The following is a 124953-nucleotide window of genomic DNA, read 5'->3' as shown; positions in this document are numbered from 1 at the left end:
GCAGATCAATGAAGGTCAACACTCCACTCCTTACCAGAGGGCTAGCTGAGACATATCCACTGGCTGCACCATTGGGCCCCTGTGGTCCCCTATCTCAGGGACCTTTCCTCCACCTCTCCGCTACCAACTGGAACATCAGATCAACAAAGTCCTCCGTTTGGCTCTGTTTAAAGCAAACCATCGTTTCTATTGATAATTCAGTTTTTCTTCAAGAGGCTTGTTTAGGTGACATAAGAGCCTTACACAAGTTGCACGATATCTATATTGGGGATTGAATCGCCCACAGATGTGGAGCAGAGTGCTTACAGTTATCCCTCATGGGCACTGGTGATACAGTTGACAGATTGACATGTGAATATTACATTTGAATGTACAGTACTGTTGTTTCTAGCATTCTCTCTCTTTATATCATCAAAAAGCAATAAAAGCATTGGAAAATAAACCTATAGTACAGATCCAAGATCAGATCAATAGAATCAGAGGCACAGCTTAGAAGCCCTTCTCTCCATTGCAGCTGTGCACGATTTTGAGGCACCTACGAAGTAGAACTTTCTTCAATGTTACAACTGTATGTAACAACAAATTAATTCTAGAAGGGCCCCCAAATCTCTCATCTATTTCATGGGGTGGCTATATTGCTGTATCCAATCTAAAAAGTCTGAGGAATTTTTGTTTGTTCTAATTGTATCTATTCATTGTTCGTGTGGCACTTTGTGTGGTTCCTGTAGACAAACAGGACAGATTCTACAATGATCTCCATTGCTGCCAAAGTCTGAGGGTGCCACAACCTTGAGAAAATCATATCCAGTGCATTCGGAAAATATTCAGTCCACTTGCTCACTAACAGGGATGTAAACCAATGTGTGCAGAAAATTTAAATAAGCGTTTTGCTCATGAAACATGGGACCAACACTTTACATTTGCTTTTATATTTTTGCTCAGTGTATTTGAATCTTGGATTTCGAATAAAAGGTTCTGAATTCTAAAAAGAAAAAAGCTGTAAAATCCTTTAGCCTTGGAATGTTCAACTTTTGATTGTGCCTACAGCAAAGCATCCCTGTGATTGCTTAGCCCCCTCTATCCCAGCCCACATTTACAATCTCCCCATATTCGCCCCTACAGCACCCCTCCCCACCCCACCTCTATCTTATCCAATCTGCTGAGACTGCCGCTGTGTGCCCCCTCATTCACAATTCCACCCCTCAACCCCCCCTCATCCAGCCCAGGTACCATAGTGGATAATTCTAATATTACTGTTCCCTGCTTTTTTGTCAATCTCAGGACTGAAATTTCTTTATTTTGATGTGGATGGTTAATTTATTCTGTCCTCTGTTCTGTAATATTGTTTGACATTAAGTAAATAAAATGGATGATGGCTTCTATGTCCACGGCTTTGGTTGTTTTTCCTCTCACAGTGGGTAGAATGTTATGATAATATGATTTCACTGCAATGTAGGCCTACTCACTTGAATATATAAAATACACACATGCTCTCTCTCTCTCTCTGTCCCTCTGTTTCCCTCTGTCTCCCTCCACCTCTTGTGTAAAGGTCTCTCCCATCAGATCCTTCTCAAGGGTGGGCAACATACGGATCCGTCCCGCAAGCCAATTCAATCTGGCCCGCAAATTGCTTTTGATTAACAAATTATTCTGGCAAGAAATCCACGCAGAAATGTTGGCCCTCAAGACAAAATTCTTGCCCACCCCTGTCCTAACTGATTATGGTAACCAAGGTAAGTCCATTAGTGGTGGGAGGCTGAAACTCCATGAACCACACCATGATCGCACACCATGATCGCATATCGTCTGCTGCCCTCTGCAATCCACTGTGGCTTTTTCACCTGATAGTCTGCAACTACACCTGAGGCAGGCAGGATTTGGGTGACTTTGGTACTATCTACTGCTTCTCTCTCTCTCTCATCTATAGTTTGTTTGACCATTACTGTTGCATAATTAACCTTGGTGCCCCACGTTAGGAGAAAAGCAGTGGTGTAAAGTACTTAAGTAAAAATGCTTTAAAGTACTACTTAAGTCATCCAAAAGTACTCGTTAAATTTTGAATGTTTGTCAGGATAGGAAAATGATTCCAATTCACTCACTTATCAAGACAACATTCCTGGTCATCCCTACTGCCTCTGATCTGGCGGATTCACTAAACACACATGCTTTGTTTGTAAATGATGTCTGAGCGTTGGAGTGTGCCCCTGGCTATCCAAGAAAGAAATACAAATAAAATGGTGCCGTCTGGTTTGCTTAATATAAGGAATTAAAAATTATTTATACTTTTACTTTTGTACTTAGGTATATTTGAGCAATTACATTTAGTTTTGATACTTAAGTATGTTTAAAACCAAATACTTTTAGGCTTTTACTCAAGTAGTATTTCACTGGGTGACTTTCACTTCAGTCATTTTCTATGAATGTATCTTTACTTTTACTCAAGTATGACAATTGGGTACTTTTTCCACCGCTGGAGAAAAGTCCTGCGGTGGTTTGAGGGGAAAAGGGGGAAGCAAGAAAGTATGAGTTGTATGTAGTAGTGTGGTGTTCACAAAGGGAGGACAAAAAATTAAGTGGGGAGGGGTACCTTTTTGATTGTGTAATGGGATAGCATTCCTTCCTAGATGGAGATTTAAAGGGAGGGGGAACCATATGACCTGGGAACGTCTAAAGATGGGCTTAGATAAAGAGAGGGCGAGATAAAACAAGCTTTGGATTAAACTCTTTTTACACTCAGGTGTCCTATAGCAGCTGATTATACAGTGCATGATGGGGGAGAGAGGGGGTAGCAGAGGTTTCTCCAAACGAGGAATAACCCTGATTAGTTAGAGGTCAACTGAAAGCCATTGACCTCTCTCTCCCCTCACCTCCTCTCGCAGTCGCTTGCTCTCGCTCATACTATAAAGTAGCTTCCAGTAGACAAAGTGAAATGTTTGTGTATTCACTCTTGTACTTGTTCCTAGGCTTTGAGTTGGACAGAATTCTACACGTGTGTTTATTACCTCTGGCTGTCAGGTGATAACTTGATCCAATCAAATAATGGTATTTTATCATGTGGTATTTTAACATGTGACCATGTTATAAGTTCCCTTTCTTCTTCATTTGTTGGTGTGTACTGTATGTGAGAGCGTGTACAACAGTAGGCCTATAGGGTATGAGAGCGTGTACAACAGTAGGCCTATAGGGTATGAGAGCGTGTACAACAGTAGGCCTATAGGGTATGAGAGCGTGTACAACAGTAGGCATATAGGGTATGAGAGCGTGTACAACAGTAGGCCTATAGGGTATGAGAGCGTGTACAACAGTAGGCCTATAGGGTATGAGAGCGTGTACAACAGTAGGCATATAGGGTATGAGAGCGTGTACAACAGTAGGCATATAGGGTATGAGAGCGTGTACAACAGTAGGCCTATAGGGTATGAGAGCGTGTACAACAGTAGGCATATAGGGTATGAGAGCGTGTACAACAGTAGGCCTATAGGGTATGAGAGCGTGTACAACAGTAGGCCTATAGGGTATGAGAGCGTGTACAACAGTAGGCATATAGGGTATGAGAGCGTGTACAACAGTAGGCATATAGGGTATGAGAGCGTGTACAACAGTAGGCCTATAGGGTATGAGAGCGTGTACAACAGTAGGCATATAGGGTATGAGAGCGTGTACAACAGTAGGCCTATAGGGTATGAGAGCGTGTACAACAGTAGGCCTATAGGGTATGAGAGCGTGTACAACAGTAGGCATATAGGGTATGAGAGCGTGTACAACAGTAGGCCTATAGGGTATGAGAGCGTGTACAACAGTAGGCCTATAGGGTATGAGAGCGTGTACAACAGTAGGCATATAGGGTATGAGAGCGTTAGCGCATTTGGAAACACATCTACACCACAAAGTAGGGCCAGGATTCAATTCAAGATTCAAGTGTTATAGAGCAGCGCATTATACAGTAATATACAGTCATACTGTACAGTGCCTTCGGAAAGTATTCAGACCCCTTGACTTTTTCCACATTTTCTTACGTTAAAGCCTTATTCTAAAATGGATTAAATAAAACATTTTCCTCAGCAATCTACCAACAATACCCCATAATGAAAAAGCAAAAACAGGTTATTAGAAAAAACAGAAATACCTTATTTACAGAAATACCTTATTAAGTATTCAGACCCTTTGCTGTGAGAAACGAAGTTGAGCTCAGGTGCATCCTGTTTCCATTGATCATCCTTGAGATGTTTCTACAACTTCATTGGAGTCCACCTGTGGTAAATTGAATTGTTTGGACATGATTTGGAAAGGCACACACCCATTTATATATAAAGTCCCACAGTTGACAGTGCATGTCAGAGCAAAAACCAAGCCATGAGGTCGAAGGAATTATCTGTAGAGCTCAGAGACAGGATTGTGTCGAGGCACAGATCCAGGGAAGGGTACAAACACATTTCTGAAACATTGAAGGTCCCCACGAACACAGTGGCCTCCATCATTCTTAAATGGAAGAAGTTTGGAACCACCAAGACTCTTCCTAGGGATGGCCGCCCTGCCAAACTGAGAAATCAGGGGAGAAGGGCCTTGGTCAGGGAGGTGACCAAGAATCTGATGGTCACCCACAGAGCTCTAGAGTTCCTCTGTGGAGATGGGAAAACCTTCCAGAAGGACAACCATCTCTCCACCTATCAGGCCTTTATGGTGGAGTGGCCAGACGGAAGTCACTCTTCATTAAAAGGCATATGACAGCCCACTTGGAGTTTGCCAAAAGGCACCTAAAGACTCTCAGACCATGAGGAACAAGATTCTCTGGTCTGATGAAACCAAGATTGAACTATTTGGCCTGAATGCCAAGCGTCATCTAGAGGAAATCTGGCCCCATCCCTATAGTGCAGCATGGTGGTGGCAGCATCATGCTGTGGGGATGTTTTTCAGCAGCAGGGACTGGGAGACTAGTCAGGATCAAGGGAAAGATGAACGGAGCAAAGTACACAGAGATCCTTGATAAAAACCTGCTCCAGGTTCACCTTCCAACAGGACAACGACCCTAAGCACACAGCCAAGACAACGCAGGAGTGGCTTCGGGACAAGTCTCTGAATGTCCTTGAGTGGCCCAGCCAGAGCACGGACTTGAACCCGATCGAACATCTCTAGAGAGACCTGAAAATAGTTGCGCATCAATGCTCTCCATCGAACCTGACAGAGCTTGAGAGCATCTGCAGAGAAACTCCCCAAATACAGGTGTGCAACGCTTGTAGCGTCATACCCAAGAAGACTCGATGCTGTAATCGTTGCCAAAGGTGCTTCAACAAAGTACTGAGTAAAGGGTCTGAATACTTATGTTTTTATGTATTTTTTTTATAAATTAGCAAAAACAAAAGATGTTTTTGCCATTATGGGGTGTTGTATGTAGATTGATAACTGTAATCTAACAAAAAGTGGAAAAAGTTAAGGGGTCTGAATACTTTCCGAAGGCACCGGGTTTGGCCGGGGTAGGCCGCCATTGTAAATCAGAATATGTTCTTAACTGACTTGCCTAGTTAAATAAAGGTTCAATTAAAAAACTTTATTATTATTATTATTATTTTTTAAATATGCCATTTAGCAGATGCTTTCCTTCGAAGCGATTTACAGTCATGTGTGTATTCATTTTGAGTACAGGTAGTCCTGGGAATTAAACCCACTATCTTGGCGTTGCAAGCAACATTCTCTACCAGCTGAGCTACCAACTCAGCTATAATTTACGCTTGAGCCGACATGTGTAGCGTTTACCGTGAATGAGATATCAGCAAATGTTGAGGAAAATGCCTTTAAGGCTCATTGTCTGGCTGTCCAGTGCACTGCTATTTAAATGCACCTTGGATTGAATCCTGGCTTCAAACTACAAGCACCCCAGTTAAATGTTTAATGACACTGGCACCTCCAACTCTGAAAGTTGAGCTGTCGTTGTTTTTCTCCCTTCCATCCTCCCCACCACCACTCCATTCCACTCCACCCACCTAAACCCTGTGATAAGCTCCCAGGCTGATGAGGCAGGCACAGGCAGCCGTCTCCAGCAGAGCATGTGGAGCTGGGAGACTCACTGCACACTGATTTCATGCACGCTCACTCATACAGAAAAGAGAGGAAATGCTTCTCTTATTAGCAAAACTCATCCACCTGCACGCTATATTGAGTCCCTGGCAATTTCACAAGAAATCAAGAGGACAAACGCCCATAGCATGAGCCAATGGGCTGCTGTAGCTCTGCTGTCACTGTACCATCAACCTGCCATTTTGACACTCTGAATCATCCCAAGTTTGCTCCTTCTCAGATTCTAGACGAAAGGTCATCTCACCAGCCACATTCCCCCATGATACCTGGGGCCAGTGGTGGAAAAAGTACCCAATTGTCATACTTGAGTACAAGTAAAGATACCTTAATAGAAAATGACTCAAGTAAAAGTGAAAGTCACCCAGTAAAATACTACTTTTTTATTTTATTTTTTATTTCACCTTTATTTAACCAGGTAGGCTAGTTGAGAACAAGTTCTCATTTGCAACTGCGACCTGGCCAAGATAAAGCATAGCAGTGTGAACAGACAACACAGAGTTACACATGGAGTAAACAATAAACAAGTCAATAACATGGTAGAAAAAAAAAAAGAGAATCTATATACAATGTGTGCAAAAGGCATGAGGTAGGCAATAAATCGAATAATTACAATTTAGCAGATTAACACTGGAGTGATAAATCATCAGATGATCATGTGCAAGAAGAGATACTGGTGTGCAAAAGAGCAGAAAAGTAAATAAATAAAAGCAGTATGGGGGGTGAGGTAGGTAAATTGGGTGGGTAGTTTACAGATGGACTATGTACAGCTGCAGCGATCGGTTAGCTGCTCGGATAGCAGATTTTTTAAAGTTGTTGAGGGAGATAAAAGTCTCCAACTTCAGAGATTTTTGCAATTCGTTCCAGTCGCAGGCAGCAGAGAACTGGAAGGAAAGGCGTCCAAATGAGGTTTTGGCTTTAGGGATGATCAGTGAGATACACCTGCTGGAGCGCGTGTTGCAGGTGGGTGTAGCCATCGTGACCAGTGAACTGAGATAAGGCGGCACTTTACCTAGCATAGCCTTGTAGATGACCTGGAGCCAGTGGGTCTGACGACGAACATGTAGCGAGGGCCAGCCGACTAGGGCATACAGGTCGCAGTGGTGGGTCGTATAAGGTGCTTTAGTAACAAAACGAATGGCACTGTGATAAACTGCATCCAGTTTGCTGAGTAGAGTATTGGAAGCTATTTTGTAGATGACATCGCCGAAGTCGAGGATCGGTAGGATAGTCAGTTTTACTAGGGTAAGTTTGGCGGCGTGAGTGAAGGAGGCTTTGTTGCGGAATAGAAAGCCGATTCTTGCTTTGATTTTGGATTGGAGATGTTTGATATGAGTCTGGAAGGAGAGTTTGCAGTCTAGCCAGACACCTAGGTACTTATAGATGTCCACATATTCTAGGTCGGAACCGTCCAGGGTGGTGATGCTAGTCGGGCGTGCGGGTGCAGGCAGCGAACGGTTGAAAAGCATGCATTTGGTTTTACTAGCGTTTAAGAGCAGTTGGAGGCCACGGAAGGAGTTGTATGTTGTATGTACTTTTACTTGAGTAAAAGTCTAAAAGTATTTGGTTTTAAATATACTTAAGTATCAAAAGTAAAAGTAATAATCATTTGTATTGTATTAAGCAAACCAGACTGCATAATTATAATTTTTTTAATGATGTATAGCCAGGGGCATGCTCCAACACTCAGACATAATTTACAAACAAAGCATGTGTTTAGTAAGTCTGCCAGATCAGAGGCTGTAGGGATGACCAGGGATGTTCTCTTGATAAGTGTGTGAATTAGGCAAATTTCCTGTCCTGCTAAGCATTCAAAATGTAATGAGTTTTTTGGGGTGTCAGGAATGTAGTGAAGTAAAAGTCACAGTTGTAAAAAATATAAATAGTAAAGTACAGTACGGACACCCCAAAAAATACTTAGGTAGTACTTTCAAGTATTTTTACTGAAGCACTTTACACCACTGCCTGGGGCCCTATTTATTAGGCACTAAACGGAAGAAAATCGACAAACAGGGAGGGCCTATCTGAACTTGTCCAATAACAAACGCTCAGTTTGTTTTCCGTTGCAAATCTTTTGCCACAGTGAGCCCTAATGAATCTGGCGCACAATTGGCCCAGCGTCGTTCCGGTTAGAGTTTGGCCGGTGTAGGCAGTCATTGTAAATAAGAACTGGCTTGGCTAGTTAAATAAAGGTTTTTAAAAAATACAGCCTTGGTCCTTGTTCCTAACTCTCCCAGTGGATAGATTCATTTAGAAATGTCTGACATGGGCGACGTATTTCACAGGTGCATATGAAAAGCTTTTCAGGGAATTACTTCAAAGGAAAGACTAATTACCTTTGGAAAAATAATTTGTCTAAGGGACAATGAGTGATCCTGAAATAAACATGTCAGCATGGCTCTAAACGGATCTGCTTTCCGGACTCTACCATCTCTCTATCTACCTTTAAAGACAGATGCTCCGGTACTTTGGCGACTAGCAAGTCTTTTTTAAACCTCCCACTTTGGGCTGGATGTGTCAATGTGTAGTTCATATATGCATAATCTATGAGCAGAATAACTGTCTTACCTCAATTAGCCACTAAAATCCCTAGTTTGAAAGCGACTGTGGTCTGGAAGCTGTCCCGCACAATTTTCCATACATTTACCTCGCCATGAGCCAGCCCCCTAGCAATTCGAGTTCCAGCCAATGAGTTTCAGCCCTTTGCCATTTAAGTGACAGCTAGAAAGATGCACAGCGAGAGAGAGAGCAATGATGTGGTGCACATATCTACACATTTGTGACGTAGTACGCAATTTCCGGGGACTACTTTTGGCTCGTGGGCGCTATTTTCAGAACCGCTGGCTACCTAGTATACAAAAGTACCAGAGAATATCTTGGTGTGCGCACATTACTGTATTTATATGTGGGATATTGTTTTTCAGCAGGAAAAGTTCCAAAATAGCTGGGCTGTGTCTTTAAATGGCTGTGAGGAATGTGGTAAATATCAAGTTAGCCATGGTTCATTTCATTGATGAAAGAATTACAGTTCTCCTTTCTTCCTCATTCTGATCCCATGATGATGAGCATCTGTGGATAGAGTTAGAGCTGAGTTGATGCCTTTAAAGCACAGCCTGATGTTGAGATCTTTCATTTACCGTTACCATCAACACCATTATCCCAGAAACCCTAGACTCCAATTTGCATCCCGCCCAAACAGATCCACAGATGATGCAATCTCTATTGCGATCCACACTGCCCTTCCCCACCTGGACAAAAGGGACACTTATGTGAGAATGCTATTCATTAACTACAGCTCAGCGTTCAACACCATAGTCCCCTCATAGCTCATCACTAAGCTAAGGATCCTGGGACTAAACACCTCCCTCTGCAACTGGATCCTGGACTTCCTGACGGGCCGCCCCAGGTGGTGAGGGTAGGTAGCAACACATCTGCCACGCTGTAGTGCTCAGTCCCCTCCTGTACTCCCTGTTCAACCACGACTGCATGGCCAGGCACGACTCCAACACCATCATTAAGTTTGCAGACGACACAACAGTGGTAGGCCTGATCACCAACAACGACGAGACAGCCTATATGGAGGAGGTCAGAGACCTGGCCGGGTGGTGCCAGAATAACAACCTATCCCTCAACGTAACCAAAACTAAGGAGATGATTGTGGACTACAGGAAAAGGAGGACCGAGCATGCCCCCTTTGTCATCGACGGGGCTGTGGTGAAGCAGGTTGAGAGCTTCAAGTTCCTTGGTGTCCACATCAACAACAAACTAGAATGGTCCAAACACACCAAGACAGTCGTGAAGAGGGCATGACAAAGCCTATCCCCCCTCAGAAAACAAAAAAGATTTGGCATGGGTCCTCAGATCCTCAAAAGGTTCTACAGCTGCAACATCGAGAGCATCCTGACTGGTTGCATCACTGCCTGGTACGGCAATTGCTTGGCCTCTGACCGCAAGGCACTACAGACGGTAGTGCGTACGGCCCAGTACATCACTGGGGCTAAGCTGCCTGACATCCAGGACCTCTACATCAGGCGGTGTCAGAGGAAGGCCCTAAAAATTGTCAATGACCCCAGTCACCCCAGTCATAGACTGTTCTCTCTACTACCGCATGGCAAGCGGTACCGGAGTGCCAAGTCTAGGACAAAAAGGCTTCTCAATAGTTTTTTCTTCCCCCCCCAGGAAGACATTTAAACTTCTCTCATTGACTTTTCAAACCCCCGCCTGGTCTGCCAAGTCTGCTTCTCAAGTGTTCCCGAAAGACTTGCTATGTTGGGCCTCTGGGTTTAGAAACTCTGGTATCATCATCTTCAGACTCATCAGGCTCTAATTCTAATGGCCTAATTGGCTAGGTGGCAATATCTGGACAAGGTGTGCTGCCAGCTACAGCTCAGTTGTATAAGAATGGCCCTATAATGCCGGTAAACAATGTGTTATAGACAGTCAACCAATTACAGGCCCCAACACAGGGACTGACCGCACTTATCCACCACTTGTGGTGTTGCGTCAGAGACACAGTTACTCATACGATGACACAAGGTTAGTACAGCATATGAGAGAAAATCACTAGCTTAACGACTTCCTGTGTAAGTGTGCGGTTCCAGAGAGGATTGTTGACGGTGACACTAGCAAGCCCTGGCCCTGTCCTAGATAATGAGGTTGCAGGGAGGGAGGAGGGCAGGCCAAGTTGTCAGCAGAGCTAGCTAGGTGCTCACACTGCTTAGATAAACCTGGAGGATTAGTGCCCCAGTTAAAGTTGGGGCAAAGAGGATTAGCCTCTCCTGTGAGGTAGCAAGGGATTCCCGGTGTCCTTCAGCAAGGCTAGCTAGGGAGGGTGGGAGGGAGGGAGGGAGGGAGGGAGGGAGGGAGGGAGGGAGGGAGGGAGGTGGGAAAGTGATAGATGAGGCTCTGAGTCCATATTCACAAAGTGCAGCTATAGGTCAGTTTTCCCTTTGAGATCATAATAAATAAGATTATATGGACAGGGGTACCTGATCCTAGATCAGCACCCCTTATTGTTAATACAGGCCCTGCAGCACTTCTGCCTACTACCTATCTGAGAAATATGACTGTTTAACCAGACAACAGGAGAAGACATAGGAGCAAGGTGGATGGATAAAGGAGAAAAACTTAGAGGTGCTTTGGAAGGTAGTAGGCTTTGACTTTTGTTGGAGAATGTGTGTTTAAATTGGAGAAGTAATTAGTCAGGGTCGTATTCATTTGCGCACACCGTAGAAAAACATTTTGCAGCGGAAAAAGAGCATTTCTTATTGAACAAGTTCAGGTGGTCCCTTACTGTTTCAGTTTGTTTTCTTCAGTTTAGTGCCTAATGAATACAACCTTTGTGCTGTAGGGAAGAAAGGCCACTGAGCATATTTAGGAATTTAGACCTCTGCTTCCATCTGCTGACCAACATAAGGATTGCTGTTGATTGCAGATTCGGAACAGCAATAAATCATATAGCTCATGCAATTTGATAGTATGTCATATGATTAATTCATAAAAAGGCACAAAGGACCAGGAGTTAACTTTGTTGCAAAATGTATAAAGAATTGTATAAAAAACATCGAAACACATAGGAAGATATTCATCCAATAATGTCCCAAAAAGGCCTCAACAAAACACAATGGAAAAACTCAACTTATTGTGGGAAGCTTGTGGAAGGCTACCCAAAACGTTTGACCCAAGTTAAACAATTTAAAGGCAATGCTACCAAATACTAATTGAGTGTATGTAAACTTCTGACCCACTGGGAATGTGATGAAAGAAATTAAAGGTGAAATAAATCATTCTCTCTACTATTATTCTGACATTTCACATTCTTAAAATAAAGTGGTGATCCTAACTGACCTAAGACAGGGAATTTTTACGAGGATTAAATGTCAGGAATTGTGAAAAACTGAGTTTAAATGTATTTGGCTAAAGTGTATGTAAACTTCCAACTTCAACTGTACATACAAGTGTCTAGCTCAAGGCACTGTCATGAGGGCACCATCCCCCTCTCTCTGTCTCCTACACTCAGGCTGCTGCGACCTCAGGTCGTAAATTCCTGGCGGAGATTATCTCCTCATGGCTACAGTATAGAGAGAGAGGGAGTTTTCATCGAGAGAACAAAGGAATTTCTTCCACCTCACAGAACTTGAGGTCCGAACAACATTTATGTTCTGGAGAAGGTATAAAAGATCGGTGAAGAATCCAGCTACGAGCTGGTCCGTTTGGTACAATTTTGTGAAACTCATGAGAGACAATACGGTCACATTACCATAACTCTGTTTATACAATAGCCTCGGATATGAGGCTTACATGTAATTGTTGTATAAGATGAATGAGTGAGGATGATACTGTTTGTGAAATTGTGTAATGTGATTTTGGACTGTTTAATGAAGGAAACTCCAATTCCCTTTGGAGTTTAACTAAATCAGAGGACCGCCCATGAGCACAGTTATGGCCTTGAGTCCTGGGACAGGCCCTTTTCTGCTCTTCCGAATAAAACCCCCACCGAGTTTTCTATCACCAGACCAGCTTACCTCGATAACGAGAGGGCCAAGGTTTGAGAGGAGACCATAAACCTGAGTATAAGCTAAGGTTTGAGTAGATAGCTGAATATTTTAACCATACTACGTGGTTAAACTCTTAGACTATCAATACCGACAGAATAAGAACAAGTCTTTGATATTAATTACTAGTCTGCAGCTAGGAATTCGGTATCATTGAACGCGAAGACCGACAACTGCCGAAACCTCTATCTATAACGACATGAATGAATGTCACTATGAACTATCCATTCTAACCATGACAGAGACAGCGAGAGGGCAGACAAACTCTCCAACAGAAACAAACTTTTCAACAGAAATCCCGACGACACACTGAGCGTAAATATATTGATTGATTGCAATTATTCCCGAATGAGTGAGCGTTCATGTGCAAAGGATTAGCATTTAAATTGTTATAATTATCAACGTTGTAGTGTCTCATCTCAGTTGACCCCCACTTCCCTTTTTGTCCACCAAGCCGCGATACCGGTTTCTCCCACTAGGGAAACTCTGTTATCATTTCCTTGTAACTATCTACTGTTTGTTTATGCATTTCTGTGAATTACTTAGTTAGTAAATTAATTATTTTAAGAGAATTGATGTATGGATGACTCATAGTGAAGACTGGGTTCGTGCAGATAACCAACAATTTACGACGTTTGGAATGAGCCTAACAGGAGGTCAATAATAATTCATTAATTCGAAGACTAAAGACTAAAGTTATATTAGGAAAATTATAACTTTGTAATCTGAATATTTTCCTTGGTGCCCCGACTTCCTAGTTAATTACAGTTACATGATTAATCAGTTTAATCGCGTAATAATAATTACAGAGTTATTTGATAAATACATCTTCAGTTTTAATGATGCCAAAGACACGACAGCACATTAACAGATTTTTCACCAAGTCAACTCGGGGATTCGAACCAGCGACCAGGTAAAGATGCACCTTCCCCCTGGGTTAAAACCTTCAAGTAGAATCCTCATGTGGAGGAGACTGGTCATTAGAGCAATGAATGGTTGGCTTGAACATACGTTAGATTCATAACTTTCTAAAAATCTGTTAGATTTTCTTATAATACTTAACCTCTCTGGGGTAGGTGGGACGCTTGCGTACAGAGTGCATATTCAAATAAAATGATATAAAAATCTAACTTTCATTAAATCACACATGTAAGATACCAAATTAAAGCTACACTCATTGTGAATCCAGCCAACATGTCAGATTTCAAAAAGGCTTTTCGGCGAAAGCATAAGATGCTATTATCTGATGATAGCACAACAGTAAACAAAGAGAGTAGCATATTTCAACACTGCAGGCACGACACAAAACGCAGAAATAAAATATAATTCATGCCTTACCTTTGACTAAATTATTTTGTTGGCACTCCAATATGTCCCATAAACATCACAAATGGTCCTTTTGTTCGATTAATTCCGTCGATATATATCCAAAATGTCAATTTATTTGGCGCGTTTCATCCAGAAAAACACAGCTTCCAACTTGCACAACATCACTACAAAATATATAAAAAGTTACATGTAAACTTTACCAAAACATTTCAAACTACTTTTGTAATACAACGTTAGGTATTTTTAAACGTTAATAATCGATCAATTTGAAGACGGGATGATCTGTGTTCAATACAAAAAGAAAACAAACTGACGCAACTTTTTTGGTAATGTGCCTCTCTCAAACAATTTACTTCTAGTGACCCTCATTTACGATGGCCGTACTTCTTCATTACACAAAGGAATAACCTCAACCAATTTCCAAAGACTGGTGACATCCAGTGGAAGCGGTAGGAACTGCAAACAAGTCCCTTAGAAATCTGGTGTCCCAATGAAAACTCATTGAAAAGACAGTGACCTCAAAAAAATTACAATTCTGAATGGTTTGTCCTCGGGGTTTTGCCTGCTACATAAGTTCTGTTATGCTCACAGACATGATTCAAACAGTTTTAGAAACTTCAGAGTGTTTTCTATCCAAATCTACTAATAATATGCATATCTTATATTCTGGGGATGAGTAGAAGGAAGTTGAAATTGGGCACGCTATTTATCCAAAAGTGAAAATGCTGCCCCCTACCCCGAAGAAGTTAAATACATATTTTTGGCAACAGAGTTTTGTGCAAAGTGGCAAACTTTGTGGCCCAACACTTTTTTGTCCGTTTGAGTATGATGACCTCCGATCTGCAGGAAGGACCCGGGGCCCCCCATTGGCCCTGCACAGGTTCAATGTCAGGAGGTCAGTGGCTCCATTTCCAATACTTGGTCCTGTGGTTGCTGCCTTTTATTCTGCTCCATAACCCATGGCACCATCGTGGACCAACGATCTACAGGAGGTTGGGGAACAAAGGTCAAAGGTTGGCTAATGTGATTCACCTTGCCCTTATACACTGTACTGTATATTTGTCTTTGTAGAATGTGTGTGAGCATTTATTAGAAACCGAGTATAAGAGTCTCACCTCTCCTCAGGCCACGGACAGTTTGATGAACTGTACTGGAGCTTTGGAGGGTCCCTGTTATGTTCTTGCCCGGGTCTTCGTTGATTATGGCCAGGTTCTGATTCCAGTGGCACCAGTTGACCTCATCCACCCTGGGTGACCACAGAAGATGTTTGCATTAGAAGATGTTTGTCATGCGCCCTCCGAAACATGACCCGCCAAACCGCGAAGGTCGAGTCAAGTGCCCTCCGAAACATGACCCGCCAAGCCCTTAACACCCGCCCGCTTAACCCGGAAGCCAGCCGCACCAATGTGTCAGAGGAAACACTGTTCAACTGACGACCGAAGTCAGCCTGCAGGTGCCCGGCCCGTCAACAGGAGTCGCTAGAGCGCGATGAGCCAAGTAAAGCCCCCCTGTCCAAACCCTCCCCTAACACGGACAATGCTGGGCCAACTGTGCGTCGCCCTTTGGGACTCCCGGTCAAGATCGGTTATGACACAACCTGGGATCGAACCCGGGTCTGTAGTGACGCTTCGTGCCTTAGTGCCTTAGACCGCTGCGCCACTCAGGAGGCCCCCAGAATTATTTTTTTTCACAAAATATAGCATATCACAAAAAAGAAGACACTGGGCTGTCTGACTGACCAATCAGACACATGTATTTAGTGCAGAGAGGGGTGAGAGTCCAGAGAAACGACTGTGTGTACCTGAAGCACCAGCGGCAGTCAGGGGTGCCGTCCCAGTTCTTCCCCACTGTCACCATCTCCCCAGACCGAAAGGACTTCCGCAGACACACAGGGAAGGAGCGCTCGATGTCCAGGATGGTCGTAGCCCACTGTCGTTAAAACAGAATGTCAACCGACATGTATTTGTGTACTTCATAAAATAATGTGGCTCTGCCTAGACGATGCACTGTGCATAATGCCGTCAACAGAGGATAACAAGGTTGTGTTCATTAGGCACCAAAAAGAAAGCTGATTTTCTGCACTTTCTGTCCAATAAGAAATTATAGTTTTTTGTTTTCTGTTGCAAAACATTTTCTACAATGTGCCCTAATGAATTCTAGGGAACCTAGCTGTCCATCAGCTGTCCTCCTCACTCACCTGCAGCTTCCAGATCTTCTTGCTCTCCTTGGACACCTGGCTCACCGTCTCTCCCATCAGAGCGATCAACATGTTGAGCAGTAGAACAAAGCTGAGGATGATGTAGGTGACCAGCAGGATGAGGAAGACAGCCGGGTACTGACTCCTGCTGACCATGTCCAGATCGCCCATCCCGATGGTCAGTTTGAACAGGTCCAGCAGGAATTTGCTGAAGGTGTTTGTGTCCCGGCACTGGGGGTATGTGGGGCAGCCACCTTTCTCTGGACACACCTCCTCCGGCCCTGGGCACACCGTCAGGAGGGACACTAGAGCTGGGGAGGAGATGGGAGACATGAGGAGATGAGGGAAGTTCTCTTCTGTTTCAACTGGTCATCAGACTGCTGAGAAGAAGAAGTGCTGATTAGAGGACACTGTACCTGACGAGTATCCAATCATGAGGAGCAGGTAGACCAGCAGAAACCATAACAAATCTTTGAAGAGAATCTGAAGAAGGATAAATTGTGATCTGCCATCTAGTGTCCAAAGAAGTCCATATTCATTTCAAATTCAATGTGATGGATGAAAGAGTGAAGGAGTTGATACCTTCTGTATCATGATGCTGTAGGTGCCGGTGAGCTTCAGGCCTCTGGTGAAGTAGAGAGTGTTCATCCAGCCCAGGACCAACGCAAACACCATCACAGCCACATAGGCCTCGATACCCGACAGGTAGAGGGCCGCAGTCACTATCACCAGCAAAGAGTAGATGAAGCTAAAAAAATATAGAAGAGTTGGGCCGTGTTCATTTGCCCCAAATGGAAGAAAACGGACCGAAATGTACAAGATACACGTTGTACAATAATGAATACGACCTTGATGTTAATATTCCAGGAAACAGCAATAATGGGGCGGCAGCCTAGTGGTTAGAGCGTTGTACCAGTAACCGAAAGGTAACCAAAAGGTTGCTAGATTGAATCCCTGAGCGGACAAGGTAAAAATCTGTCGTTCTGCTCCTGAACAAGGCAGTTAGCCCACTGTTCCTAGGCCGTCATTGTAAATAAGAATTTGTTCTTAACTGACTTGCCTAATTAAATAAAGGTTAAAAATAAAAATAATAATCATTCTCCTACCTACACGGGAAGGCCATTTGGCATTTAACGGGCACACCGTGTAGGCCCTCGCAGACGCAGCGCTAATGATGAAAACAAACATGCTTTGGAACGGCGCTCGAAAATCCTCCGCTCTTTGATGGGATCGTAGGTTTAATTAAAGAAGATGTAAACTATAAAACGTACCAGGGAAATGGAGGCTGTAATGTGGAATTAATTAGATGACTCAATTAAAAGAGGATGAGAAATAAGCCTTGTGTACAAGCCAGAGGGAGTTACAGAGAAGGTGGGGGAGGGGGAAGGGGGGGGTGGCTGGAGTCTTACTAGAGCAGTTGAAAAGATCCATTGACAAATAGCGAGTTCACCGCAGGGCATTTCTTCAGTAAGAGGTCCTTAATCTACAAAGCGGGGAGAGAGAGAGAGGACATTATTGATTCAATGAATGTCAGAAAAGAACAAGATACATTTACAGGGGAGATCTAAGATTTATATAAAAAGTGTATGTTTGTGTATGTTTGTGTACACATTTCGAGGCATCTTTGAAAGAAGTTGTTTATTGTAGAGTCAACATTCAAAGCTGTCTGACTCTGATTGGATGCTTCAACCGGAAGGAAAAACTCACATTGGTGAGGAAGAAGAAGACTCCAGAGCACAGGGTGACAATCTCCCCTACCATACGCAGGTAGTCTGTGTTGGTGGTATAGGAGTACGGAGGCTGGGTGGGGACAAACAGAGTTAAAGCTTTGCTGGTGGTGACACCCATACTGTTTTCACAGTATACGTATAGTAATATAATAATAATGCCACTTGGCCAACACTTTCATACATTGTATAAATGCATACATTTTTTGTATTTGTATGTGAGTTGTTGGGCACATGCGTACCGTTCCCTCGGATGGGTGGTAGTAGGCTACCAGTGTGAAGATGATCATGGTCAACAGGTAGGACACAACACTGATGTAGAAGGTGACGGCAGCAAACTTCTGCCACTTGGCTCTCAGCAGCTCGTTGATGGGCTCCACAGCCAGCATCTCATGGCGATTCTGTGGACAGTGCAGGAAGACATGCAGTAATGGTAAGAAGAGAGTATGGTGTGAAAGAGACATCATCTTCCATCTTTCCTAGGACTATAATGGCTCTCACTTTCTCTCAGTAAAACATCTATTACAGGTACAGATAGAAAAACACACGTAGACCCTGTCTTTTATGCCCCACCTCATATGCTTAGCCACAAAACATACACTGAAGACTTGAGTTAGCTCCCAGAGCTTTAAAGCCCAGGCTTTTGTTCAGCCGGGTATCACGCACCTCAGTGCGGCTGTTGTAGACCAGGATCTCTAGCACGGACACCTCCTCTCCACAGGTGTCCAGGGAGGAGAGGTCGTACAGGGAGGAGTACACGGGGCCGTACGCCCAGTCCTTAAACTTCCGCGAGAGGTGACGCGCCTCCTCGTTCTTGATCTCCCTGCGAATTATGTGCTGGAAAACCTGGGAGAAAATAATAATGAAAAAGTATACATTTTTTGTCTGTTTTATAATGGATGTGATTATATTTTTCTGTCAATAATACAATACCTAACCCCTTGAAGCACTACGCAAAAGCATTCCCATTGGAATTGCTAATGTTACTCAAAATATCCCTTTAAGATTATAGTTCCACATAGTTCCACTAACCCTAACCCTAACCCTAACCACATACACATATGTGTTCATTCTCAATCTCACCCCAATTTTTCCCAGCTTGGCCGCCATCATGAGGGGCGACATGCCGTCGTTGTTGAGCACGTCCTCAAGACTGCCTTCTGGGTAGAGCTTGGCACACTTGGTCAGCAGCAGGTCATACATCTTAGTGAGGAAGCGGGTGTTGTCCCGAGTGTTGTCGGCGATGTGCACCAGGGCGTGCAGCACAGTGTTTCCGCGTGAGTCCTGCCGTCTAAGGTCGGCTTTCTTGTGGGCGTTCTCGGTCAGGTAGTGTACCATGTTTGGCTGGTTGGTGCACGCTGCCAGCGACAGAGGCAGCTCGCCTGGCCAAAGAGATACCGTCAGAGACATACAGCAACAAGCACATACATCAAAAGCATCCCCTTTTACAATGGAACCAATAGAAAAGTCCCAAATGTGCAAACCCCGCTGACCTGGCACTCAGGCAGTCTCTTTCCACTCCAGGAATTGATGCAAGTTCATGTGTAACAGCAAACCACTTTAAGCATGTCTTTGCAATGCTCCCTATACGTGGATCAAAGATTGGACTTAAATTCTTGCAACGGAAAGAGCCCAATTAGTACCACTTGTCTGAGGGAGTGGCCCATGTATTGAAACCAATGTGCCAAAAGCAGCTGCTGAAAACAAGCTGTTGCCATGGGTGACAGATTACCCTGTCACCTCGTATGGGAAACGCTCCTCTTCATGGATTTGCACGGGTGCTCATTGAGTGTTAGCATAGCGCTAAATCACATTAGCTGTCGCCTCTCTGCCAGGTTTCCTGTTCACCTCAGCACAAAGCTCCATAGCGAATGACTCGCACTGTGCCACAGACACACCGGGATTTGGGAATGATTTGGGAATGATTTGGGAATGACAGTCGCACTTAGTGCAACTGGATATCATCCCTCGGGTGATGAGCATGGAATTTAATGCATTAATATATTAACATTGACAGTAGAGAGTATTGTGGGTATATATTTGCCTACTAAAATCTTCTCTCTTTCTACCTGTATCTCTTTCTCTGCCTCTCCCTCCATCTCCTTTATAGCCCTTTCACATCCCTGAGCCAAGCCGAGCTGTAGGGTACTGCACAGGCCTGGTTACGTATCCACCACAGCTGCTGACACAGTGCTGGAAAGAACAATGTCAAGCAAGGTAACATATCCGAGCCAGCACAGTGCAGTTCGGTTTGAAAGGATAGTGTGAAAAGGGTATTTGTTTATTGAACTTGAGGCTGGAAGGTCTAGTTGAGGTGAATAGCATGTAGGCTAGTCTACTCTGGATATAGTGGAATGTTGGGTTCAGGGTTGAGAGTTTCAGGGATACTGTCCAATCAGCAGAGGGCAGTATGGAGTGAGTTTCATTTGGAGGCTTTCTGTCAATGTACTCTCGGCCAGCAACCTCGGTGATGTCAGCAAGGCAGGGGCAACCCACCCATCTGAAGTGGAGTGAGTATGTTTGCTTTTCTTCAACAGGAAGACACAGACACCTTTCACCAAACTGCTCAGAAATACTTCTTGAACTTGTGACATGTTTTCTTTTCATTTTTTGGAGATGACTACTAATAATTATCGTTTTGATGACTTCAGACTAGTTTTAGGTGGTTACAGTAGTTTACCATTGGCCCATCGAACTATCCTGAATGTGTTTGCCCAGCCCAAAACAGCAACATAAAAAAGGGTGGCCTCAAATGTCAGTTCATTTTACCATGGCAACTGAAAGCATTTTACAAGAGAAACTAAGCAATACCTTAGCTGTGATCCAGTACATATTTATTCCAAGTTATCCTACTGTGCAGCGATCCAGTCTTTATAGCCCAAACCTTTGGGCATGTACAATAAAGACTCACTGAGATAGCTAGAAAACCACTGTTTTACTGTGTGGGGAACCAAGGGCCCCCTGTCATGTAAAACAACACACATGTCATTGAAAACCATGAGGAATAGAATATGACTTTACTAGTATCGAAATACTGCCAACGTTCAATAATAGACTAGGAGGGCATGAATGTTACTATACATAGCACCAAACGGATACCTGAGAAGTCTCATGATGTGATTAAACCAAACTCCTGCACTGTACTGTCACTTTAAGCATATATAAAAGAGATCTTAAAATATTTTTAGCTTTGCTATTCCTTAGGGTGATTTTTAGTCATTCCGTTTTTATTGTTATAGTTATGTTTGCTGTGTAGTAAATGTTTCTTTTTCTTTTTATATTTTTTTATTTGAAGGACATTGTCTGAAACATTACATTCAATGTCTGAAATATGCTGTATAAATAAAGCATGATTTGATTTGATTTGATTAGGCTCCTGCTGACTGAGGACTTTGGTTCTTGGTATGGTAATAAATATTACCTCCTGAATCTGAATCTTACATAGTGCGATGAGGACCACAAAGAGCTTCTGTAGACAGTAGAATGGATCAGATCTGATTCTACCGCTGTGGTGTCTTACCAAAGTAGAAGTAGCCTCCCTCGTCCCTGGGTTGGAAGAAGCGTCCGCGGGCCTGGGCGTGGACGTCTGCCCCTTTCTCCACCAGCATCTCCACATACTGCTTACAGCGCCTCTCGATGGCGATGTGGAGCGCCGTCTGGCCTGGCAACACGCAAATGAGTCAGTCAACACCAGTGGCGTTTCATGGATGCCAAGGGAAGCCAGGCTCCCCCCCAAAAATGACACATTTAAAAAAAAAACATTCAATAATTTATCTTTTGTCTCGCTGTGTTTCATTATTTTCCTTCAATCGCAAGAGGCTGAATGTATCTCACAGGAGAAAAAATCAGACCATATATCTGATGCTGTCTGGTCCAAACGAGTATGACATTGTTGCCACCCATAGCATTGAAGACAAGGGAAGCCGGCGAGCATCTGGCATCCCTTGACCAAAAAAGTACAGTATAAAAAATTTGACAATCATCGTTAAGCTAAACTGAGCGAGCTCAACAGTGAATGATCCTGGTGCACCAAAATAAAGTGTCAAGGGAATCTAGCTTGGATTTGGAGTCACTCCTATCAAATTCCATTGGGAGCACATGTCATTGACAGAAAAACTTGAATTGTTGCATGTTATTGTGTTTTTGTCCTACGGTGGCTAGCTAGCCAGCTAGCTAAAATTGTCCCTTTCCTAAATTAGCCATGGCTGGAGACAGATATTTGGTCTTGTGGTTTTACTTAATTCTCCGTACTGGCCAATGATTATAACGGCGATTCTGATCCAACCATTAATTCATACATTGTTGTGCCTCATGCCTGAGAGGATGACAGTTCAATATGTACAGTTGAAGTCGGAAGTTTACATACACTTAGGTTGGAGTCATTAAAACTCGTTTTTCAACCACTCCACAAATTTCTTGTTAACAGACTATAATTTTGGCAAGTCGGTTAGGACATCAACTTTATGCATGACACAAGTAATTTTTCCAACAATTGTTTACAGACAGATTATTTCACTTATAACTCACTGTATCACAATTCCAGTGGGTCAGAAGTTTACATACCCTAAGTTGACTGTGCCTTTAAACAGCTTGGAACATTTCAGAAAATGATGTCATGGCTTTAGAAGCTTCTGATAGGCTAATTGACATAATTTGAGTCAATCTTAGGTGTACCTGTGGATGTATTTCAAGGCCTACCTTCAAACTCAGTGCCTCTTTGCTTGACATCATGGGAAAATCAAAAGAAATCAGCCAAGACCTCAGAAGAAAAAAAATGTAGACCTCCACAAGTCTGGTTTATCCTTGGGAGCAATTTCCAAATGCCTGAAGGTACCAGGTTCATCTGTACAAACAATAGTACACAAGTATAAACACCATGGGACCACGCAGCCATCATACTGCTCAGGAAGGAGACGCGTTCTGTCTCCTAGAGTTGAACGTACTTTGGTGGGAAAGTGCAAATGAATCCCAGAATAACAGCAAAGGACCTTGTGAAGATGCTGGAGGAAACAGGTACAAAAGTATCTATATCCACAGTAAAACGAGTCCTATATCGACATAACCTGAAAGGCTGCTCAGCAAGGAAGAAACCACTGCTCAAAAACTGCCATAAAAAAGCCAGACTACGGTTTGCAACTGCACATGGGGACAAAGATCATACTTTTTGGAGAAATGTCCTCTGGTCTGATGAAACAAAAATAGAACTGTTTGGCCACAATGACCATCGTTATGTTTGGAGGAAAAAGGGGGAGGCTTGCAAGCCGAAGAACACCATCCCAACCGTGAAGCACGGGGGTGGCAGCATCATGTTGTGGGGGTGCTTTGCTGCAGGAGGGACTGGTGCACTTCACAAAATAGATGGCAACATGAGGAAGGAAAAGTATGTGGATATATTGAAGCAACATCTCAAGACATCAGTCAGGAAGTTAAAGCTTGGTCGCAAATATGTCTTCCAAATGGACAATGACCCCAAGCATACTTCCAAAGTTGTGGCAAAATGGCTTAAGGACAACAAAGTCAAGGTATTGGAGTGGCCATCACAAAGCCCTGAAAAAGCATGTGCAAGCAAAGAGGCCTAGAAACCTGACTCAGTTACACCAGCTATGTCAGAAGGAATGGGCCATAATTCACCCAACTTATTGTGAGAAGCTTGTGGAAGGCTACCCGAAACATTTGACCCAAGTTAAACAATTTAAAGGCAATGCTACCAAATACTAATTGAGTGTATGTAAACTTCTGACCCACTGGGAATGTGATGAAAGAAATTAAGCTGAAATAAATCATGCTCTCTACTATTATTCTGACATTTCACATTCTTAAAATAAAGTGGTGATTCTAACTGACCTAAGACAGGGAATTTTTACTAGGATTAAATGTCAGGAATTGTGAAAAACTGAGATTAAATGTATTTGGCTAAAGTGTATGCAAACTTCCGACTTCAACTGTAGCTAGATGTAGAAGGCTAATGTTAATTAGCTAACGTTTCCCATGAATGGAAGTTAGGCTAGCAAGAAAGCATTTGAGCCAGGTAGCCTAGGATAACGAAAACTAGAAGCATGTACTGTATGACAGTGATAGACCGTTTCATCAACATGAAAGAGAGGAGGATGGCATTGGTGTTTCTCTACAAGTAGGGTGGGTCAACATGTTTTTCTACTTGCATGAAAGCACGCACACACACACACACAGAAATCAGAACCATGGACAGACATATCATATTTAGCTTACGTTGATTAGACTAAATTGTATATTTATAGTTTGGGGGGTATATTTTAGTTGTCACTGTATTAGACTAAGCATATTTGATGATTTTATGATGTTGAAATGTTGAAGTTGAAATGGTGCTGGAATAGTGGAGGCAGCTCCGGTCCAAAAATGTCAGAAACAAACTTGCTTGACCATGCTGTAGGTCATGTACCTGTCTGCTACTGTACATGCAATACGCTTTGTGGACTTCAACGATTGCTATCCGGTTTTGTAATAAAACAAAGGTGTGTGTGTGGGGGGGGGGGGGGGGGGGGGAGTCACACATAGGGTAAAGGGGACAAGTGGTCGAATTGGGATCATTAGATCATTTGGTCTCTCACTGCATAGTAGGCCACACATTTCAGATACATGAGATCATAGACATACAGTACCTGTGATAATATCCAATTAGAAGGATAGGATTTTCTTCAATCCTAGTCAAACGATCCTACAGTACTGGGTCATGTTCATTAGTGCACGCAACAGAAAACTTTAAAAAACGTTTTGCAATGGAGACCAAAAGTAAGCATCTGTATTGGCCAAGTCCAGATAGTAGTCCCTCCCTGTTTCAGTTCATTTGGTGCCTAATGATCAGGGCCGTGTTTTTAGTGAAGCGCTAATATTAGTAGAGACTGGTGATGTGCTGTTCCCGAATTTCCCATCACTAGTAGAGAGCTCACCTCTGTAGTAGACATCTCTGAAGGGCGTGTTGATGAAATCATGGAGGTTGCCTGTCTGCTCTGCGATATTCATCAGCAGAGGGATGGTGTCATTCTGACCGTTGTACAGGTTCAGAAGGGCTTTAGGCAGGCACGTCTTACCTGTAGAAGGTTCTGGAAAAACATCAAACAAAAAAAGGATGGTTATTATCAAATCAAATCAAATCAAATCAAATCAAATTTTATTAGTCACATACACATGGTTAGCAGATGTTAATGCGAGTGTAGCGAAATGCTTGTGCTTCTAGTTCCGACAATGCAGTAATAACCAACAAGTAATCTAACCTAACAATTCCACAACTACTACCTTACACACACACACAAGTGTAAAGGGATAAAGAATATGTACATAAAGATATATGAATGAGTGGTGGTACAGAACGGCATGGCAGATGCAGTAGATGGTATAGAGTACGGTATATACATATGAGATGAGTACTGTAGGGTATGTAAACATAAAGTGGCATAGTTTAAAGTGGCTAGTGGTACATGTATTACATAAAGATGGCAAGATGCAGTAGATGATATAGAGTACAGTATATACATATGAGATGGGTAATGTAGGGTATGTAAACATTATATTAAGTGGCATTGTTTAAAGTGGCTAGTGATACATTTTTACATAATTTCCATCAATTCCCATTTTTAAAGTGGCTGGAGTTGAGTCAGTATGTTGGCAGCGGCCGCTAAATGTTAGTGGTGGCTGTTTAACAGTCTGATGGCCTTGAGATAGAAGCTGTTTTTCAGTCTCTCGGTCCCTGCTTTGATGCACCTGTACTGACCTCGCCTTCTGGATGATAGCGGGGTGAACAGGCAGTGGCTTGGGTGGTTGTTGTCCTTGATGATCTTTATGGCCTTCCTGTGACATCGGGTGGTGTAGGTGTCCTGGAGGGCAGGTAGTTTGCCCCCGGTGATGCGTTCTGCAGACCTCACTACCCTCTGGAGAGCCTTACGGTTGTGGGCGGAGCAGTTGCCGTACCAGGCGGTGATACAGCCCGACAGGATGCTCTCGATTGTGCATCTGTAGAAGTTTGTGAGTGCTTTTGGTGACAAGCCGAATTTCTTCAGCCTCCTGAGGTTGAAGAGGCGCTGCTGCGCCTTCTTCACAACGCTGTCTGTGTGGGTGGACCAATTCAGTTTGTCCGTGATGTGTACACCGAGGAACTTAAAACTTTCCACCTTCTCCACTACTGACCCGTCGATGTGGATAGGGGGGTGCTCCCTCTGCTGTTTCCTGAAGTCCACAATCATCTCTTTTGTTTTGTTGACGTTGAGTGTGAGGTTATTTTCCTGACACCACACTCCGAGGGCCCTCACCTCCTCCCTGTAGGCCGTCTCGTCGTTGTTGGTAATCAAGCCTACCACTGTAGTGTCATCTGCAAACTTGATGATTGAGTTGGAGGCGTGCATGGCCACGCAGTCGTGGGTGAACAGGGAGTACAGGAGAGGGCTCAGAACGCACCCTTGTGGGGCCCCAGTGTTGAGGATCAGCGGGGTGGAGATGTTGTTACCTACCCTCACCACCTGGGGGCGGCCCGTCAGGAACTCCAGGACCCAGTTGCACAGGGCGGGGTCGAGACCCAGGGTCTCGAGCTTGATGACGAGTTTGGAGGGTACTATGGTGTTGAATGCTGAGCTGTAATGGATGAACAGCATTCTCACATGGGTATTCCTCTTGTCCAGATGGGTTAGGGCAGTGTGCAGTGTGGTTGCGATTGCGTCGTCTGTGGACCTATTGGGTCGGTAAGCAAATTGGAGTGGGTCTAGGGTGTCCGGTAGGGTGGAGGTGATATGGTCCTTGACTAGTCTCTCAAAGCACTTCATGATGACGGAAGTGAGTGCTACGGGGCGGTAGTCGTTTAGCTCAGTTACCTTAGCTTTCTTGGGAACAGGAACAATGGTGGCCCTCTTGAAGCATGTGGGAACAGCAGACTGGGATAAGGATTGATTGAATATGTCCGTAAACACACCAGCCAGCTGGTCTGCGCATGCTCTGAGGACGCGGCTGGGAATGCCGTCTGGGCCTGCAGCCTTGCGAGGGTTAACACGTTTAAATGTTTTACTCACCTCGGCTGCAGTGAAGGAGAGCCCGCAGGTTTTGGTAGGGGGCCGTGTCAGTGGCACTGTATTGTCCTCAATGCGGGCAAAAAAGTTGTTTAGCCTGTCTGGGAGCAAGACATCCTGGTCCGCGACGGGGCTGGTTTTCTTTTTGTAATCCGTGATTGACTGTAGACCCTGCCACATACCTCTTGTGTCTGAGCTGTTGAATTGCGACTCGATTTTGTCTCTGTACTGGGACTTAGCCTGTTTGATTGCCTTGCGGAGAGAATAGCTACACTGTTTGTATTCGGTCATGCTTCCGGTCACCTTGCCCTGGTTAAAAGCAGTGGTTTGCGCTTTCAGTTTCACGCGAATGCTGCCGTCAATCCACGGTTTCTGGTTTGGGAATGTTTTAATCGTTGCTGTGGGTACGACATCGTCAATGCACTTCCTAATGAACTCGCTCACCGAATCAGCATATTCGTCAATATTGTTGTTGGACGCGATGCGGAACATATTCCAATCCGCGTGATCGAAGCAGTCTTGAAGCGTGGATTCAGATTGGTCGGACCAGCGTTGAACAGACCTGAGCGTGGGAGCTTGTTGTTTGAGTTTCTGTTTGTAGGCTGGAATCAACAAAATGGAGTCGTGGTCAGCTTTTCCGAAAGGGGGGCGGGGGAGGGCCTTATATGCGTCGCGGAAATTAGTATAACAATGATCTAGGGTTTTTCCAGCCCTGGTAGCACAATCGATATGCTGATAGAATTTAGGGAGTTTTGTTTTTAGATTAGCCTTGTTAAAATCCCCAGCTACGATGAATGCAGCCTCAGGGTGTGTGGTTTCCAGTTTACAAAGAGTCAGATAAAGTTCGTTCAGGGCCATCGATGTGTCTGCTTGGGGGGGAATATATACGGCTGTGATTATGATTGAAGAGAATTCCCTTGGTAGATAATGCGGTCGACATTTGATTGTGAGGAGTTCTAGATCAGGTGAACAGAATGACTTGAGTTCCTGTGTGTTGTTATGATGATCACACCACTTCTCGTTAATCATAAGGCATACCCCCCCGCCCCTCTTCTTACCGGAAAGATGTTTGTTTCTGTCGGCGCGATGCATGAAGAAACCAGCTGGCTGCACCGACTCCGTTAGCGTCCCTTGAGTTAGCCATGTTTCCGTGAAGCAGAGCACGTTGCAATCCCTGATGTCTCTCTGGAATGCTACCCGTGCTCGGATTTCATCAACCTTATTGTCAAGAGACTGGACATTGGCGAGTAGTATGCTAGGGAGTGGAGCGCGATGTGCCCGTCTCCGAAGCCTGACCACGAGACCGCCTCGTTTGCCCCTTTTTCGGCGTCGCACAGGGTCGCCGGCTGGGATCAGATCCATTGTATTGGGTGGAAGGCAAAACACTGGATCCGTTTCGGGAAAGTCATATTCCTGGTAGGAACGATGATGAGTTGACGTTAATCGTATATTCAGTAGTTCCTCCCGACTGTATGTAATGAAACCTAAGATTACCTGGGGTACCGATGTAAGAAATAACACATAAAAGAACAAAATACTGCATATTTTCCAAGGAACGCGAAGCGAGGCGGCCATCTCTTTTCGGCGCCGGAAGATGATACTCAGAGTGGACATGTACAGTTCTGGGCATTAATGAAAGTTTTTAGTTTTTTTTCAAAATGCTTTGCTGCAGCAAAGTGCATTGTTAATGTGAAAAACTATCTTGCAACCAGGGTGACACCAAGCACCAAGTTCATAAGCAATCAGCTAATAAACCATTTCTGAAATATGCGCCTGAGCAGTACATCCACTGTGAAGGAAATGTTTTTTCACTGTGCTGCAGTACAGTGGAACTTTATAATGCACAGAACTGTACATAGAGATAAACACAACAGAGACATATTTGGTGTCACACCCTGATCTGTTTCACCTGGGGGGGGTACTGTCACAACCTGAGCTGTTTCACCTGTTTTGGACTCTGACCCTGTCCCCGACCTACCTTTTGCCTACCCCTTGGATTAATAAATATCGGAGCTCAACCATCTGCTTCCTGTGTCTGCATTTGGGTCTTGCCTTGTGTCCTTATATTTGGAGTTAGGACAACTTTTAGAATGTTGAATATTGTTCTTGACATTCAGTAACATAGCATTGTTTAACTATTCCACATGTAAATGTTATTGGGGAGCTAACATGGCTACTATAGAATGTTGCCGTGTAATGTAAATGCAGAAACTGCATTGCCCCAACTCTCTAAATGCATGGCTCTGGTTCCCAGTTGAGCGAAGGGGAAGAGGTTAGGGACACAAACACAAATAGAGACCGGTGATAAATCGTTAGCGATAAGAAAGGGAAGCTTGTGTGACATTTCACAAATGGAAACGCCTCAATCATGAGAAACAGAACAACCAAATGTTAAAGCACTAAGTTGTCTGCTTCTATTGTTGACTTTAGGGCTGAGGTTTTTTAGCTTGTCTGTCAAGCCCCCTTTAGTCCTTTTCTTCCCAGAGGAGAGAGTTTGCTCTGATTTCTCTGTTATAAAGCCCCACCCCATACATACACAGCCAACAGGAAGCTGTCATTGGACACGCCACTGGCAGGACAACCTCGGACATCACAGTAGCTTCCTTCTCTCTACTGTTTGGAGCCAAAAACAACAGGGAGGGGGGGATACTGATAGGACAGAGTTGAACCCCCAAGGGGCAGAAAGAGGTTGGTTTAGACATCTGTACTGAGTATCACTATACGAAGTCATGACAAAACTCCAGGATGACACAAAAACTGAAGGTGTTAGTCACAGGGCTAAGTGGACTTAAAGGTAAGGCTTCCTCTTGAATAAGACGATTGATTGTAACTGAGGTGAAATGTTTGAGACAAAGTTCATATGCTATTTTAGTAGCTAGAATAGGACATCTTAAGCCCTCCCCTTCAGCACACACACTCTATTTTCCTCCTTTCTGCCTTTGGCTGTAAAAGCTGACATCTCCTGTCTCAAATGAGCCTATTTGGCACCAGAGGGCTCCACCCACCACAGGGATCATCTCACCTTTGAACTCCTCATCGGTCAGCCTCTTGTTGTGACCCTGCAGGTACTCCAGCAGGCCTGAGAGGGCCTCTGGGTCGGCCTGTGACACGCCATCGAAGAGCAGCGTGCAGTTAAACTCTTTAATCACCTTGGGTGGATCTGAGCCTGTAGGGTCCACACTTTCATCACAGGACATATCAATCTCACTGTGTAGGACCATAGACATACATACTTTACACTCACATACAGTACTAGTCAAAAGTTTGGACACCTACTCATTCAAGGGTTTTCATTGTAACTATTTTCTACATTGTAGAATAGCAGTGAAGACATCAAAACTATGAAATAACACATGGAATCATGTAACCAAAAAAGTGTTAAACAAATCAAAATATATTTTATATTTGAGATTCTTCAAAGTAGCCACCCTTTGCCTTGATGACAGCTTTGCACAGTCTTTGCATGAGGTAGTCACCTGGAATGCATCTCAATTAACAGCTGTGCCTTCTTAAAAGGGAATTTGTGGAATTTTTTTCCTTAATGCATTTGAGCCAATTAGTTGTGTTGTGACGAGATATGGGTGGTATACAGAAGATAGCCCTATTTGGTAAAAGACCAGGCCCATATTATGGCAAGAACAGCTCAAATACGCAAAGATAAATGACAGTTCATCATTACTTTAAGACGTGAATGTCAGTCAATCCGAAAAATGTGAAGAACTTTGAAAGTTTCTTCAAGTGCAGTCGCAAAAACCATCAAGCGCTATGATGAAACTAGCTCTCATGAGGCCTGCCACAGGAAAGGAAGACCCAGAGTTACCTCCGCTGCAGAGGATAAGTTCAATAGAGTTACCAGCCTCTGAAATTGCAGCCCAAATAAATGCTTCACAGAATTCAAGTAACAGACACATCTCAATATCAACTGTTCAGAGACTGCGTGAATCAGACCTTCGTGGTCGAATTGCTGCAACAACAAAAAACACTACTAAGGACACCAATAGGAAGAGGAGACTTGCTTGGGCCAAGAAACACGAGCAATGGACATTAAACTGGTGGAAATCTGTCCTTTGGTCTGATGAGTCCAAATTGGAGATTTTTGGTTCCAACCGCTGTCTCTTTGTGAGACACAGAGTAGGTGAATGGATGATTTTCGCATGTGTGGTTCCCACTGTGAAGCATGGAGGATGAGGTGTGGGGGTGCTTTGCTGGTGACACTGTCTGTGATTTATTTACAATTCAAGGCACACTTAACCAGCATGGCTACCACAGCATTCAGCAGCAATACGCCATCCCATCTGGTTTGGGCTTAGTGGGACTATCATTCATTTTTCAACAGGACAATTACAAAACACACCTCCAGGCTGTATATGGGCTATTTGACCAAGAAGGAGAGTGATGGAGTGCTGCATTAGATGACCCGCCCTCCACAATCTCCCGACCTCAACCCAATTGAGATGGTTTGGGATGAGTTGGACCACAGTGTGAAGGAAAAGCAGCCAACAAGTGTTCAGCACTTCCTCAGCTTCCTCATGAAGCTGGTTCAGATAATGCCAAGAGTGTGCAAAGCTGTCATCAAAGCAAAGGGTGGCTACTTTGAAGAATCTCAAATATAACATATATTTTGATTTGTTTAACACTTTTTTGGTTACTACATGGTTCCATATGTGTTATTTCATTGTTTTGATGTCTTCACTATTATTCTACAATATAGAAAATAGTATAAATAAAGAAAAACCCTTGAAAGAGTAGGTGTGTCCAAACTTTTGACTGGTACTGTATAACACATACTTTAGGTGTTTATGTACACTGAGTGTACAAAATGTTAGAAACATCTGCTCTTTCCATGACATAGATTGACCAGCTGAATCCAGGTGAAAGCTATGATCCCTTATTGATGTCACCTTCTATCAGTGTAGATTAAGTGGAGGAGACAGTTGATTTTTAACAAAATTATTTTTAAGCCTTGAGACAATTGAGACATGGATTGTGTATGTGTGCCATTCAGAGGGTGAATGGGTAAGACAAATTATTTAAGTGCTTTTGAACAGGGTATGGTAGTAGGTGCCAGGCGCACCGGTTTGTGTCAAGAACTGCAACGCTGCTGAGTTTTTCACACTCAACAGTTTCCCGTGTGTATCAGGAATGTTCCACGACCCAAAGGGCAGCCAGCCAACTTGACACAATAGTGGGATACATTGGATTCAATAAGAGCCAGCATCCCTGTGGAACGCTTTCGACACATTGTAGAGTCCATGCCCTGACGAATTGAGGCTGTTTTGAGGGCAAAACGTTGGGGTGCAACTATTAGGAAGGTGTCCTTAATGTTTTGTACACTCAGTGTATAGTTAGGTGAAAGACATTTGTATGAGGAACAACCTTGCCTGATGCCTGAAGACTCCCTGAGCTGATATAAGGCGTTAAGCTCAAGGGGCTAACACAGTTTTGTGGTGTGTAGGAGACCCGGGTTCAAACCCAGTAGGTTACATCTGTACCCCGGAATTGATCTACTATGCTTTTCCTAACTCTACATGTTGTTTAACAATCTATGCCTCTGCATGAGCTCATGAACCCATGTGGCCACCATAACAAGTACCTCCTCACCCTCGTAGGAGCTTCTTCCTTCCTTGCTTCTTGTTGTTGTGGTGACTGTAGGTACCATAGTCAAAGAGTGAGTCCATGGGGGCTTTCTTGGGGCCGGTCACCACTGGTGACTCATAGATGGTAGACTCCAGCAAGTCCATGGGGTTGGAGATGCCCTTCTTAAAGGCACCGTGGAACTTCATGCGGAGGTTCTGTCGGCCGTCCCCTGGCTGCAGCTGGCCTGGTCGGGCTAGATTCTGAGCAGGGTCCTGGGGCAGGTCCGGAGTTGACTGGGAGCCCCCCTCACTCTCAAACAGGTTGGCCAGTGCCGATAGATCAGAGTTGGAACTACTGGCATCAGGCTGTCCCTCTCCAAATCCACCTCCTCCTCCCTTCTCTGAGCCCGAGGACAGGGCAGCTTTGGTCACAGCCAAGGAAGATGTGTCCTTCTCCGTCATGGCGACGTGATACCTTCTCAGTAGAGTGGCAGTGGAGCGGCCCTAAAACACATCACAGTAAAACATGCAGGTTATAACTCCACCCAGGTCATAGGTCAAAGACATGGGAGAGAAACAGTGATCCAAACATATCCCTTGCATTTGGTCTCACTCAACTGTGAATGACCTGGGTTGTGAACATTAGGGCACGTTAGCTGAATTAGTTTGCCGCAGAAAACAAGAAGGTCCAGTTAGTCACTCCCTGTTTCAGTCTGTTTTTTTCCATCTGGTTCTTCATGAACACAACCCTGAACAACTATCACTAATTACACTAAAACAGTCACTTTAATAAAATAAGTCTTTGACCACAGCTGAGATAAGAGACTGAGAAAATGTATGTCTAAAAGTGACTCTCCTGTGTGTAGCCCTAATCCTGAAGTAACCAGGGCTATGTCCGAAATGACACACTATTCCCTATATAGTGCACTACAGGGATTATACCCCAAGGGCCCTGGTCAAACACTGTGCACTGCAGCACAGGTGTGTTGGTAGAGCTCTTGCATCCTACTCATCTTGTGGGCAACATTGATGGCACAGGAAGTACACCAGTCACCCATTTGCAGCCTGGGAACATAATCTGTAAATACTGAGCACTGTATTGTTCAAACAGCTGACACACACACACACACACACACACACACACACACACACACACACACACACACACACACACACACACACACACACACACACACACACACACACACACACACACACACACACACACACACACACACACACACACACACACACACACACACACGACAGCAATGCTAAGTCATCATTCTGGATTCTTTAGAATGTAGTCACCTTGTCTAGGCATGTCTTTTAATAACAGTGTTATACAGGTAACTGCCAAAGTAAAGGACACACCTATATCCATAGTAGGAAATGGGCCAAAATTCACCCAACTTATTGATGGACGCTTGTGGAAGACTACCTGAAACGTTTGACCCAAGTTAAACAATTTAAAGGCAATGCTGCCAAATACTAATTGAGTATATGTAAACTTCTGACCCACTTGTAATGTGATGATAGAAATAAAAGCTGAAATAAATCATTCTCTCTACTATTATTCTGACATTTCACATTCTTAAAATAAAGTGGTGATCCTAACTGACCTAAAACAGGGAATTTTAACGAGGATTACATTTCAGGAATTGTGAAAAACTGAGTTTAAATGTATTTGGCTAAGGTGTATGTAAACTTCTGACTTCAACTGTACATATGAATTTTTGTATATATATATATATATATTTTTTTTTTTTACCTTTATTTAACTAGGCAAGTCAGTTAAGAACAAATTCTTATTTACAATGATGGCCTACCCCGGCCAAACCCGGATGACGCTGGGCCAATTGTGTGCCCAGCGTGGGACTCCCAATCACGGCCGGTTGTGATACAGTCTGGAATCGAACCAGGGTCTGTAATGACATCTCAGGAACTGAGATGCAGTGCCTTAGACTTCTGCGCCACTCGGGAGCCTTTTATAGGTAAAACAATATGTAAACATTATTAAAGTGACCAGTGTTCCATGTCTATGTACATAGGGCAGCAGCCTCTACGGTGCAGGGTTGAGTAACCAGGTGGTAGCCGGTGTCGTGGCAATTTCCTGTATTACCAAATGAGGAGAGTTACAAACCACACAACAGTCAGAGTTATACTTAAACTTCATCTTTAATTATATGAGCTTCACCATAGCCCTTTGACTCTTAGATCAATTCAGTGTCTATAATGAATTCTGAGAGTGCCTACAAATGAATACCAAGATCTTTTATAGCCAAGATACACCCTTCTCAACTTACATGACGAACCACAGATCTTAGGAACAGTTCACAAAGAAAGACTTTTACTTGAGAGAGGAGTATCCCATAGCCAGATAGCATTAGCTATAAATTATCGTTCAGTTTGGTCTCTAAGACGAGGTTCTAATCTCATTCCTGGTACTTCATAGTACCAAAACATTACCTCATCCAATGGCATACTGTATATCAATTGTCAACTCTAGCTACTCCCATCTCAAGTACACCCCACTCCTGTACAAGCTCACTGAGGGGAGTGAGCCTCTAAGTCATATACTATCTCAAGATAAGTGCAACATCAGAGGGGACATACAATGGTTCCAGACACTGCCATACTCCTCCCCCCAATGGGAAAAGGAGAGAGTGATTGGCGTACAGACATTGTGGAGCCAAGAGATAATTGGTTCCCCCTTAATCACGCCATCCCTTCACATGGTTTAACAGATACATTCACATATGAAGACAATGTTCCATTCTGACCTCTCCCTTTCTGATATTCTGCATATTACCAGACACGTAAAAGACAAGCCTGACCTCTCCCCTCTCTGGGCCCCAAGTGACTTTTCCCTAGCTGAGAAGGGAAAAGTGCAACTGCCAACAGTATAGTCCAAAGGGAAACATTCTAATGACAAGTATCTCACATAAGCATATTATGCAAATAAAACATCTTATCTATGTTACCCAACTAATTCTGATTCATCCTCCACACCGGCTAGTGACAGTGACTAAGTTCAGGGCAGAGTACTGGGGAGAGGCCGGCTAGTGACGGCCTTGAGTTAGAAGCTGTTTTTCATTCTCTCTGTCCCAGCTTTGATGGACCTGTACTGACCTCGCATTCTGGATGATAGAGGGGCGAACAGGCCGTGGCTCAGGTGTTTTCCCAACATAGTATCCCACATTGATGAAACCAAGATGGCATAGCAGTCAGACGTCCTTTGTCCTCGTCTTGTCGTGTCCCGTGTATATATATATTTACATCTTTCTTCGCATATCTTTATATATTTTCTTTTCCAAAAACTCAACTTCAAAACACTCTCTTGCAACCCGCCTCACCAATTAAAAAAAAAAGTATTATTTACCTCAAATCTGAAATCCACAATAGAAGCTAGCCAGAAGCTAACCAGAAGCTAGCCAGAAGCTAGCCAGTTTACTGGCTAATGTTAGTATTCAGCTAACCATGGTTGATGGTCATCAGCCAGTTTTGTACAACGTGACTCAGACCAGAACATACCGGACCTATTTTTCTCTCCATATCCCCAGATTTCTACCGCAAGCTCTGGACATTTACATCTGGATATCGCAGCTAGCTGTTATCCGTGTGACTATTGGCTTACGTCGATCCCAGAGCAAACATCAATTATTCCGGAGCTAGCCAGCTGAAGAGTTCCATCAGCCACTCCTGGGCTACAATCACCTATCCGGACCCATTTTACTGCCGATGCGGAGCACCACCGGGCCTTCACGACTTGACTAGCGACGTTATCTGCACGAGGGAGTTATCCAACTGGCCCCTCCGTCGCGACGTTACCTGAACGCCCATCTGCGGCCCGCTAATCGTTAGCTGTCTTATCGGCTGCTATCTGAATAGGTCTATCGGACAATTTTTCCTGGGTCACTATAACTATATCTATTTTGCCAATTGGATTGATCCCCTCTACCACACGGAACCCCACTAATCTACCGACGGAAACGCACGAGGTGGCTAAAAACAGACCTCCATTCTATGCTGGCTTGCTACCGATGGCCCGGCTAGCTGTCTGAATCGCCGTTACCCCAACCAACCTCACTACTAACTGGACCCTTATGATCACTCAACTAAGCATGCCTCTCCTTAATGTCAATATGCCTTGTCCATTGCTATTCTGGTTAGTGTTTATTGGCTTATTTCACTGTAGAGCCTCTAGCCCTTCTCATTATACCTTATCCAACCGTTCAGTTCCACCACCCACACATGCGATGACATCACCTGGTTTCAATTATGTTTCTAGAGACAATATCTCTCTCATCATCACTCAATACCTAGGTTTACCTCCACTGGATTCACATCCTAGCATACCTTTGTCTATACATTATACCTTGAAGCTATTTTATCGCCCCCAGAAACCTCCTTTTACTCTCTGTTCCGGACGTTCTAGACAAACAATTCTCATAGCTTTAAGCCGTACCCTTATCCTACTCCTCTTCTGTTCCTCTGGTGATGTAGAGGTGAATCCAGGCACTGCAGTGCCTAGCTCCACTCCTATTCCCCAGGCGCTCTCTTTTGATGACTTCTGTAACCGTAATAGCCTTGGTTTCATGCATGTTAACATTAGAAGCCTCCTCCCTAAGTTTGTTTTATTCACTGCTTTAGCACACTCTGCCAACCCGGATGTTCTAGCCGTGTCTGAATCCTGGCTTAGGAAGACCACCAAAAATTCTGAAATCTCCATCCCTAACGACAACATTTTCAGACAAGATAGAACGGCCAAAGGGGGCGGTGTTGCAATCTACTGCAGAGATAGCCTGCAGAGTTCTGTCCTACTATCCAGGTCTGTATCCAAACAATTTTAACTTCTACTTTTAAAAATCCACCTCTCTATTAACAAGTCTCTCACCGTTGCCGCCTGCTATAGACCACCCTCTGCCCCCAGCTGTGCTCTGGACACCATATGTGAACTGATTGCCCCCAATCTATCTTCAGAGCTCGTGCTGCTAGGCGACCTAAACTGGAACATGCTTAACACCCCAGCCATCCTACAATCTAAGCTTGATGCCCTCAATCTCACTCAAATTATCAATGAACCTACCAGGTACCACCCCAAAGCCGTAATCACGGGCACCCTCATAGATATCATCCTAACTAACTTGCCCTCTAAATAGACCTCTGCTGTTTTCAACCAAGATCTCAGCGATCACTGCCTCATTGCCTGCATCCGTAATGGGTCAGCAGTCAAACGACCTCCACTCATCACTGTCAAACGCTCCCTGAAACACTTCAGCGAGCAAGCCTTTCTAATTGACCTGGCCGGGGTATCCTGGAAGGATATTGACCTCATCCCGTCAGTAGAGGATGCCTGGTTATTTTTTTTAAATGCCTTCCTCACCATCTTAAATAAGCATGCCCCATTCAAGAAATTTAGAACCAGGAACAGATATAGCCCTTGGTTCTCTCCAGACCTGACTGCCCTTAACCAACACAAGAACATCCTATGGCGTTCTGCATTCGCATCGAACAGCCCCCGTGATATGCAACTTTTCAGGGAAGCTAGATACCAATATACACAGGCAGTTAGAAAAGCCAAGGCTAGCTTTTTCAAGTAGAAATTTGCTTCCTGCAACACAAACTCAAAAAAGTTCTGGGACACTGTAAAGTCCATGGAGAATAAGAACACCTCCTCCCAGCTGCCCACTGTACTGAGGATAGGAAACACTGTCACCACCGATAAATCCACTATAATTGAGAATTTCAATAAGCATTTTTCTACGGCTACCCCTACCCCGGTCAACAGCACTGCACCCCCCACAGCAACTCGCACAAGCCTTCCCCATTTCTCCTTCTCCCAAATCCAGTCAGCTGATGTTCTGAAAGTGCTGCAAAATCTGGACCCCTACAAATCAGCCGGGCTAGACAATCTGGAACCTTTCTTTCTAAAATTATCTGCCGAAATTGTTGCAACCCCTATTACTAGCCTGTTCAACCTATCTTTCATGGCCGTCTGAGATTCCCAAAGATTGGAAAGCAGCTGCGGTCATCCCCCTCTTCAAAGGGGGGGATACTCTTGACCCAAACTGCTACAGACCTATATCTATCCTACCCTGCCTTTCTAAGGTCTTCGAAAGCCAAGTCAACAAACAGATTACCGACCATTTCGAATCCCACCATACCTTCTCCGATATGCAATCTAGTTTCAGAGCTGGTCATGGGTGCACCTCAGCCACGCTTAGGGGCCTAAACGATATCTTAACCGCCATCGATAAGAAACAATACTGTGCAGCCATATTCATTGACCTGGCCAAGGCTTTCGACTCTGTCAATCACCACATCCTCATCGGCAGACTCAATAGCCTTGGTTTCTCAAATGATTGCCTCGCCTGGTTCACCAACTACTTCTCTGATAGAGTGCAGTGTGTCAAATCGGAGGGCCTGTTGTCTGGGCCTCTGGCAGTCTCTATGGGGGTGCCACAGGGTTCAATTCTTGGACCGACTTTCTTCTCTGTATACATCAATGATGTCGCTCTTGCTGCTGGTGAGTCTCTGATCCACCTCTACGCAGACGACACCATTCTGTATACTTCTGGCCCTTCTTTGGACACCTTGTTAACAACCCTCCAGACGAGCTTCAATGCCACACAACTCTCCTTCCGTGGCCTCCAATTGCTCTTAAATACAAGTAAAACTAAATGCATGCTCTTCAACCAATCGCTGCCTGCACCTGCCCTCCCGTCCAACATCACTACTCTGGACGGTTCTGACTTAGAATATGTGGACAACTACAAATACCTAGGTGTCTGGTTAGACTGTAAACTCTCCTTCCAGACTCACATCAAACATCTCCAATCCAAAGTTAAATCTAGAATTGGCTTCCTATTTCGCAACAAAGCATCCTTCACTCATGTTGCCAAACATACCCTTGTAAAACTGACCATCCTACCGATCCTCGACTTCGGCAATGTCATTTACAAAATAGCCTCCAATACCCTACTCAAAAAATTGGAGTCTATCACAGTGCCATCCGTTTTGTCACCAAAGCCCCATATACTACCCACCACTGCGACCTGTACGCTCTCGTTGGCTGGCCCTCGCTTCATACTCGTCGCCAAACCCACTGGCTCCAGGTCATCTACAAGACCCTGCTAGGTGAAGTCCCCCCTTATCTCACCTCGCTGGTCACCATAGCAGCACCCACAAGTAGCACGCGCTCCAGCAGGTATATCTCTCTGGTCACCCCCAAAACCAATTCTTCCTTTGGCCGCCTCTCCTTCCAGTTCTCTGCTGCCAATGACTGGAACGAACTACAAAAATCTCTGAAACTGGAAACACATCTCCCTCACTAGCTTTAAGCACCAGCTGTCAGAGCAGCTCACAGATTACTGCACCTGTACATAGCCCATCTATAATTTAGCCCAAACAACTACCTCTCCCCCTACTGTATTTATTTATTTATTTAGCTCCTTTGGACCCAATTATTTCTATCTCTACTTTGCACATTCTTCCACTGCAAATCTACCATTCCAGTGTTTTTACTTGCTATATTGTATTTACTTCGCCACCATGGCCTTTTCTTTTTTTTGCCTTTACCTCCCTTATCTCACCTCATTTGCTCACATTGTATATAGACGTATTTTTCTACTGTATTATTGACTGTATGTTTGTTTTACTCCATGTGTAACTCTGTGTTGTTGTACGTGTCGAACTGCTTTGCTTTATCTTGGCCAGGTCGCAATTGTAAATGAGAACTTGTTCTCAACTTGCCTACCTGGTTAAATAAAGGTGAAATAAATTAAAATAAATTAAAAAGGGAAACACTGACTTAGTGGATATGACCCAGACCACTGGGGAAGGCAAGGGTTCCGTCCGGGTGCAAATGGTTGTGGGAAAATGGGATTTAGCCAAAACAGTTCCACTGTTGGTTCAACAACAGCCCCCAACTCAACAATCGGTTTCACATTCCCATGGATGCATGCCTGACTGTCAGGTTTAATCATAACAATAGATTAATGAGCTGAGAAGATGTTCACAACCTCAATGTCTTAATGTTATATTTTGACTTCTTTGCCCAACTTTGGACAGAACATTTCCAATATGAAGCAATTAAAAGATGGTGTGGCATATATTCCAGCAAGAGCGTAAATATTTGTATAAAATAAATTAGACTGAAAAATTGCACTGATTTCTTAAAAAATTACATTTTGCTAATAGGCCTAACTCATAATTACATGCCACTCAATGTTGGCTATTAGAATCAATGAAAGATCACTAGCCTAGGGACTCAAACATACACCAACCCGACTATTATACTGTACAATATGGTTTCTAGAAATGTCATTGCGAAGATGGGCACAATAGAATAAATATCTTCATAAATATCTTCATAATTTTTTTCTTAAAAAAAAACATTTTTAACACAAAATAGCCTACTCTCTGTTGAAAATAAGTGAACCCTAAATGAGATAACTTTTTTATGCTTACCTTGTCCTATAATCAATGGACCTTTTGTGCAGTGTAGTTGTTCATTCTTAACAATAGGAAAAGTTCAAAAAAGTTTATGGACAAAACATTTGGATCGACTGCCTCCCGACTTTAGTAGGCTACTAAACTAGCTACTTCTTTCTTCCAACTATTTGGGAGAAAAAGTGATCTGATTTCGCGTGTAGCCTAGTCCAATAATTATTCAGCCCAGCAAGCAGTGTGCCCAGGTACACTACAGCAGCCTCTGTCCTCTGGTTTCCACCAATCGGTTTCCATTTTCACGCATACAAGGTACGCTTGTGTTTGGGTGAGGACTAACCGGACTAACCGGTACAGGGACTACTCTTAAAGTGGCACTCCAGTCTCCTTTTCACTTTATTTCTGACCTTATTTACTTTAAAAAGGCACAACTCAATAGGTGACCGGGGGGCGCTTTTCTTTGTTCTCCTCTGTTGCTCCTTTATTGTTTCTGCAAGCAATGCTGAAGAGAACAACGACCTAAACAGCAAGGGGGAGACCAATGACATCACATCAGACCAGCAACTCCTTGAATGGCCTACTGCTTGACGTCTAAAAAACACAATTATGATCAAAACATTTTGTGTGTAAATTAGTGTATTTATACTTATGATATTGTTTTCAGCAGGAAAAGTATAAAAATAGCTGGAATGCCTCAGTCAGTCCCACAAGAGGACTCCACTTTGTTTTACTTCTTAATGTTATTGTTACTCTAAATTCAATGAATTGGCTAATCACATGCCGATACAGATACAGCAATAAATCATCCTGACTACCACCAAAAAGTAACACAGTAGCACCACCAAGTGGATAATAAGAGAATTTGACCTGCGTTGTTCCAGAGACGTGTAGCCTACAACAATTCCTAAAATCTCTTGTGTTTTTGAGCAGGCACCAGTGAATTTCACAAAGTATGTACAAAACATGTTATTAAAGTTGATATGGGCACACATTATTAATAACAAAATCAAATTTTATTGGTCACATACACATGGTTAGCAGATGGTAATGCGAGTGTAGCAAAATGCTTGTGCTTCTAGTTCCAACAGTGCAGTAATATCTAACAAGTAATCTAACAATTCCCCAAAAACTACCTAATACACACAAATCTAACAAGTAATCTAAAAATTCCCTAACAACTACCTAATACACGCAAATCTAAAGGGGTGAATGAGAATATGTACATATAAGTATATGGATAAGCGATGGCCGAGCGGCATAGGCAAGGTGCAGTAGATGGTATAAAATACAGTATATACATGTGACATGAGTAATGCAAGATATGTAAACATTATTAAAGTGGCATTATTTAAAGTTACTAGTGATCCATTTATTAAAGTGTCCAGTGATTGGGTCTCAGTGTAGGCAGCAGCCTCTCTGAGTTAGTGATGGCTATTTAACAGTCTGATGGCCTTGAGATAGAAGCTGTTTTTCAATCTCCCGGTCCCAGCTTTGATGCACCTGTACTGACCTCACCTTCTGGATGATAGCGGGGTGAACAGGCAGTGGCTCGGGTGGTTGTTGTCCTTGAGGATCTGTTTGGCCTTCCTGTGACATCGAGTGCTGTAGGTGTCATGGAGGGCAGGTAGTTTGCCCCCGGTGATGAGTTGTGTAGACCGCACCACCCTCTGGAGAGCCTTGCGGTTGAGGTCGGTGCAGTTTCCGTACCAGGCTGTGATACAGCCTGACAGGACACTCTCGATTGTGCATCTGTAAAGTTTGTCAGCGTTTTGGGTGACAGGCCAAATTTCTTCAGCCTCCTGAGGTTGAAGAGGCGCTGTTGCACCTTCTTCACCTAACTGTCTGTGTGGGTGGACCATTTCAGTTTGTCTGTGATGTGTATGCCCAGGAACTTAAAACTTTCCATCTTCTCCACTGCTGTCCTTTCGATGTGGATAGGGGGGGTGCTCCCTCTGCTGACACAATTCAATATAAAATTACAAACTGGTAATTTTTTGTAAAAATATTCATTTGCAATATAAGATTAAAATAATGTATAATATCGTGCATAATTTATGCACTGCATTTGAATCCTTTTCATACACATTTCTCATGACTATCAAGTGATACCTACAAATTCATAACCAGAAAATGGAAAGGAATCACTGACAAACAATCCATTTTCAGTGCATTTAATTGTTGCTTGAAATTTACTATAATTCCATAGTGTTTATTACATGTTTTGACATACAGGCCACCAAACAAATAGGAATTCCTATAGGGCAAGGAAAGGACATCTGGAGGCACCCGAATCAGTATTAGAAAGTCAATCCGAAGTAAAAGTGAGAAATACCAAGGAAAGACACATGCTCCATTATGGTTCTCAAGATAAACCCTCTACAATAAACCACAGGGGTGTGGTCAACTCAAGAGGCAGGCATCCTGTAAAGTTGCACTGTTGGACAAAGACAAAGCTAGTGAGAGTTCACCCTCTCCCCTGTATCAATGGCAGAAGGCACAGTTAGGTTAACAATATTAGAGTGGCATATCTCTATACTCGCATGGCTTGATTCAGCCACTATAATTACACAAAATAAATCTGGTTTATTTTTCATAATGAACACTGCATCACAATGTAATTCACAATCAATCATATTTATGAAACAGCCTAAAATGAAATGTCACCATTTGGTGGATTGATTTCAATGTCACTTAATATGTAAAGGTTATAAAACATTTCCTTTCCAACACATTTTTTAGAACACTTTAAAAGACTCACTTATTTGAAGCTTGAAACTTTGCAATCTTTTAAAACAAATCATCCCGACTTGACAGTTTACTCTTGCCGCTGCTTTGACTATACAAATATTAGTCTCCTGTGATATGACTGTTTCCGCAAGAGATTTGGTTTTGACTTCCTAAATGATGATTAGGTGAGATGACATTTGTATGATTACATCAATAATAAGGCATCTTTTATAAAATACAATCACGTTGATGTACCAATGGAATTAGATCTTGGCATTCATCTTGGTGTACATCTCATAGATGGCATCATTAAGGCAGTGAAGTTCACTAGAAATAGTCGTATTTTGTCCCGGCAGTCATTTTCCTTGACCTCTTGGACAGTGCCCTCAGGAAATCTGCCTTGTAGGGGGCTGCGAACACAGCTCCCTACAGTGGAAGACATTCAAGTAAAGTCAGTTCAAAAAAGCAGACTTGTCATAGATCTAACTGTCACGTTCTGACCATAGTTCTTGTGTGTTGTGCTTGTTTTATTGTTGGTCAGGACGTGAGCTGGGTGGGCATTCTATGTTGTGTGTCTAGTTTGTCTGTTTCTGTGTTCGGCCTAATATGGTTCTCAATCAGAGGCAGCTGTCAATCGTTGTCCCTGATTGAGAATCATATATAGGTGGCTTGTTTTGTGTTGGGATTTTGTGGGTGGTTGTTTCCTGTCTCTGTGTTTTCTCTGCACCAGATAGGGCTGTATCGGAAAGCCACATTTGTTATTTTGTAATTGTTGTAAGTGTTCACAGTTTCGTTTAATATTAAAATCATGTTGAACACGAGCTACGCTGCGTCTTGGTCCGATCCCTGCTACATCTCCTCTTCTAGTGAAGAGAGGGAAGGCTGCCGTTACACTAACAGTCAACTTTGTTTGATTAAGAGACGGTGAGATCACTTGAATGATGGCCACCACTAGCACAGCTAATTACCAAGTGATTTCAAATTGGCTAAACTATAACAGTTTCGGATAATGTGATAAACTGTCAATGGAGACGCAGTGTAATTAAAGCCGTAACCTAAAGCAATCATGCTATGGTGAGGCGCTTACCTTGAAGAGCTTTTGCACTAGCCACACATGGTACTTCTTCAGGGCCAGCTCACAAGCTTTGGTGCAATTGATCCGGATGAGGTTGGGGTTGTTGTCGTCCCTTCTCCCCATCCACCAGACTCTGCAGCAGGACCTGGATAAACCAGAGACCCCTGGTCAATAAAGAACGAGAAAAAATACAAATCACATATCAGACAGCGGGTACAGCTGTAGACAGACTCAACGGTAACACTTAAAGCCTTCCGGTAGATTGGTTTATTACCTGTTAAAAGCAGGTATGAGGCTTTATAATGTCTTATAATAAGGACTATATAAATATTCCTCTATTGAAATTAACTGAATTGAAATGTCTGGTACTTAATCAAGCTCTTATTAGATGCTAACGAGATGTTATAAGAGGTTTGTATGCTCATGACAAGTCTTATAATGCATTATAACAGCATCCTAAAGCTTTACAGACTCAAGCTCCAAAAATAAAACATTTGTCTGACCTCATCAGCCACATTAGTGCCAGGGTGGCTCCCACTTTGGGCCAGCCTGCTCCATACAGCTCATTCTCTACCTCCAGGATTTGTTGGCGGGTCTTGAACCTGCTGGGTTGCTGTCATAAACCACCTTGATTTTCTAAAACAGGGATAGTTCAGTAATAAAGTTGTTTGTTTCTTTATGGTTCCAAGTTTACCCGTTTGCACTTTAACCATATGAAAAAGTTGATGTAGGCTACTTACTGTGATGCTCCCTGCAATGTCAGATTTAACTCGAGCTAATAGAGCCAAGGCAGTCTGTAGAGAGATTAAAAATACCATGTTTGCCCATACTGGAAAAGTAACATCCTGCACAATTTAGATGTCAGCTTTGTCTACATTCCCAAGAGCTAAGAGAAAGGGGTTAGGAAGAAAGAGAGAGGGGTTAGGAAGAAATAAATACAGAGAGGTTAGGGAGAAAGAGAGAAAGTACAGGAGAGAGGGGTAATGGAGATTTTTTTTATTTTATATGTTGGGCAAAACTTTCCCCCTGTAGTGTGGTGGTATTGGTCCTGTTTGAGATCTCTCCAAGGTACAAAGAGACAGATGATTTTATGGATATACACTGAGTGTACAAGACATTAGGAATACCTACTCTTTCCATGACAGACTGACCAGGTGAATGCTCCGGTACCACTTGCCGTGCGGTAGCAGAGAGAACACTCCCTGACTAGGATGGCTGGAGTCTGACAATTTTTAGGGCCTTCCTCTGACACCACCTGGTATAGAGGTATTGGATGGCATGACGCTTGGCCCCAGTGATGTACTGGGCTGTACGCACTACCCTCTGTAGTGCCTTGTAGTCGGAGGCCGAGCAGTTGCCATACCAGGCAGTGATGCAGCCAGTAAGGATGCTCTCGATGGTGCAGCTGTAGAACCTTTTGCGGATCTGAGGACCCATGCCAAATGCCCTCTTCATTACTTTCTTGGTGTGCTTGGACCATGTTAGTTTGTTGGTAATGTGGACACCAAGGAACTTGAAGCTCTCAATCTGCTCCACTACAGCCCAGTTGATGAGAATGGGGGTGTGCTCGGTCCTCCTTTTCCTGTAGTTCACAAGCCTTTGTTTTGATCACGTTGAGGGAGAGGTTGTTGTCCTGGCACCACTCGGCCAGGTCTCTGACCTCCTCCCTATAGGCTGTCTCGTCGTTGTCGGTGATCAGACCTACCACTGTTGTGTCATCGGCAAACGTAATGATGGTGTTGGAGTCGTGCCTGGCCATGCAGTCGTGGTTGAACAGGGAGTACAGGAGGGGACTGAGCACGCAACCCTGAGGGGCCCCCGTGTTGAGGATAAGCGTGGCGTCTGTTTTGTTACCTACCCTTACCACCTGGGGGCGGCCCATTAGGAAGTCCAGGATCCAGTTGCAGAAGGAGGTGTTTAGTCCCAGGGTCCTTAGCTAAGTGATGAGCTATGAGGGGACTATGGTGTTGAACGCTGAGCTGTAGTCAATGAATAGCATTCTCATATAGGTGTTCCTTTGTCCAGGTGGCAAAGGACAGTGTGGAGTGCAAGAGAAATTGCAACATCTGTGGATCTGTTAGGGCGGTATGCAAATTGGAGTGGGTCTAGGGTTTCTGGGATAATGGTGTTGATGTGAGCCATGACCAGCCTTTCAAAGCACTTCATGGCTACAGACGTGAGTGCTACGGGTCGGTAGTCATTTAGGCAGGTTACCTTAGTGTTCTTGGCCACAGGGACTATGGTGGTCTGCTTGAAACATGTTGGTATTACAGACTCAGATAGGGAGAGGTTGAAAATGTCAGTGAAGACACTTGCCAGTTGAGCGCATGCTCGGAGTACATGTCCTGGTAATCCATCTGGCCCTGCTGCCTTGTGAATGTTTACCTGTTTAAAGGTCTTACTCACATCGGCTGCGGCGAGCGTGATCACACAGTCGTCCGGAACAGCTGATGCTCTCATGCATGTTTTAGTGTTACTTGCCTCGAAGCGAGCATCGAAGTAATTTAGCTCGTCTGGTAGGCTCGTGTCACTGGGCAGCTCTTGGCTATGCTTCTATTGGTGATGCCATTCCATTGACTCCATTCCAGCCATTATTGTTGTTGGACTATTGTGGTGGCTAATTTCTGCATGAGGAGAGTTACAAACTTCACACACCAGTCAGAGTTATACTTAAACTACATCTTTAATAATAAGATAGCACTGACTTTCAACGATTCGCCATTTCTAATGAACCGTTGATAGTGACAACACAAAAGTACAAAGATCTTTTATAGCCAAGATACACCCCTCTCAACCTACATGACGAACCACAGATGGTCATATGGTTAAGATTTTATAATGAGAAAGGAGTATCCTGTAGCCAGATAGCATTCGCTATAAATTATCATTCAGTTTGGTCCCTGAGATGAGGTTCTAATCTCGTTCCTGGTACTTCATAGCACAAAAACACCAACTCATCCATGGCATAAATCAATTGTCAACTCTAGATACTCCCATCTCAAGTAAAACCCCTTCTTGACCCCTCTCCTGGACAAGCTCACTGAGGGGAGTGAGCCTCTATGTCATACACTATCCCAGGATAAGTGCAACATCAGAGAGGACATACAATGGTTCCAGACACTGCCATACACCTCCCCCAATGCTAAAGAAGGGAGTGACTTGCGCACAGACATTGTGGAGACAAGTAATTGGTTCCCCATTAATCACGCCATCCCTTCACAAGATTTAAGAATAGGTAAAGACACATTCACATATGAAGACAATGTTCCATCCTGTCCTCTTCCCTTTCGGATATTCTGCATAGCACCAGAGACATGTAAAAGACAAGCCTGACCTCTCCCCTCTCTGGGCCCCAAGTGACTGAGCCCCAGCTGAGGGAAAAGTGCAACTGCCAACACTAAAGTCCAAAGGGATACATTCTAATAACAAGTATATCACATCAGCATATTATGCAGATAAGACATCTCAATTATCTATGTTACCCAACTAATTCTGATTCATCCACCATACTATTCAAGGAGAGTTGGGTTGAAGCCTTAGGTTGCTAAGAGAAGGACAAACTGAATTTTTCATGGAGGACTGGCTTGACGACACAATTGAACACACAATTTATTTTCATCATGAGCAAAAGCTATTGGTTTCTACCCAAAGAAAGAAAATGTTGTGATCCATTTAAAAACAAGAGACCAGAAAAATTGATAAAATAATGTGGTGCCAGTAGCAGGAACAGCAGCATTTAGTGGGCAAAACCTGGTATTTTCACACTAATTTATGGTAAATAATGCAGGCAACTTCAGTTGCTAATTTCTCTAAACGGTGGGAAAACCATCACCAAATTAACACGAAATACATTACAAAGGTTGAAGAAGCAATACTCCAAACCGCATCTTTATACTCCTTGTCAAACATAGAGAACTGATACTGTATACTGGTTGTTGGGTTTTGGCATGGGGTGTGGGGGGTTCGTGGGTGGCTTTTGACCATTTTATTGGATTCCTTATGTCTTACTCATTGTTAGGAAGAAATAGGGTCCAAATCAGAGGTACTATATTTTTTGAACATTATACAAATCCTATAAAATTAAAATGGCTAATTTGGGTTCAAATAGCTTAATTTCTCAGAGATCAAATTCAACAAAATAATATTTCAGGAATGCTAATCTTGTCTGTTTCTAAACTACAGAAATGATTTCAGAACAATCTGAGATGGTGGGTGTCAAATCCTCTTTCTTGTGCTTTTTGAGGAGCAGTGGCGATTGTGTAGTGGCTTTGCATGCCAGCAAAGCCACAACACAACACTGAACAATACATTACATTAATTGCACTATAACGGTGACAAAAGCTGCCCACAAACTGTTAGGGCCTACATAAAGCTGTCGCAACAGCAGAGTCCCAACACCTTACCACTGCTACACCTGGCTATCAGCGGAGCCTTGTCTGCCAGCGAAACAGTTCATTTACTGCCTTTAAAAAAACATAGCTGATATGGCTGACTCGCTTAAACAAATGGGGTTTCTACTGACAATTGAGATGTACAAACTATGGCATAAGGGGACGACAAGCAGATAAGAGACAATCCGTAATTTCGATTAAGACATTAATGAGCGAACTAGGACGGCCATAGACAATATAACTATTTGTTCAGCACTTTTGAAATGTACAGTGACAGATTTCAGACATGGGCTGTTCTTACAGTGTTCTCCCTGTACACCAAGTCAGAACTGTAGGATAAATAAAGGGGGCAAATAAGCAGACAATGAAATCTCTTACAATATTCAATGACTACATTTCTCAAAAACAGGTTATAGGCTACATGTGCACCACCAAGTCAGAACAGTAGGCGAAATTAAGAGGTGAAAATAGACCAAATTATTAGGATGAGGCACATGGGCTACTAAGAGCTTACTGCACAACATAAACTTAGTATTACTTTCTTGGCTACAGTATACATAATTCCCTGGCACTTTACATTTATGGAGCAGCATACAAGACATTTTTGGACTCACCTCATTCTGCTGTGCTCACTTGAACAAGGAGGTGGCACTGCTGTCTTTCGTGGGCAAATTTTGTCATCAAACTTTGTCATCGAAGTCTGGCATTTTCTGGATTTATGGTGCATTCAAGACAACTGGGAACTCTGAGAAAAAAAAAGTTGAATCATGATGACGTCAGGGATCTTCAGGTCGTAGCTCTAGACAGAGGCCAGTTCCCCATTTACAATCCAGAGTTGGATGAAAGTTCAAAACTTATTTTCCCAGTCGTAGCTATTTTTTCCAGAGTTCCCAGTTGTCTTGAACTCACAGTTAGCCACTGATTCCTTCCAAACCACTTTTTGTTGAATTTGCGATTTCCAACTTGTTGTGTAATGTTTATGTCCAATTGCCGATGAGCACCAATACATTTGATCTATAATGCCTCTTCATTATTTCTCTTCATATGACAAGGATTAAAAAGGATTTGCCAGTAGATTGTTGACTTGATTCATGATGATGACTGCTAGTTAAGATATTGAAAGTACGATGATGTTGAAAGTATGATGTCCAATCAAAGCTACTGTAGATATAACGTGATTTGACGTAATTTTATGTGTGGCCAATGACCTTCAGCCTTCTTGGATGGGCACTTTTGATGTAACTCTATGGCAGCACCCAAGGGGCTAGAATGTTCTAAGTCTACCCTTAGACTTGGTGGTGACGTAGTGTCCCCATGAGTGACAGAACACTAAGCCAATCACGGCGCAAAGCTCCATATTTTCTGCTGGCTTGCACCACCACAGAAAGCACTGAGCTAGGCCGAAACACCTGCATTTTCAAGCTCCCTTACTCAAGAAAACAAAAAGAGACCATGTTTGTACACGGCTTTATTACCTCAATGATATATATACACAATTTTACATTGTTTGCAAAATGATATGTGACACGTATTAATGCCAAAAAAACATCCAAAACAGGCAAGCCCCCCAAAAACGTATTGTATTTTAATTTTATGTTTTGCAGAAAATGTGGGGCTCAAAACATGTTAACTAGTGTCAGTGGTTGGCAAAATACAATACACCCAGCTGGTCTAAAGCAAAAAAGGTGGAATTAAAAACATGGACCTGGGTTGTAGTGCTGCTTGTATTCTTGGCATTCTTGGCACCCAGACAGCTGATGTTCTGAAAGAGCTGCAAAATCTGGATCCCTACAAATCAGCTGGGCTAGACAATCTGGACCCTTTCTTTCTAAAATTATCCTGCAAAATTTTTGCAACCCCTATTATTAGCCTATTCAACCTCTCTTTCGTATCGTCTGAGATCCCCAAAGATTGGAAAGCTGCCGCGGTCATCCCCCTCTTAAAAGGTGGAGACACTCTAGACCCAAACTGTTATAGACCTATATCCATCCTGCCCGGCCTTTCTAAAATCTTTGAAAGCCAAGTTAACAAACAGATCACCGACAATTTCGAATCCCACCGTACCTTCTCCGCTATGCAATCTGGTTTCCGAGCTGGTCATGGGTGCACATCAGCCACGCTCAAGGTCCGAAGCGATATCATAACCACCACCGATAAAAGACAGTAGTGTGCAGTCGTCTTCATCGACCTGGCCAAGGCTTTCTACTCTGTCAATCACCGAATTCTTATCGGCAGACTCAATAGCCTTAACTTCTCAAATGAATGCCTCACCTGGTTCACCAACTACTTCTCAGATAGAGTTCAGTGTGTCAAATCGGAGGGCTTGTTGTCCGGACCTCTGTCAGTCTCTATGGGGGTGCCACAGGGTTCAATTCTCGGGCCGACTCTTTTCTCTGTTTATATCAATGATATCGCTCTTGCTGCTGGTGATTCTTTGATCCACCTCTACGCAGACGACACCATTCTGTATACATCTGGCCCTTCTTTGGACACTGTGCTAACAAACCTCCAAACGAGCTTCAACACCATACAACACTCCTTCCGTGGCCTCAAACTGCTTTTAAATGCTAGTAAAACTAAGTGCATGCTCTTCAACCGATTGCTGCCCGCACCCTCCCGCCCGACTAGCATCACTACTCTGGACGGTTCTGACCTAGATTATGTGGACAACTACAAATACCTAGGTGTCTGGTTAGACTGTAAATTCTCCTTCCAGACTCACATTAAGCATCTCCAATCCAAAATTAAATGTAGAATCGGCTTCCTATTTCGCAACAAAGCATCCTTCACTCATGCTGCCAAACATACCCTCGTAAAACTGACTATCCTACCGATCCTTGACTTCGGCGATGTCATTTATAAAATATGCCACAACAGTCTACTCAGCAAATTGGATGTAGTCTATCACAGTGCCATCCGTTTTGTCACTAAAGCCCCATATACTACCCACCACTGCGACCTGTATGCTCTCGTTGGCTGGCCCTCACTACATATCCGTCGCCAAACTCACTAGCTCCAGGTCATCTATAAGTCTTTGCTCGGTAAAGCCCTGCCTTATCTCAGCTCACTGGTCACCATAGCAACACCCACCTGTAGCATGCGCTCCAGCAGGTATATTTCACTGGTCATCCCCATAGCCAACCCCTTCCTTTGGCAGCCTTTCCTTCCAGTTCTCTGCTGCCAATGACTGGAACAAATTGCAAAAATCACTGAAGCTGGAGTCTCTAACTTTAAGCATCAGCTGTCAGAGCAGCTTAACGATCACTGTACCTGTACACAGCCCATCTGTAAATAGCACACACAACTACCTCATCCCCATATTATTACTTACCCTCTTGCTCTCTTGCACCCCAGTATCTCTACTTGCACATCATCATCTGCACATCTATCACTCCAGTGTTAATGCTGAATTGTAATTATTTCACCTCAATGGCCTATTTATTGCCTACCTCCCTACTCTTCTACATTTGCACACTGTACATATATTTTTCAATTTTTTCACCTATTGTGATATTGACTGTACGTTTGTTTATGTGTAACTGTGTTGTTGTTTTTGTCGCACTGCTTTCCTTTATCTTGGTCAGGTCGCAGTTGTAAATGAGAACTTGTTCTCAACTGGCCTACCTGGTTAAATAAATGTGAAATAAAAATAAAATGCATTCATCAATCGCCAATCATTACAATGCACTATTCATCGAGCTGTTTGACCCCTGTGAAGCTCCGTAGTGTAACTAGGAAGTGATTTGGTTACTAAGCGAAACGGGAAGAGAAAGAAATCTAAGGATTTTCTCCAGCCGCAAACTAACATAACTTTGAAATTATATTTTGGAGAGGGAACGTTGACTGGTAAGCAATTTGATGTAAAAAGTTTTTTTGTAAAGACAAATGTCGATTAACACTTTACGCTAGCTAACTTTTGTTAGGACTTTACTGATGGCGTCATATTTTGAATCTAGCTAGCTACGCTATCTACTGTAGCTAGCAAGTAACGGCTTTGTCCATTGCTTTTGTCTAACAGAAGCAGTTGGGTCCGTTTCTAAAGAGGTAACTGAATAGAGTTTTCCCATCTAGATCTATATGGCTCTACCAACCCTCTCTGCCCACTGGCCGAGTCGAGTTCGTTCTCTGGAAAGACAGATGGTGCGGCACTGCCGGCAGCGGGAACAGGAGGCATGTTGGCGGCAGCAATGGGAGATGAACTCGAAGTACTACAGACAACAGAACGTTGTAAGCAGTAAGCAGGCACACTGGAGTTCTCGTCAATCATACCAGGAGAGGTAGGCCTAATTCTCAAGGGCTGTATTATCCTTCCACTGTTTTGTTTGTACTTCGGAAAATGATAATTGACTGAGATACTATGATGGGAATTAGGCTATAACTAATTTCATGCTTTAAAAAATTATCTAGTATTGATCCAACTTTTCTTGTAGTGGCAACAGTTCAACAATGATAACACCATCAGTAGATCTAATGGATGATACTTGAAAACCATTATCACTAGTTAATGGCTTATCTCCTTTCTCTTCCATCCATCAGTATGTCAGCATACCACAAAGAGAGACTGAAAGAGGAGAAGGTGGTGAGTCTGGAGCAGCGCAGGGAGCGTCTCAGGACCCTGCTCCAGAAGGAGCGGGACCAGCTTGAGGCTGAGTTACGGGATGTTGTCCCTGACAGGAGCACACTGACTAGGCAACTGGTGGACAAGACCGAAGACCTCCGCTCAGGCAGAGAGGAACGAAGGAAGAAGGTATAGAGGCACCAACCTCATCCGGTTTATTCTTCAAAAACACATAAGATACACGAGCACTGAGCTGGCAAATTGCATGACCATTGACCTATGATTTTTGTTGTTTTACTATTCCACCACACAGCTAGCAGAAGAGCTATTGAAGGAGCACTGGAAGAAAAACAACCCTGAGTTGCGGAAGGTTAGTGGCCAATTGTATCTGTCTTTTAATGAGAATTGGAGGTTTAGGATGCCATGAATAGCCCTTGACAGTTCGTCACAACAACAAATGTTTCTTATTGGACAAGTCCTTCCCGTTTCAGTCCATTTGGTGCGTAAAGAACACAACACTGGTGACTAAGTGCTGTATGGTACATCTGAAGAGACCTGACAGTTTTTTGTTGTTGTCAAGAAGTACACTTGATCTGGAAACCAAAGGGCTTGTGATGCAATTGTTCCATCTCGTCTGTGTATCGAATCCTGATTGAACTGTTTGTGTCTACAGGTCGAGTCAACCTTACATAAAGATCATGTGGTGAGCCAATGGCAGACACAGACCTTGGTGAAAAAACAGGTATGCGCTCAATGCTACAGCCAGTATTACCTTTCTGTCACAGGGTTTAGTTCACTTCAGTTAGTGCGTTTTAACTCAGTGTTGAGTATTTCATTTCAAGATGGTCATTAGTATTTAAAGAGCATTCTTTCATCTGTGAGTACAGTATTCTTTTATGGAAATAAACTCCAATTAGACTACTCTTTTCTCAGGGTGCAAAATAAGACCTTCCTTAAATGTGTGGATATCCACAATGCTTTTTCAAAATAAGACAAATTGTGTAGACATATCTTAAACTGATTATCATCGAAAGACAATGAAGTGGTAATCCAAAGTAATCCCTGCATTGAAACCTGCAGCACGAGGAGGCAGCCCAGGAGGAGAAGAGGCGCTTTGAGAACGAATACGAGACGAGTCGACGGGAGACGCTGGAGAGGATGAAGCAGGCAGAGGAGAGAAGAAGAGGAGAGGACAGGGAGAGAGCCAAGGAGCTCCGCAAACAGATGGAAGAGCTCAAGCTCCGGGAGGAAGAGGTAAGCAAGCAGCTGTTGTTCAGTCTCTGGACACTTTAGTTCTGCAAAGGAGGAAAATGGTACTGTTAAACCATAAGAAGAAGCACCGGACATTGTGTAGTGCATTGAGTAAAGCAAGACTGTGGAGACCAGTCAGACGACATATGAATAATAATTTGTGTCCATTTCAGAAAATTTGTCTTGCATCTCATCTCAAACTCAACAGCATCACCACATATACTGCATAAATACATACAACAATATAAATCACAAGCAAAATTACAACAAAAACAACACGTGGATACAGTCCATGGGTTAAGCAACATTTCAGATTCATAGGGGAGGTGGGCAGTCATTTGTTTGATACTGGTGGGGACGAATGATTTCTGGTATTGGCAGCCTATTGGTAAGACCTGGTAGTCCTGCATAAGCCTAATTTGGAATTGCACTGTAAATGCTGGTAGTGTGACTGAGCCCCTATGCTATCTCTGTTTCTCAGGCCAGGTGTCTGAAGAAGGAGCAGGAGGCCCTGCTGTCCCAGCGCTGGGAGGTAGAGAAGCTGGAGGAGGAGAGAAGGAAGGTGGAGGAGTGCCACAAGAAATCTGAAATGGGGTAAGTGACTCTCCCATTGGAAGAGTTCAGTCAAGGATGAAAACTATAAATAAACCATCTGGACTGAAAAACTGCATCATGTCCAGTAGTTGTTGTTCTGTGGTTTGATCAAACTGTTTCCTTACTCAGGCGATTCTTGACCCGCCAGTACCGCGCCCAACTGAAGAGGAGAGCCCAGCAGGTGCAGGAGGAGCTGGTTTGTACGCTTGTTTTTTTAATTACTCAGCTGTATGTGAATTGACACACCCTTCACCAGTGACCACTGCTTGCAATGCCTGTGTCGTTCACCAGGAGGCGGACCGCAAGATTCTGGCAGCCCTGCTGGAGGGGGAGCAGGAGGACCAGCGTCTGGAAAGCGTGCGGCGGGAGAGGGCAGTGGCGGATGCCGCCTGGATGAAGCACGTCATTGAGGAGCAGCTCCAGCTGGAGAGGGAGAGGGAGGCAGAGTTTGATGTCCTGTACCGGTCAGTAGAACCAATACTATCATGACTCCCCCTGCCAGTCTAGGTCTGACTATGGGGTGGAGATCTGCGTTTGTATTGCAAAGTTAAATTATTGGTCTTGTCAGGGAGGAGGCCCAGCGTGTTTGGGAGAAGCGGGAGGCGGAGTGGGAGAAGGAGAGGAGAGCCAGGGAGAGGCTTATGCAGGAGGTGAGTGGGCCTAAGGGGAAGGGAGGGTAGGACATGAGCAACACACCAAGGAGTGCCAAGCTTGCGTCTTTGTATCTACAGAAGACTAGAGAATCCAAGCGTCTCCTTTTCTCCCTGGAAGGTTCTGGCAGGCAGACAGCAGCAGCTGGATGTCAAGATGCAGGAGAACCATCAGGCTCAGGAGGAGTCTCTGAGGAGGCGCGAGGAGCTGATCGAAGAGCTAGAGCTGGAGCGGCAGACCAGACGCCAAGAGAGGGAGGAGGATGAGGGTCACAGGACGGCTCGGATGCAGGAGATCAATGCACAGGTTGGCGGGGGCCTTCAAACTTCAATTCTAAAAGGATGTATGAAAGGCCTTGAACAGCCTGTGTTGAACTGGGTTAGAGGATGAAGCTGTCTAATGTGGCTCGTTGTTCTCTCTCCCCTGCAGGTGGAGCAGCGGCGTCGGGAGCAGTGGGAAGAGCAGCGACGGAGGGAGCAGATGGAGGAGGTGGAGAGGGAGGCCCTGAGGCTGCAGGAGGAGGAGCTGAGGCTGGAGACTCATAGAATGGCCCAGCAGGGCTACCAGGACAAGGTACTGAACCACGGTCCTGTTCATTTGGGCACACAATATCAACATTTTTACATGGCAGCTATACGGATAACAATTCATTTGGAAAATATACTGAACAAAAATAGAAACGCAACATGCAACAATTTCAAAGATTTTACAGTTACAGTTCATATAAGGAAATCAGTAAATTGAAATAAATTAATTAGGCCTGAATCTATGGATTTCACATGACTGGGAATACAGATATGAATCTGTTGGTCACAGATACAGTACCTTAAAATTATAGGGGCGTGGATCAGAAAACCAGTCTATCTGGTGTGACCACCATTTGCCTCAAGCAGCGAAACACATCTCCTTCGCATAGAGTTGATTGGGCTGTTGATTGTGGCCTGTGGAATGTTTTCCCACTTCTCTTCAAAGCCTTTGCGAAGTTGCTGGATATTGGCGGGAACTGCAACACGCTGTTGTCGTGTCTTGGCTATCATTAATGTTATGACGATTGTTTTATCAAATCAATTAACTATGTTTAATTATTACGTTGATTAAATTAATCATCGCAACCATTAACTCATTAGCAATCTTGGGGCACCACAGAAAAAGTTTATTTAACGAGTTACCGTTTTCCGAATGAACTCTTAAAGATCTCTTACATTTCAGTGAATCAGTCATTAATTAATTGTTACTTTCTATCAGTCTCATTCTGAACATTGTTGACTTCAAATCTGCACAAACCCTAGTCTCCATGATCATTCAGCGATACCCAAATTGGCGTAATTATTTATTTACTAACTAAATAATCACACAGAATGACATAAACACACACAGTATAGTTATTGGTTACTAACACAATGCAATGAAAGGTCCCTAGTGGACTAAACCGATATGATGGCTTGTGACGCAAAATGAAAAGGGAGGGGAATGTAAGAGAGTGGGAGAAAAGACAAAGGGCTTCACTATTGTACATACAGCTGATAACTATGCTCATGGAAACAATATGCACATGAACGGCTGCTCATTCGAAAATAATTGCAATGTACATATTTACGATTGTATGCCTTTGTTGTCTGTGTTGAAATCGGCGGTCCATTTTCTGAAGAGTCAGTTGACAGAAAGTCTCTGGAGAGGTCCCCCCTCCTTTGTAGTCGTAGCTTGTTCAGCGACTCTGTTCCTTAGAATCGAGTGGTGAGAGGAAATTGTTCTTTGTCTCTCGTCTTCGGTCGAGTTTCCTAGACTATTTTACATATACAGCTGCAGACTGTGAATGTGTAGTCTTTAGTTTTGTAGATTTCTTAACCATTTGTAACATATTCCGCTGGTGCTGCACGTAGCTGGTCTATAGAGTCTAACCATTCGTGACATCCGGTTCACACCGTCCACCTGCTTGGTCTCTTTTTTTATTTTATTTTATTTTTTACCTTTTATTTAACTAGGCAAGTCAGTTAAAAACAAATTATTATTTACAACGATGGCCTAGGAACAGTGGGTTAACTGCCTTGTTCAGGGGTCTCTATTGTCTAACCATTTCAACATGTAGCCACAGCTCTCTGGTCTTGTAGAGATTTTCTTCTTTTCTGTTAAAAGTTTCTGAGTTTCTAGCCATTCCGTATCTTTCAGCTCACACTGTCGGTCTCGCTGGCCTAATGTACATTTTGTCATGAGTCCTATTTAAGCACTCGGGGGGGGGGTAATGTCTGTGCTCACTTGGGTAATGTCTGTGCTCATGTGGGTGTGGTGACTGAGTGGTTAAGACTTCCTATGAAAAACAATTCTCTCATTTAGAAGGCTAACATCACATTACATCTTCTTACAAATAGTTTCATATTTCTGGCAGCTATGATCCTCACCCAAAAGGGTCATGACACTGTCGTACACGTCGATCGAGAGCATCTCAAACAGCTCAATTTGTGACATGTCTGGTGAGTATGCAGGCCATGGAAGAACTGGGACATTTTCAGCTTCTAGGAATTGTGTACAGATCCTTGCGACATGGGGCCGTGCATTATCATGCTGAAACATGAAGTGATGGCGGCGGATGAATGCAATTGTGTTCGTTGTCCGTAGCTCATGCCTGCCCATACCATAACCCCACCACCACCATGGGGCATTCTGTTCACACAACGCCATACACGTGGTCTGCAGTTGAGGCCAGTTGGACGTACTGCCAAATTCTCTCAATTGACGTTGGAGGCGGCTTATGGTAGAGACATTATCATTAAATCTTCTGTAACAGCTCTGGTGGACATTCCTGCAGTCAGCATGACAATTGCACACTCCCTCAACTTGAGACATCTGTGGCATTGTGTTGTGTGACAACCACTATTTTGTGTAAATATCATGCTGTTTAATCAGCTTCTTGATATGCCACACCTATCAGGTGGATGGATTATCTTGTCTAAGGAGAAATTTGTGCACAAAATCTGAGAGACGCTTTTGTGCATATGGAAATTTTTTTGCATCTTTTATTTCAGCTCATGAAACATGGGACCAACACTTTACATGTTGCATTTATATTTTTGTTCAGTGTATAAGCCTATTGCGGTTGATTTGGATTGATATCTTACCATGTTTGCTCTTAATTGCTAAAGCACTTGATTAGTTTTGTCCCATATTCATACAGTCTTCCTCTCATAGATTCGTAGCAGACCCCGATCAGCCTGGACATGATGATCCTGTGAGGCCAAAAAAGACACAGCACAATCATATGTTTTTATACACATTTGTACAAAAAGTTCATCTTAATGAGTTTAAAACTTATCAAGTATTCCAACACCATGCTCGTCTGTTGCAGAAAGTGGATGTAGAGTTTTACAAAATGGTGTGTAAGGGATAGCGTTACAATCTTGGGTTTTATGTTTATATAATCTTTTTATGATTTCATTGTGAATTTTTTCATTAAAATAAATCACTATTCCTTTCTTTGCATGTTTTTCTGCTCTCATGGACGAAGCACATCACACAAGAATATAACAAACAATTACTTGGTCATTAATAGACAGAATAACTACATTATCACAAATACAACATGAAAAGGTTCATTATAAATTACTTTTATAAAAAATATTTTTTTTAAACATAACTGCAGGACTGACACCTATTGAAAGTCCATTCAGAACAAGAGAAGCACAGAGGGACATTTCCTTGATCACATTTCAAGTACAGTATAACACAGCTCTGAACCATCTGCTAATAATGACTACCATCCGCTGGCAGAATTGTAGAGGAGACATCTACAGGGGATATCTACAATCCTATCCAATTAGTTGCACATTTAATAAAAACTTAGCAGCATTACAAAATGGAGCACAAAAACACAGAGGGGAAATGATTCATAATCTGCAAATCTAGCTATGGTCACAACACTAACACTGTTCTAGTACACAAGCAAATACAGCACCCTGTCGACCATCTTAGATGGTTCAAAAAAGAGATCACTAGAATTCAATACAAACATATTGCTGGTGAAGAGCATAATTTGCCCCCCTGAATAAGTGTTGATATGAAATAGTAGGCATAGATAGCTGTAGATGCATTTCAAAATGGAAGCAATAACACAGGGGAGGCACATTGGCATTGCAGGGATACGCAAATGTGCACAGATGAGAGATGGTTCAAGTCAGTTCCAAATCTCCCAACATTCCTTCCTACACTTGCTGGAATCGTATTCAATTATACATTAGAATTCCATAGTTAGGTTACAGCAGGGATCATCAACTAGATTCAGCTGCGGGACTATTCTTTTGTTGAGTAAATGTTCAGGGGGCCGGAACATAAATACTAATAATTTGTAGACTGCAAATTGACCGCAAGAAGCCCAAACAGATTGTTTTAGACAAACCTATCATTTCAAACCTTGCTTACATTTGTATACAATCATGTGTCTCTATTATGCTTGGGAACAGATTTCATATTAAAATCACCGGAAAAAATATATATACAGTACCAATCAAAAGTTGACACGTTCTCATTCAAGGGTTTTTCTTTGACTATTTTCTACATTGTAGAATAATAGTGAAGACATCAACTATGAAATAACACACATGGAATCATTTAGTAACCAAAAGTGTTTAACAAATCAATATATTTTAAGTAGCCACCCTTTTGCCTTGATGACAGCTTTGCACACGCTTGGCCTTCTCTCAACCAGCTTCACTTGGAATGCTTTTCCAACAGTCTTGAAGGAGTACCCACATATGCTGAGCACATGTTGGTTGATTTTTCTTCACTCTGCGATCAAACTCATCCCAAACCATCTCAATTGGGTTGAGGTCAGGTGATTGTGGAGGCCAGGTCATCTGATTCAGCATTCAATCACTCTCCTTCTTGGTCAAATAGCCCTTACACAGCCTGGAGGTGTGTTGGTTCATTGACCTGTTGAAAAACAAATTATAGTCCCACTAAGCGCAAACCAGATGGGATGGCGTATCGCTGCAGAATGCTGGTTAAGTGTGCCTTGAATTATAAATAAATCAGACTGCCCTTGAAGAAACTTTCAAAGTCCTTGAAATTCTCCAGATTGACTGACCATGTCTTAAAGTAATGATGGACTGTCGTTTCTCTTTGCTTATTTGAGCTGTTCTTGCCATAATATGGACTTGGTCTTTTACCAAATAGGGTTATCTTCTGTATACCACCCCTACCGTGTCACAATACAACTGATTGGCTCAAACGCATTGAAGAAATAAATTGCACAAATTAACTTAACAAAGCACACCTGTTTATTGAAATTCCAGGTGACCTCATGAAGCTGGTTGAGAGAATGCCAAGTGTGCGCAAAGCTGTAATCAAGGCAAAGGGTGGTTACTTTGAAGAATCTCAAATATAAAATATATTTTGATTTGTTTAACACTTTTTTGGTTACTACATGATTCCATATGTGTTATTTCATAGTTTTGATGTCTTCACTATTATTCTACAATGTAGAAAATAGTAAAAATAAAGAAAAACCCTGTAATTAGTTGTGTCCAAACTTTTGACAGGTAGTATATATATATACATACACACACACACACACACACACTTTTCCCAGAGCAAAATACATATGCAAAAAAATAAACGTCCTCACTGTCAACTGTTTATTTTCAGCAAACTTAACATGTGTAAATATTTGTATGAACATAACAATATTCAACAACTGAGACAAACTGAACAAATTCCACAGAAATTGAATAATGTGTCCCTGAACAAAGGGAAGGGGTCAAAATCAAAGTAACAGTCAGTATCAGCTGTGGCCACCAGCTGCATTAAGTACTGCAGTGCATCTCCTCCTCATGGACTGCACCAGATTTGCCCGTTCTTGCTGTGAGATGTTACCCCACTCATCCACCAAGGCACCTGCAAGTTCCCAGCCATTTCTGAGGGGAATGGCCCCAGCCCTCACCCTCCGATACAACAGGTCCCAGACGTGCTCAATGGGATTGAGATCCGGGCTCTTCGCTGGCCATGGCAGAACACTGACATTCCTGTCTTGTAGGAAATCACACCTGTCTTGCAGGAAATCACACAACAAGCTCAGTCCGATGATGCTGTGACACACTGCCCCAGACCATTACAGACCCTCCACCTCCAAATCGATCCCGCTCCAGAGTACAGGCCCCGGTGTAACGCTCATTCCTTCAACGATAAACGCAAATCCGACCATCATCCCTGGTGAGACGAATCCGCGACACGTCAGAGAAGAGCACTTTTTGCCAGTCCTGTCTGGTCCAGCGACGGTGGGTTTGTGCCCATAGGCGACGATGTTGCCGGTGATGTCTGGTGAGGACCTGCCTTACTACAGGCCTACAAGCCCTCAGTCCAGTCTCTCTCAGCCTATTGCGGACAGTCTGAGCACTGATGGAGGGATTGTGCTTTCCTGGTGTAACTCGGGCAGTTGTTGTTGCCATCCTGTACCTGTCCCGCAGGTGTGATGTTCGGATGTACCGATCCTGTGCAGGTGTTACACGTGGTCTGCCACTGCGAGGACGATCAGCTGTCCTTCCTGTCTCCCTGTAGCGCTGTCTTAGGCGTCTCACAGTACAGACATTGCAATTTATTGCCCTGGCCACATTTGCAGTCCTCATGCCTCCTTGCAGCATGCCTAAGGCACGTTCACGCAGATGTGCAGGGACCCTGGGCATCTTTCTTTTGGTGTTTTTCAGTCAGTAGAAAGGCTCTTTAGTGTCCTAAGTTTTCATAACTGTGATCTTAATTGCCTACCGTCTGTAAGCTGTTAGTGTCTTAACGACCATTCCACAGGTGCATGTTAATTGTTTATGGTTCATTGAACAAGCATGGGAAACAGTGTTTAAACCCTTGAAGATCTGTGAAGTTATTTGGATTTTTACAAATTATCTTTGAAAGACCAGGTCCTGAAAAAGGGACGTTTATTTTTTTGCTTAGTTTATATACAGTACCAGTCAAAAGTTGACACCGACTCATTCCAGGGTTTTTCTGGAGTGGGGGGGGGGAATTAAACCACCCGCGGGCCACCAGTTGGGGAACCCTTGGTTACAGTATAATGATATTAAGTAGCGCCAATGTGTGTAACGTATGTTATTCACTAATAACAGCATTATGGCTTAATCATAGCTTTCACAATATTCTCAACCACGTGCAATACTATAATGGGTTGCTTAAATTCACTTCCAGGCCGCAAGCTGGACCGGGGACCGCCAGTTTGAGACTCCTGGTTCAGATAAGGAGCATCAAAGAGGATGACAAGCCTTTTTTTATGGAGGGTATAGGCGATAGTTGGGAGTAAAACAATTCTTCTTTGTGGGCGAGGAAGACATATCTAGCACCACAAAAAAAAACTATCAAGAAGTGCGGTTTAGAAACTGCACATTAGCGACGAAGGATCTCCACAATCATCTTGTCAGTATCTGGCTGTACTCTAGACTCCTGAAGTAGCTCACGACAAACCAAGTCCATAGAAATAAATCTACTAGTACAGCCTTTCCCTTGCAGTTAGTAGAGCTCTGGACACTTTCCCATAGCTCAAGTTCAGTGGTCTTTTGGTACCAATGTTTTAACTTCAACACTCTTTATAATTGCGTACATTTGTCTTTAAATAAAAAATGACATGCAAATATCACATACACATTAAAAACAGGAAATTTTTTACAACAAAGTTAAAGGATGAACAATACGTGGAGACATTTCGGGCCTTCAGATATCTAAAAGGCCTGCGACGGGCGGCAGTGGTGATAATGGTCAGTTGCTGTTCTCCTTGGTGGTAATGGTGACAAGCTGCTTGGCCGCCTTGGCGATGTCATAGGCACACTGGATAACCTGCTGGGTGACCAGCTGCATGTCAGGCACTGGACCTCCCTCTGGGGGCACTGCCTTCTGACACTCTCCCTGGAGCCGGAAGGCGCTGGACGTCAACAGGCGCAGGGGACCTCGCACTGTCTCCGAACGTGGTCTCTGAAAGGTGAGATGAGGTTACAGGTAACCAATAAGGGGTTCAACACATCACAACACACAATCAAACTTTATTTCTATACCACATTTCTTAGAGGATGCAATTCAAATTGATAAACAAATAAAAATACAAGGTGAGGGGAAAAAAGGGTTAAAAGGCCTTTGCGTGTGTGTGATGGTGGTACCATGGAGCGTTCTGTGAGCTTACCTTGGGAAAGAGGGCAGCCATTTCCGTCACAGCCACATATATTCTTTCGGAGCAGGGTATAAAGCTTTAAGAGGAATCATCAGGAGGAGAGAGGTTAATAAGACAGACTTTTCATGTCATCATTATTTCATGGAGAAGAAAATAAACTTATATTAAAATGTTTTGCAATAGCAAAACAACAATATTCAAAACAAGACAGATCTGAGTTGTTAGTCTAGGTGAAGAGGCACAACACAATTCAACACTCAGAGCTACATGCTGAAAAACAAACTGCAGTCCATTCTTAGTGCTTGGCTAATCTATTATGCTATTCCAAATATTGCATTCTGAAACGGTCAAACTACAGCTGCCATAATTACCGTAGCCTGGGTGCCAATCAGTTTCTGCACTGAGGAGTTGGCAAGAGAGCAGAAACAGATTGGTACCCAGGCTATAAGTCATGGGTAATATAGACAGGAGTGAGGGATTATAGCTGATTATGTGTGATGAACTATCAGCTATGACAAAACAAGAAAATAAAAAATATTATAATTTCTCATTTGGATATTACACTACAGGGCACCATTCCCTAAAATAAACACATATAGAAATAATCGTATGAAGTTGATTAACCCTCGTATCTACTTTAGATGGACTACTAAAGATTCAACGGAATACCAGCTAAACAAATCATTGCTACCTTGAATATCAAAAGTTTAGTTTTGAGGTAGTGGTGTTTGCACTGATGTTTGCAATGGAAGAAATGAAGAGAGTAGGTGAGTGAGTTCTTTAGGATCAGCCTTTCACGCTAACGCCTAGCAGGCCACACATAGCAAAAGGAGGGAATCAGTCATCAGAATTGGGCAACCGAGCAGGGGTAAGCAAGACAGGGAAGGTGTGTAAGAGTGCGAGGGAAGGTGAGTGAGAGAGAAGGTGTGAGGGAGATGAGACACTGTGCCTGAGAGGCAGGGACAGAGGCCAGTAAAGTACCAGGCGGCAGGATCGGGGGAGCGCAGGTTGAGGGGCTGCAGGGGAGAGGGGGCCTTCTCGGCCCAGGGCACCAGGCTGCTGAAACAGCCTAGACTGTGCCTGAGCCGGCGGACACCCTCACGCTCACAAGGTCTGCTTACAGGAATATAGGGGGAGAGACCAGAGGACCACAACACCCTCGAAATAATGACACACGAGAGAGGACACGGGGTGGGGAGAACACAGAAAAAAGACAGAGGTGAAATCATAGAGGGAATAATAAAAACACTGAACTGAGAACACACAAAATGTAGAGCTCCAGTAAACAAATCAGTGACAGCGGGGGAACTCAATCTAGGAAGTGGAGGTACTTTGATGAATACACAATAGAGAATTGGTGAAGCTGTGATGAATTCTGTTAGACAGAAAAAGCCTAGTTTTATCTCAATAGAGATAGTTACAACATAGGATTTATATTTCATTTGTTTTTTCGGTGTCGAGTTCGTGACCTGCACTTCTTCCTCACCTGTCGTGCTTGTTCTCCTGTGCAGCGCGGAGCAGATCCTGGATGTTCTTGGTGATCTGCTCTGTCTTGCGAATGACATCCTCGGTGCTGGGGAGCGCAGAGTCTGGCTCGACTTCAAGATCATCCAGTTCAGGGATGGAGCTGCCCTCCCCAAGCCAGCCACTGCTCCTCAGCCTCCCCCTCCTGCCCACACTGCCAGGGGGGGGAGAGACAGGGAAATTAAGGATGTTACTACAATCTCTGCATCCCTACATCCAGACCTAACTTTCGCCACCTGATGTGTAACACTGGAAGCAGTGGCAACTTTGAAGGGACGATTTCCAATCTGACAGTGTGCCTTTGCTTTGTGTGGCTTGTATCAGTGAATTGGCTGTCTGTGCACACAGAAGTGTGTGTGTGTGTGTTCCTACCCTGAGTCCTCCAACTCAGAGTCATTGGTGGTGTTGTCATAGTCACCGTCTGACATGCTGCTCTGTTTCTCCATCTTGGAGGCCTAACATGAGAGGGAGAGAAAGGAGAGTAAAACAAATTGTCACTGTGACAAATACCAATGAAAATGCAAGCAAGAAATGCATCATACAAAATAGTTTCTAACGGTATAGCACAAACCATTACATCATACCTAGGCCTAAACGTAAATAGAAACTTTGACAGAAATGTTCTTAAACAGTTTCACTAACAACTTACAGTATAGTATGTATGGCAGTGACAAATTGAATGAACTAAAACCATGGGAAAGAAACAAAGACGACAATGCATAAAACAAGTCAACATCGAAAGCAAAACAGAGAAGCCTTTTGAATTTCATTGCCAGGGTTAGTAAAAAGAGGTTATCCGGGGTTCAAAACTGTTCTAGTTTTTTTGCCCTCAATATGAAACTGCAACATATTGGTAACATCTGCAAATTCAATGTCGATAGGCTACTGTAATAGAAACCACACTGGACAAATGGAATGGTTCGTTGATTGGTACCATGCCAAGTTGGGATGCTAGGCTTGTCCAATGTCAATGAAAACCTTTGAACTCCTGCTAGTAAAAGATGGAGACTCGTAGACAATATTAAAAACAACAAAGTAATAGCCTAAACCACGGCAGGGAATGAAGGGCCAAATGTAGTCCAGAAAAAACTTCAAACACTGCCGTGCTGGCTGCACCCTTTTTAAAATGCACACTCGAAGACAGATGAAGTCAGGGATGTTTGAGGAGAGAGAAATGACTGGATATCTATCAGACAAACAACCTCCAATGAATTACATCAGAACCATGATCCATTCTTTTCCAGAGCTCTGATCCAAGACTTTCATTCAGAGTCATAACTTTCATGACATCATGGAATCAAGGTTCTGATTAATTTGGGTCAAAAGCTTAAAAACTGTACAAGTCTAGGGGGAGCACTGCGTCATCGACTGAGGCGATGCTGATGGAGGTACTGGTTAACAAATGTATCTGACCATTTAAAGTCAACTGTGCTCAATACTCTATACTACGTGCTCCATCCAGCCTGTACGCATTGTGTGCTGCGTCACAAGACTGGTGGATAATAGCTTTACTCTAGTATCAGATTGGAATTTGACGCACAGCACTGACCCTGCACTGTCGCGTCCATGCATATTCCTCGCTCTTTCAGCAGAGAAGAGAAAGTATGTAGAAGCGGTGCGTTTCAAAGAAAAGAGCAGAGACAAACACCCAAAGGGGGACACAGGCCACATACCGTAGTTACATACCCTTTCCAGCCTAGCCCAATAGACCTGCTCAAAAAACATCCTCTTCCTGTCTGCAGGGCAAGATGCCACAGCCCACACAAACACAATACAGCAAACTGCTGAAAGTGGGGTTAGCTTGTACAAGTGTTTTGTCAATTTCTTTACCACTGTTCTGCACATTGGTCAGTCAAAGGCTCTGTCCAGAAATAACCCCTAGCCCTTATGCACTTGTGGAGATCTGAGAGCTCCCCCTTGCCCACTGATAGGTTAGATAGAATTGTTAACATATTGCTTAAACCTTCACCAGATCTCCACAAGTGTCTAGGGAGTAGGGGCTAAGGGTTGTTTGCTTCTGAACAGGTCCCACCTCTTGGTGCGGGACAGACTCCTGGATAACCGGTGAGTTTAGGTGTTACTAGAGGCGAGGGAGGGCATGCTGGATGACGTTTACTGGGCAACGGCCATGTGCTGGTTAGAGGGAGAAAAGAGGTCATCAAGTTTAAACGTATTGCAAAAGATTGGCTTGGAAGATGGAAGGAAATTGCATTAGTAATGAGGAATTTGGGAAAATCTCAATAGGCTGGCAACTGGTCTCATGGAGGGTAGGCAAACCTTTGCATTGAGATGGGTGTGTGATCTTGGAGCATAGTGCTGCTTCATTGAAAACCTTCTAGCTTATTGTAACAGGCATGATGAGGACAGTGGTCGTGGAGATGTATGGGTGGTTGTGGTGGAGATTATATATATATATATATATATATTATATATATATATATTACACACACACAAAAGTATGTGGACACCCCTTCAAATTAGTGGATTCTGATATTTCAGCCACACCTGTTGCTGACAGGTATATTAAAAATCTTGCACACCGCTACGTTATCTCCATAGAAAAAACATTGGCAGTACAATGGCCTTACTGAAGAGCTCAGTGACTTCAACGTGGCACCGTCATAGGATGTCACCTTTCCAACAAATCAGTTGTCAAATTTCTGCCCTGCGAGAGCTGTCCCGGTCAACTGTATGGGCTGGGACAGATATTTCCAGTGAAGTGGAAATATCTAGAAGCAACAACGGCTCAGCCGGAAAGTGGTAGGCCACACAAGCTAACAGAATGGGAAAGCAGAGTGCTGAAGCGCGTAAAACTCATCTGTCTTCGGTTGCAACACTCACTACCGAGTTCCAAACTGCCTCTGGAAGCAAAGTCAGCTGTTTGTCGGGAGCTTCATGAAATGGGTTTTCATGGCCGAGCAGCCCCACGCACACAAGCCTAAGATCACCATGCACAACGCCAAGCGTTGGCTGGAGTGGTGTAAAGCCCGACACCATTGGACTCTGGAGCAGTGGAAACGCGTTCAGTGATGAATCACGCTTCACCATCTGGCAGTCCGACGGACGAATCTGGGTTTGGCGGATGCCAAGAGAACGCTACTTGCCTAATGCATGGTGCCAACTGTAAAGTTTAGTGGAGGAGGAATAATGGTCTGGGGCTGTTTTTCCATGGTTCGGGCTAGACCCCCCTTTCACCCCTTCAAGTGAAAGGAAATCGTAACACTACAACATACAATGACATTCTAGACGATTCTGTGCTTCCAACTTTGTGGCAACAGTTTGGGGAAGGCCCTTTCCTGTTCCAGCATGACAATGCCCCCGTGCACAAAGCGAGGTCCATACAGAAATGGTTTGTCGAGATCGGTGTGGAAGAACTTCACTGGCCTGCAGAGAGCCCTGACCTCCACCGCATCAAACACCTTTGGGATGAATTGGAACGCTGACTGCGAGCCAGGCCTAATCGCCCAACATCAGTTCCCGACCTCACTAATGCTCGTAGCTGAATGGAAGCAAGTCCCCACAGCAATGTTCCAACATCTAGTGGAAAGCATTCACAGAAGAGTGGAGGCTGTATAGCAGCAAAGGGGGGACCAACTCCATATTAATGCCCATGATTTTGGAATGAGATGTTTGACAAGCAGGTGTCCACATACTTTTGGTCATGTAGTGTGGTGGTGGTGGTAGAGATACTTCACACAAGCTCTGTGAAGCACAAGAAGTAAGAATGCTCTGACTTCTGCGGAGGCGGGCATCGTAGACGTCACCAGAACCCTGAAAGCCAGGTCCTGGTGACGTATATGGGTGGTGGTGGTGGTGGTGCTAGAGATATGTATGGGTGGTGAAAGGAAGGCAGCCCATGGGGTGGTGGCTTGGCTCATGCAACAGGACAGGTAGGGAGGAAGCAGCATATGAAGGACAAAAGGAGGGAGGGAGGACTAGGGCTCCCAATGGATTTGCTGTGTCAAGAGGCATGGACCAAGTGAGGAGGTACTTAACCCTTTGAGCACTTTCGTCCCGTGACCAGGACAGGGTGGATGGGAAGGAGGGGAGGGATGAAGAGGTCACAAAAGCACCCCTTCCCATCTAGAAAGGGGTTCAAATTATACATAAAACATAAAAAAAAAATGAACAAATTGTTAGTGCTCCCAATAACAAAGACTTCATGCAAGTAACAGTGTTTGGGAGTACTAAAATACATTTTTTATAAAAACAATCTATAAGAAACCAAAATCAAAGTAAGAATGTAGAAAACCATAAAATGTGATGATAAACGAGACTGCATGACAAGAAATGTGACTTGAATAACTGCATTACAATCATTGCCATGTTGGATCTGGGAATACTGGACCTCATCCCATACCTAGAACATTTTAAACATCTAGACAATGAATATATTCTACCTTTGATACTGCATAGTACAAGATTGTTTCATAGCGAAAGGGGCATTCCGGGATTCGAAAAACAACAAGGCAGTCACTCCACCACTTGTTTTTGTAAACACCTGAAGGGTGGGGCTAGATAAATGCAACCATTATAAAATCCATAGACAGAAGGAAAGACCATCCATGAGGTAAAAAGTATAGTTTTAACCATGTTCTGCAGCTGTAGGCTACAGCAGGGGTATTCAAATCTTACCCTACGGAGTCTGGAGTACTGCTGGTTTTCTGTTCTACCTAAACATTGCACCCACCAGGTGTCCCAGGTCTAAATCAGTCCCTTATTAGAAGGGATGAATGGAAAAAATCAGTGGAACTGGCTTCGAGGGCTAGATTTATAATTACATTGTTCACAAACAATGTAGGAAAACAAACTTATATTTTGGGTTCTGATAGAGTAGGACACACGACATTCGCTCCTACAGACAGTGAGTGACGTGGCTGTGGCTTGCTATATAAAGCAGGCAGACAGGCATCAACGCTTTCAATTCTATTCGATTGAATGTTAGAATGGCAAAAACTAGTGACCTAAGCGACTGAGCGTGGTATGATCGTCGGTGCCAGACGCGCCAAATCCAGTATCTCATAAACAGCCGTCCTCCTGAGCATTTTATGCACGACAGTGTCTAGGGTTTACAGAGAATGGTGCAACAAATTAAAACATCCAGTCAGCGGCAGTCCTGTGAGCGAAAACAGCTCGTTGACGAGAGAGATCGAAAGGAGAATGGCAAGAATCATGCAAGTTACCAGGCGGGCCACAAACCGACAAATAACCGCGCAGTACAACAGTGGTGTGCAGAACGGCATCTCGGAATGCACAACTCGTCGATCCTTGTCACGGATGGGCTATTGCATCAGACGACCACACCGGGTTCCACACCTCTCAGCTAGAAACAAGAAAAAGCGGCTCCAGTGGGCAAGCGATCACCAACATTTGAGGACAATTGAGGAGTGGAAAAACATTGCCTGGAACATGACAGTGAGTTCGGTTTAGTAAGCACTGCCTGCAGTCCCCAGACCTCAACCCAATAGAGCATCTTTAGGATGAGATGGAACAGGCTGTTCACAGCATGAATGTACCGCTGTCGAATCTGGAACAACTGCATGATGCCATCACGTCAGCATGGACCAACATCCCTGTGGAACGTTCCAGACACCTTGTAGAATGCCCCAAATAATTCAGTCTGTTCTGGAGGCAAAGGGGGATTCGACCTGGTACTAGATGGGTGTACCTAAAATCGTCCGGGGAGTGGAGAAGTACCAATCCCGGAATGCCCCTCGAAATACCAGAACAGTTTAGTTCAATTACAAAAACATCAAATTCCTTTTGTTTAAAAATTAATTTATATACACCAGGATTTAGAACCAAAAGTTGTTAGTTCAAGGGTTCAAACTTTTTTTTGCTCGCCGACCCCATTTCAATATAAATAAAGTGATGTAACCAATGGCCAATGTCAAGATTTTTTTTTAAATTGGGGGTATGACAATCTATTGCAAATCAGTCACACTATTTTACACAGTATCTCAAGCTGAAGGTTTGAAGAGACTGAAATGCATCAGAAAGGTAGTTCAGAAGATCATTAGGTATGATTTTTTATGATCTTCTGTGTAGAAAAGAACACCATCATTGACGTTCTTCTCCCACCGTCTGTTTTAGTGCTTGGTCTTGTGCACTTGTTTTAATAAAGATTGTGGGCATTGTAGAGGGAAACAGAAGACACATGAGTTTTATCTTTCAGTGACAGGGTCATAATATTTTGTAGCTTAAACAGTTCAAAAGGTAGAGCTATATTTGTAGGAAGAAAACAGAAACCGCTCTGTTTATTACAACCACATCTAGCGACTACTGGAGGTTACTGACGTAAACCCGGTTCCATCAACCAAGCGTGAGTTTCTCTCACGACCCCATTTCCAAATCACCACATGGGGTCGCGAGCCTAGTTTGGGAAAATCTGTGTTAGTTTGTCATGGAGACATAAAAACCCCCAAAAAACTGATTTTTTTTTAATGGGATGTTAATGTTTAATGCTTATTTGAAATGACATACAAACCTTCCAAATATTTCAGATTGAAATGAAAATAACAAGTGTGATTCTGACATCTTTCATATTGTCTGAGACAATGTTTGAACAGAGAGTACTCCAAGGGCCCTGTTCGAATACCTTAAAATGCACCCATCACAGATCTAACACACTAAGATTTCTGAAAGCAATTGAGTGAAAATGTTTTCACATATCTACTCACCTATAGATCTGTGATTATCTTAAAAGGATAGTTCACCCAAATTACAAAATGATACATTAGTTTCCTTACCCTGTAAGCAGTCTATGGACAAGGTATGACAGCAATCCATGCTTTGTTTTAATTTGTTATGGTACCAATATTAGCATTTCTTTTGCACCATGTTCAAATCTATGAGCTTCACAATCAATTTTAGATTATTTCGGATGATATGGACATGTTAATATCGGTACCATGACTTGAATAGGATGTGCCACAAATGCTAACACATTAGCATTTGGAAACAGTGCCAGGGAAACTAAACCAAAGCATAGACTGCTTATAGGGTAAGAAAACCAATATCTAATTTTGGTGAACTATCCCTTTAAGGAAGGGAGAAGACAGATGCATTCTAAAAGGTCTTGGAACACGGCCCAGGAAACACTGTGGAAACCAACAGCCCAGAGAAGAATCCTATGAAACTGCAGGCATTCAGAGCAGACAGAGTTGAGACTAGCTGCCTGTGACCTGTGTGCTTGACATTGTATTGGCTGATTATCACTATCAGGTTCAAGGTGCCAAATAACAGCTACCAGCAAACACTACACCGACGAAAAACAGAAAAATAAATTAAAAGCAGAAAGGAAAACAGAAGAGATATTTAAAAAAGGCTGCAGGAAAAGATAGAATGAGAAAAATGGTTGAGGAGACTACAAGGAGATGGGAGAGCGAATGGCAAAGGAGGCTGGCTGCGGGATATTTACTTACATGAGGTGGGAGGAAGGGTTGCAGGGTGGGGATACCCTCCTCTGTGTAGGGGGTCTCCCCCTTGGGGAGGTAGGGCTTCAGGCCCGAGCCAGTCTCATAAATAGACATGGACATGGGCCGGCTGGCCCGCGCTGACTGCCGGCGCTTCATGGCCGAGGGGCTGGAGGAAGGAGGGTCAGTGTACTCTGACCCGCTGCTGATGGGGACCTGATAGATATGGGTGGTTGGGCCCTGTCGCCTGAGAGACGTGTTCTCGCTTTGCAGAGAATGCAGCTGGAAGAGACGGGTCAGCAAATACACTAAAAGGGCGCTTTTCTTATCAGCAAGCAAGGTGTTTAAGTTTTCTAGCTTTAACGCATGCTTTATTCTCCACGGGGTGAATCCTAACTTTCACTTAAGTTGAATTTCACTTGTCATGAATTGATGTCAATGGGAGACTAAGTGAAAGTTAGGATTTGCCCCCATTTCTCTACTTGACTTCCGGTGTTGGGAACCGTCAGCATCAATCTGTACTAAGCTAAGACCAATGGTATAGGCTACTACTTATGTCTTTATAACATGCTAATTAACATAGTTAATCATGTCCCCTCTGGTGTTACTCATGCTAGGCATTCGAAAAACTCCACTCAAATCACAGCAAGAGGTAAGAGAAAGCAGAAAGGGCAGCAGGCAAGCCAGACAGTTCAGATAGCTCCTGTCTCTGTCTGAGATGATTGATAGATAAGATATGAGTACCAGGGACAAATATTGTGTGCCAGGGATGCCCAGACAGTGGCAGAGAGGCATCCAGAAAATACAAAGACCCTCTTAGATCTTGATAGTCAAAGAGGAAGAGATATGCCCCAATCAGTGTTCTCCATCTTGTGCAATTGCATTATCTGGTTCATAGAGTTGGAAAGAGGGCACACCCCCACTTTTCCATTATTGCTCCTGTGACAGCACGAGGAACATCATTGACTGGTTGATTCTGAATGGTCAGATAGCTAGCAACAATGACAAGAATTTGCCTTGTGGGGAAACATAGGTGTCTCATTTCAGCTTGTATCTGGTTAGTGATACCATGTCTTGCTTTGAGGTGTTCTGACTGATATCATGGCTATGCTAATATGGATCAAATTCGCTAGCTAGCTAACCAACAACTGTAACAATGTATTTGCGAGACAACAAGTGCTCATTGTGCAAATGTATTTATGTTTTCAAACATTTGGAGACTAAATATAGTTTACATGTTGTCAACAGTCTAAACCAATCCTATCTGTTTTGCCCCATAGTTGCACACGCGTGGGTATTGTTGCTAAACAACCAACCCGTCTACAGTGGGCTCTCAATTTTAAAGTAGTACATTTCTTATTCTACTTCTATGAGTTTACTAGTGGTTCATAAACAAAATGAAGAGATGCATACCGCCACCTACCGTGCTGGAGTTTATATAGTCTGAACGGGCATAAACCCAAGTTTGGTGATTTACTGCCACCTGCCGTGCTGGAATGTTTTCTCAGGAGTAAAATTCATTGGCTGATCCCTCCTACTGACCTGGATGGAATTCTGTGATCCAATTGAACCCATAGGAAGTCCCACCCAGTTGACTAGTTTAAAACAGTGTAAGCCCTCAATGACACTGCCCATTCCAAAACAGGCTTTTGCAAGTGCGCGCTCTATCCAACTCCATGGTCTGGTTGAAATCTAATGCAGGGTGAAGTGTGCCATTTCATTCATAGAGGGCAAGGGGGAAGTTCTCTTACAGCTAAGACAGAGTATCCAATCAGTTAAAACAATGCCAGCCCACATAGCTAAATCACATACTGTACACGTCCACCACTGAGGAATACCAGTTTGGCTTGTACTGTTTGTCCCATAGAACAATAGTATTCACAACCCAGGGCAAAGGGGTTCAAAGCCACGATCCGGAGCCTGTATGGCTGCTGTGGCTACGAAAACAGCTATTCAAAACAGCTCACTACCTTGTAAAGGCATTCCTCATATTTCTATGGTTTCTCAAATCGGTCCTTTAAAGGCCGTTTGTCACACCATCTATGCTTTTTAGGTCGACAGGCGGCTGTTGATTGGAGGAAATTATAGTTTGGTCTATTCCAAATCAAGTGGTGGGGCTGCTGTTGAGCTGAAACAAACTCCGGATTGTGGGATTTAGTATGATACATTATTGGGGTCAGAGGTAGGGAAGACTCCAGGTTAGAGCAAAACATTCTGTTAACACCCACTATGGAGCTGAACTCTAGAAGTGACTGTACTCCTGGGCTGTAAATAATATTTACCACAACAGAGGACCAATGGGACCTTTTGGTTTGATAAGGAAAATGCTGCACCCGTGTATAAGTAAGACCTGTGTGATCTCACACCTTCAAGTGGACAATTCTGATGAGCTAACTCTTTTTTTTAAAGTGTTGTAAAAAAAAAAAAAAAAAAAACGTATTAAAAATGACCGATGCTATGCTTACTATGTTAGTCACTGTGGAAACGACGAGGGGATGGAAACTCACAGTGCGAGTGATGTCATGCTGATTACTTGAGCATGCCTGTTAGTCATACCATATGAAATAACACAGCTTTTACTGTATCATACACTGTATACAGGGGAGGAGGGATATGGTTTTCCACAATGCAGTGGAGCAAGAATGCATCTCTTTAACACAAGTTTAAAAAAATATAGGAATAATATGTCAAGCTATAGAAGCCATTGTCTGAACATGGACTGAAACATGCTGTCCCAAACAGTGGAGCAAGAGGGAGAGTCTTGCCTTGCAGGAGAACCTCCCCAGCAGTCTGGTGGTTACTGGTTAGGACCCTCATTAGAAACCCAGTGTGTGAGGGGAGGTTACTGCATGGGGGAGGGACCAGAGCTCGGTTGACCAACCACAGTGCCGCCCCGAGTCCAGCCCTCCATCTCATAGGCCAAGAGGCGGACAGACCGGTAGTGTTAGTGATCTGATTGGTGGATCTCTGCAGTGGGTGGTACCTTTTTCTGCATCAGTCGCAGTTCGCCACTTAAGTTGCTGTTGACCTTCATCAGCTGCTTGATCTTGGCCTCCGAGGCCGACAGGGCGTGCTTCACCTCCAGGAACTCCTGCACTGTGACAGGCCCGTCTGACAGGTCCGAGTCCAGACTCTGTAGAGGAAAAAGTCAGCGATTGAAAAGCCAGACTGCAGGTGCTCATTTTCAGTACTGCATACAGTCCTGTACTTGAAATCCTTTACTTGGTTTGCGTGCAACGCCATCACGTTAGTTACCTTGGTCCGGTCCTTGCCCGAGGGTGGCTCCTGATCCGTGTCCTCGTCAGAGGCCACGCTGTCGTAGTCCGGCTGGTCATTGTCCAGACCCTCACTGCCGCGCTGGATGCTCACGCTTTTTAGGATAAGTTCAACGTTTTCTGTAACCACAAAGAAGCAAATGAGAAAATAAAAACACTTTAAAAAAAATGGGGCACCTTTCTCATTTCGTCGAAAGAACACAATTTTGATTGCATGTGTGTGTGAGCCATGTGTGTGTGAGAGAGAGGTAGTAGAGCCATTATTGTCCAGTACTCTACCTTTGGGACTCGTCGTAGAGTTCCCCAGCTGTCGACGCTTTGCGTCACTTAATATGTCGATGACAAGGGTTGCAAATTCATGTGCATTGAATCTCGCAAGTTTTTGCCGTCCCTGGAGAGAGAAATATTATACTAAATGTATCCTTTCCTATTGCATCTGATGACATTTCCTGATTTATTTTATTTATTTATTATTTGTTTACTTGTTTGACATCTTACTGCATTGTTAGGACCTAGTAACATAAGCATTTTGCTGCACCCACTATAATGTCTGCTAAACGGTGTACGCGACCAATAAACTTTCATTTGAAACAGAGAACTGGTCATATTTAAAGGGAGGGACAAAAACAGAGGGGGAGAATATACAGTTGAAACAAAAGTATCTATATCCACAGTACGCAGCAGGCTTGCCTGGTTTCGTGTTGATGAGTACTCTGGGTTCACAGGAAGGAAAGGCACCACGGTGGTGTCTGTCACCAGCGTGCTGTGGTTCTGTGTCACCAGCCATACTGTGCAGAACATACGAGTGTTGCATCAGGGCCATGTTCATTAGGAAACGTAAACAGAAAACTTTTTGCAACAGGAAACAAAAAATGCCTGTTTCTTATTGGATAAGTCAAGGTAGTCCCTCCCAGTTTCAGTCGGTTTTCTTCAGTTTGGTGCCTAATGAACACCATCAAGATGTTTAACTGGACATGGTGGACTAAATGCTAAGAAACAGGCACTGATGTTACTCCACATCACTGTCGATCCCTCGGTGTGTCTTACCTGCATCCGTCTCCCGTCTGTCCACCTCGTCATACACGTCCATCGCCAGCTCCTCAAACAAATGATTACTGAGCTGAAATGAAATTTGTGATATGTGAGAAATCAAACCAGAACTAGTTCTGTGATATGCTTTGGTTACATTATATGCGTCTCTATGCATTATGTACTGTATGATATTACAATCAAAACCTGAATGACTAGAACACTTACAGACTGGAGTTTCTTCTTTGCTGCCTTTGCCAGTTCTGATAAATCTAAACTGCTATAGATGGAAAAAATAAATCTGCTTAGCCTCTGATTTAGAATGGGAGGGAAAATGGTCAGACCTCATTATGATCAAATACTTACATGTTCCTTATCCATCAAAAGAGAGCAATACAAAAAGAGAACATGCTTCATTTGAGTTCAAATACCAGAACTATGCTATAATAAGACCAGAAATGTAGATTTTGCTCAGATATGCATTATAATAACAATGATTTTGTTGTTTTAACTATGCAACAACTGCTTTGACCTATTTCCTCTCATGCTTGTTACAAAAAGCCACAGAACATGTCCTGGCAGGCCCAAGAGTTGGATTGCACGGTCAAATAACAGCTCATGGTTTCTTAATTATATATATTTTTTATCTAAGAACAATCCCCACAGTGATATTTCATTAGTCTGGTCCCAGATATGTTTAAGCTTTTTTGACAAATCTTCTGGTTGTCATTTGGCATGACAACAAACAGGGGTTGGCTATACAGCACAAACAGTCTGGGACCAGAATAGTATATTATGCATTGACCTACACAATGCTTCCTTACCTGTCGGCCATCTGTGGGACGATGAAGTGTTGGCCATTTTTATGATCTGAAAGCAAGCACGGACATATTATGGATTGTTGTGATTAGAACTCATGGGAGTTACAGTATGTGATGTTGAGTAACCCCCGAAACTAGGCTGCAAACATTGAGTGCGTGTTGATTTAACAGGCAAAAAACAATGCTATGTTTTAACTGCAGCTGACAGAGGTTTGGAAAAATGGACACACAAGGCTTGCAGTCTAGCTTGAGAAGGCAAAGGACTCTCGTCACTTACCAGGCTTTCTCCCACAGAGATAGAAAGCCAGTCTGTCAGTAAGTTCATACTGAATCTCCACCAGCCTATCAGCCAGGTCATGGTAGCCAGCTTGCCTGAGAAACACACGAGAGAAACCAGTTATGCCTCTTCTTGCCCATAACAGCCAGCCTGGTAGCAAAGCCACACTTACTTTTGTTTATGACTTGGACAAAATAAGTTTAATATTCTGAATGGTGAACTATCCCTTTAAAGGCTGGATGCTGCAGTACCTTGCATAGTCAATGGGAGTCTTGGCGCTGGTGTCGGGGGCGCCGGGGTCAGCCCCGTAGACTGTCAGCAGCTCGGCCTGAAACACCTGGCCTGCCTTGGCAGCCACATGCAGCGGCGTATTCCCTTTTTCCTGAAGGACAGGTAAGACACCACCCATACGTGAACAATTAAAACTAGGAAGAAAGAGAGACTTCAACACATAGATAGGGTGTGAGAAAGGGTAAAGGTCTGTTCACACTGCTTGTGGCATAAACACTACGCCACAAAAGGTTAAACCTATGAAAAGGCTTCCTTTTTGGAATGTTTTTTTCCACGAGCAGTGTTCTACTAAGTTGCTCTTGTACCTGTGAGCAAAACAGTAATTCTGGTAGTAAAAATGTAGTATTAACATGCTGTTAAGGATATGTTTAGAAGCTGGATAGGGGAGAAATGAGATGAGTGATCAGAGAGTCTTACTGGGTGAAAGAAGTTGGCCTGGGCTCCCAGAGAGAGTAACCTCAGACATGTCTCCAGGTTACCAGTTCGGACACTGGAGTGAAGTTGCTGAGAGAAAATAAAATCAACATCTATTAGTAAAATATTGCTTATTCAAGCTGAATAAACCTTCATTAGCACAGAGTGGCCGAGATATCACCTTGCTTAAGTCCTTGGCAGTGAAGCTGTCGTCATCTCGACAAGGCATCCGGTGGACAAAAGACAGCATTTGGTATTTGGCCTTTATGAACTCTGTCTTATTTGGACTATGGGAATGACAAAAAGAAGAGGGGGTAAACAGCAGAGAAATGGAGTAGAGAGCCTCGTGGGAGGATATCCAGCACTTAAATTTCAAGCAACACTCACTCTTAGGTTCCCAATACCTTTGTCACGCTATCGTGCTGACCCAAACCAGCACTTTGGTGAATGTGTAACCAGGTCAATGCAGTTTAGCATGGTTCGTATCAGCTCAGTAGTGTGAAAAAGGTACTAGTGCAACTGGGCCAAATGTCCCTCCTTCACTTGTGAATAAGAGTACACTCCTGGCTCACTAGGCAGCCATCAAACGCTCATGACTCACTGTACTTTGTCCTGAGGGTTGGCCTTGCGTTTCCCACTCATCACCGACGCTGGGTCCAGTAGAGAGTGTTCCCATATCGAATTTGCACTGTTGTTGTATAACATCTGAACCATCTGATTAAAAGACAAAGATATGATCAATTAAATGAAACATACCAACAGTCTGTTCTATCACAAAAGCATAAAAGGGGATAGCTTTGACCACAGTAAAGAGGTGTGTGTGTGTGTGTGTGTTGGGGATCTTACCTGTAGCTGTGTAGGAGCCCATGGTGTGTGAGTCAGGTGACGCACTTGGGAGCTGTGTCTGCCCAGACTCCGATGAACACTACAGCACTCGTCGCAGATCAACACGCCCCTGTTCACAGAAGCCCAGCGAGGCTCTAAGCATAAAGGAAAAAAATACATACCTACAGTAAATAAATACATACAAACACATTCAACCAAATATTTCACCAACTCAATTGCAAAGCCTCATTTGGCTTTTGTTCATTAATTTGTAATACCATGTAGTTGAATACACAGAAGGACCTGTGGGGGTAAATGCACTGGCACAGTGCTTGTCTGATTCTCATCCTAGCCTACAGCTTAATGATCACTCATTACAACAACTGCCACTTTTCATATCATCTAGAGCAGGGGTGTCAAACTCATTCCACGGAGGGCCTAGTGTCTGCAGGTTTTTGGTTTTTCCTTTCAATAAAGCCCTAGACAACCAGGTGTGGGGAGTTCCTAACTAATTAGTGATGTTAATTCATCAATCAAGTACAAGGGAGGAGCGAAAACCCGCAGACACTCGGCCCCCCGTGGAATGAGTTTGACACCTGTGATCTAGAGTCTACATCAGCAGTCACTGTTTGAAATCAATCATCAAGCCAACACTTACACAGCTTTCCTTGGTTACTGGCACCTTCCTCATGACTGGGCCTTTCCACTGCTCCTCACATTCATTATTCAAATCTCTGGCATGCTGCCTTTGGCAGCCAGGCCACTTCACTTCTCACTCAGCTGCAAACTCACTCTGGCCACAGCCTCTCCATTCTGGTGGCATCCCAGTTGGGCTACACTGACAAGACAGCCGGCCCAGATACACCCTTGGAATCTATATGCCTGAACTGATCCTGCCTGAACTGATCCTGCCTGTAGATAAAGGAAACACCAATTGAGGCTAACATGGAGACAACCTCAGGGCACATTATTCTGATAGCACTAACTTCTATTGACAGACTTTTTTCAAAGCTGTCACATAATGACAATGCAAGTCATATAAGAAATAGCAAATAGCTCCTATAGGCTAAACTGTCCGTTTAGGTAGTGAAGTCATGCAGAGCGCAAAGTGGAAGTTGAACCACACATTTCCTCTTTCACTAGCTAACTTCCATCTAAACCACAAAATATGTGCACATTACAGGATTGTGCACTCCACCGAGCAACGTCTTGGATGGTAGTCTCATTCTAGGCTCATGATGGGGGTGAGCATGAGAGATTCATCATAGATCACACAGACCTTCAAAAGAGAACCGCTAACTACAGAGAGAACTGAAACTTATTTGAACTTGCACACCGTGCTGCTGGTAAAGTAACAGCAAACACCCAGAGAGAGGGAGGGACAGGCCTACTGAGACAGACTGTATACAAACCATGGAGCAAGACATCACTCACTTTCAGTCTCTTCAAAACACAAGCACGTCAGTATTAAGGGATGTTAGATTTCTGTATTTTCAGCAGCAGTCTCTTCCCTAGTTTAATTTCAAGGTGTGACGCAAATGACTCCAAAACATAGGCTAATCTGGACCCACTTTGTCAATTGAAACCAACAGACCAGCTCTTAAGGCAGGGGGCAACAGATGTACCATGAGGACTGCCTTAATGCCCCTGACCTGCATTCTCCTCACCATGTGACCCGATAAGCACAAGGAGAGAAGTGATCAAGTGATCTGCTGATCATTATCTCGTCAGAGAATGCTCTGTTTTCAACAACTGAGCCCTGGAGTCAAAACTAAATAGGCTAGGCTGTGTTTTCTTCTAAACCCCTGTTTATTATGTTTGAGTTGGTTGAGACTTGAGTAGACGTTCACGCCCCCTGAGTAACTTGCTCTTTCACTTCAAAATAGATATATGCAGAACCTTCAGTCAAGAATTTTGGCGAGTACTGCAATGAATGTCTAAATACAGTATCGGTGTCGACAGTGTGTTAGCTTAAACACTTTGTGGCATTTCATTGAGATGCATGCTGCTAGCTCATGTTACTGACCAACTTACAATTACTCACTATTGACGGGAGCGTCATAACATCTAAAATGACTACATTTCACTGACAAACTTACCAACATATAGGTTGACTAACAAACAAAATTGCAACTCATAAACAGAGAAGCAAATTGCAAAACTGGTCGACTGCCACTCTGAAATGATGAGTGGCAGTGGGGTTGTCACGTCTCTCTGGCAACAGCTGAAATGTGTGTGTGTTGGGGCTGCAGACCAGTCAGGCTCCTGCACCTGGTGTACCGTTCTGCGTCTCTTCCTCTTCCTGCCCAGTGAGAGCTGGGTGCTGAGAAGCCCACTCTTTCGTCAACAAGTGTAAAGTGCTGCTAAATTAAAACGCACGTCTGTACCCGCTAAAAATATTCAGACCCCAACAACAACTGGTAACAGCCCCACAGAGGGGCAGTCCAGGCCAACTGGTGTCAGGAGGGAGGGACATTGACACATTTTTAATAGGACTGTCAGGGAATGGGATATAGCAAAATGCTGAAATGGATATAATGAAGTGCAATGAGTGGTAAGATACATTGGGTATGGGCTAGCCTACTTCAGAATGGCTCTAGGCTACTACAGGGCAATTACACGATAAGAGAATGATACTTAGACTTCGATTTGTCACTTTAAAATGTGTGTCAAACAAAACAAATCAATGATTGCAAAGTTAAACAAACCATACAACTTTATGCACAAGGACAACTTTGAACAATTTCAACTGAACATTTTACAAAAACAGATTTCCTTGAAGAACAGTGTAGGTACACGGTCTCAGCATAATTCTGTTACTGTAGAATTGCCCTACAGCTTAACCATCGTCCCCAAGTTTAATTGCTAGAGAGAGCCGGCTGGAGGACGAGATTACATACAGCTAGGCCTACTTATTGCCACAATTAGGCTAGGCCTATTTACTAAGTAGGCTTTTCAATATTATTCTAAACAAGCAGCATTCCTCTTTTAACTTGGCACATCAACAACTGACAAAATGACAATAGAAAGCCCCATCTACCACTATTTGTTTGAGACAAACATTTCAGGAAAAAGTGCACATGCTTTAAGCCTAAACTGATTTTTTTTTAACTCTGTGAGAGAGTCTAAATGTGTACTATGTACTGATAGAAGAACTTAAATCAGCAGTGGAGGAAGAGGCACAATAAAGATGTGGAACATTTTATACAAAGTCAAATACAATAGCCACAATTCTCACTGCATCCTCAGCAACTAGTCAATTCAGTCAACATCCTGTTTTTCTTCCTATGCTAATTGGAAAACATCATTCCAGTACGAAACGGACTAAACATTATCCAAAACGGCCCTCACAACGCAGCACTGAAGCCATTACTCTCTCACAGAGAAACAGCATGGTACATGTTTTCTACCCATTTCAGATGAGCTCTAAGTGTGTTTTCACATATAGTCCTCCAAAATAACAGATCTCAGTCCTCTTTAAAAGAGAACTCTGGAGTAAAAAAAATAAGCAAAATAACTTAGTTGTCGTTGTATTCACACTGCCCATGCCATTGAATGAGGACTCAACTCTTCTGCCAGTTCACTTCACCCATTTTGTGGTCTCAGTCCTCTTTGCATTCACATTGCTACATTCAAAAAGGAAACAAGATCTTTTTACAACATTCACTCAATGCACTCTGGGTTTTCACAAACTGCAGGACAAGCCATTCCATCAGAACGTGTTATCGGACATCTAGACACCTACTTACATTTTGGAAGTTAATAGATTGCATTTAGTTAAAAGATGACATAATAATTCTAATCAGAAGATACTATCAAAATGTAAATATTATTGGTAACAAAATAAAATTGGCCTAGCAGAAGAATAACTGCAGATTAAATAATGCTGTAATTGAAAATTGTACACCCAATGTAGACTACTGCTCCTAAAATAGAATTGAGCTAGAATTGATTTTGTACCCTATGTTGTGATTCTCATTAAATATGTTGTCGTCCTCCCACTATTCAAACCCCACAATACAATAAACAATTTATGAAGCTCTCTTAGCCGATAGAACAAATATTGAAAGCAATTAATCTGAACTGAAAACACTACAAATATCTTTTTCCCCCCTGTGCATCCAAAAATGGCACACATTTTTTCCCACGAACCTGCACATCTTCTCTCGTTTGAGGAACCAATGTGAGGGGTTATGGCAGGGGAAACGGTGTTGCATTGGGGAGCTTTGTGTTCACATTGCCCTAAAAAAGGTAACCGGACCACAGAATTCAAGCGAACTAAACTCAGACCACCTCTCAAGATGGTCTCAGTTCAGTTTGCTTTGTGGCCTCTTTTGAGGGATCTGAGTTCCTTTAGAGTGCTCACACACTGCACAAAAAATTAAGAGAACTGCACTGAGTTCACAAAAAGTGTGAAAGCACCCGAAATTGTTTACTAACCACTGATAAAGAGAGCCTCTGAATGAAGTGACAACACCAATCTTAATTTTTTTAAATAAAAATTTCACCTTTATTTACCTAGGCAAGACAGTTAAGAACAAATTAATATTTACAATGACGGCCTACATCGGCCAAACCCGGACGACGCTGGGCCAATTGTGCGCCGCCCTATGGGACTCACAATCACAGCCAGTTGTTATACAACCTTGTAATCTCAGGTTGACAGTTGGTTCATTTCCCCCAAAATGAACAGCAGAGACTGTAACTATGGGACCCAACCAGTTCAGATGTGGAAGAAGCATGCAACCTGGTCTGATCTACTCATCATCATGAGTTTTGACAACTTAAAAAGGTACTCCGCGATATGACGCAAATGCAGAAAATAAACAGCATAGTGTGTCAACTTCCGCAACAACTAAGAGAGTTGAAGCTCAACTTCGCCTCTGTTTTGGTCCCGTGGCTACCACGCTGTAACAGCGAACCCGTGCGAGAGTGAAGTCTTGCATCTCGCTCATCTTAATAACTGCAGTGCTGCTTGTGACAACATCCTTTTGCGGAGTCTACCTTTAAGTTTTCAAAACTCATTCCGGAAGGGCAATTAAAACAGAAGCACCTCTATCCAGGGTTTCCCAAACTCGGTGCTGGGCGACCCCGTGCAAATTTAGTTTTTTGCCCTAGCACTACACAGTTGATTAAAATAATCAAAGCTTGATGAGTTGGTTATTTGAATTAGCTCTGTAGTGCTATGGCAAAAAACAAAATGTGCACCGGGGAGGGGGGAGCCCAGGACAGAGTTTGGGGAACCCTACTCTAGGTTAGTGGAATCTAAAACCATGACCACAGGGAAATCTTATCCTTTCTGTCATGATTCTTCAGAAATCTGCAGCCAGCCAGACACAGGAAGACGATCAACACTAAACACCCACAGTCAGTTGTGTATTAATTATGTGAAACAAACAGAAAATGTTAGCAACAAAAACTAGTTTCTATTGGTCAGATTCATAAAGGTCCCTCCCCGTTTGGTTCCTAGAGTAAACAGTTTCGGTTGAAAAACATTTTGCAATACACGAAACGTTTTGCAACGGAATCCACGTAATGAATACACCCCTGGTGTGCAAAAAGGCCATGGTGAACACAACTACACCACATTGTAACAGTATATTCTGATATTTGATAGAAGAGACACTTGATTGTTGTGTGTGTATGCCATGTCATACACTTACAGTTTAAGTCGGAAGTTTACATACACCTTAGCCAAATACATTTAAACTCAGTTCTTCACAATTCCTGAAATTTAATCCAAGTAAAAATGCCCTGTTTTAGGTCAGTTAGGATCACCACTTTATTTTAAGAATTTGTAACGTCAGAATAATAGTGGTGAGAATGATTTATTTCAGCTTTTATTTGTTTCATCACATTCCCAGTTGGTCAGAAGTTTACATTGCCTTTAAATGGTTTAACTTGGGTCAAACGTTTCGGGTAGCCTTCCACAAGCTTCCCACAATAAGTTGGGTGAATTTTGGCCCATTCCTCCTGACAGAGCTGGTGTAACTGAGTTTGGTTTGTAGGCCTCCTTGCTCGCACACGCTTTTTCAGTTCTGCCCACAAATATTCTAAAGAATTGAGATCAGGGCTTTGTGATGGCTACTCCAATACCTTGACTTTGTTGTCCTTAAGCCATTTTGCCACAACTTTGGAAGTATGCTTGGGGTCATTGTCCATTTGGAAGACCCATTTGCGCCCAAGCTATAACTTCCTGACTGATGTCTTGACATGTTGCTTCAATAGATCTACATAATTTTCCTACCTCATGATACCATCTATTTTGTGAAGTGCACCAGTCCCTCCTGCAGCAAAGCACCCCCACAACATGATGCTGCCACCCCCGTGCTTCACGGTCGGGATGGTGTTCTTCGGCTTGCAAGCCTCCCCCTTTTTCCTCCAAACATAACGATGGTCATTATGGCCAAACAGTTCTATTTTTGTTTCATCAGACCAGAGGACATTTCCCACAAAATAACGATCTTTGTCCTCATGTGCAGTTGCAAACCGTAGTCTGGCTTTTTATGGCGGTTTTGGAGCAGTGGCTTCTTCTGTGCTGAGCGGCCTTTCAGGTTATGTCAATATAGGACTTGTTTTACTGTGGATATAGATACTTTGTACCCGTTTCCTCCAGCATCTTCACAAGGTCCTTTGCTGTCGGTTTGGGATTGATTTGCACTTTTCCCACCAAAGTATGTTCCTCTCTAGGAGACAGGACGCGTCTCCTTCCTGAGCGGTATGACGACTGCGTGGTCCCATGGTGTTTATACTTGCGTACTAATGTTTGTACAGATGAATGTGGTACATTCAGTCGTTTGGAAATTGCTCCCATGGATGAACCAGACGTGTGGAGGTCTACGTTTTGGAGGTCTTGGCTGATTTCTTTTGATTTTCCCATGATGTCAAACAAAGAGGCACTGGGTTTGAAGGTAAGCCTTGAAATAAATCCACAGGTACACCTCCAAATGACTCAAATGATGTCAATTAGCCTATCAGACGCTTCTAAAGCCATGACATCCTTTCTGGAATTTTCCAAACTGTTTAAAGGCACAGTCAACTTAGTATATGTAAACTTCTGACCCACTGGAATTGTGACAGTGAATTATAAGTGAAATAATCTGTCTGTAAACAATTGTTGGAAAAATTGTGTCATGCATAAAGTAGATGTCCTAACCAACTTGCCAAAACTATAGTTTGTTAACAAAGACATTTGTGGAGTGGTTCTAAAACGAGTTTTAATGACTCCAACCTAAGTGTATGTAAACTTCCAACTTCAACTGTACCTTGGCAGATTATCAAAAAAAGGTGTATATTCAAATTTACACAGACTAGAGGCAATGGTCTGTGTGACACTTAACAAAACTTCAACTGATAATCACATCAAATACATTGTCATTGTAGCAACACTTTGATAGGAAATCATCTTTGAAATGATTATGCCTGTAAAATAAAATAAAAACACATTGTATTGGAATAGCCACACCATGATGACATCATGCAAAGAAGACTTGCATGACTCATGCACGGACTCAGGAGATGGCTCTGTGCATTATTGTACATCCAATGAACGAGCAGTAATTACATGTTACACTGTAGTTGACAACGTTGGCTACATAGGGGAAGACATTGCTTGTAACAAAACTGAAGGCCACAGCTGCCAACAACTCAACTGTCCTGGTACCTAGTTTATCTAACCTAATATCATGCTTAATTTGAGCTCATATACGTGCTAGCTACATAAACCAACACATTAGTCTATGTAGCTAGTTATAGCTAAATCTATTAGCCATATTAATACTTGACAGGTATTCTGCCTGGATTATGTATGGTTTGGCTAACCACAGCTAGCTACTCACATTTGATCAGTAACGTTAAGTGACTTACCTGGCACACTGCAATCAGCGCATAGCTCACTATTCCTTAATCGTTTAGACATCCTTGCAGAGATAAAAATGTCAATGGAATTGGTGAGTCTGTTTATTTACTCATTTGATGCGGTGGCAGAATTTAGCTAAGCGAATAACATAAAAACAGCTGTTGAAAAAAAATACAGATCAGTTTGGCAAGGAGCAAATAGTAAGTACAAAGAAAATCTGGTTCCTCTATTTAGTTTCTTGCTCCAACAACGCTACCGTACCGCTAAATGACTTGTGTTAGCAGCTTGCACACAACAAGCAGCTGCGATTGTCACGACGGAAATTCTCTTGCCACTAGTCTGTAACAGCCAGAGAGGAAGAGGCGAGATGCTCTTTGCGTTAGCCGAGCCAGCTCGTCAAAGTACACTCTGGAATTACGAAATATATCCAACGTGGACAGCGGACTGCAGCAATACACTACGTAAAAATAATGTCTAATTCGGTGGCTGACAGAACGCAAACCGCTAATGGATGATGTAGCTACGGGGTGAACTTCCTGTACATAATGTAAAATGGTCAGCCAAACGACTAGCTAGGTAACTAGCTACTGACATCACTTTAATTAAACAAGTTGAGCAAACTAGCTAGCCGTCTGCCAGATATGTGTGCTAACTACACTGAGCTATAATAAGAAGGCTAACGAGTTGTTGTTGCGTGAAAGGGATGTGACGTCTATGGTAAACGAGATTGGGGGAATTGTGTAATTGATTTGCAGTTTAATTGCGCAACATGCACCACTTACAATATTAAAGCATATTTCTATATTTACCATACAAAATCAAATTATATTTACGAAAAAGTATTTGGCACAAATTAGTAAAGACCTGCTTCCCCTGGCCATAGCGTAAATGGTCACGTCCTTGCTTGGAACAATCCATTTTTCAAGAAGGGGACTATATTATTAGTCAATATTAAACTTAACTTTTCTTTATTTCAGAAATATATACATGTACTTATATTTATTCTGAAATATAGTTCAATATTGGTATTTATCCTCTGCCAAAATTAATTTGTAGAACAAATCGTTTATTTCAAACACCCCTATCCCAATAGTCTCAACTTGACACTTCCTTGTTTTTCGAAAGTTTTATTTTGTAGAAGTTGGCTAGCAAAATTGGACATGAATCCTGTTGGAATATGGAGATGACTTGATTCATATTTCTTCAACTTTAACGTTTAGCTTAGGTTGTCCATGGCTGTAAATATACGCTAGCTACATTGAGAAGTTCGAAGTAGGGGAATATGTTATCCGCGGTCAACGAAGATTTTAGGGTGAAATTTCCACTACATTCATTGGTCTGGGAAAATGATTACAGGAATTTGGAAAACGAGTCAACAAAGGTATGTCAAAATATGGACACTGAGTTAGCTACAACTACTCACCTTGTTGGCCGCCTTTTTATAGCTACATCTCTATCTGCTTCAAAATGGCTGAAACCAGCGTTAGCTACTTGGCTAACTTCTTGCTAGTTACCGGCGTTAGCTTCTTGGCCTGACATGCATAACCATACAATTTGACTGGTGTAATTCCTAGGTATGCAATTATATCCGTTCACAGAATGCCATGTTGCAACAATGATCGCGATGATACACGTGTATTTTAACTTAACTAACTAGTCAGCCTTCTAGCGAATACTTTGCATGGGTTATTAACTGGTGTTCGACACGACACCAGGGGTGTGTTCATTAGTCGCAGACCGTTGCAGGAAACCGTTTCATTTAGGATCCAAAGATTATGGATATACTGACAAGATACATGTCTCTCCGCCCTAACAATAGGAGTCGTTGTCCACAAAGCGGCACGGTGGGCTGTCTGTCTCTCCTTCATTTGGATTGGTGGATACATCTCATTATTGTAATCTGTTTTTGAATATTCGATGGAGTTGTTGACGTCAACTGCCTGTATTCAATGGAGAGAGACCCTGTGCTACAGGGAGTTACCGGCTTCCTTAAAGCAAGGTGTAATATCTTTGATTCCCGAACCTAATAAGGATAGTCTTTATATAGACAACTGGAGGCCCATAGCCTTTGAATAATGATGGAAAATGATTTGCCCTTGTATTTGCTAAGAGGTTGAAACAAGGCTTATATCATATAATTGATGAAGAACAATCTGGTTTTATGCATGGTCGCCACATTAGTCATAACATCAGGTTGATCTTAGATATGATTGACTATAATGACCTCATCCTTGATGATAGTTTTCTTATGTTTGTTGATTTTTATAAAGCTTTTGACACTGTAGAACATGAGTTTATGTTCAAAGCAATAACTTTTTTTCGGTTTGGTATCTTTTTTTTAAGCAGTCCCAACTTTATATAGTGGTTGTACTAGCTCTGTGAAATTAGCTCACGGGACATCCCGTGGCATTAGGCAGGGCTGCCCAATTAGTCAATTTTTTTATTGGTTACTCAAATTATGGCTCTTCATATCAAGAAAGCGAATTTTCAAAGTGTTTCAGCACTTGGCAAGGAATTTAAACTATGTCAACTGGCTGATGATACCACCATATTTTTGAGAGACAGGAATGAGGTTTCTAAAGTAGTTTCCTGTATTGAAGACTATTCCATAGTTTCAGGTTTGAAAATTAATATCAATATATCAGTCTTATTTCCACTCAAGGACTGTGTTTTACAGGAAGTATATGGTATCCCAATTAAAGATAAGGTGACTTATCTAAGTCTTCTAACCCTAACCCTAACCCTAACCCCTGGACCCAAACTGTTACAGACCTATATCCATCCTGCCCTGCCTATCTAAGGTCTTCGAAAGCCAAGTCAACAAACAGATCACTGACCATCTCGAATCCCACCGTACCTTCTCCGCTGTGCAGTCCGGTTTCCGAGCCGGTCACGGATGCACCTCAGCCACGCTCAAGGTACTAAACGACATCATAACCGCCATCGATAAAAGACATTACTGTGCAGCCGTCTTCATCGACCTGGCCAAGGCTTTCGACTCTGTCAATCACCATATTCTTATCGGCAGACTCAGTAGCCTCGGTTTTTCTAATGACTGCCTTGCCTGGTTCACCAACTACTTTGCAGACAGAGTTCAGTGTGTCAAATCGGAGGGCATGTTGTCCGGTCCTCTGGCAGTCTCTATGGGGGTACCACAGGGTTCAATTCTCGGGCCGACTCTTTTCTCTGTATACATCAATGATGTTGCTCTTGCTGCGGGCGATTCCCTGATCCACCTCTACGCAGACGACACCATTCTATATACTTCCGGCCCTTCCTTGGACACTGTGCTATCTAACCTCCAAACGAGCTTCAATGCCATACAACACTCCTTCCGTGGCCTCCAACTGCTCTTAAACGCTAGTAAAACCAAATGCATGCTTTTCAACCGTTCGCTGCCTGCACCCGCACGCCCGACTAGCATCACCACCCTGGACGGTTCCGACCTAGAATATGTGGACATCTATAAGTACCTAGGTGTCTGGCTAGACTGCAAACTCTCCTTCCAGACTCATATCAAACATCTCCAATCCAAAATCAAATCAAGAATCGGCTTTCTATTCCGCAACAAAGCCTCCTTCACTCACGCCGCCAAACTTACCCTAGTAAAACTGACTATCCTGCCGATCCTCGACTTCGGCGATGTCATCTACAAAATAGCTTCCAACACTCTACTCAGCAAACTGGATGCAGTTTATCACAGTGCCATTCGTTTTGTTACTAAAGCACCTTATACGACCCACCACTGCGACCTGTATGCCCTAGTCGGCTGGCCCTCGCTACATGTTCGTCGTCAGACCCACTGGCTCCAGGTCATCTACAAGGCTATGCTAGGTAAAGTGCCGCCTTATCTCAGTTCACTGGTCACGATGGCTACACCCACCCGCAGCACGCGCTCCAGCAGGTGTATCTCACTGATCATCCCTAAAGCTAAAACCTCATTTGGACGCCTTTCCTTCCAGTTCTCTGCTGCCTGCGACTGGAACGAATTGCAAAAATCTCTGAAGTTGGAGACTTTTATCTCCCTCAACAACTTTAAAAAATCTGCTATCTGAGCAGCTAACCGATCGCTGCAGCTGTACATAGTCCATCTGTAAACTACCCACCCAATTTACCTACCTCACCCCCCATACTGCTTTTATTTATTTACTTTTCTGCTCTTTTGCACACCAGTACCAATATCTCTTCTTGCACATGATCATCTGATGATTTATCACTCCAGTGTTAATCTGCTAAATTGTAATTATTCGATTTATTGCCTACCTCATGCCTTTTGCACACATTGTATATAGATTCTCTTTTTTTCTACCATGTTATTGACTTGTTTATTGTTTACTCCATGTGTAACTCTGTGTTGTCTGTTCACACTGCTATGCTTTATCTTGGCCAGGTCGCAGTTGCAAATGAGAACTTGTTCTCAACTAGCCTACCTGGTTAAATAAAGGTGAAATAAAAATAAAAATAAATAAAACTGGCTTAGACCGCTGCACCACTCGGTCCCACTTATATCGGTACAGTCGTAAAAACATAATCATTACGAAACTTCTATTAGATCAAATAAACATCACATAGCAATTAAGCCATAATTTTTTGTTGTTGACCAAATTCGACACTCTCTCATTGACATCCATACAAAGCGTATTGCTTGGTTGGCGAAACAATGAAAAAATAGCCACCTGCTGTATGGAGATAGATTTTCTGCCAAGTTGGGCCTTTCTTTTCCTCTTCCTCTCCCGGTGTAATCATAATGCCAAAAACGTACAAAACGTTTCTATTGGACAGGTTTAGCAAAGAGGGCGGGCCTACCTGAATGTGTCCAATAGAAACACTTGTTTTTGTTGCTTGGGGTAATGATTAAGCCCCAGAATTTGTCCAATAGTAGGCAGGGCAAACCCATTTTTGTGATCTCGGGTCTACACTGAACAAAAATATGAAAGCAACATGTAAAGTGTTGGTCCCATGTTTCATTAGCTGTTCCATATGCACAAAAGTCTTCTTTCTCTCAATTTGTTGACATCCCTCTTAGTGAGCATTGCCAAAATAATCCATCCACCTGACAGCTGTGGCATATCAAGAAGCTGATTAAACAGCATGATCATTACACAGCTTGTTCTGGGGACAATAAAAGGTCACTCTAAAATGTGCAGTTTTGTCACACAACACAATGCCTGCCACATATGTATCAAGTTTTGAGGGAGTGTGCAATTGGCATGCTGACTGCAGCCAATGAATGTTAATTTCTCTACCATAAGCCGCCTCAAGTATGTTTTAGAGAATTTGGCAGTACATTCAACCGGCCTCACAACCGCGGACTACGTGTAAGCACTCCAGCCCAGGACCTCCACATCACCCGGGATCGTCTGAGGCCAGCCACCCAGACAGCTGATGAAACTGGGTTTGCACAATCAAAGAATTTTGGCACAAACTGTCAGAAACCATCTCCGGAAAGCTCATCTGCCTGCTAGTCATCCTCACGAGGGTCGTGAACTGAATGCAGTTTAGCGTCCTGACCAACTTTAGTGGGCAAATTCTCACCTTCGATGGCCAAATTTGTATTTGATTTGGCCATCGAAGGTGAGCATTTGCCCACTGAGTGCAGTTCAGCGTCGTAACCGACTTCAGTGGGGAAATGCTCACCTTCGATGGCCAGTGGCACACTGGAGAAGTGTGCTCTTCACGGATGAATCCCGGTTTCAACTGTACCGAGGAGATGGCAGACAGCGTGTATGGCGTCGTGTGGGTGAGAGGTTCTGATGTCAACGTTGTGAACAGAGTGCCCCATGGTGGCGGTGGGGTTATGGTATGGGCAGGCATGTTTCAGCATGATAATGCACAGCCCCATGTCGCAAAGATCAGTACACAATTCCTTGAAACTGAAAATATCCCAGTTCTTCCATGGCCTGCATACTCACCAGACATGTAACCCATTAAGAAGATTTGGGATGCTCTAGATCGACGTGTACGACCGTGTGTTCCACTTCCCACAATATCCAGCAACTTCACACAACCATTGAAGAGGGGCAGGACGATATTCCACAGGGCACAATCATCAGCCTGATCAACTCTATGTGAATGAGATTTGTCACGCTGTATGAGGCAAATGGTGGTCACACCAGATACTGACTGGTTTTCTGATCCACGCCCCTACCTTTGTTTTGTGACCAACAGATGCATATATGTATTCCCAGTCATGTGAAATCCATAGATTTATTTTATTTCAATTGACTGATTTCCTTATGAACTGTAATTCAGTAAAATCTTTGAAATTGTTCACTGTTCATCAAAATAAATAAATCACAGCATGATTAGTAGTTTTGACCTGATTTAAGTACAATACAATTGGAAATTAATGTTGAAAGTTAAATTTATTTTCCTAAAATGTAAGTGATGTAAATGATGCCGTCTGCTTCCTGTTGACAAGACATTTGGATAAATAGCCCAATGTCAACTGTTTTAAAGTGCCCAAATGAATGACTAATATGCAGAAACAGTTTGTTATATATTGAAAACCTAAACATAAAATGTACTATCTACACATACAGTGCCTTCAGAAAGTATTCATATCCCTTGACTTATTACACATTTTGTTGTTACAGCCTGAATTCAAAATGGATTAAATCAACAAACAAAAAAGTTCACCTGTTATATAACACACAATACCCCATAATGTCAAAGTGAAAACATGTTTTTAGACATTTTTGCAAATGTATTGAAAATTAAATGCAAAAATAACTCATTTTCATAAGTATTCACATCCTGAGTCAATGCATGTTAAAATCACCTTTGGCAGCGATTACAGCTGAGTCTTTCAGGGTAAGTCTCCAAAAGCTTTGCACACCTGGATTGTACAATATTTGCCCATTATTCTTCAAAAAATTATTTCAGTTCTGTCAAGTTGGTTTTTGATCATTGCAAGGCATAGATTGCCATAGATTTTCATGCAGATTTAAGTCAAAACTGTAACTCGGCCACTTAGGAACATTCACTGTCTTCTTGGTAAGCAACTCCAGTGTAGATTTGGCAGTGTGTTTTAGGCTATTGTCCTGCTGAAAGGTGAATGAATTGCCCAGTGTCTGGTGGAAAGCACACTGAAACAATTTTATCCTGGAAAAACTCCCCAGTCCTTAACTATTACAAGCATACCCATAACATGATGCACTATGCTTGAACATATGGAGAGTGGTACTCAGTAAGGTGTTGTATTAGATATGAACCAAACATAACACTTTGTATTCGGGACAAAAAGTTAATTGCTTTGCAAGATTTTTTTGCATTATTACTTTGCCTTGCTCCAAACAGGATAAATATTCTGTACAGGCTTCCTTCTTTTCGCTCTGTCAATTTGGTTAGTATTGTGGAGTAACTACAATGTTGTTGATCCATCCTCAGTTTTCTCCTATCACAGACATTAACTTATGTATAGTACCAGTCAACAGTTTGGACACACCTTCTCATTCAAAGGGTTTTCTTAATTTTTTATATTTTCTACATTGTAGAATAATAGTGAAGACATCAAAACTATGAAATAACACATATGGAATCATGTAGTAACCAAATAAGTGTTAAACAAATCAAAATATATTTTATATTTTTCAAAGTAGCCACTCTTCATTGATGACAGCTTTACACACTCTTGGCATTCTCTCAACCAGCTTCACCTGGAATGCTTTTTCAACAGTCTTGAAGGAGTTCACACATGTGCTGAGCAAATGTGGGCTGCTTTTCCTTCACTCTGCGGTCCAACTCATCCCTAACCATCTCAATTGGGTTGAGGTCGGGTGATTGTGGAGCCCAGGTCATCTGATGCAGCACTCCATCACTCTCCTTCTTGGTCAAATAGCCTGGAGGTGTGTTGGGTCATTGACCTGTTGAAAAACAAATGATAGTCCCACTAAACGCAAACCAGATGGCATGGCGTATCGCTGCAGAATGCTGTGGTAGCCATGCTTGTTAAGTGTGCCTTGAATTCTAAATAAATCACTGACAGTGTCACCAGCAAAGCACCCCAACACCATCACATCTCCTCCTCCATGCTTCACGGTGGGAACCACACATGCAGATATCATCTGTTCACCTTCTTTGCATCTCACAAAGACACTGCTGTTGGAACCAAAAATCTCACATTTGGACTAATGTCCATTGCTCGTGTTTCTTGGCCCAAGAAACTATCTCCTTATTGGTGTCCTTTAGTAGTGGTTTCTTTTCAGCAATTCAAAGATGAAGTCCTGATTCACACAGTCTCTTCTGAACAGTTGATATTGAGATGTGTCTGTTGCTTGAACTCTGTGAATCATTCATTTGGGCTGCAATTTCTGAGGTTGGTAACTCTAATGAATTTATCCTCTGCAGCAGAGGTAATTCTGGGTCTTTCCTGTGGTGGTCCTCATCGCCAGTTTCATCATAGAGCTTGATGGTTTTTGCGACTGCACTTGAAGAAACTTTAAAAGTTCTTGGATTGTTCCGGATTGACTGACCTTCATGTCTTAAAGTAATGATGGACAGTTGTTTCTCTTTGCTTATTTTAGCTGTTCTTGCCATAATATGGACTTTGTATTTGACCAAATAGGGCTATCTTCTGTATACCATCCCTACCATGTCACAACACAACTGATAGGCTCAAACGCATTAAGAAGGAAAGAAATTACACAAATGAACTTTTAACAAGGCACACCTGTTAATTGAAATGCATTCCAGGTGACTACCTCATGAAGCTGGTTGAGAGAATGCCAAGAATGTGCAAAGCTGTCAACAAGGCAAAGGGTGGCTACTTTGAAGAATCTGAAATATAAAATATATTTGATTTGTTTAACACTTTTTTTGGTTACTACATGTTTCCATATGTGTTATTTCATAGTTTTGCTGTCTTCACTATTATTCTAGAATGTAGAAAATAGTACAAATAAAGGAAAAACCCTTGAATGAGTAGGTGTGTCCAAACTGTTGACTGATACTGTTTTAAAGTCCCCATTGGTTTCATGGTGAAATCCCTGAGCCTTTCCTTCCTCCCCGGCAACTGAGTTAGGAAGGATGCCTTTATCTTTTTAGTGGCTGGGTTTTATTGATCCACCATCCAAAGTCTATTTAATAACTTCACCATGCTCAAAGGGATATTCTGTCTGCTTTTTTTATTTTAACCCATCTACCAATATGTGCCCTTCTTTGCGAGCCATTGGAAAACCTCCCTAGTCATTGTGGTTGAATCTGTGTTTGAAATTCACTACTCGACTGAGGGACCTTACAGGTAATTGTGTGTGTGTGGGGTACAGAGTTGAGGTAGTCATTCAAAAATCATGTTAAACACTATTATTGCACACAGAGTGAGTCCATGCAATGTAATATGTGACTTGTTAAGCACAATTTTACTCCAGAACTTATTTAGGTTTGCCATAACAAAAGGGTTGCATACTTATTGACTGAAAACATTTCAGCTTTTTATTTTTTATTAATTTGTATTAATAAAAAAAAACATAATTCCACTTTGACATTATGGGGTGTTGTGTGTAGGCCAGTGACCAAAAATCTGAATATAACCCATTTAAAATTTTGGCTATAACACCTTTTTATTGTTAAAGTTACGCCGACAGCGTCATTGCATTTTGGTACACCAGAATTACATTCATTTCCAATGAAACGCTGCGTTTGCCTTGCAGCATTGCATTGCAGAGGCAGTTGCAGTGCGTTCGGTGTGGTGCATACGTATGCTTCAAACTGTATGTGTAGACGGCTTGACAGAAATGGTAGCAGAAGGTGAATGTTGAACTGTTGTTGCATACACATCCAGATGATGCTGCGTACTATTTTGTGCAATGACGCTGTCGGTGTGTTCGAAGCGTTAAGGGGTGTGAATACCTTCTGAAGGCACTATACATGTGGAACAATAGTAATCATGGGCTGTTCCAAAATACCACAACTAAAAAGCAAAATGGAATCTGGAGATATTTTTTACATCACTGGTTATAGGACAACTTGCAGAACACAATGAGCTACATTTTAGAATGTTGTATTTTGATACAGGGGTCACCAAAACAGAAAGAGAAACGCAACACTGTTTTGTCAATCACTTATATCGATTATCACGTTGAAATCAATTGCTTGATAGGGGGGGTTTATGTCCTGTTAACTACCACAGCTCACAAACCATTCCCGAATCTGGGAATAATGTGTACATCCCTTGTTAGAGGACAAATTGTAGAAGACGGCTAGCTACATTTTTGAAGTGTTGCATTTTGATTCAAGTGGGTCGCCAATGCGGTAATTGTAAGGCAACTATTTTTTTGTTAATCACTTCCATGGATATCACGTTGAAATCAATAGAACAGGGACAAACGTTTAGGGTGTAGCGCTGTTTAAACTAACACTATTCAAATGCCACACGGAAACTTGAAATAACCTATACATAGTTGGTTAAATGAGACTTTGTAGAAGGCTTATATCTATATTTTTGAATATCGGATGTTGATTTCAGGAGGCTGCCTTCACGGAAAAAGGAACAAACGTACAGTTATGAATAGAACTACTGTTCTCTGAAGGAGGGAACGAGGTATAGCATACTATGGGGTGTCAATGACCAATCTTATTCACCTGAAACCTGAAAACTCGCCAATCTGGCGAATGGATGCCGAGCCTGCCCTCGATAGCACCACCTTCCTGGCTATAATACCGGGCCTTGCATTTATTTCCTCAATTCAGTACCAATCATCAGCGAGCCCAAACCCCTTGACGGCGCAGGGAGCAGTAGTTATATTTATAACTGTAGTTTCCCATTCAGTCGGTCACTCTGTATAACATACTATGGGAACATACAATCACACCCCAAACTGTCTCAGAGGGTACCAAACTAGGAGTCCCACAGCAGCCTAAGCACACACAGGTTCCACCGGCTCCAAAAAGGGGTTACAGAAGCCACCTTTTCCCCAATAATACTTACCCGAGAAGCCTGAACTGTTGGAGCCCCATATAGAACCTGCTGCATCCTGGCTATGCACACTGACACGCTGCCACTGCAGCCAAAGTCCATAGTGTCACGACTTCCACCGAAGGTGGCTCCTCTTCCTGTTCGGGCGGCGCTCGGCGGTCGTCGTCACCGGTCTACTAGCTGCCACCGATTCCCTTTTCTGTTGGTTATGTCTGTATTAGTTTCACCTGTTTCTCGTTTGGGGTTTTATTCAGGGCTATTTAAGCCTTCTAGGCCCGCCTGCTTTTGTGCAGGCTTGTTTTCTGTTCTATTTGTGGATGGTTGTGTTTGGTTATGTTTTTGGACTGTTTGGTGTCCTGTTTTGAGGAGGTCATTATTTTCGCTTGTTGTTGTTGGCGTGACCTTATTCTTACCGGAATAAATACAGCAAACCCAAAGAACCCTCTGCTCTCTGCGCCTGACTCCGCACCCACCACTCCTAGCTACGTGACACATAGACCCCACAGTTTCAACAACAATACTTACCTTGCGAGCCTGAAATGTCAACTCGTACAAGGACCCGCAAGTCCAAAACAACAGAACACTTGTCATGACTTGGTAAAGAGCACACACGCTGCATAACATCGACCCGGCCTCAGACAACCCCATTCAAGGTAATTTCACCGGAAGACACTTCGCCAGCAGCCCCAATCTTTCTCAGAAAGCCAGCCTGACGCCCAATGGAAGTTGAACCCAGCTGGAGACAATGGTCAGACGAACTGGTCTGAGCCAAATCCTCCTGATCATGTTTCCACCTCAGGCAAACAGGACGGCACTTGTGAGTATCTTCATTGTGAAACCACATACCCTAGGGCACGGTCGGAGATTCAAACTCGGCTGGTTAGACTTTTTGAAGCACTAGCTACACAGGCAGAGTAGAAAGTAGTGGGTTTTTAGCAAACACAAATCCTACCCAATAAAGGAAGCATTAGCTACACAAGCAGAGCAGAAAGTAGTTGTTTTTAGCAAATACAAAGGACCGAGTTTGGGAAACCCTGATCAAGGTGGATGAGTACTGTCTTTGAGTAAATTAATGCGAATTGAGGAAATTAATGTGAGCCCCGGTATTATAGCCAGGAAGGCGTGTTTTCAGTTTTCTTCCAGTGAATATGATTGGTCGTTGACTCCACATAGTATGTTATACCGAGTGACCGACTGAAAGGGAACCACTTTTCTGTAAGTTAATTTCAACTAATCATAACGCGGCATAGGATATCAGGTTTGCTGTTATTTAAAGGAAAATGTCAATTTCTCTACTTCATTGCCATCCTCAGCACCAGCCCAACATCAACATATGTGAAAATGGCACGTTTCTATTTTTTGTAGTAAAAAAGATGGCGAAAGATAAGTGTTTCCAATGACCTCATCAACCAATGCCTACTCACAATTGGTCAAAATCACACAATGATTAAAAAATATATATATATAATAATTCACCTTTATTTAACCAGGTAAGCTAGTTGAGAACAAGTTCTCATTTGCAACTGCGACAAGATGAAGCAAAGCAGTGCGACACAAACAACAACACAGAGTTACACATGGAATAAACAAGCGTACAGTCAATAACACAATATGGGAAAAAAATTGTCTATATACAGTGTGTGCAAATGGTGTGAGGAGGTAAGGCAATAAATAGGCCATAGTAGCGAAGTAATTACAATTTAGCAGATTAACACTGCAGTGATAGATGAGCAGATGATGATGTGCAAGTAGTGATACTGGTGTGCAAAAGAGCTGAAAAGTAAATAAAAACAATATGGGGATGAGGTAGGTAGATTGGGTGGGCTATTTACTGATGGACTATGTACAGCTGCAGCGATCGGTTAGCTGCTCAGATAGCTGATGTTTAAAGTTAGTGAGGGAAATTTAAGTCTCCAGCTTCAGCGACTTTTGCAATTCGTTCCAGTCACTGGCAGCAGAGAACTGGAAGGAAAGGCGGCCAAAGGAGGTGCTGGCTTTGGGGACGACCAGTGAGATATACCTGCTGGAGCGCGTGCAAGGTGTGGGTGTTGTTATCGTGACCAGTGAGCTGAGGTAAGGCGGAGCTTTACCTAGCATAGACTTATAGATGACATGGAGCCAGTGGGTCTGGCGACGAATATGTAGCGAGGGCCAGCCGACTAGAGCATACAGGTCGCAGTGGTGGGTGGTATAGGGGGCTTTGGTAACAAAACGGATGGCACTGTGATAGACTGCATCCAGTTTGCTGAGTAGAGTATTGGAAGCTATTTTGTAGATGACATCTCCGAAGTCGAGGATCGGTAGGATAGTCAGTTTTACTAGGGTAAGTTTGGCGGCGTGAGTGAAGGAGGCTTTGTTGCGAAATTGAAAGCTGATTCTAGATTTGATTTTGGATTGGAGATGTTTGATATGAGTCTGCAAGGAGAGTTTACAGTCTAACCAGACACCTAGGTATTTGTAGTTGTCCACATATTCTAGGTCAGAACCGTCCAGAGTAGTCATGCTGGTCGAGCAGGCGGGTGCAGGCAGCAAATGGTTGAAAAGCATGCATTTGGTTTTACTAACGTTTAAGAGCAGTTGGAGGCCACGGAAGGAGTGTTGTATGGCATTGAAGCTCGTTTGGAGGTTAGTTAACGGTGTCCAAAGAAGGGCCAGATGTATACAGAATGGTGTCGTCTGCGTAGAGGTGAATCAGGGAATCACCCGCAGCAAGAGCGACATCGTTGATATATACAGAGAAAAGAGTCGGCCCGAGAATTGAACCCTGTGGTACCCCCATAGAGACTGCCAGAGGTCCGGACAACAGGCCCTCCGATTTGACACACTGAACTATCTGCGAAGTAGTTGGTGAACCCGGCGAGGCAGTCATTTGAGAAACCAAGGCTATTGAGTGTGCCGATAAGAATACGGTGATTGACAGAGTCGAAAGCCTTGGCCAGGTTGATGAAGACGGCTGCACAGTACTGTCTTTTATCGATTACCAATGATGTCATTGGAAGCACTTATATTCCTCAGTCTTTTTTACAAAAAAACATTGAAATGCACCATTTTCACGTATGTTGATGTTGGGGTGGGGCTGGAGATGATGAATTTGAAGTTTAAAAAATGGTGAAGTTTCCCTTTAAGTGATAGTTGGACTGTCAAATCTGTGTATTGGTGTGTGGCCAGCGACTTTTATAGACCACTTTCTGTGTTTGCAAACATTGCCGCACGGGGGCGATGCTCGCAAGTTGGTGGCAGAGCACTGGGGAGGTCTTATAGAATGGCAGCAAAAAAAGCCTCTATTTGCTTATGAGTGCATTTCACACATTTTGGATTAAAATAGGATTTTAAGTCTTGATATAATGTCTGTCATCATCGCAAGTCAACTGCATTATACTTTTTTTTAAACACTTCAGCGTCAACCAGTAAAATGCTACAGCCTATGTCAATGAGCGTTAGCATTCAAGCTAATAATTCCTGCATCCAAAATAGTTATTTTGCAAAGATCACAACCTAGTATAATAGCGACTGTTCAAGCAAGAATCGGAACATAAATGTAAGCGTATGAGAACCCAAAATATACTACTGTTCAGAAGTTTGGGGTCACTTAGAAATGTCCTTATTTTTGAAAGAAAAGCACACACAAAATGTCCAATAAAATGAAGTTTCTTGGCAATTTCTCGCATGGAATAGCCTTCATTTCTCAGAACAAGAACAGACTGACGAGTTTCAGAAGAAAGTCCTTTGTTTCTTGCCATTTTGAGCCTCTAATCGAACCCACAAATGCTGATGCTCCAGATACTCAACTAGTCTAAAGAAGGCCAGTTTTATTGCTTATTTAACAGCACAACAGTTTCAGCTGTGCTAACATAATTGCAAAAGGCCTCTGTACTCCTATGTAGATATTCCATAAAAAAATCAGCCGTTTCCAGCTACAACAGTGATTTACAACATTAACAATGTCTACACTGTATTTCTGATCAATTTGATGTTATTTTAATGGACAAAAAATGTGCTTTTCTTTTAAAAACAAGGACATTTCTAAGTGACCCCAAACTTTTGAACGGTAGTGTAGGTATTTTTTTTAGAAGTAATACAATCGTAAATCTAGGTTATGTTGAATGGGCGCAGATGGCAATGGCTTTCTTACTGCAGCCAAGAGTCTGTGCGTGACGTCAGTGTGTTGTATACTGGAAAGGGGTCCATAAAGAGTCCGCCCCAAATTTTCCGTGCCATTTGAGAGTTAGAACCCATAGTTAATTTTCTATTACTATACTTTTTAGGAAGTATAGAAATAGTGCACATAGAATATATCTACCCCTTCCTATACTTGCTTTCAATGAGAATGACAGATCTATAACTAATTTTTCTATGTGAATTTGGTGGGTCGCCCAAAAAGTTACATATTGCAGCTTTAAAGGTAGACTCCGCGAAATGATGTTAGCAAGAGAACCACAAATATCGAGATAAGTGAAATGCAAGACTTAGCTCTCACAGTCACATGGTATCTGCGCATGTGCACGGGTTCACATCACGCTGTTCACAGCAAGGTAGACGGGGCCCAAAAACGACAGAAGTTGAGCCTTGTGTTTCAATGCTCTTAGTTGTTGCGGAAATTGACCCACTATGCTGTTTACTTTCTGCATTTATGTCATAACACGGAGTCTACCTTTTAAGCACTCGATCTTATGTCATCTTGATGAGTAATTCCTCTAAATGTTTAACCGGACGCTCTAGACTAAAGCCTCCGTAGTGTCTTTGCAGCAACTTGAAAGTTTGACGTCCCTACCAATAGAAACTCTCGATTTCATTGCAAAATATTTTCGATTTGGAGTAGGGTTGGGCATTTTAAAATTATTTCAGTATTCTAATAATATGATATTTTTTCGGGTAACCGTATAGTTGAAATACTTGGGTAAACTTCAGTGGAGACTCGCTCACACAACTCGAGAGATGGAGTCGGTGCGCTGGTGGGGGAGGGGCGAGAGAGGAGCAGGGGCCTGTGTTTGACAGTATGTGTGTGGCACAGAGCGAGAGAAGGTAGCCAAACTGACTCGCTACTTAGACAAACTTGTTGCTGCCATAGATTATCTATCATACCATCAGGTAGTGCCTGTCTTGACTGCATCAAATCATTTGTTAAGAAGCTAGTTAGCTACAGTAGCCAGCTAAGTTAGCCAGCTAGCTAGCTAAAATAATAAAGCTAATTGAGGCTATTTTGCTGCGCTCCCCAGTCCTTGTCCACACAACTCAATCAGTGGAGGCTGGTGGGAAGAGCAATAGGAGGACAGGAATGTAGTGGTATCAAACATATGGAAATCACATGTTTGAATCAGTTCCACTTATTCCATTCCAGCTATTACAATGAGCCCATCCTTCTATTGCTCCTCCCACCAGCCTCCACTAAACTCCATTCACATGAAACAACATTCTATCAGTTGGTTGATCATTGTAGCCTACCGACATAGGCTCACTTATAAAACGGTCATAAAGCTGTTTTATTAAAATGTTGAATGTAATGGTCTATCACTGTAAGCTATGTAGCAATATCACATAGATCATTTAATTTTAAAAGCCTTTAAGAAATATATATTATAGGCTTTTCTTTTCTCAAAATGAATACTCTTTCAAGTAATCAAATATTAATATCCATTCAGATATTCCAATAAGCGTGCCCATCCCTAGTTTAGAGTAAACAATTTCCGTTGCAAAACATTTTGCTACCGACTAATGAATACACCCCAGGTACCCACTGATTCTTGAAGAATAGAAACGCCTCAAGCTTATAACTGTCTTTCCCTATCATAACCCAAATATATGGTGGTTTTACTCCATTGGAATTGTTTGTTTTTGTTGCCAGTTGAGTCTTTAACAGGCATTGTATCTATAGCTTCCAGCATAGAATTAGGAATGAGAAAGCTAGCTAATCATTTTAAAGGATCTCTATGGCTTCCAGTGTGTACGATGTCGATCTGATGTGCAATTCTCTTTAGGTAGCTAGACTATTTGTTTTTGAAGACATTGCAGTGTTTGTTTGTTTCTTTCAGAATGACATTGAGGCTGTGGATCCCAGGGGAAGGACACCACTCCACCTGGCTGTGTCGCTGGGTCACCTGGAGTCAGTGAGAGTGCTTCTCAGACATGGCGCAGAAGTTACCAAAGAGAACACCAATAATTGGACAGGTTAGGCTGTTCTCAAGCGACAATTGTCCAAATGTAAATGTGTATTATTAATATTATGAATTCTGCATGCTATTTACATTTCCTTCAGAAAGTATTCACTCACCTTGACTTTTTCAACATTTTGTTGTGTTACAGGCTGAATTTAAAATTGATTAAATTGAGATTTGTGTCACTGGCCTACACACAATACCCCATAATGTCTAAATGGAATTATATTTTTACAATTTATTTTTTATTTATTTTTGTATTGAATATTCGAAACATACAATATACTTGCAGTGAAGCCGCTCAATAACTACATCATACCAGTCATCCAACATATTCCCATTCAGAGCGACACCCTGAAGCATCCAGGGTCAATGCCCTGCTCAAGGGCATGTTGACCGATCTACCACCAGGCCAAAAAACGTGAACTCGAACCCTTCAAGATCAACTGACCCGGTCTTGGAGTAATTGACTGTCTCTCCAGATCTCCTAACAGTACTATTTCTAGGGTTAATTTTAGATCAGTGCTATGCATTTTCAGCCATTCCTGAACCTGAGACCAGAAACAGGCTACATGAGGGCAATACCAAAATAAATAGTCTATTGATTCTGTATCCTCACAACAAAATCTGCGGAGCTTCGATGATTTTATGCCCCAAACATTTTGTTGGTGGCAAGAATTCTATATAATAATTTTAGCTGAAAAGCACAAAGTCTTGAATCTTGCTTTGTTTTATATATCAACTCAAAATGTATTCATTTTGATGTACCATGGAATCGGTACATCAAAAATCTCTTCCCAACTATTTTGCAATCTGAATGGCACAGTTGTCAACATCCTGGTCCTGAAATGAAACTGGTATACTTTCCTATTTATGATATTTTTATTCCTCCTCCAGTTTTGATCCTTTATATTTGGCAGACAGACCAGTTCCCTACCTCCTCCCGCTGCCACCCGTCTCCTCCATTTTTGGGGCAATGCTGTAATCAATTGGTTGTACTCTTGGATTGAGCAGACCTTTCCGTACAATTCTGATAACTCCATGAAGGACATAACTCTACCATTCCAATTTACAATATAATTTAAGAACAAAATACCCTTTTCAAACATCTTTCCCATAAATATAGGTATTTTATCAACCAGCACATTTCAGTTCAGCCATAATATTTGTTGTAATATTTGTTCTATCTTTTCAGGGGGATGAAATTGTAGCCAGCTCTGCAATGCTTGTTTGAAAAAGAGAGATACCTTTTTCAAAGTATCATTTTCAATTAATCGAAAATCATACATGGCAATCTGCACAAAGGCAAAAAGGCCATTTTTAAACAATGGATGAGCTTTTCTTAGTAATCTACTTGAGAACCATTTAGGGTTCAAATAAAACATTTGAATGAGTGAAGCTTTTAGAGAGAGGTTTAGTGCTTTTATATTCATTATATAGATAGGCACGTTTTATTTTGTCTAGTTTAACAATTTCGGCAATTAGCTTTCCATCTATAAAGGGTTTGTCCACAATAATAAAGGCACGCCTACCATCCTCCCTTTGTTGTCTTTGTACCGGATACAGTCTCTTACGACGTTCGTTTATCTCCCTTGGAAATTGGTCATTGAGACCGAATTTGGTCCCTTTAAGCTTCCTTCCCTGCTTTTGATCAGCTCCTTTTGTTGGTAGTGTTCAAATTTTCCCAGCCGTAAAGGCTAACCGCTTCATGGAATCCTTAGCAACAAAACTTTAGTTCGGATTAAAATCTATTTAATGAAAATGTTTTAATATTAACAACAAACCGAGTGTAGACAGTACAATGTTCTGTTGCGCGCTCTGATGACGTATCTCATTTTTACAAATGAATGAAAAGCTGAAATGTCTTGAGTCATTAAATATTCAACCCCTTTCTTATGGCAAGCCTAAATTAGTTCAGTAGTAAACATGTGCTTAACAAATAAGTTGCATGGACTCACTCTGTGTGCAATAAGTGTTTAACTTGATTTTTGAATGACTACCTCAACTCTGTACCCCACACATACAATGATCTGTAAGGTGTGGTGGTTAATTTCTTTACTATCAAATGAGGAGAGACAAACTTATCACACAAGTCAGAGTTATACTTAAACTGAATCTTTATTCACTTATTAATAAGGGAGCAGGTCAATACAACGCACACATATAAAGTGAATCGATTGAGTGCTCTACGATAATGATGGTCGACGATTCACGATCAAATGATTTGTTGAGAGCCCAGAGACAAAAGTACAAAGGTATTTTATAGCCAAGATACACCCCTTTCAACCTACCTACATGACGAACAACAGATATATAGAATGGGTCACAAGGTAAGGTTAAGATCTGTATGAAAGATACCTATAATACATAGCAGACCGTATCTGCTGTGTCAACAGCTTTCATTGTATCGAGACCAGTGTCTGTCCCTCCGACTCCAAACTGGAACCATCTCTCCCTGGTAAGGTATAGAACAGAAACATTAACTCATGCTCTGGAATGCTCTTTAGGTTTTATCACCCAAAAGACATTGTAAATCTCCTGTCAGTGTTTTCTCCCAGAGGCCCATCCTCAGTAGAACACACACACAATAGTTAAGAATACTCTATTCTGTTGCATAAAACAACCATTTTATGCAATAAAAGTATTATAACATAGTCTTGCAATTTTGCTCTCACAAAGGTCCCTCAGTCGAGTAGTGAATTTCAAATACAGATTCAACCACAAAGGCCAGGGAGGCTTTCTAGTGCCTCGCAAAGAAGGATACCTGTTGGTAGATAGGTAAAAAGACAGACATTGAATATCCCTTTGAGCATGGTGAAGTTATTAACTACACTTTGGATGGTTTATCAATACACCCATTCACTACAAAGATACAGGCGTGCTTCCTACCTCAGCTGCCAGAGAGGAATGAAACCGCTCTGGGATTTCACAGAAGCCAATGACTTTAAAACAGTTAGAGTTTAATGGCTATGATAGGAGTATCAACAACATTGTAATTACTCAATAATACTAACCTAAATGACAGAGTGAAAAGAAGGAAGCCTATAGAGATTTTTTAGAGGATAATGTGCAAATATTGTACAATCGAGGTGTATTTGTATTTATTGTGGGTCCCCATTAGCCAAAGGAGCAGCTACTCTTCCTGAGGTCCAGCAAAATTAAAAACATTACATTTACATTTCACAACACATTAAGTGTGGGCCCTCAGGCCACTACTCTACCACCACTACTCTACAACACAAAATCCATGTGTACGTCTGTGTATAGTGCGTATGCTATTGTGTGTGTGTGTCTTTCAGTCTCCTCTGTTCCAGAAGGTGTGGGTTTTTTTAATCTGTTTTTTAAATCTGATTTTACTGCTTGCATGAGTTACTTTATGTGGAATAGAGTTCCATGTAGTCATGGCTCTATGTAGTACTGTGCGCCTCCCATAGTCTGTTCTGGACTTGAGGATTGTGAAGAGACCTCTGGTGGCATGTCTTGTGGGGTATGCATGGGTGTCTGAGCTGTGGGCTAGTAGTTTGAACAGACAGCTCAGTGCATTCAATATGTCAATACTTCTCACAAGTACAAGTAGTGATTAAGTCAATCTCTCCTCTACTTTGAGCCAGGAGAGATTGACATGCATATAATTTAATGTTAGCGCTCCGTGTACATTTAAGGTTCAGTCGTGCTGCCCTGTTCTGGGCCAATTGTAATTTTCTTAAGTCCCTCTTTGTGGCATCTGACCACACAACTAGACAGTAGTCCAGGTGCGACAAAACTAAGGCCTGTAGGACCTGCCTTGTTGATAGCGTTGTTAAGAAGATAGAGCAGCGCTTTATTATGCTACTGTTGTATCATCATCATCCAGGGTTACTCCAAGCAGTTTAATCGCCTCAACTTGCTCAATTTCTACATTATTCATTACAAGATTTAGTTGAGGTTTAATGAATGATTTGTCCCAAATACAATGCTTTTAGTTTTTGAAAAATGTAGGACTAATTTATTTATTGCCACCCATTCTGAAACTGACTGCAGCTCTTTAAGTGATTTCACTTGCTGTGGTAGCTGACGTATATAATGTTGTGTCATCAGCATACATAGACAGACAGGCTTTACTCTAGGCTAGTGGCAGGTCATTAGTAAAGATTGAAAAAAGTAAGGGGCCTAGACAGCTTCCCTAGGGAATGCTTGACTCTACCTGGATTATGTTAGAGATTATGTTAGAAGCTTCCATTAATGAACCCCTTCTGTGTTCTGTAAGACAGGTAACTCTCGATCCACAATATAGCAGGGAATGTAAAGCCATAACACCTATGTTTTTCCAGCAGCAGATTATGATCGATAAATTCAAAAGCTGTACTGATGTCTAACAAAACAGCTCCCACAATATTTTTTATTATCAATTTCTCTCAGCCAATCAGTCATTTGTGTAAGTGCCGTACATGTTGAATGCCCTTCCCCATAATCGTGCTAAAAATCATCTGTTGTTAATTTGTTTACTGTGAAATAGCATTGTATCTGGTCAAACACAGTTTACTAAGGGTTGGTAATAGTCTGATTGGTCGGCTTTTTGAACCTGTAAAGGGTTCTTTACTATTCTTAGGTAGTGGAATGACTTTTGCTTCCCTCCAGGCCTGAGGGCACACACTTTCCTGTAGGCTTAGATTGAAGAGATGGCGACTAGGAGTGGCAATATCGTCCGCTATCATCCTCAGTAATTTTCCATCTAAGTTGTCAGACCCAGGTGGCTTGTCATTGTTGATAGACAACAATAATTATTTCACCTCTTCCACACTCACTTGGCCAAAACAATTATTTGTTTTGAATACATTTGTCATTACAGAAGTGTGGTATATGTTTAAATTAACTTCTCATCATAAACATGTTTGTGTGTAGTGCTGCAGGAGGCGGTCAGCACTGGCGACCCAGAGATGGTTCAGCTTGTGCTCCAGAGGAGAGACTACCTCAAAGCCTCTACAGCCCTGGGAGGAGTACCTGAGCTTCTGAGCAAGATCCGCGAGGTGTTCTCTCTCTGTTTGCTCCCCTCTCTGAAATGTTTTTCACTCATACATTTAAATAAAAAAATGTAAAGCTGCAAACTCATGCCTCTTTCCAATCCCCCCCAGTCCCCAGATTTCTACATGGAAATGAAATGGGAGTTCACAAGTTGGAGTAAGTTCTAGTTGATAACCCCCCCCCCCCATTAGAATGTGCCATGTGTGGATGTTTGAGACTTTGTTGTTTATGCTGCTTTCCCATCTGTTCCCAGTCCCCCTCGTGTCCCGGGTTTGTCCCAGTGATGTGTGTCGGATCTGGAAGAGCGGAGCCAGCCTGCGCGTGGACGCCACCCTGCTGGGCTTCGAGAACATGACTTGGATCAGAGGTCGTCGGAGCTACATCTTCAGAGGAGATGGTGAGTTCCCTTTTCCCTGAGTAAGGCTTTCACACAACAGCGTTCTACTGACCACTGTTTCAGCAGGCCGTCTCATCTTTTACCTCGCCTTTTACTCTGTTGGCGTATGTTTCACAGTGTGTGCTTGTGCCCATTGGCAGATACCTGGACTGAGTTGTTGGAGGTGAACCATGACGAAGAGGTGGTGGACACGGACCGCTTTGACATCTCCCGGGAGATAGAGGATGTAACACTGGACTCCATGCAACCTGCCGAACAGGAAGTGGCCAAGCGGCTAACCACGCCCATCGTCAACACTTTTCTGGACACCAGGCACATTGCTTTTGAGAGGTAAGATTAAACCGTACTACACTTATCTTGTTTTTCTATTGTGTCATATTCAGTTGAAGTCGTAAGTTTACATACACTTAAAACTAGTCATTAAAACTAGTTTTTCAACAACTCCACAAATTTCTTGTTAACCTTTCTAGGGTAGGTGGGACGGTAGCGTCCCACCTGGTCAACATCCAGTGAAATTGCAGAGCGCGAAATTCAAAAATACTAAATTCAGATATTTAACATTCTTGAAAATATATGTGTTATACATCAAAATAAAGCTTAACTTCTTGTTAATCCAGCCGCCGTGTCAGATTTCAAAAAGGCTTTTCGGCGAAAGCAAACCATGCGATTATCTGAGGACAGCGCCCCCCATACAAACACATGAAAATCATATTTCAACCAGGCAGGTGCGACACAAAAGTCAGAAATAGCGATGTAAAAAATGCCTTTGATGATCTTCTTCTGTTGGCACTCCAAAAGGTCCCAGTTAAATCACAAATGGTCCTTTTGTTCGATAATGTCCTTCTTTATATCCATAAAATCTCAGTTTAGCTGGTGTGCTTCAGTCAATAATCCACCCATTTTCTCTCCATCAAAATGCATACAAAATGAATCCCAAACGTTACTAATAAACTTTTGCAAACAACGTTTATAATCAAACCTTAGGTATCCTAATATGCAAATAAACTATACAATTTAAGACGGAGAATCGTTATTGTCTTTACCGGAGAAAAATACCAAAGAACGTGCATTCTTCCACGCGCTTGGAAACACTACAGCCAAAATGGAAGCCACCTAGAAAAACTACAATTTCTGGGTCATTTTTCCAAAAACCAGCCTGAAACTCTTTCTAAAGACTGTTGACATCTGGTGGAAGCCCTAGGAACTGCAATCTGGGAGGACTTGGCGTTATAATTAAAGTAATAGCCATTGAAAAAAGTGGTAAGCAGACTTTTTTTGGGGGGTGGTGGTTTGTCCTCGGGGTTTCGCCTTCCATATCAGTTCTGTTATACTCACAGGCATTATTTTAACAGTTTTAGAAACTTTAGAATGTTTTCTATACAAATCTACCAATTATATGCATATCCTAGCTTCCGGGCCTGAGTAACAGGCAGTTTACTTTGGGCACGCTTTTCATCCGGATGTCAAAATACTGCCCCCTACCCCAGAGAGGTTTAACAAACTTTGGCAAGTCGGTTAAGACATCTACTTTGTGCATGACACAATACATTTTTCCAACAATTGTTTACAGACAGATTATTTCACTTATAATTCACTGTATCACAATTCCAGTGGGTCAGAAGTTTACATACACTAAGTTGACTGTGCCTCTAAACAGCTTGGACAATTCCAGAAAGGATGTCATTGCATTAGAAGCTTCTGATAGGCAAATTGACATCATTTGAGTCAATTGCAGGTGTCAATTGTAGACCTCCACAAGTCTGTTTCATCCTTGGGAGCAATTTCCAAACGCCTGAAGGTACCACGTTCATCTGTACAAACAATAGTACGCAAGTATACGCAGCCGTCATACCGCTCAGGAAGGAGACGTGTTCTGTCTCCTAGAGATGAACGTACTTTGGTGCGAAAAGTGCAAATCAATCCCAGAACAACAGCAAAGGACCTTGTGAAGATGCTGGAGGAAACAGGTACAAAAGCTTCTATATCCACAGTAAAACGAGTCCTATATCGACATAACCTGAAAGGCTGCTCAGCAAGGAAAAAGCCACTGCTCCAAAACCGCCATAAAAAAGCCAGACTACGGTTTGCAACTGCACATGGGGACAAAGATTGTACTTTTTGGAGAAATGTCCTCTGGTGTGATGAAACAAAAATAGAACTGTTTGGCCATAATGACCATCGTTATGTTTGGAGGGAAAATGGGGAGGCTTGCAAGCTGAAGAACACCATCCCAACCGTGAAGCACAGGGTTGGCAGCATCATGTTGTGGGGGTGCTTTTCTGCAGGAGGGACTGGTGCACTTCACAAAAGAGATGGCATCATGAAGGAGGAAAATTATGTAGATATATTGAAGCAACATCTCAAGACAGTCAGGAAGTTATAAATGGTCGCAAATGGGTCTTCCAAATGGACAATGACCCCAAGCATACTTCCAAAGTTGTGGCAAAATGGCTTAAGGACAACAAAGACAAGGTATTGGAGTGACCATCATAAAGCCCTGACCTCAACCTATAGAAAATGTGTGGGAAGAACTGAAAAAGCTTGTGCGAGCAAGGAGGCCTACAAACCTGACTCAGTTACACCAGCTCTGTCAGGAGGAATGGGCCAAAATTCACCCAACTTATTGTGGGAAGCTTGTGGAAGGCTACCCAAAACGTTTGACCCAAGTTAAACAATTTAAAGGCATTGCTACCAAATACTAATTGAGTGTATGTAAACTTCTGACCCACTGGGAATGTGATGAAAGAAATAAAAGCTGAAATTATTAAATCTCTACTATTATTCTGACATTTGACATTTTTTAAATAAAGTGGTGATCCTAACTGACCTAAGACGGGGAATTTCTACTAGGATTAAATGTCAGGAATTGTGAAGAACTGAGTTTAAATGTATTTGGCTAAGGTGTATGTAAACTTTCGACTTCAACTGTAAGTCTTTGTTGAAGGACAAGTAAACTTGTACAGGGTTTTATAGTAACAGGACTCCAAATTGTTTTCCACAGAAATAAGTCTGGGATTTGGGGTTGGAGGAGTGACAAAACGGAAGTTGTCAGTGGTTTCGAGGCTAAGGTTTGTGCATTTATTATAACATTCTTGCCCTGTTAATGTTTAATTATTTTGTTGCTTGTCTAGGTTTACTGACCTTACACAAGTCCCTTTCTTTAAAGCTGCAATCAAATCAAATCAAACTATTTGTCACATGCGCCGAATACAAGTGTAGACTTTACAGTGAAATGCTTACTTACAACCCCTTAACCAGCAGTGCAGTTCAAGAAGAGTTAAGAAATGATTTACCAAATAGACTAAAATAAAAAGTAATAAGAAAAAGTAACACAATAAGAAAAACAATAACGAGGTTATATACATGGGACACCGGTACCGAGTCAGTGTGCGGGTGTACCAGTTAGTTTAGGTAATTTGTACATGTAGGTGGGTGTGAAGTGACTATGCATAGATAATGAACAGCGAGTATCAGCAGTGTACAAAAGGGAGGGGGGGTCAATGTAAATTGTCCGGTGGGATTTTATTAATTGTTCAGCAGTCTTATGGCTTGGGGGTAGAAGCTGTTGAGGAGCCTTTTTGTCTTAGACTTGGCGCTCCGGTACCACTTGCCATGCGGTAGCAGAGAAAACAGTCTAGAACTTGGGTGACTGGAGTCTCTGACAATTTTATAGGCTTTCCTCTGACACCACCTATTGTATAGGTCCTGGATGGCAGGAAGCTTGGCCCCAGTGATGTACTGGGCTGTTCGCACTAGCCTCTGTAGCGCTTTATGGTCAGATGCCGAGCAGTTGCCATACCAGGATGCTCTCAATGGTGCAGCTGTAAAACCTTTTGAGGATCTGAGAACCCATGCCAAATCTTTTCAGTCACCTGAGGGGGAGAAGGTTTTGTTGTAGCCTCTTCACGACTGTTTTGGTATGTTTGGACCATGATAACTCGTTGGTGATGTGGACACCAAGGAACTTGAAACTCTCAACCCGCTCCACTACAGCCCTGTCGATGTTAATGGGGGCCTGTTTGGCCCGCCTTTTCCTGTAGTACACGATCAGCTCCTTTTGTCTTGCTCGTATTGAGGGAGAGGTTGTTGTCCTGGCACCACACTGCCATGTCTCTGACCTCCTCCCTATAGGCCATCTCATCGTTGTCGGTGATCAGGCCTACCACTGTTGTTTCGTCAGCAAACTTAATGATGGTGTTGGAGTCGTGTTTGGCCACACAGTCGTGGGTGAACAGGGAATACAGGAGGGGATTAAGTACACACCCCTGAGGGGACCCAGTGTTAAGGATCAGTGTGGCAGACGTGTTGTTGCCTACTCTTAGCACCTGGGGGCGGCCTGTCAGGAAGTCCAGGATCCAGATGCAGAGGGAGGTGTTTAGTCCCAGAGTCCTTAGCTTAGTGATGAGCTTTGTGGGCACTATGGTGTTGAACGCTGAGCTGTAGTCAATGAACAGAATTCTCACATAGGTGTTCCTTTTGTCCAGGTGAGAAAGGGCAGTGTGGAGTGCGATTGGGATTGCATCATCTGTGGATCTGTTGGGGCGGTATGCGAATTGGAGTGGGTCTAGGGTGTCCGGGAGGATGCTGTTGATCAGCAGTAGAAACAATAACAAAGCATATTCCCCACCCCTGTTTTGGTAAAAGGCTGAGGGATGGTGCTGGAGAAATGTAACCGGATCTCAAATTCATAGACCAAGCTATAGATGTGTTGGACTGACCATCCATGATATAAAAATTATAGTTTTAACAATGTTTTGGGGCTATATAGTGTTTGTTTACATTTAAACATGTGAGTAAAACAAGCTTATACTTTGGGTTCTGATGGGGTACGACAGTTGAACTACGCTCATTAGTCATTTTAAAGTTATATTCTTCAAGAGTCAATGGGTACATATCATTAATTTACAAATCCCAAAATTGATGTAGCAACTGCTGATTGCCCCTTTAATTTGACAATATCTACAGTAGATTGACAGCTTTTTTAAAGGGTCAGTAGTGTTATTTCCTAGTAGCAGTAAAGGGAAGAATAGTATGCTGTATACTGCATGAGTTGTTTTTCTTTTCATTGCAGGTTTTCACTGTGAACAATGTAAACGTGGTGATCCGGACGAGGACAGAGCATCTCACCGATGAGGAGAAAGCTAGAATAAAAAGTAAGCACTCTATAATTCCTCTAGGTGGAGGTAGAGAGACATAACAACAGTTAGTTTGTGTCTGAAATGGCACCCTATCCCTATTAAGTGCACTACTTCTGGTCTACGAGAGATGGTCCTCATCTCAATGTTTAATAAGCTGCGTCTTTAGTCCCAGTGTTACGTCAGCTACACTGTCACAGTTATAATAACCCAGAGAGAGTACACAGATCCAAAATGGCCTGGCTCAGTTTAGGAGCAGACTTGTTGGAGACCTGCGCTGTGTCTGACACCATAACGCATTGTCTCTTTTTTTTGTCTTCTAGGTGAGAGGAATGTTCTGGAGTCTCTTCTTGGGACTGTGGAGCAGCAGATAAGCGCTCAAGGGGTAAGAGATCAGTAGACCAGGATTTGAGGTTATGGAGGATTATCTCATCTAATTGTTTTATTACTTAGCTACATAAACAGAATTTTACTTGCATTTTTGACTTCAATAAGAATGCTTCGTCTTGGTTCATGTTGGCTTCAATGAGAACACTCAACTTGGTTTGTAATGGGTTCAATAAAAACGCTAAACTCTGTTCATATTGTGGATAGGACCTCACTCTGGAGTACGCAACACCCACCAACCCCACCGCCATCACACCAGAGGAGTACTTTGACCCTGAGTTTGACCTTGAAGACAGAGACATTGGCCGGCCCATTGAACTCACCACCCGAACCCAGAAGTAAGAAAATGATGCTGCAAAGCAACAGAGAGAACAAGGCTTTTTCATCAGTATTCATGTCATCAGAAGTCTTGATTGTTTTTATAATGGTTTCCCTCAGTTCATATAAAGGTGTTGGTGTCTAGGTTTTAGCATAAGGGTGGTTGTATTGAGATGGGACTACATTGCAGTTCAGTTGAACTACAAATCATCAGATCTACAAATCACCCTGCATCCCAAATAACTACTCATGATGTGATTAAGATTAGTCATTGTTCACCTCCCCTTGCTCAAACTGATTCTTAGGCACCAAACCAAAAAAAACAGACTGAAACAGGGAGAGACGACCTGAACTTGTCCAATAAGACACATGTTTTTGTTTTCCGTTGCAAAAAGTATTGCTACGGTGTGCACTAATGAATATGACCCTGATATGTCCAGGTTCAAGGGCACATTGTGGATGAGCGAGGAACACCCTCTCTCCCTGGTGGAGCAGGTCACCCCTATCATCGATCTCATGGCCCGGACCAGCAGCCACTTCGCCCGGCTACGGGATTTTGTCACCCTCAAGTTCCCTCCGGGGTTCCCTGTAAAAATAGGTACAGTTACTCCTCTGTGGAAGAGTAAAGAAATGAGAATGTTTACACAAAATGCTTGTGTGACTTAGCTCATTCAAACACTAAAGATCTGGGGCCTACTGAATCGAGCATCTCAGAGGAGTGCTGATCTAGGATCAGGCACCCCCGTTCATGTAATCTTATTCTATGTGAACTATAAAGCAGAACTGACTCTAAATCAGCACTCATACTCTGACACGCTTGATAAATACTTAGCTCTGATTGAGAAAAACTGCACACACATATTCACCAAGTACCACTATGAAAGGCTCACCATAGAGGCATTTGCTTTTAAATAACGGGATGCATAAAGGTTATCCGTCTTTGTTTCCGCTCACACAGAGATTCCCCTGTTCCACGTGCTCAACGCTCGTATTTCATTTGGTGGTGTCAACAAATGCAGTACGTGCGAACCCCTGGACACGCCACCCTCGGCTACCACGCCCACACCCTCGGAGGAGGACGGCAGTGAAGATGCAGGTAGGCACACTCATTCCGCTGACCTGGGTGAAGTGACCGCGGCATTCATTCCCATGGGTTATTATGAACACATCTCTCAAATTAATTTCTTCAGTTGCTTCTGACAGCTGAACAACAAATATGAATGTTTGGCGGCAGGCAGCCTAGCGGTTAACCTCTCTGGCACCAGTGGGACGGTAGCGTCCCACCTCGACAACAGCAAGTGAAATTGCAGGGCGCCAAATTCAAAACAACAGAAATCCCATAATTAAAATTCCTCAAACATACAAGTATTATACACCATTTTAAAGATAAACTTCTTGTAAATCCAACCACATTGTCCAATTTCAAAAAGACTTTACGGTGAAAGCACACCACGCGATTATGTTAGGTCAGCGCCTAGTCACAGAAAACCATACAGCCATTTTCCGGCCAAGGAGAGGTGTCACAAAAGTCAGAAATAGCGTTAAAATGAATCACTTACCTTTGATGATCTTCATCTGGTGGCACTCCCAGGTCTCCATGTTAGACTATAAATGTTTGTTTTGTTCGATAAACTCCCTCTTTATGTCCAAAAACCTCCATTTTGTTGGTGCGTTTAGTCCAGTAATCCAAAGGCACAATGCGCGCTCTCAACATTCAGACGAAGAGTACAATAAAAGTTTGTAGAAACATGTGAAACGATGTTTAAAATCAATCCTCAGGTTGTTTTTGTCATAAATAATCAATAATATTTCAACCGGACAAAAGCTTCGTCAATAGAAAAGGAGAAACAAGAAAGGCGTGCTCCCAATCACGCGCTGGACTCATGTCTTGAAATTTCCACTGTCCACTCATTGAAAGTGCTGTATCTCCCTCATTTTTCAGAGTAAAAGCCTGAAACAATGCCTAAAGACTGGCCTCGTGTAGAAGAAGCCATAGAGATCGTGAACTGGGTCCTATGTCTTTGTATGGTGGATAGGCTTTCAATGGAAAAACAGCCTTTCAAAATAATAGTATTTCCTGGATGGATTTTCATCAGGTTTTCACCTGCCATATCAGTTCTGTTATACTCAGACATTATTTTAACAGTTTTGGAAACTTTAGAGTGTTTTCTATCCAAATCTACTAATTATATGCATATCCTAGCTTCTGGGCCTGAGTAGCAGGCAGTTTAATTTGGGCACGCTTTTCATCCAAAATTCCGAATGCTGCCCCCTACCCTAGTGAAGTTTTAAGAGCGTTGGCCCAGTAACCGAAAGTTTGCTGGTTCGAATCCCAAAGCCGACTAGGTGAAAACTTTGATGTGTCCTTGTGCAATGCACTTAACCCTAATTGCTTCTGTAAGTCGCTCTGGATAAGAGTGTCTGCTAAATTTATGTAAATATATCCATATAAATTTCATTAGAAATGTCAATATTGACAGCTTACCAATAATAACAACATTCTCTATTTCTGTTCCCTCCAGTTCCCCCTCTATTCCAAGTGTGTCCCTCTGTATTTGAGGTGCCTGCACACTACCGCCACAGAGGAGGAGGGGGCAGCCGCCGTCACATGCCCGTATCCAACCACGACGAGGAGCTACTGCAGTACGCCATCCACCAGAGTCTGCTGGAGTCCGGTGGTGGAGACCCGGGACAGGTCTGAGACGCCACACACACACACACGCCACACACACTCCTCGTCAGGTCCTCTTGCTCTCACTGACTCCTCCGCCTCACTTCTCATGTTTTTGACCTGGGGTCTGTGTCTGTTCAGGAGGCCACAATATTACAAAACAGATTGTGTAGAACTGATATTATAGGGAATTATGTCCGTTACATTTATACCAGTTCTATCTGCGACGTGCCAAGCATTTTACCTACGCCACCCTTTATTTTGTCCTCTAGGAAGTGACCTGGGAAGATGCCAATGGGGACCTCACGGACCCTATGCTCAGTAGCCAGAGTGACAGGTAAATCAAATTGTATTGGTTGTGTACACATATTTTTCTCATGCTGCTGCTGGTGCAGCGAAATGCTTATGTTTCTAGCTCCAACAGTGCCGTATACCTAACAATATAAAATAATACACACAAATCCACAAAATACAAAGAAAGAAATTAAGAAATATTAGAACGAGGTGTGTGTGTGTGTGTGTGTGTGTGTGTGTGTGTGTGTGTGTGTGTGTGTGTGTGTGTGTGTGTGTGTGTGTGTGTGTGTGTGTGTGTGTGTGTGTGTGTGTGTGTGTGTGTGTGTGTGGAAAGTATGGACAGTATATGAATAGAAAAGGTTTGTACAGCAGTAGTTATATAGGATGAGCCACCACTAGAATACAGTATATACATATAAAGTGGGTAAAAAAGTATGTAAACATTATTAAAGTGACCAGTGTTCCATGAGTCTTTACATAGGGCAGCAGTCTCTAAGGTGCAGGGTAGAGTACCGGGTGGTAGCCAGGTAGTAACAGTGACTAAGTTCAGGGCAGTTATTCACAAAGTATTCATGCACATCATTGGCTACACTATTCACTTTTGCCCAAAGTGGCTTTCAATTAGCACGTATATTTAGAATATAACCCACGGGCCCATGTTTTGGGAATCAAACCCACAGATCTGGTATTGCAAGCACGTGTCCAAACAACTTAGCATTAAAAGCATAATTTTCTCAGCTTCGCTGAGGTATGGTCGAATGGGCACTATGTGGATAGGTGCTTTTGAAAGGAAGTTGGTAGTTATTGACGTTGGACAACTGTCGTCCAGGAAAGAAACATTCCAAGCCTTTCTTCTCTTTCTGATACCAACGCCTGATCCCTCCTCCACTGTTGTTCCAGAAGCATCACAGAGGGGGCGCTGGTGGACTTGGGAGACACCACATCGAGTCCGGCCAGCTCAAGCACCTCGACCTCCAGCCCCGACGTGGACCTCCGCATGGCCATGGAGCTGTCGGCCCGGGCCCAAGCCGAGGAGGAGGGGAGGAGGAAAGAGGAAGTGGAGGAGCTGGAGAGGATATTGCAGCTCTCGCTCACAGAGAAGTAAAAAGAGGAAAATATGAGGGGGAAAAAGGGTTATTAAGACCACGCCTTGCCATACCTGCATGAACTATTTATAAATCAAGAAGCGGCCACCATCACACCCCCTCCCAATCCAACCCCCCCCCCTACTCCACTGCAATCCACCATGACACCGGCAAAACCTCCATGTAACAACATTGTCATTAACACAACCATCTGTATTTAATACTTTGATACCTATTTTTGTTTAAAAAACATGTTGCTATATTTGTATTTCTATATAACACTTAGGCTCTGTCTCAAAAGTGTACACGCTGTCAAATCCTTGATTCCTCCTGTCCTTATAAGAGTCATAGCCACTCCTCTCCCGAAGAGGAATCCATGTATTCTTTGAGATTATTTTGGGAACTGTTTCATTTCACTGGAGTGTCAGGGTTGCAACCTGTGATTTGAATTAGTTGGGTGTTGCCAAGAGTGGGTTAAACCTGTGGCAGGTAGCACAGGAGGCTGGTGAGGGTAGGACAGATGACAATAATGGCTGGAATGGAATCAAAGACAAGGAAACCATGTTTGATGTGTTTAATACCGTTCCATTGATTCCATTCCAGCCATTGCTATGAGACCGTCCTCCCCAATTAAGGTGCCACCAGCCGCTTGTGGCTGTTAGCTGTTTTAGTTGTGGCTCTGGAAGGTTGTTCTTTCAGAGCTCTGGGTCATGTCCATGAGGCACCAAACAGAAGCAAGCTGACTGAAACAGGTAGGGACTACCTGCCCTATTATGAATATGACTCTGGGAATGGAACTCCAGTGTTCACACAGCCATTTGACAGAGGTTCACAGCCACACTGAAAGATTTAATATCTCAGGGTTCCATTGTTCTACAGTTCCTTTTCTTTGAAACTATAGTGAAAGTGCAGTATATTAGTTTATTGTAGACACATCGAATGCAGTTTTCTGGTCATCGATTAGGATTTTTTCTACTTTGAACAGGATGGCATCAAACAGTATGACTTGGTGGTGCTGCCGTCCCTTTTTCTTGTTTGCCTGACACTGCATAACTTGGGTCCTTTTCAATCAAAACCTGTAATTCCTGGGAAAAGACAAAAGTAAGATTCTTCTTGTGCTGCAAGAATTCATGTTTTGTATTCGTGTTGAAATTGACACAGTGTGAAAATGAACATGATAATTCAAACATGCACAAGAAGACGGAGGTTCTTGGTTTGCACCAGAAACCAGGTGTTATTAAATTGGTTGTTATTTTGGAGGGGGTCTGTCTTGTTGGCCATCACCAATGGTCACTGAGCACCGTTAAGCATCAGCACCACGACTCAACAAAGCAATAGCAGAAGCCACTGTGCCTACCTGTGGTGGATGATAAAGTAGCATACACATGGTTCAGAGGCGCTCGCAAGCAACCAGGGTCCAAACATGGATCATTGTAGGCTATCCATTGGCGAAGACATTTTTCGTCCCTTAAATGTAGAAGAATATGGCCATCAGACCTCAAACACAACAGGGTTCTAAGGACTGCTGTTAGGGCTCTCTTTTTTTATCTTGCAACTACAGACCAACCTGTGGACTGAGTGACGTGCGAGCGATCTGAGATCAAACATGGATGCCAGCTCAGTGTACCATCATTATTTTGTACTGAAGGGAGCATTTCCTAGTCTGGGTACCAGTCAATGTCTTTGGCACATGACATAGAGTACAAAGAATGGAACGTTAGCTAAACAGAGACTGGCAACCAGGCTAAGCATTCCCCTCTCACATGTCCAATTCTAAATGGATCCCTAGACCCTACCTATGCCCTATGCTCTTGTACAGATCTGATAAGATTTGACAGGTGTATGCGATATGGTAATACGTCTACCTTTTCCTCTGATGGGCCATTTTCACCATATTGCAGATCTCCACAATAGGGCATAGTAGGGTCTAGGGATCCATTTGGGCTTAGGCTACAGACATGATTGGTTTTGGGGGGGGGGGGGGTCAGTGTTATAATGCCACTCAGGCCAGACCTACTAAAGACACCGGAGAACATTTGAAAGGTCTCATCTTTAAAGCTGTGATCAAGGGGCTTCAAAAATGTTTCCTATCCAGTGGTATTGGTGGATAAAAAAGGAATTAACCAATGTAGTTAATTACAATGATTACAACCAACAGCACTTTGGACATGTTTCTGATGCATCGCTTCGTCTGTTTTGTTTTCTGGGGGCTAGAGCTCTAAACAGCTAATGATCAAATTGCCAAACCATAGGACAGTCTCTAATGTACCAGGGTTCGCTTTGATTAGATTTCTTGGGAAAAGTCTTTGTACTGCTTTATTTGCTAGCAGGTAAGCTTATTTTTTAACATGTTCATAAGAATTTGTGAAAACATTTGTAAACTGTGATGTTGGTTTAAAAATGTTTTCTTTCTTCAATAAATGCACTTTATTTCAATTTGGGTGAACTGCGGCTGATTCTGTTACAAGTAAGTCTGCTTCTTGCTAAGATAAACGGCAGATGGCACAAACCTATTCATTGTTCAGATCACAAAAGCACAATCCTTAATTTGTTTTTCAGACAAATGCCTGCTCTGATCATTAACCATTCAATGACTAGCTGTACATATCACAGATTTTAAACACTGGATTAATATGTCACAGCAATTTCCTGTGCATTGTTTCATCAATAATCATTGGTATATACTTTATGGTTGGATTACCCTATAGGTCTATGAATTAATGGTATGTTTTGTTGGGCTAAATATAGTAACTGGCTTCATTCAAATCCTGACATCTGCTCCATGTATCCACACTGACAAATTAGAGCGTCTGAACTGTTTACAGTAATTAAATTGGATGCCATAAGAATATTATGGCGGATATACAGTACATGAGCACTATATTGTGTAGAAGGAATCAACTCTGAAAATGGAATTGAAAATTCTATTAGCCCTCTTCATGAACTAAGAGAGATTTCATAATCAAACATCCATCATCTTTCCAGATTTCACATGAAAAAACAAAATTATAGACACAAAATTAGCAACAAGGGATAAACAAATTTTCCAATGGTTTTGGTGACTTTTCCAAATATTCTTATTCATTATGGATTTTAGTACAATTTGACATTTCAGTCGAGGGATCTATGGTTTGCGGCAGATTTTCATTTTAGATGCTTATAGAAAAATGCTGTCACCTTTTCTATCGCCTAATGTGTTATTGATCCCTTCTAATTTTGACTGGCATGTGAGTGAGTGCCATTTGGGAATCTATTTGAAACCAACAGCTACATCAGGGCGTCTTACGTGTTTTCAGCATTATGCAACCGGTCTCACTTTTATCTGCTGCAACACTTAAAGATGTAGTCCGGGATCTTAAGCACAAAAATTCGTAACATATTGTATGAATTTGATTATAATGATGTTTTGGCAGTACATAACATACTTTTAGTCGTGTATGTGGACACCTGCTCGTCGTACATCTCCTTCCAAAATCATGGGCATTAATATGGAGTTGGTCCCGCCTTTGCTGCTATAACAGCCTTCACTCTTCTGGGAAGGCTTTCCACTAGATGTTGGAACATTGCTGTGGGGACTTACTTCCATTCAGCCACAAGAGCATTAGTGATGTCGGGCACTGATGTTGGGCGATTAGGCCTGGCTCGCAATTGGCGTTCCAATTAATCCAAAAGATGTTCGATGGGGTTGAGGTCAGGGCTCTGTGCAGGCCAGTCAAGTGTGCAGGCCAGTCAAGTTCTTCCACATCGATCTCAACCAACCATTTCTGTATGGACCTCGCTTTGTGTACAGGGGTATTATCATTCTGAAACAGGAAAGGGCCTTCCCCAAACTGTTGCCACAAAGTTGGAAGCACAGAATCATCTAGAATGTCATTGTATGCTGTAGTGTTACGATTTCCTTTCACTTGAAGGGGTGAAAGGGGGGTCTAGCCCAAACCATGAAAAATAGCCCCAGACCATTATTCCTCCTCCCCCAAACTTTACAGTTGGCACTATGCATTGGGGCAGGTAGCGTTCTCCTGGCATCCGCCAAACCCAGATTCGTCCGTCGGACTGCCAGATGATGAAGCATGATTCATCACTCCAGAGAACGTGTTTCCACTGCTCCAGATTCCAATGGTGGCAAGCTTTACACCACTCCAGCTGACGCTTGGCATTGTGCATGGTGAGGTTAGGCTTGTGTGCGGTTGCTCGGCCATGGAAACCCATTTCAGGAAGCTCCCGACTAACAGTTCTTGTGCTGACGTTGCTTCCAGAGGCAGTTTGGAACTCGGCAGTGAGTGTTGCAACCGAGTTTTCAGCACTCAGCGTTCCCGTTGTGTGAGTTTGTGTGGCCTACCACTTTGCAGCTGAGCCGTTGTTGCTCCTAGACCTTTCCACTTCAGAATAACATTACTTACAGTTGACCGGGGCAGCTGTAGCAGGGCAGAAATTTGACGAACTGATTTGTTGGAAAGGTGGCATCCTATGGCGGTGCCACATTGAAAGTCACTGAGCTCTTCAGTATGGCCATTCTACTGCCAATGTTTGTCTATGGAGAT

At 42.8% G+C, this 124953-nt stretch overlaps 4 protein-coding genes and 1 pseudogene across 17 annotated transcripts; 2 read left to right on the top strand and 3 right to left on the bottom strand.

The window, feature by feature from the left end:
- Positions 1-14045: 14045 nt before the first annotated feature.
- LOC139577112 (transient receptor potential cation channel subfamily V member 4-like) lies at positions 14046-41318 on the bottom strand. Of its 3 annotated transcripts, none has more exons than XM_071403940.1 (16): positions 40954-41318; positions 32507-32985; positions 29928-30112; positions 24803-24955; positions 21397-21537; positions 18960-19258; positions 18543-18722; positions 18119-18277; positions 17857-17949; positions 17559-17632; positions 16732-16897; positions 16566-16632; positions 16150-16460; positions 15754-15881; positions 15068-15198; positions 14046-14935 (listed from the first exon to the last, which is right to left on the bottom strand). In XM_071403940.1, the coding sequence occupies exons 2-16, from the start codon at positions 32941-32943 to the stop codon at positions 14841-14843; spliced, it is 2619 nt and encodes an 872-aa protein (XP_071260041.1). In that variant the 5' UTR covers positions 32944-32985; positions 40954-41318; the 3' UTR covers positions 14046-14840. The 3 variants fall into 3 exon arrangements, with proteins under 3 accessions (XP_071260041.1, XP_071260042.1, XP_071260043.1); XM_071403941.1 differs by having other exon boundaries at positions 29928-30085; positions 40954-41317; XM_071403942.1 differs by having other exon boundaries at positions 29928-30071; positions 40954-41260.
- A 2604-nt stretch (positions 41319-43922) lies between these two features.
- Positions 43923-45560, bottom strand: LOC139575244 (glycolipid transfer protein-like; annotated as a pseudogene).
- Positions 45561-52827: 7267 nt separating this feature from the next.
- tchp (trichoplein, keratin filament binding) lies at positions 52828-59647 on the top strand. Of its 2 annotated transcripts, none has more exons than XM_071403938.1 (13): positions 52828-52971; positions 53197-53402; positions 53662-53872; positions 53997-54053; positions 54357-54425; positions 54764-54937; positions 55416-55528; positions 55658-55724; positions 55820-55992; positions 56097-56178; positions 56300-56485; positions 56609-56752; positions 59363-59647. In XM_071403938.1, the coding sequence occupies exons 2-13, from the start codon at positions 53203-53205 to the stop codon at positions 59393-59395; spliced, it is 1509 nt and encodes a 502-aa protein (XP_071260039.1). In that variant the 5' UTR covers positions 52828-52971; positions 53197-53202; the 3' UTR covers positions 59396-59647. The 2 variants fall into 2 exon arrangements, with proteins under 2 accessions (XP_071260039.1, XP_071260040.1); XM_071403939.1 differs by having other exon boundaries at positions 52854-52971; positions 53144-53402.
- Positions 59648-59762: 115 nt separating this feature from the next.
- Positions 59763-89895, bottom strand: git2a (G protein-coupled receptor kinase interacting ArfGAP 2a). Of its 8 annotated transcripts, XM_071403926.1 has the most exons (22): positions 88319-88769; positions 88066-88215; positions 80221-80354; positions 79976-80088; positions 79556-79661; positions 79378-79464; positions 78921-79051; positions 78670-78764; positions 78396-78441; positions 77800-77851; positions 77590-77662; positions 77233-77330; positions 76822-76933; positions 76523-76662; positions 76251-76400; positions 73277-73549; positions 69849-69935; positions 66225-66307; positions 65815-66006; positions 65310-65441; positions 64341-64404; positions 59763-64135 (listed from the first exon to the last, which is right to left on the bottom strand). In XM_071403926.1, the coding sequence occupies exons 2-22, from the start codon at positions 88115-88117 to the stop codon at positions 63923-63925; spliced, it is 2433 nt and encodes an 810-aa protein (XP_071260027.1). In that variant the 5' UTR covers positions 88118-88215; positions 88319-88769; the 3' UTR covers positions 59763-63922. The 8 variants fall into 8 exon arrangements, with proteins under 8 accessions (XP_071260027.1, XP_071260030.1, XP_071260026.1 ...); XM_071403929.1 differs by lacking the exons at positions 88066-88215; positions 88319-88769 and adding an exon at positions 89481-89895; XM_071403925.1 differs by having other exon boundaries at positions 88066-88769.
- LOC139577110 (ankyrin repeat domain-containing protein 13A-like) lies at positions 89163-122848 on the top strand. 4 transcript variants are annotated; one of them, XM_071403935.1, is made up of 16 exons: positions 89163-89438; positions 90859-90975; positions 105002-105137; positions 110006-110130; positions 110236-110281; positions 110379-110522; positions 110663-110852; positions 113524-113590; positions 115594-115675; positions 115981-116042; positions 116252-116382; positions 116803-116960; positions 117321-117458; positions 118885-119057; positions 119306-119370; positions 120231-122848. In XM_071403935.1, exons 1-16 carry the CDS (start codon positions 89340-89342, stop codon positions 120430-120432), a joined length of 1935 nt encoding a protein of 644 aa, XP_071260036.1. In that variant the 5' UTR covers positions 89163-89339; the 3' UTR covers positions 120433-122848. The 4 variants fall into 4 exon arrangements, with proteins under 4 accessions (XP_071260036.1, XP_071260035.1, XP_071260037.1 ...); XM_071403934.1 differs by having other exon boundaries at positions 89164-89438; positions 120228-122848; XM_071403936.1 differs by having other exon boundaries at positions 89164-89438; positions 90828-90975; positions 120228-122848.
- Positions 122849-124953: the final 2105 nt, after the last annotated feature.

Source organism: Salvelinus alpinus, chromosome 5 (genome assembly GCF_045679555.1).
Source record: "Salvelinus alpinus chromosome 5, SLU_Salpinus.1, whole genome shotgun sequence".
Classification (NCBI taxonomy): Eukaryota; Metazoa; Chordata; class Actinopteri; order Salmoniformes; family Salmonidae; genus Salvelinus; species Salvelinus alpinus.
Note: the sequence above shows the minus strand (reverse complement) of the source record. Positions and strands in the feature narration are given on the sequence as shown.

Coding starts and splice junctions, on each gene's coding strand:
- LOC139577112 (XM_071403940.1), bottom strand. CDS start 32,943: ATGACGGAGAAGGACACATCTTCCTTGGCTGTGACCAAAGCTGCCCTG. Junction 18,278..18,542: donor TCTACAACAGCCGCACTGAG/GTGCGTGATACC, acceptor CACTGTCCACAG/AATCGCCATGAGATGCTGGC. Junction 16,898..17,558: donor GGATCTTTTCAACTGCTCTA/GTAAGACTCCAG, acceptor ATATTTTTTTAG/CTTCATCTACTCTTTGCTGG.
- tchp (XM_071403938.1), top strand. CDS start 53,203: ATGGCTCTACCAACCCTCTCTGCCCACTGGCCGAGTCGAGTTCGTTCT. Junction 56,179..56,299: donor GGGAGAGGCTTATGCAGGAG/GTGAGTGGGCCT, acceptor TCTCCCTGGAAG/GTTCTGGCAGGCAGACAGCA. Junction 56,486..56,608: donor TGCAGGAGATCAATGCACAG/GTTGGCGGGGGC, acceptor TCTCCCCTGCAG/GTGGAGCAGCGGCGTCGGGA.
- git2a (XM_071403925.1), bottom strand. CDS start 88,117: ATGTCTAAACGATTAAGGAATAGTGAGCTATGCGCTGATTGCAGTGTG. Junction 80,355..88,065: donor CGCTGATTGCAGTGTGCCAG/GTAAGTCACTTA, acceptor CTTTATGCTTAG/AGCCTCGCTGGGCTTCTGTG. Junction 79,465..79,555: donor CTGCCAAGGACTTAAGCAAG/GTGATATCTCGG, acceptor ATTTTCTCTCAG/CAACTTCACTCCAGTGTCCG.
- LOC139577110 (XM_071403934.1), top strand. CDS start 89,340: ATGTTATCCGCGGTCAACGAAGATTTTAGGGTGAAATTTCCACTACAT. Junction 116,043..116,251: donor AGCAGATAAGCGCTCAAGGG/GTAAGAGATCAG, acceptor TATTGTGGATAG/GACCTCACTCTGGAGTACGC. Junction 119,058..119,305: donor GTGGTGGAGACCCGGGACAG/GTCTGAGACGCC, acceptor TTTGTCCTCTAG/GAAGTGACCTGGGAAGATGC.